The 135520-nt window shown below is 46.1% G+C and overlaps 17 protein-coding genes across 49 annotated transcripts in view; 5 read left to right on the forward strand and 12 right to left on the reverse strand.

Annotated features, from left to right (window-relative positions):
• The first annotated feature begins 1442 nt into the window (after nucleotides 1–1442).
• Nucleotides 1443–11986, forward strand: LOC121593362. Its single transcript, XM_041915633.1, has 5 exons — nucleotides 1443–2489; nucleotides 2598–2882; nucleotides 5617–5727; nucleotides 10579–10661; nucleotides 10921–11986. Exons 2-5 carry the CDS (start codon nucleotides 2835–2837, stop codon nucleotides 11009–11011), a joined length of 333 nt encoding a protein of 110 aa, XP_041771567.1. The 5' UTR covers nucleotides 1443–2489; nucleotides 2598–2834; the 3' UTR covers nucleotides 11012–11986.
• Nucleotides 11987–14677: 2691 nt separating this feature from the next.
• Nucleotides 14678–34513, forward strand: LOC121594156 (peptidyl-alpha-hydroxyglycine alpha-amidating lyase 2). 2 transcript variants are annotated; one of them, XM_041917172.1, is made up of 4 exons: nucleotides 14678–14790; nucleotides 18522–18887; nucleotides 30210–30379; nucleotides 30447–34513. In XM_041917172.1, the coding sequence occupies exons 2-4, from the start codon at nucleotides 18630–18632 to the stop codon at nucleotides 31243–31245; spliced, it is 1227 nt and encodes a 408-aa protein (XP_041773106.1). In that variant the 5' UTR covers nucleotides 14678–14790; nucleotides 18522–18629; the 3' UTR covers nucleotides 31246–34513. The 2 variants fall into 2 exon arrangements, with proteins under 2 accessions (XP_041773106.1, XP_041773103.1); XM_041917169.1 differs by lacking the exon at nucleotides 14678–14790 and adding an exon at nucleotides 17655–18200.
• Nucleotides 34514–34613: 100 nt separating this feature from the next.
• On the reverse strand, nucleotides 34614–56998 carry LOC121594153. 2 transcript variants are annotated; one of them, XM_041917166.1, is made up of 7 exons: nucleotides 56335–56998; nucleotides 55959–56167; nucleotides 55162–55354; nucleotides 38109–42772; nucleotides 36833–38035; nucleotides 36128–36760; nucleotides 34614–36034 (listed from the first exon to the last, which is right to left on the reverse strand). In XM_041917166.1, the coding sequence occupies exons 2-7, from the start codon at nucleotides 55992–55994 to the stop codon at nucleotides 35630–35632; spliced, it is 7134 nt and encodes a 2377-aa protein (XP_041773100.1). In that variant the 5' UTR covers nucleotides 55995–56167; nucleotides 56335–56998; the 3' UTR covers nucleotides 34614–35629. The 2 variants fall into 2 exon arrangements, with proteins under 2 accessions (XP_041773100.1, XP_041773101.1); XM_041917167.1 differs by having other exon boundaries at nucleotides 34616–36034; nucleotides 38109–38504; nucleotides 39906–42772; nucleotides 55959–56996.
• A 376-nt stretch (nucleotides 56999–57374) lies between these two features.
• LOC121594157 (ATPase ASNA1 homolog) lies at nucleotides 57375–58900 on the forward strand. 2 transcript variants are annotated; one of them, XM_041917174.1, is made up of 4 exons: nucleotides 57375–57505; nucleotides 57574–57996; nucleotides 58060–58318; nucleotides 58388–58900. In XM_041917174.1, exons 2-4 carry the CDS (start codon nucleotides 57584–57586, stop codon nucleotides 58727–58729), a joined length of 1014 nt encoding a protein of 337 aa, XP_041773108.1. In that variant the 5' UTR covers nucleotides 57375–57505; nucleotides 57574–57583; the 3' UTR covers nucleotides 58730–58900. The 2 variants fall into 2 exon arrangements, with proteins under 2 accessions (XP_041773108.1, XP_041773107.1); XM_041917173.1 differs by having other exon boundaries at nucleotides 57380–57505; nucleotides 57571–57996.
• Nucleotides 58901–58998: 98 nt separating this feature from the next.
• LOC121594155 (2-amino-3-ketobutyrate coenzyme A ligase, mitochondrial) lies at nucleotides 58999–61711 on the reverse strand. Its single transcript, XM_041917168.1, has 4 exons — nucleotides 61585–61711; nucleotides 61042–61146; nucleotides 60175–60377; nucleotides 58999–60102 (listed from the first exon to the last, which is right to left on the reverse strand). The coding sequence occupies exons 2-4, from the start codon at nucleotides 61097–61099 to the stop codon at nucleotides 59083–59085; spliced, it is 1281 nt and encodes a 426-aa protein (XP_041773102.1). The 5' UTR covers nucleotides 61100–61146; nucleotides 61585–61711; the 3' UTR covers nucleotides 58999–59082.
• Nucleotides 61712–62115: 404 nt separating this feature from the next.
• LOC121591833 lies at nucleotides 62116–77009 on the reverse strand. Of its 13 annotated transcripts, none has more exons than XM_041912856.1 (7): nucleotides 74823–75002; nucleotides 68602–69556; nucleotides 68329–68500; nucleotides 65944–66080; nucleotides 65672–65869; nucleotides 65062–65595; nucleotides 62116–64975 (listed from the first exon to the last, which is right to left on the reverse strand). In XM_041912856.1, the coding sequence occupies exons 2-7, from the start codon at nucleotides 68803–68805 to the stop codon at nucleotides 64622–64624; spliced, it is 1599 nt and encodes a 532-aa protein (XP_041768790.1). In that variant the 5' UTR covers nucleotides 68806–69556; nucleotides 74823–75002; the 3' UTR covers nucleotides 62116–64621. The 13 variants fall into 13 exon arrangements, with proteins under 13 accessions (XP_041768790.1, XP_041768787.1, XP_041768785.1 ...); XM_041912853.1 differs by having other exon boundaries at nucleotides 68602–69627; XM_041912851.1 differs by having other exon boundaries at nucleotides 68602–69627; nucleotides 74779–75002.
• A 281-nt stretch (nucleotides 77010–77290) lies between these two features.
• Nucleotides 77291–88158, reverse strand: LOC121593769 (nose resistant to fluoxetine protein 6-like). Its single transcript, XM_041916433.1, has 12 exons — nucleotides 87721–88158; nucleotides 80694–80851; nucleotides 80363–80509; nucleotides 79568–79862; nucleotides 79137–79500; nucleotides 78874–79042; nucleotides 78580–78659; nucleotides 78387–78500; nucleotides 78170–78320; nucleotides 77775–78104; nucleotides 77593–77707; nucleotides 77291–77523 (listed from the first exon to the last, which is right to left on the reverse strand). The coding sequence occupies exons 1-12, from the start codon at nucleotides 87860–87862 to the stop codon at nucleotides 77462–77464; spliced, it is 2127 nt and encodes a 708-aa protein (XP_041772367.1). The 5' UTR covers nucleotides 87863–88158; the 3' UTR covers nucleotides 77291–77461.
• Nucleotides 88159–89901: 1743 nt separating this feature from the next.
• LOC121593161 (nose resistant to fluoxetine protein 6-like) lies at nucleotides 89902–93662 on the reverse strand. The gene is made up of 12 exons (XM_041915295.1): nucleotides 93413–93662; nucleotides 92826–92980; nucleotides 92612–92758; nucleotides 92367–92529; nucleotides 91878–92009; nucleotides 91620–91813; nucleotides 91367–91539; nucleotides 91121–91289; nucleotides 90861–91054; nucleotides 90304–90784; nucleotides 90119–90233; nucleotides 89902–90056 (listed from the first exon to the last, which is right to left on the reverse strand). Exons 1-12 carry the CDS (start codon nucleotides 93486–93488, stop codon nucleotides 89959–89961), a joined length of 2097 nt encoding a protein of 698 aa, XP_041771229.1. The 5' UTR covers nucleotides 93489–93662; the 3' UTR covers nucleotides 89902–89958.
• Nucleotides 93663–94460: 798 nt separating this feature from the next.
• Nucleotides 94461–97952, reverse strand: LOC121593169 (nose resistant to fluoxetine protein 6-like). Its single transcript, XM_041915309.1, has 12 exons — nucleotides 97690–97952; nucleotides 97103–97257; nucleotides 96889–97035; nucleotides 96654–96816; nucleotides 96455–96586; nucleotides 96199–96392; nucleotides 95948–96120; nucleotides 95710–95878; nucleotides 95448–95641; nucleotides 94891–95371; nucleotides 94706–94820; nucleotides 94461–94640 (listed from the first exon to the last, which is right to left on the reverse strand). Exons 1-12 carry the CDS (start codon nucleotides 97763–97765, stop codon nucleotides 94534–94536), a joined length of 2106 nt encoding a protein of 701 aa, XP_041771243.1. The 5' UTR covers nucleotides 97766–97952; the 3' UTR covers nucleotides 94461–94533.
• Nucleotides 97953–98997: 1045 nt separating this feature from the next.
• On the reverse strand, nucleotides 98998–102198 carry LOC121592360 (nose resistant to fluoxetine protein 6-like). Its single transcript, XM_041913761.1, has 12 exons — nucleotides 102114–102198; nucleotides 101590–101744; nucleotides 101376–101522; nucleotides 101141–101303; nucleotides 100941–101072; nucleotides 100683–100876; nucleotides 100422–100594; nucleotides 100184–100352; nucleotides 99923–100116; nucleotides 99365–99845; nucleotides 99187–99301; nucleotides 98998–99122 (listed from the first exon to the last, which is right to left on the reverse strand). The coding sequence occupies exons 1-12, from the start codon at nucleotides 102187–102189 to the stop codon at nucleotides 98998–99000; spliced, it is 2124 nt and encodes a 707-aa protein (XP_041769695.1). The 5' UTR covers nucleotides 102190–102198.
• Nucleotides 102199–103888: 1690 nt separating this feature from the next.
• Nucleotides 103889–107239, reverse strand: LOC121592828 (nose resistant to fluoxetine protein 6-like). The gene is made up of 12 exons (XM_041914651.1): nucleotides 107062–107239; nucleotides 106493–106647; nucleotides 106279–106425; nucleotides 106043–106205; nucleotides 105844–105975; nucleotides 105588–105781; nucleotides 105330–105502; nucleotides 105093–105261; nucleotides 104833–105026; nucleotides 104283–104763; nucleotides 104097–104211; nucleotides 103889–104020 (listed from the first exon to the last, which is right to left on the reverse strand). Exons 1-12 carry the CDS (start codon nucleotides 107135–107137, stop codon nucleotides 103935–103937), a joined length of 2085 nt encoding a protein of 694 aa, XP_041770585.1. The 5' UTR covers nucleotides 107138–107239; the 3' UTR covers nucleotides 103889–103934.
• Nucleotides 107240–107555: 316 nt separating this feature from the next.
• On the reverse strand, nucleotides 107556–110938 carry LOC121592990 (regulator of hypoxia-inducible factor 1-like). Its single transcript, XM_041914994.1, has 8 exons — nucleotides 110667–110938; nucleotides 110429–110572; nucleotides 109483–109651; nucleotides 109299–109391; nucleotides 108493–109219; nucleotides 108272–108422; nucleotides 108024–108210; nucleotides 107556–107941 (listed from the first exon to the last, which is right to left on the reverse strand). The coding sequence occupies exons 1-8, from the start codon at nucleotides 110862–110864 to the stop codon at nucleotides 107655–107657; spliced, it is 1956 nt and encodes a 651-aa protein (XP_041770928.1). The 5' UTR covers nucleotides 110865–110938; the 3' UTR covers nucleotides 107556–107654.
• A 1968-nt stretch (nucleotides 110939–112906) lies between these two features.
• Nucleotides 112907–116244, forward strand: LOC121594371. Of its 2 annotated transcripts, XM_041917547.1 has the most exons (8): nucleotides 112907–113079; nucleotides 113335–113473; nucleotides 113554–114384; nucleotides 114454–114783; nucleotides 114880–114959; nucleotides 115025–115494; nucleotides 115559–115692; nucleotides 115759–116244. In XM_041917547.1, the coding sequence occupies exons 3-8, from the start codon at nucleotides 113632–113634 to the stop codon at nucleotides 115876–115878; spliced, it is 1887 nt and encodes a 628-aa protein (XP_041773481.1). In that variant the 5' UTR covers nucleotides 112907–113079; nucleotides 113335–113473; nucleotides 113554–113631; the 3' UTR covers nucleotides 115879–116244. The 2 variants fall into 2 exon arrangements, with proteins under 2 accessions (XP_041773481.1, XP_041773482.1); XM_041917548.1 differs by lacking the exons at nucleotides 112907–113079; nucleotides 115759–116244 and having other exon boundaries at nucleotides 113300–113473; nucleotides 115656–115692.
• A 422-nt stretch (nucleotides 116245–116666) lies between these two features.
• LOC121593714 lies at nucleotides 116667–119321 on the forward strand. Its single transcript, XM_041916312.1, has 8 exons — nucleotides 116667–116806; nucleotides 116861–117000; nucleotides 117073–117216; nucleotides 117307–118176; nucleotides 118253–118446; nucleotides 118522–119011; nucleotides 119076–119178; nucleotides 119238–119321. Exons 1-8 carry the CDS (start codon nucleotides 116716–116718, stop codon nucleotides 119300–119302), a joined length of 2097 nt encoding a protein of 698 aa, XP_041772246.1. The 5' UTR covers nucleotides 116667–116715; the 3' UTR covers nucleotides 119303–119321.
• On the reverse strand, nucleotides 119296–124964 carry LOC121593713 (nose resistant to fluoxetine protein 6-like). Its single transcript, XM_041916311.1, has 13 exons — nucleotides 124721–124964; nucleotides 124340–124412; nucleotides 122670–123687; nucleotides 122453–122595; nucleotides 122185–122325; nucleotides 121669–121834; nucleotides 121465–121602; nucleotides 121192–121388; nucleotides 120950–121119; nucleotides 120527–120889; nucleotides 120318–120468; nucleotides 119911–120243; nucleotides 119296–119836 (listed from the first exon to the last, which is right to left on the reverse strand). The coding sequence occupies exons 3-13, from the start codon at nucleotides 122791–122793 to the stop codon at nucleotides 119594–119596; spliced, it is 2169 nt and encodes a 722-aa protein (XP_041772245.1). The 5' UTR covers nucleotides 122794–123687; nucleotides 124340–124412; nucleotides 124721–124964; the 3' UTR covers nucleotides 119296–119593.
• Nucleotides 124965–125417: 453 nt separating this feature from the next.
• On the reverse strand, nucleotides 125418–129415 carry LOC121593715 (nose resistant to fluoxetine protein 6; the record flags this gene model as incomplete). The annotated part of the gene is made up of 13 exons (XM_041916313.1): nucleotides 125418–126154; nucleotides 126234–126359; nucleotides 126431–126545; nucleotides 126620–126762; nucleotides 126847–127033; nucleotides 127108–127258; nucleotides 127335–127528; nucleotides 127845–128013; nucleotides 128074–128243; nucleotides 128317–128519; nucleotides 128585–128761; nucleotides 128848–129052; nucleotides 129116–129415. Coding segments are annotated over 12 exons (2115 nt in total), but the record flags the coding sequence as incomplete, so codon positions are not given.
• A 1849-nt stretch (nucleotides 129416–131264) lies between these two features.
• The window catches only part of LOC121592042 (probable beta-hexosaminidase fdl), a 39972-nt gene continuing 35716 nt past the window's right edge, over nucleotides 131265–135520 (reverse strand). For all 17 annotated transcript variants that reach the window (XM_041913268.1, XM_041913275.1, XM_041913267.1 and 14 more), the window contains 3 exons: nucleotides 135151–135520; nucleotides 134924–135080; nucleotides 131265–134857 (listed from right to left, as the gene is read on the reverse strand). The exon at nucleotides 135151–135520 is cut by the window's right edge and continues 325 nt beyond it. In XM_041913268.1, the coding sequence (XP_041769202.1) occupies nucleotides 133699–134857; nucleotides 134924–135080; nucleotides 135151–135520 (1686 nt within the window). In that variant the 3' untranslated portion in view covers nucleotides 131265–133698. The remainder of the gene's footprint in view (nucleotides 134858–134923; nucleotides 135081–135150) is intronic.

Below are 135520 nucleotides of genomic sequence, written 5' to 3' on the forward strand. Positions count from 1 at the left end.
ACGCTCTCTCCATATGCATGAGCAGCAGTGCACGCATAATCAGCCGCGGTGTTGCGGCTAGACCAAACTGCATACCGAACACGGACCACGTCACGCACATTAGTATTCCAGCCGCGTCAACCCGAACCGGAGCAAGGTGAATTAACACCGAAAACACACATTGTCGTTTGGCGCGCTGTTTGACCAATGTGTACCGTCCCTTGACCGGTCTTCAAATTTGTTCCAAATTCATCGTTTTCGTCCCCAAAACAATAAATAAAACACAACACAAACGGCAGCAGCTAGTCCGGGCGTGACATAGATCATCAAATCATGTCGGTGGGTCGTCGCGTGTACCGCACATGGTGGGACACAGCGTGACTGATGTGTGTGTGTGTATGTGCATGTGTGTGTGCTGGACGATACGCAACAGCAGGACGTGATGGGTATTATTTGAACAGGAAAAAAGCAACAAACAATCTCCCCCCCCCCCCCCCCCACACTGGACCACTTTTGTTCACGTTTTTCGGGTTCGGCCTTGACCTTGGTTACTTTTGGCGATGATGTTGTCGTGTGTGCGTTTGTGTGTGTGTGTGATACAGTTAATGTGTTGCATGTTAACTTCTGTGAGGTTGTTTTGAAATGAGCGTAAGGGCAGTTTTTATTGGACGAATGTACATATATTATTTTTTGTTTTAGTTCATATAAAATTCGGCAAAGTTCTGTTAATTGTTCCAATTGCAAGAGATTTTTAAATTAATTCCTTTTAATGTATCAACAACTCTCTGATTGCCTTAAAGACAATAGGACAATAAATGCTTTCAATTAACAGAGAATAATCATTAGAGAAGAAGACAATATCAACCAAATGAATACTCTTTTGTATTTGTAAAAACATATAATAGTTGACATTCATTAAATTTCAATAAATTCAAATTTAATTTCTCCTTGCATACAAACTACAATCAAAACGTCATTTAAAAACGATAATGAGTGAAATAATGTGAAATTGAGTTAACATGAAAATACTTTTAGACAGAACTTTCAACTCGTTTGTAAAAGAAATTAATTAATAGAATAGAATAGATGTAAAAAGAATACATTATTCCCCATTTGATGCTATTATCAGTGCTTGCTATCGGTAAAGGGTGCCTCTACAAATAAATGCATTCATTCCAATCATCCAAAACAATTCCTACCCCAATAAAGTAAGCAGCTTTTCATTTCGAAAGCTTTTCTACACGCCACCAGGCGTCTCCTTTTACGCACAGCTTTCCGCAAAAAGCTTTCCACTCCAGCAAAAAAAGCATCCTTACTGCAAGCTTTTCCACCGTAACATCCAACTAGTCGTCTCGCTCTCACAACCGTCCACCACTGTGCCGTCCGCACGGCACCGATACATTGACACCACGCAGCACGCATAGAACATTCTGCACTCTCGCGAGGGTAACGCGCAAACCGGCGACAGTCGATGGCAGCAGTTGATGATGATCTTCCTTCCGACCCGTACGAGCGTGACAGCAGCAGCGGGTGTTTGACAACTCTCTATTTACCAGCACGTATTAACGCACCGCACACTTACACACACGCGCGCGCCACGCTTGCCGAAAGGTGTGCTGTCCAAGCAATCATCGCGTGTGCCGCGCCGGTTCGCTACTACGCAACTGGAGTTGTTGTGTTTTTCAATGTGTTTGATGCTTGTGTGTGAGCATTTTGTTTGGCGTGCTTCCACGCACGACGTCATCAGGGATGCGGAATGTGAATAGAGTGGTGTAGTGCGCTTCATTTGCTTCGGTACGCCACACGGCACAAGCATTTTGCGCCGTTGCTTTTGGCCCCGTGTGTTTTATGGTGTGTAAATTGCTGATTGCGTAAAAAAAAGCTAGAGTGTTACAAAATAAAAGCGCAAAGAAAGTGATAAAACAGAGGAAGGAAAAAACACACCGACCACAGACACCATTCCGCAAAGAACTAGTGAAAGTGAAGCTCTCATGAATAAATCGTAGCGTAAAGAGCCGTCGGGACATCGTCAGAGAAGCAGCCGGAAAGAAGAAACACAAAACGAAAACGTTCCTTCCAGCATAACCTTTAATCCTCGGGCACCCAGTCAGCACCAAAACCAAAGCAGGCGGTGACGGCGAAACTGAGCAACATCAATTTATCAAAGCCAGCCCGAAGGGAGGTGGTTCGTTCAGTCCGTTCTAGCTGTACACCATCGTTATCAACAAGTTGAAAAGTTGGCTTTTTTTTGTGCAGTTCATCAGTTCCTCGTATTTTGCGCCAATCTTTTCACACGCTCGTTTGCTTTAATCCTGTTGTGTCGTGCGGTTTTCTCCCCCGTCCAATCCCGATGCGGCGTGTGATGTATCTATTAGTTTGAACGATAACAGATCAAATCCCACTCTTGGGGGCATTCAGGCAGGAAAAGGAACGTTTTAAAAACCGTGTCTTTTTACGCGTGAGAACGGGCAGCACACGCTCGGTAGGAGGAATTGATTTTGTCACGCTTTGTAAGTGATTCCGGCAAGATTGGATAACATCGCCCGATTGACTGCGGCACACAAGCGTTTGCTGTTTTAACAGTGTGTTTTTTTGTTTGTTTGTTTTGTTCACCCTAGTCCACACAACAACGCAGCCGTTATTGGCCCCGCCATCGCCATACGCCGGGCGCGTCAACCGCAAAGTGGTGGCAATTGGACAACAATTGCAATTCACCGCGCCAGAGACCCGCGCCACAGCCGCCGGCTAAACGACTGTTGTTGTTTTGGCGGCACCACTTTGGGAGACAGTTTGCGGTAAAGCAGCAGCAGCAGCAGCATCATAGCAAGCGTTGCTTTTGCGTCGGTAAAGAGAGCATGGCCGCGAAGGGAGAGAAAGTGATTCGAAGAAGCAAAATGAATAAGGTGAGTTTTTGATTCGATAAATTTGATAAAACTGTTGTCTAGAAATTAATTTAAAAAACGTAATTCAACTGCTTCCTCTGCATTGAGTGTTTCAAATGGTGTTTAGAAAATAAAAATAAAACACCGCAAAAAAAGACAATTTTAATGGCCCTATAGCCCAACCCAACCTTCGTCCCGACAGGCCTCCAATCGATTGAAGGCGCCCGCTATTTCCCCCGAAAATCCTTCCCTTTATTTTAATGCTGTCCCACGGCCCACGGGTATTATGACGCACTAAGAGTCATCCCACCATCGTTTACAGCTGCACGACCCGGGCTCTACTTGAAGCCATAATGAGGACGCGCTCGGACCGAAAAAATAAAAGCGTTTTCCCTTGTGTCCATCCCGGCCTTCCTCGGTGTGCTTTTGGGTATCCCTATCGAGCCCGTCGAAAGATCGATAAGGATGGCCGAGGAAAGTCCAGGAAAAGAGTAAGACACCGAGATGCCCGATTATGTGCGGCCAACGGGCAGCAGCATCAGTGGCGGCGGCGGCAGCGGGTTTGAAGGGTACTCAACTATGCCGCTATCGATCAGGCACGAGATGACGGGCTGAAGGGCTACCGGTGTTCGTATTATTGATGCCGTGCGGTTGTGCGGATCGTACAGTGCGGTACGAATGTTTGGCAACAGGGAACTATAACTTTTTTTTTTATTTCAACATTATTAAGTTATCATCCTTATCCTTATTACTTAGTTATTGAAGGTAGTCTTTTTCGTCCTGAATCCTTTGAAGATTACTTTTTTAACCCCTAATAATGCTAATAAACTTTTTTTCGTTGTTTAATGATAGTAGACCGCATAAGCATTTGAGAGTTAGAGGTAATAATTAAGCAATACAGCCCCGTTTGCACAGTATTTATCAAAATTTATTTCTATGTTTTTGCTTCTTGAGTTTTTCTGAATTTTTCCTATGGTTAACTCAATATGTTTACCACTTACTTCCTCTAATTAATTTTACTAATTTATTGGCATCGTTCGATCATTTTGGTCAAATTATTATTAACAAAAAATTGGTTTACAGTACATATATCTTAGGACGAATACACAAACTGTAGGACAAATACAATCAATGAATTGTGAGATGAATTCTAAATCAGGGACCCTTCACGATTCTAGTCATCTTTTTATATGGAGTTTGACAGTTGGAGGCTGAAATCATGTAAACACATCATACAGATCCACGCACTAAACTAGCCTGTGTTTTTCGGCCTAGATTATTTTAGCCACAAAGTTAGAATTAGAGTCGAGTAGCTGCTCGAAAAAATGGCAAAACAAGCAAAACAAACCTAGGTGTTGTTTTCATTCATCCCGAGGTGCATTAAAGACATCAGGTGGTGGAATCTAGAATCAAAGTTTATATAGACCAGGTGGTCGCATAGTATGCTTTTATTTATTACCAATTTACTATTTTATTTATTTTATTTTGCTCAAACAGTAGCTTTCTGGTAGCTTTACGAATACACAAAACATTCTTTAAATCTTCACTCAGAAGCAGATGCGATAAAAATCGACCTTCTAAATATATACACCTTGGGAAAAGTCCACCAGTGTACCACTTATACCCACTTTGATACCCACTCAATACCCACTTTGACAGCTGCTCGAAAACGGATATATAATGCAACAGGCTGACAGGTTGAAATTTCAGCCTACGATCTAAAAAAGGGGCCCTCATTCAGAGAACAACCAAAACGCCTTGAGAAACCCTGATTTGAAAATGAAAAATGTATTATTTTTTTTAGATATGTTTTATACAGATGCAATTTATTAAATTCGAAAACATTTTCCCAAACGAAAAATAACTATCTAAGCCATGGTTTGAATAATCTCACTCCTGGTGCACTTTTTCCACCCATCACTGTATTCCTGCTGAAGTACATTGCGACCATTCGCCCGTTATTCTCGCCCACAAGAAGAAGTTTTTGCTTTTTTGTTCGGAAAGCCAACGCGAAACGACAACGCAAAAAAACGGGAACCTCTTCAACCCTTTTCATATACCCATCGCTCAGTAAACCCAACCAACTACCCTGCGCCCCCATGCATCCCTTGTTTCCCTTTCCTGTGGTTGCTTTTGTTGCTGGTTGTAAGGAACATGGCCACACCAAAAGCAACGGCGGCAACAAAATGGTGAATAGCGCCGCCACTAGCGCGGTGTGCCCATGGAGATTCCTGACATTGTTATTTTCCCTTTATTATTTCCTTTCACTACTTCCTTACACTGTCGTTTCCCTTCATTCCCGCTACACGCCTGCTGGGGAAAGCTTTATATCGTGCGCTCACGTTTTCGTCATTCGTTTCGGCACGTTCACAATGGGGAGAAATAAAACAAAAAAACGCGCACTTACACTACTGGTTTCATTTTCATTTTCGCAATCCCGCCTAACCGCTCCCACCCTTAATCAATCCAGCTCCATCATTTACCGCGCTACAGGAAAAGCGGTACGGCTCACGGAATCACCACCGGAATTATGGTGAGCCGAGCAATTTCTTGCTGCACTGTGTGTGTTTTCATTCAACTCGCGATTTTTCTTACCTGAGTCACTTTTTTTTTTACTCCGGGATTGATGTTTCCTCTTCTGGCCGCTCACTAAACACCAAAGCTCTTGCCTTTGCAACTGCACACGAAGCGTTTCTCATAAGCTTTTCTACATCTTTCTCTTTCTTTCCTTTCTTTTTTTCTCCCTCGGTTATAGGTGTGGGTTGCCTTCGCCGTGTTCGGTGCAATATCCATCCTGCCGCCCGCGTCCGGTCGCATCGTTAAGCGCAGCTACTCGGATCAAAGTGTGCGCGGCTATCTGACGGAGGTAAGTAAGCAACGTGTGCACCTGAGGCTGAGGCCGAAACACCATCGTTACCCGCAGTGCGGAAGGTTAATGTGCTTTCATTCCGCCCCGGTTGCTTCGTTATCGCACTCACGACGTGCGATGTGTGTTGCCGCTTCGCTCCCTCTGCGTGTGTTTGTGTGCGCATGCAACAGTGTGTGCAACAGAGGAAAAGGACTTTTCTTGGCTTGCCCTTTATAGGCGAGGTTAGGCTTTTCTTCCTTTCTGCCCTACATCTCCTTCGTGTGAACGACGAAGCCAACACAAACACACACACGGTTTCGCCGCTGAGCAGGTTTTACCGCTATGCAAGCCGATAAAATTGAACTCAATTCAATGAAAGCAATCTGTGTGAAGCGTCTTCAGGGCCCATTCATACACCACAGCTTTGGGGGGGGTGTCCTTTTTTTTTTGCTTGGGTTTGTTGGGATGGGAGAAAACGATACATGACTTACACTGAGCCGTGCTATGATTGCTTCCCTGTTGGCACGTTGTGATAATACGTTTTTTCCAGGGAAAAGCAATATACATTGTGTCTGCTGTTGCCTGTTATTACTGGGCGCGTGTGATGGAGTGCGAAGAAAATTGCTTTTTTTTTCTTCTTTTGCTTCGTTCGTACCATTGATGCATTTTTACAGGCTTTTCGTGTTAAAGCTGTGAGAGAGATGATTATTTGTATAATACTGTACTCAGCTTTGGTTTTAATTTGGTTTCCTTTATACTTTTACCAACCTCAATCCTCAAAGCAGTTACCTAATGTTAATTTAATTAAGTGACTACTGCTTCACATCACACTGCGCACTGTGTTTTTCTTGCTGTAGAGCAATGCAACGGGAGTTTTGAAACGATGCCTAATTTAATTGCACTTTAATGAACCTTCGCATTCCCTTTTTAGGCACCCCACAGCCTTTGAGACAATATTATCCAACCGTGATGGAAGCAAGCCGACGCTTTTCGGGGCAAAGGAGGAGCTTTTTAAACCCTATTAAATTAGCACAACCAGTCCACCAGACACCCCTTTCACATTGCCTTCACTTACTGTGGAAAATACCGGCACAATTTGAAATACCAGGAAAATATTTTCATATCCCTTATCCTGCTTACGCTCCCAAGCTTGTCACCTTTTTTTTTCTTATTTCTGCATTAGAAATTTTCACATTCCATTTTTTAGGCTGGTTGGAATTTTTCTTTGATTTTCAACTTCCACGAAAAACTTTACGGGGAAAGATTGTCATAACCCCGCCGGGGCCGTTCCCTCCCCCCTCCCAATCCCAGCCTATGGCACACGGCAAAGAAAATCAATTTCCTTTCCATTAATTGAGTCTCTAATGGGTTTCTTTTAGGTGCGCTGTCGGTGAACAAACCACTTCAGAGGGTGGCAAAAATAATAAAAGAAAGCCCGTAACACCACCACCGCACCACAATGAAGGAAAGGAATTTTAGGGCTTTCGGCGTTTGATTAAAAATGGAAATTTTTCTGTTGAAAATGCTACACTTCTACACAAAGCCACACACACACACATAAACTCCCAAAAGAGTCTTTCAGTTGGTGTTCGCTGTGTTGGTGGCACATGACAGGGGAATCATTTTTATTCGTCACTCTTTCAGCGTGAAAAGCTTTTCAGCGACAGCCTACCAACAATTCCACCACCTTAATGTAGATTGAAGACAATGTGCGTGCGATGGTATGTGTGTCTAGAGCCTTACTTTCAGTGTGAAATCATGCATGCTTCCCAGCAGGGCAGTAAACCAACTGTAGAATCGCGAACGGATTTAAAGCGGATTCCAACACACAGTTTTCACACACACACACACGCGCACAGGAGGCGCTTTCCTGTTGGGGATTGGGCCTTTTGGCCCTGAAGCTGTTTTGCTTTCCTCTCTCTTACACGGTACGGGGTGCGTTCGGGGGAGGACTTTCACCACCAACAAAAACACTTGTGGCTGTTGGCTCACTAGACAGGGCAGCTCTCTCTCTCTCTCTCTCTCTCTCCCTCCGTCTGGTCTGATGCGAGCGCGAAGACGATAAAGATCTTTTGCTCGGCTGCAAAACCTCAATAAAATATCCAATTATTCGCTTGCCTTCGCTTGCCTTTAGCGTGAAGTAGGAGCTCGTCCCCGTCCGCGCCTTGAGATAGGATCGATTCTAGTAAGGCAATTGTAACGATTCGCTGAAATCGCACCCGACGCCAATCCTTGACAGATTTCACCACCACCCACGAGTCGCAGGCAGTCCCACTAATGTCTATAAACATACACATACACACAAACACCGTCGTTTTGTTAGCACGAGGTTAAAGTAAATAAATTTCATACCATGATGTTGACGCTATTTTTCCACCTTCCATTACCCCGAAGCCTCCGTAGGGAATGGAGACGAGAGATTAATGGCTGTTAAGATGAAAATTTTGTCTCAATCCATCAAAATATTTACACACAGATTACACCGGCCAGCGATACGGGTGGTTAGGAGCAGTAATGTCGTCCAAAGACCAGGGACAAGCAGCAGCAGCAGCTACAGCAGCAGGTGGAACAGTAATTTTATGCCGACGCTACTTAAGCTTCTGTCTCTACTGCTCCCAGCACTTGAGCTGAGATATTTAAAAAAATGAACGCAGCACACAGATAAACCATTAATTACGATGATAAATTAGGCTGATTTTGCTGCAATCGGTCGCTGTAGAGTGCTGATGAGAGCAGTTGGGGATCTGATTACATGGAAAGATAGATAAGGAGAGAGAGAGTCAACAAAAGCCCGCGACGGTATTCTCCATTAAAAAAAGTTGGAAAGCATAATATTCTGCATACTTGGTGGAAGGAAAAGTTTTCCACTTAGCCCTCGTCAAACCACTCGTTTATTCTGGTGGTGTGAAAGTTGAATCTTTCTGCTGCAAAGACAGTGATGTGCATGAGGTGTGAATGCAGAATACGGAAAGATAATGCCTCCGGGAACGAGGTTCGTTAGACTTTATGATAGTTTGAACAACACGACGCACCAGTTTCTGGGTTGTGTTTGGCCTCGGTATAGAACTTCTTCGATTAAGGGAGTTGGTCATTATTGAAGATTACAGTAACTGACATAAAAAATTAGTCTAATTACCGCGTCAATTGAACTTGCTCGCTAGATTAGATGGCTTGGGAAAATGTTCCTCCTAACCGGCTTATATTACAATTATCTTATCACAACATATACTAAAGCTTCAAGTAATCATGTAATCAATTCCAAAGGTTCATAAGCATCTAAACTACAGATTAATTGATTGGTTGATTGATTGAGTCTAATGTCAAGATCATTTGCAAGCCTTCCTGGAGATGCTCCATTGGAGCATTCAATATTCGACATAACAACCTTAACCAAAATTTTACTTAAATAAATAAGAAACATATAAATTCACATAATGTTCAGTACATTTAAATATCTAAACGAAGCAATTGATTAAAGTGATAAATTAATTAATTAAAAGGGAAAATTAATGCCTAAGGGATACAAAGTAAAGACTTTGAAGGCTACAGGAGTATATTGTAGCGAATATTGAGACACTTTGCAGAAAGTAAGTACTCAAATAGACATAAAAAATTCATGTATGAGTAAAATCTAGTAGTTTTTAAACATCCACCTCATTTTCATACAAATCAAAGCGAAATGCTGGTATGTTCTGAACAATCTTTCCCTCTCGCAACTTTGTTTGTTTGAGAACTAATGTAGCACATATTCGAAACATTGATTATTTACGGTTTTGATAGACGATATGATGCTCCAGTGCTGCTTAACCTAAAGTGTTTATAATCCAGTTAACAGTTTTACCATGGGCCGCACAACACATCGAGTAACGTTCAGTAATGCAACGAATTACTTTGACATTTCCTCGAACTGCCGCTCCCTGCGTTTGATAAATTCAATTTGTTCAACATCCTGCACTGCCAATTTCAAAAACTGACACACAATTTTATCTCATTACAAAGCCCTTATTTCTCCCGCCTCTCTCTCTCTTCCCCCATGCCCTCTCTTCCCCACTAAACAATACGAAGGTGAACGTTGTTCATCACAAAGTTATGACAACGGTTCAGTGAAAGCCGTCGTCTGGCACAACTTCTCGCCGACAGCAGCATCCGTCGTAGCGGCCGAACTTTTGCCCACCACACCCCACCCCACCAAAAAGGTTCCCTATTCTGAAAAGCTCGACACTTCCGAAGAATTTCCCTCACTTTCCTTTTGCTTCAGAGCCCACGCTAGCCGGCTAAATGGGCAAAAGCCGCGAAAGTCGCCCGCTCCAAAGCGCCCCAAAGTGTGGCACAGAAACTGAGAATGAATCATTTATTGGACTTAATTAACCCGACGCAATTCGCAGGAAAAGGGAGACCTATAGGGGAGATGGAACAGACTACCGGGCGAGTTGGCGAAACATTACGAAGTGGAAAACTTTCCGTTACGACGTGTCAATAAACCTCTGCCGGGTTTGGGGGGTCCCTTCTGCTCACCGAGCGGAAGAAAAAAACTTTCTATCCGGTTAGGTTAACTATCCGGAAAATTTATTACCATCCTCTTCCGTCCCTCGTTTTTGCGCTGCAAGAGACACCAGAGCAAAGCAAATGATGCTCTTACCTTGAAGTGTGTGAGAGCAGGGTTTCTCCCTCCAAAAACAAAAAAAAAAGCGTAAAAACACACACCCACTTCAAACGTCCTTTAAAAGTGAACATTCAAAGAGGACGACGGCTGCTGCAGCATGTTTGCATACATACCTGCCCCGGACACTGCTTCTTAGGTGCTTTAACGTTCCGTGCATATTTTTTTTTCTTCTAAGCTCCCTCGTTTTCCCTCCCTACTCGTTTCAGCGTACCTGCTGGTGGAATGAGGTGTGCAAGGAAGAATTCCAGCAGCTGTTCCGATGCCGCTGTCCACAGTGGTCGTACTGCAGGTGAGTGTGCTTCTGGCCGGGTGGTGTACTCGCATGCCCGGGACACAATGCGAACCATGCCAACTTTTATCGCAATGCAGCACAAGCCACCGGCTCGTTTGTGTGTGTGTGTGTGTCCTCTGTGATCGTTGCTTTAGCAATGGGAGCGTTTTTGCTTGTTAAAAACTGTTCCTTCACTAACTATTTTCGCTTTACCTTTTGGTTGACTCTATTCGTTTTTTTTTTCTGGTCCGCTTGACATTCCCGGCTCCCCGACTAGATCACCCGGCCGGTACTATAACGCGTACTGCTCCATGACGAACACGGGCTACATCTGGACGCAACCGACGTGGGACTGGGAGACGGCTTAACCTCACCAGCAGCATCGGATGGCGATGGCGGCGGCGATGGTGTGATGTCGTATCCGCTGCCGAGACGCGTGTCGAGACACGCTCTCATAACGAGCAGCGTGAGGAGCCGCTTTGGAGAGCAGCGCCTATCGTTTGTTGAATCTGGATTCTGTAAGGATTACCAGTAATTAAAGTGTTAATTAAAATTGGATCAGTTTAGCGTAGGTTGGCGCCACGTTCGGCAGGTGGCCGTTATGCGGTTAGCTAAACTTTCTACATTTTTCGCAATCCGTTCAGTAGCAAGAGCAGTGTTTATGTAATTTTATGTTATGCTAGAAAAAAAAAACACTTCCTTGTAAAGCTTTACATTCTGTAATCCATCAAAGCGTGGTAAACATGCAGACACCACAAGTGTGCAAAAACGGAAGGAAACAAAAAACCAACATCGTCACAAACACGCACTAGAAGACCAAACGTTTTATAGACTTTAGATTTTTACACCAAAAAAACATAAACAACAGCCACAAAAGCGACATAATCGATCCGAAACAAACAAAAGACAGAAATCAAATTTACACTCATCGGCACATTCGCGAACTGAAATGTGTGTGTGTGTGTATGTGTGTATTTTAGCGTTTAGGGAACAATTAATTTGGTAGAAACGCATGTTTTGTAGCGGATAGCGATTAGAGAATAGTGACCAAAAAGGGGCAAAAAAAAGGGGCCCTTATAGTGAGCTTGGTGTGCTTTATTTTAAAGCCAGTGTGACACACGTACACGCAATGGCTGTAGAAGCAGCCGGGATGGGTTTTCGGGGAAGACAAACACGGGGTGTCCGGGAGCGTTTTGCAGCTAAACGGAGGAGAGCATGTGCTGTGGTATAAATAATACACGCACAATGGAAGCTCAATGTTTTATGGATTTAGTTGAAAAACAGAAACCAACAGCAAGTGTGTTTTAATGTTATGCCGTTGAATAAAACTGCAACGAAATAGATTATTTCTTGTATTTCCTATTTTGGATTACCTGTTTCGGTCGAGCGAATTAAATAATGAGAAACAATACACAATAAGCATTGAAAGACACAAGTTTTGAAGTAAAAAAATGAAAGATTATTTAGGGGAAAGCGGGGGGCAAAATGGGCATGTTAAGCAGTTTACTGAATATTCCTTTGCATATTTGCCACAAAACACGGCAGATCCTCCAGAAGTGCCGAGAGCGCCAGATCCCAACGCACCACCTGTTCATCGACTTCAAGGTGGCCTACGACACCATAGACCGGAAGGAGCTATGGAGCATCATGCAGCGGTACCACTTCCCTGGGAAGTTGATCCGGCTGGTAGAGGCCAACCAGGGCCACGGGGTGCATTGCAAGGTGAGAGTATCGAACTTGACGTCGGAATCGTTCGAATCCCACAGGGGTCTGAGGCAAGGTGACGGACTCTCCTGTCTGCTCTTCAACATCGCTCTGGAAGGTGTCCTTCGAGGCGCGGGGCTAGACAACGACATTCGTGGCACGATCCTCTACCGATCTCCCCAATTTCTTGGCTTCGCGGATGACATCATCAGCAGTACAACGGCGAAGGTGTGTGAGGCGTACACCCGACTCAAACGCGAAGTAGCCAGAATTGGATTGAGAATCAATGCGACAAAGACGAAGTACCTGTTTGCCGGTGACTCCAGACCATCTGGGAAGCAGTGTATTAGTTGACGGCGACAGTCACTCGAGGTAGTAAAGGAGTTTTGCTATCTCGGGACGGTCGTTACTGCGGACAACGACATCAGCAGCGACATCCGGAGACGCATTGTGCAGGGGAATCGGGCATACTACGAGTCCTGGACCATCCGAGCGGAGGATGCAAACGCTCTGGGCGTGTTTGAGCGACGCATCCTCCGGACCATCTTTGGCGGTGTGTTCGAGCATGGAGCGTGGAGGAGAAAGATGAACCACGAGCTTGCTGAGCTGTATGGCGAACCGAGCATCCTGACGGTGGCGAAGGCTGGCAGGATACGATGGCTGGGGCATGTCATGAGGATGCCGGACTCATGCATCCCACCAACAAGGTGTACGACAGCGATCCCCAGTTCGGCATAAGGCGCAGGGAAGCACAGCGAACTCGAGGGCAGGACCAGGTGAAGCGAGACCTGACGGAGATCGGTTCGTGTCTGCATGGATGGGAGGCTGCAGCAAGGGACCGAGCATCCTGGAGAATAATTGTTGACCGGGCCATATCACATCGACGTGCTCTATCGTGAGCAGGCCAATAAGAGAGAGAGAGAGAGAGAGAGAGAGAGAGAGAGAGAGAGAGAGAGAGACTCACCAAGTGAACATATGTCAAAAGCATCTGCCCATGTTGCCCCACGTGAAGCATTTTTGTATTTTTTGTTATATGAGTAAAAATACGCATTCAATCGCATTGCTTTCTTCAGACAAAATGGATAGAAATATCATATTTTTTAAAACACTGTGGCACTGCTTTAAGCTTATTTTCGATGTGGCAAAAATTACATCTATATGCTACTAAATCTTATTTTGCATTTTTCTTGGTTATTTGTAACGGAAGGGTAATGAAACTAACATGAGTGTTACACATAGAACACTTTAATGAATACATTTTGAGCATTGGAATGTATCTTTGTAGTGAAATAATACTTAAAGCAGAAGGTGTTGCCCATTTTGTCCCGCTTTCCCCTACTTATGGTAGAAAAAAAAAGAAAAGCTTCAACGTTTATGGTTTCACTGGTTAAGTGTTATATACCTATACTGATTTATACAAAGAAAATCTTGCTAAAATTGTAGGCTGCATAAATAGCACACATTTCGAATGAAATCAATTTAAATAAATAATAAAAAAAACCCCTCCAACGCGAAAATCAGCAGCAAAAAGTAATTATCTCCCACTTTGCTTCACGCCGGAGCGGAGGTTCACTTCATGATACACATATTTTTAATTTACATTTAATGCTGTTTTTTTAACGCCCTCCCCCCTGCGACACACACACCTTTTCCATTTCCTCCAGCCATTTAACGAAAAAAAAAAGCTTTTCGCTCCTGCTTCTCCTGCTACATTTACACTTACACAAATCCTAGAAAGAAAGCCCCAGTCCCACCCAGTCAGCTAGCAACAACGCTAAGCTTTAGTAAAACAGCATTTAATTAATGCGTAACAGTGCGGACCGGGGGAGGGAAAGGGGATGGGGATAGTAGTTAGCTCCCTGCCTGCTCCCCCTCCCCAGGAGTAGCGACAAAAATAGGTAAGCCCAAACCATGGCTTAATGGTAGTGAATGGTGAAAATCGAGAACATACCGACAGCATATGCTAACTTACAACACCAAACAACCCGAAGCAAGCAACAACAGTAACTGGAACAAAATCGTTACATGTCAAAGACATGCCTCCCCCTGAACAGAGGGGGAGGGGGAGGGGGGGAGGAAAGGGAAACGGAAAAATTGTCCCCCGATCCCCCTTTGTGCTTGTTTCCCTGTCAGCAACAGTGACGCACAGTGTGTACCACATACTGTAAAAACAGCCACTGTGCGTGAGTGTGTGTGTGTGTATGGTGGCGAAGGAAAATCGAAAGAAAAATAGCGTCCCCGACCCCCCCCCCCCCCCCCACACGGACTACCCGAGCCGTAGGGTAGTAGCAATACACGAGGGCAAGAAAATTCAAATCATTTGCCACACGGTAAACGAAATTGTCGGTTCAACGACGACAACGAGCGCACGTTTCCGGTTTTGGGACGGAAGTAGTCACAGCGAGTTCCCCGGCAGCAGTAGCAGCAGTGGCAGCAGCAACAGGTTAGTTTTGAGGGTGGAAGTGTAGATTTATTTGATCTCTTGCAATTGAAAAAGAGTGTGCTTTAGTGTGCTTTAAGATGGAATTGTCCACGTGTAATGATACATTGATGAACAAGTGAACAGGACAGTACAAACAAAAAAAAAAACAGCGCGAACATCAATTGAGTGGAACGAATGTGTTAAATCAATTGGAAATGGAAACGTTTAACACCGGTGTAAACGGCTCAACACGTTCGGTGCATTGATCCACGTTGATTCAATTGACCGATGCACAACATTACCACCGGAGCTCAACAAACGGTCAGTGTGAGGTGCAGCAGTAGTTGCAACCGGAATCTCCTTGTAGCCCGTGGATGGAACATCAACCTATCTACCGTGGGGATGGGAAACATCGCATTCAATCCAAAAACAGTTTCAGTCTCCATTTCTCCCCCCCCCCCTTTATCCCCTTTTCCATATTATGCATGTATGTATGCTGTCCCATTGATTCCACGCGACAACTTCCGAACAACAACAACTGTTCTGTTCATATGGCGGGAGGTTTTCGGATCGATTGCCGCTTGTGGCACGCTTGGGGAAACTCGTCTCGTTGGAGTGTGGTACCGTGCGATAAGCGTTCGGTTTCGGGCATGATGATTGGTGGCAAGCCCGTGGCTGATTGTGCTTGCTGCCACGTGCGTGTGTTTGCGCGCTTGCCCATGTGCCCACGAGTGACGGATATTATGTAAATTTCGTTATTTGATCTCTCATTTTTGCTACTTTTTCCTGTGCGGTGAATACGGGAATGATGCCACGTAACGTACGCACACATACACACACACACACGCACGTAGGGTAACGATAATCGTATCCTTTACGTGGCATGATGTTTATTTAGCGCGTGTCTGTGGGGAGAGTTGTTTTTCTGTTGTTGTTATTCCATTTATGCATCTCAATTCAATTTAATTTGGCTCTTTATGATGATTGATTGCGTTAAATTTGAGGGTTTTTTTCTTCTATTTTTACCCCTACAGTTCTACACTTTGTGTTAATTTTTATTACAGTTTGTGTAAGATTTTCTTCTGTTTTGTATTATTACTATTTCCCTGTTTTTGTTTTAGGAAGAAATTGTACATCTCAATTTAACAAATTAGTAGTTTGAAATTCCACATACTTTGAACTACAACCCCCTTTTTTATGAATTTAACCCTTTTTGCCATTCCACTTCACTTCCGGCTCTGACCCGGGAGCTTTTGCAAGAAAAGCTTTAACGAAGCAAGCTCGTTAAAGCTCCTTCTGTCTTGTGCAGCGTAAGCAGAGACAAACACCACGTAGCTAGCACGCACACGTTTGAGCAGTGTTACAAAATGGTCACAGTCAACGTGATCAAAACGTTTCTGACTGAAACAAATTCATCGTCACGAGCTCTACTGTGATGAGACTCAAACTCAGTTGGTGCGACCCTCACATGCGCGTCGTGACATTTTGTGCATCTCTTGGTCAGTCACTTGGTTGTGACATTTTCTGTCGCTGATTATCACGACAGTCATTGAGAGATGTGCGGTGCGTGTGACTGTAAATAAGCATGTTTTCTCGCTCAATTACATTATCATCCTACCCAACAGATCATCAAACGAGACAGAGCGAGAAAGCATGCACACTGTTGTTGCTTGGGACCACTCGCCCAGTAAGGCACAAGAATGTCGTGATTATCAAAGCGAGAAAATGTCATGACCAAATGAGTTACCAATAATTGGATGCTACACAAATTGTCATTAAACATGCACAATAGGTACACCAACTGGTTGAGTTTAACCCCTGATCAGCACAGTTGTGTACGTGAGCTAACTAGAACATCGTTTCAGTCATGACTCATGGGTGTTGGTGACTGAAACAGTGGAATTTGACCACACGATTATGCTTGCGAGGGCATTAAGTTCAGCTTGTCAGTCAGAGCATTGCGTTGGACTCAAGCACTAGCAAGTTGCGGCATGTCATGATGCACTTTGTTTCGTTATTTTTATAGAGACTTTGAGCCAATTGGCCTCATTCCGCTGATTCAATTTGAGTGAAATGGAGATTCATGTTTTGAAAACAGGCAACCCCTGAGATACGACTGTGCTTGGGATCGAAAAAATGTCCCAAAGCAAAGTGTCAGTCGAAAGAGTCGTATGGCGAATATCTGTGAACATAAAGTTTATAACTAATAATAATTTAAATAATAGTTTAAACTAATAATAATAATAATAATAATAATAATAATAATAATAATAATAATAATCATCATCATCATCATCTTCTAAATAATAATAGTAATCATGATTTTAAAACAAACCATCCATCAAACATCCATCCCAATATCCTTGGTAAGGTAACCAAAAAATCATGCAAAATTCTGTAATTTAATAACAATAATTACCACACATTTTAAGCAAAGTTTCATCGTTTGAAGCATTATTTTCCATTCATTATTTTCAAAACAGCAATAGAAAAATCCCTCTCTAAATCCAAACCAACTGTCAAACACAGACCGAAAGCTCCCCGAAAGCTCACCACACAAAAGCTTTGGCTTTTCTTTGCCTCACGCTTTCTCTCACTCTCTGGCAAAATGTGAGAGAGAATTTTCCGGAGAATTTTCCACTATCGCCAAACATCGTTACTACGAGCACGTTTACGGCTGTGCTCACCAATACAGCCATCCATCGGTTGGAGGAGTTGAACTTGAACACAACGCGCTCTCGCTCTCGCTCTCTCTCTTTCGCTCGCCAGGGCAAATGGGCTTGTTTTCCTTCTAGCGTTTATTCCCCCTTTCCTCCTTTATGCGTACGTGTGTGTGTGCGGGTACAATCTTCACGATAGAAAAACACTCAAACACACACACACACACACCCGCATAAGCCACCGTACAACCGTACGAGGGGAACAGTGTCACCGTTCTTGCTATCAGTCAAACTGTCCACCCGTTCGTGTTTGCTGCTGTGTTTCGCGCAAAACAAGTGCCAACAGGGGAGAGGCCGTGGGGTGAAAAGCCCAGCGTACAACCAATTTCGGTGGACCGCGAGCCACACACGGGAGTCAGACATCAAGCGTGTCTCGAGCGAACCAGTCGTCGTCGTCGTCGTCGTCGTCGGGTCGCCTGGGTCGTCTGGGTCGGTCGCAGGCAGGCAGGACACGGTGCGCGTTAGTGTGCCAAAGGGATCACAGCGGGAAAGGAAGGAAGTGATTGCGCCAACAAACGCCGTCTCCAGTGCCACCAACAGTGGTGTGTTTGGGGGGGGAGGGAGGGTGTTGGAAGGTAACAGTGTACTGGTGATGAAGCACACCAACATGGAGCAACCATGTGTGGTGCCGGAAATGGACTGATTTCGCTGTGATTTCGGTCCGTTCCGTCCATTTCCGTTTTTTTGGCTGGATCGATTGCGGTCTAAGGCGTAAGTATTTTCCGTCGTATCGTGCTTGCAAATGAATGAAACTTTCCGAGTGCTCTATGCAGTGTTTGTAGTATGGCAAGTGTTTGGGAAAGTTAAAGCTTCCAAACGAACAGTGAAGTGTTTCGTCTGACAGTTCCATGTTGTTAAACATATGGTATCCCTTTCCCTTGGTGGTGTTAACAGGCAACATCGCCGTCGATAGAGCTTTAAAGCCAGCTAAAAACGTTCCCCCTTCTCCGTAGTTCTAATTTTGTTCGATTGTTTTTCTTTCCCGCTTTTCTTCTTTACGCCTTCGATACGGGACACGGCACCCGTTCGCAGAATCGCATCGTTCAAGCGCACGCCGTCGTCACCGTTCGTTCCGCACCGATCGCCATCATCATCATCATCATTCTACGCGGCGTAAGTCGTCCGCCGTTCATCAGCAGGATGGCAACAGCAGCAACGACCGGACAGCGCCGAACGGCCACAACGATGGGGATGAACCAAATGCTGCTGACGCTGGCGCTGGTCGCCCTGCTGGTGGCTGTGGGTGGTGCCCACTCCTACACGGTACCGCGCGATACCGACATCCTGCTAGCGGATGGGTTCTTCAAGCGTATGCGGGACCTGTTTGCCGAGCGCGCGTACGAAGATGCGCTCGGTGGTGGTGCTGCTGCCGGTCCGGCGGAGATGGCGGACGAACCGGTAAGTAACAGGGGGGGGGGGGGGGGGGGGGAGGGTTAGCAGAAGATCCTGCCCGTCCTAACCACTACGTACTTGAGGCAAGCTTCTCCCCATGTTCGATGTCGTTATTATTAAACGGAAATCGAGCTTTTTCGTCGAGTGGATGGCTTTTCCTCATTTGTAAAGGGGGCGGTGGGGAAGGAAATGTAGCAATTCTCTGGCCCGCCTTTTGGCCTTTGCCGAACACTTTTCGTGCGAAACAAAGCAAAGACCTCCAAGCAGGACCCCGAAGAAACAAAAGGAAGCTACGGTGGGATTGGGAGCCTGAAGAGCGCATTAAACAACGGCTTTGCTACGGTTTGTTAACGAGAGCGAGAACGAGTGTACTGCTACTTCACAGTGTTGGGAGCTTCTTTTCGGTTGCGGGGGTGAGGGGGGGGGGAGGGGGAAAAAGGAAGAAACGGCTCGGTTTTATCATTTCATCATCGAGCGCTTCTCTCCGCCTCCTAAATGACTCATTTTCGGTGGGTCGCTTTTCGCTTCGATCGCTTCGAGCAGGTCAACCAAGCGACCAAAACGCGGGACGGAGCTTCTCTCCACACCATCCAACCATCCACACACACACACACCATTATCGATATTGACTTCCTGATGAAATGGGCGATGATGATGGCTGGAAGGTACCACCATCCCCGAACGACGACAAAGACCATGATGACGGTGATGATGATGATGATGATGTTGCTCGTTCGTTTCATATGCAACAACATCGACCACGGGACCACGGGCACTGCATGACCAATGGCTTTAAATGGTGGTTTTAATGTACGTTGAAGAGGCTTAGTGGTTTGGTAGTAACTGGAGCAAAGCACACATCCCTTTTGGTGGTGTGGAATTGATGGTGGAATTGGAAATGATTCGGAAAATCCATTTGCCCCAGAGTGAGTGTTTCCCATTTTTTTTTTGAGTGGGATGTTCGATAAACAGAGCGACCGGCCGTCGGCAATATCCTCAAACCGTTTGATTTAATCCTTTAAGCCGTTGAAAGCTCTTGCTACCTTTACAAAGCAGCAAGGGCCGGGTCTGCTTTCTTGCTACTCCCATTATTAGATAGAGCGATCCTTTAGAGCTGCTTTGTGCAAAATCGTAAATTGATTATATATTTAACCAGCCTCCTTTCCTTCCCGGTTCACCTTGCCCATCTCACAAGACATTAAAGTGAGCCAACAGTTCTTCCGGACAATTCCTCACTTCCTGCCGGTAGCGATTCCCCGCTGTGGAATGTTATCCTTCTTTCGCAAGTTTCGCAACTTTCGCAAATTGCAAATTCCAAACGCTGCTGCCTTGGGTGTTTGATTTTCATCTTAATCCTTCCGCGATGGCCTAAAAAAAAAAAGAAAATTTCACAAGCATCGCACAAAACTTATGCACCATTAGAATTCCAGTCAGTTTCACTGCCGGCCAGTGCGCTCTTTGCCGCAAGCGCCCGGCGAATGGTTCACGCGAAGGAGGAGGAGTGCCATTCCTGCCGGCATCCATCTTAGACCTGCATAATTCATGTCAATTTCATCCTACCTAGAAGCATAGGCAGCACCCGGATAGGATAAAGGTAAATCGAGATAAGGCGCACGAGAACACGTTGGTAGCGTTTGCCGCATCACCGTATCCCGTGCGTATATGCGGCATAATTAATGTTGCATCGTGTGCAGGTGTGTTGGTGGAGTAGCCGCTTCACACTGCACACATATCGTGTCCCGGGCGCATCTTCGTGGCCGGGCACAGCACAGGACTCAATATGCTCGCAGCAATATTCCATCTAGCGCGAGCCTACCACCTCTGGAGTACTACAAATTAGCTTGTCCGGGAGGAGATTCGTTATCGAGCATGGGGGCGGAGGCACGTGGAAAGTTGTTTATGTTTGGGCTAAACTTCGACCACAGTACAGCCCACGAGCAATCGCCACGGGATTGCGGATAGTGAGTGAATTTTTTAGGACGCTATTTTTGGAGTTTCCACTAATTGCGTTACGCGCCAAGTTATGTGAAAAGGTGTAGTTGAGGGTGCTTACGCCACCGCATACGGGCTGAGTGGACCACTGTGGCTGTGTGGTTGTCCCTCCCGGCGGGGACGGTTTTTGCGTAACACGACACGGAAATGGTGTCTCATTATACCGCTTTTTAATAAGCGGGTACGTAACGGGGAATGTAATGGTTGTTATCACACTGTCCGATGGTAGCTAATCCACTGGGTTAGTTGTCTATTATCCGTGTGCACCATGAGGCTTGTTAAAAGGCTCCAGATGTTATCCAGAAGTTGAAGTTAAGCCACATTATCGATAGAAAATAAAGAGCCGTTGTTAATTAATTGGTGGGGCTGTTGTTTTGTTTACTTCATGTTTTAATTCCTTATCAAAAAAGGAAGGACAAATTTCAACAGCAGATAACGTAGGTTTCCTATACAGATTGCATACTATTAGGCGTTTTATATTAGCAAACATGTCACAGCAGGTCACAGTAGGCGTAAAACGCCTAAAAGTATGCAATTTGTAAAACAGAAAAGGTAGTTTAGGATCCATTAAAAGGCTTTTAACCCTGTTCAACGAACTTTTATCACACATTAAAGTATACTTTTTGTTGTTTTTTTATCTCTGAATGGCATTATTTAGTCTATCTTAAAGTCAAATATTATCACGATCATCATCAAAAAAAAAATGAATAAGTATGTTCTGTTCCATACATTATTCATGACTGCACAATGTTCCTTCGACAGACCGGCGGCCGGAAAACTAATATTAATTAACATTTGCCAACCTATAGCTAAGCGCACCCCAAAGTATGCAAAGTGTCTGCATTTGCTTTTAATTGCAAAAGCCGAATGATTTGCAATTCAGCAGCAGCAGCAGCAAACAAAATTCATCATCACTTTCGGCAATTGAAGCATGTTTAATCGCATGCGTCATTGTGACAGCATTGACGGTGGCACCCGTGCGGTCCCTTCGTCCGCATGGGAAAAAGTCACTCATGCGACTAATCATCATTAGCAAATTAATCTTCAAACGGTTGGTTCCAAACAGATTCCCAAAAAAAAACATCCCAACACCCCGACCAGACGATAAACGAGAGAGAGAGAGAGAGAGAGAGAGAGAGAGAGAGAGAGAGAGAGAGAGAGAGAGAACGATAGAGTGAGGAAGAGATCAATCATGACATTTAATCACAAACTCTTAACTCTTTTCCCCAAAAAGCAGGATTTTGCTCTGTAAGCTTTCTTTCAGTCATCGTTGACGATCAAACGTCTTTTGCGCTTCCTTTGGCCGCATGAAGGCTAGAAGATTTAGCAAATATTCATTCACATTCCACATCGCATAGAGCAAGAGCATACAAGGAAATGGCACATTCTCTGCGCAAGGTGGAATGTTTGGCTGTGAAGCTCCAACGCAAAATCCAACCCAAAGTGTTCAGTCCGAACTTTCCTCCGTACGTCAGAGAGTTGATTCGTCTGATCGAAACGAACTACACGTTTTATGTGCTTTATTTCCCATACTTTACCAACAAAAAGAAGCGTTATTTGAATCGAAAAGCCTTCTCCACTTTTACCCTGCATCAACAAAAAAAAAGGGGAAAGGAAAAGGGTGGAACCAACCCACCAACGTTTGTTTTCAATTTCAGCCATTGGAGGAAAGCTTTGTTGTTGTTGTTGTAGTAGGTGCAAAAGTTTTTCTTTCTACTGCACAAAGCCTTTATCCAAAACGTCAATCGGTTGAATAGAAAGCGAGACCGCCGGAAGACTAACTAGAGTCTCCGCAGGAACTGCGGTGCCGGGTTGCTACTGCTACTGCTCCGTTCTGAAGATAGAAAAGCGCCCGCAAGAGTTACGGAGCAATGGGTTCCTCCTTCACCCTGCAGGTGTGGTGCCGTCGTAGCCGGCTAGCCGTGTGGTACAACACAAGATTTAGTAGTTGTTTTATGTTGCTGATGGAGGTGGCCCCGACCCAAGCTGTTTTTTTTTTTTTGCTCTCATACTTCAAATGATTCCCTTTTTACTACTTCCTTTCTCGGGGCTCTATTTTCTGTGCAACTTAATAGGGTTTTGTGTTGCGCCCGCCACAACACCACGGCACACGGCAAGCTCCATGTGCCCATGGCGCCGGTTGTACACATTGGCAAAAGGAAAGCAAGCGGCTTCTTGTGGTTAGTTTTCCGGATTCATTACGAAGATTTGTTTTTGTTCCTCTTTTGCTTGCTTTTTTCAGCTAGTTTTTCTATGCCCACAGAGCACAGAGCAGCAGAGTGTGTGGGGTTTTGATGGTGCGAAATGGAGCAGAGGGCCAAACGCGCCGACGGAGGTCGTGCCACCACCGTCGTCTGCGTGTACTGCGCCTTTAAAAGGCTAAAGTAAAGTTTGCTTTTTATTTCCCACTATACGCGTCACCTTCACCGGTACGAGCTTCCCGAGCGAGCGGGTTTTGAGATGGCGCAACTTTCCCCTCCCCAAAGAAACCATACACACACACACACACACTCATCCATCCGACCGTGAATGGGAAACTTCTAAACCATAAACCTAGCCTTCTGCTAGAGGGCAAGTAGGGGACTCCTTCCTCAACGGTACACAATCTCCCACGAGAGAGATTGCGGAGGTGATTCCGGAGGTGACACAAAGTCCTGATCTCACCACAACTCCCAGAGAGCTTTGGGGAGCTTGGGGAGTTTAAACTCAAAAGAAAAGTTAAAAAAAAAACAAGGTGATACAGATTTCGAGCCACGAGTTCCAGCGCGGGATATCTGCATCCCACAGAGGCGCCCGTCAGAGCAAGCGGGAACGTGAAAGCTGACACATTTGGAACAGTTTCTTCCACACACCCCAATGACCTTAGGTGTCCCGGTTCCGTGCATGCAGTGGCCGAAAAGTTTATCCCATCTCGGAACCGCCAGGAGTACAGAAAGGATGACACGGAATTAAAGGGGACGGAAAAGATTGGAAAAACGGGACCGAAAAGTGTTCCTTTTGGAGTTTCGTGACCGCGACCAAAACTTTCCTCATTACTAGTTGGGCACTGGTGGCAGCGGTGACTGATGACTAAGGCCTGTGTGTGTGTGTGCGTGATGATGCGTGATGACGATCGGCGATGCTCAAGATGACAGCAGGTCAGGTCGGCGCATGCTGTGATGATTTTGCGGCACCTTTCTGCTGTTAACTGTTGACACATCACACCCCACCGGGGGAGAAGAGATTGATGAAGCTTTTGGTTGGTTTGATTTTGGTTGGTTTGATACCATCAAAAACACCAGTAAATGGGAGAGCGGGGTGAATGGATGAAGAACCCTTTTTCGCATGATGATGAATGGATTCAATGTCAACTGGCAGGGACGGCGCGTCATATATTACCTTTTGATATTGATATATGGCACAGTCTCTGAACCTAACTCTTCCCTTCTTTCTCTCTCTCTCTCTCTCACTGTTCGGACACAGATAAAGAGAGTGGAAAATTGTTTATCAGATATGAGGTATTAATGTGCCCATCATGGCGTAAGATAAAAAACACATTCACCCAAAAGGGTGAATGTGAATTCCATGGCAATTATTCAATAACTGCACGATCAACAAAAAGTTTTTGAAGTTCAGATTCTTCCGGACATTCCCCTGAAAAGACACCAGCAACAGCACAGCAATAAATACAACAACTTATTATATGAAACCATCTCCCTGTTCTCTAGCTCTAACTCCAACCGTGTGTTGCCTGTTGCCAAAAGAATCCCTCACTCCTCTTAATCCCGTGCGTCCGTGTGTCGGTGCCGGATAGAAACATTGGCACGATTCAAAGATCAGCAGCTCCCAACGGACGGCAAACGCAAACCCGGAACGTGTCTAAGTGGTTATTGCGTTATCTTCAACCCCCGGAGGTGGGTGGGAGGGAGGGAGGCAGGGCCATCTGGCCCGGTTGCCCAGTTTTTCACACATTTTCACCCCGTGGTAGCACACACGTGCTATTTTATTTGTGTGTCTGTGCGATACGTTGCACATTTTGATGTGCGACACCTAGGCGCACTAGCTGCTTCCCCGAGCCGGTGGCCCCGTGTGTCGCAGTGTTTTGGTGTGGTTGTGATTAAAGACCATTATCTGCCGAAGGGCAGACCACCGTAGCAAGAGCCTTTCGGGAGGGGGGGTGTTAAACACTAGAAGCTACACAGGGGCCACACACAGCGGGCAATAAAAACTAATTGCAACAGCCGTGCCAAATAGCGCAACAACGCTTTTACGCATCGGCAAACAGCAGTCACATTTTAGTTTAGAGTTGCCGGAAAGTTTGCGGGGACCACAATAACGAACCCGAACTGTGAAGGGGGTTAGTTTTTTGGAGCGCTTTTGGAGCGAAAACGAACGGAAACTATTATTGCAGAATCAACTAAAGTGTGTACAACGGAGAAAAGGGTTTATTTCGGAATGTCATAACTTTGTTGGACAATGTCATTTGTGCGAATGGGGCAATGTGGTTTTGCTTACCATTGATAACGAATGTTATTCGGGATATTGTACGAACACAACAGGGCTGGAATTCATCATTGCATGGGGTTGACGGTTTACACAGCACGAGTCACAGCTTAATTACAGAAGTATGAACCGAGACAAAGTTAAATGGAAGGGCAAATCTATAAGCAGATTCTTAGAATGTACTGACAAGTCCATAGCAAGTCTGTAGTAGTATGTAAGCGTAAAATTCAACTTCACCACAGTCCTTAAATGAAGCCTCACTCTTCTAATAACACAGAGCAAGAAAGTTAGTTTCTTAGTTTGTGTTGAATAAGGTTCATTCGGAGGTTCGTCGAACATGTTGGCCATTAGCCTCTTTGTCTCACTTGTTGATCAATTCCACCTTCTTCCGTTGTTCCTAAAATTCTGAAGAACTCATATTCTTATACCAATTATAATCTTCCTGAAGTTTCCTACTTGCTAACTTTCAGATGCACCGAAACTACCACTCTGCAGTATTGGTCTGCAGTGGAAGATTCCAACAAGCCTTCTTTCTCGTCTTCTAAAATGACTTTACGAGGTCGACCAGTTCCAAGTATATGGCCACCTGAACTCGATGAGTTTGATACGCTGATGTACTGCGAGATCGCTGTACATCTTATTTGGCTCGTCATTGTATCGGCTCCTCCATTGTCCTGCCACACATGCGAGGTCCTGCTGAGCATCTTCCTCTCGAACAATGATCCTCTTGGACAATGAACAGGCTCCTACGAGAGTACTACAACTATAAAAGTACGATTTAGTCACAGTTTTAACCGTCTTTGAAGTAAACTCACTACTCAGCGTACGGTATGAGCGGTTGCTTTCAATCTGTTGTCGGGGTTGACCTTTGACCCGAGATACGCAGGTCAATGTAACCCCTACGTAGTTTGAATTTGATTGTAGTTGGGCCGCTGATGGTGCCACCATTAGGTTAGTGGCCTTTTTCTCATTTATCGTGAGCTACAGAGCATGACCGCCATGGGTGCAAGCCCCGAATAGACCGTGCCCTCATACGTACCTCGGCTGACTATCCTGCTACGGTAACAACTTCGATTTGCAACTTCGCTCATGGCACCAAAGGCTCGTTTACCGGACTAGGTGTTTGGTACTCGCGTTCATCACGGAACTTCTCGACGACTGTATTGACTCTCCTTCGCTACTAGCTGCCATCCTGTACCTGTACGTTCCTGCCAGGCCGCTCCAAACTCGGGCAATGTTAGCCCTCGACGACCGGAAAACGCAATTTAGCCCGAAAATGGTTCGAAGGTGGCATTACTGGCCATCGATAGACAAATGAACATAAACAGAGTTCAGCTTGGAGATCGGTAGACCAATGAAGTCTACACATTACCACATAAGCCAGATCGGAGAAGGGGTTACGTTGTAGCAAAATGCTCTTCCCAGAGTCTTCACCTTCAAGTCTCAAGGAATGGAATCTCTCCCTAGCTCCATAACAAGCCATTTCTAGCCCATTCTCAGGACACAAACCAATTCCTACTACTCATTCCAGCAAACAGATACAAAACCAACACAACAGATCATTGAACCTTAACTCTCAACATAACATGAAAGATGACATTTAAACTTGCGCTTAGTATTGGTTACCAAAAAGTTAGTTCCCAAAACCCAACAAACAGCGCCGGTACCTACTAAAGCAAATGGAAAAGCACACCTTTTGTTATCACCGCCCAACCGTTGGGGCAACAAACTTTACGGCTATCACCTTGCGTTATATGATTAATAGCATCATAATGCTCTGACCCGCCTCCCTCTGATGATAATAAACACAAACGATTCACCGGGCCTCGGCCAGTCGTCCGAGAGTGCACTGTCTGTGTGTGTCCCTCTTCCCCCCAGGAGAATAACGCAAATAAATTGTCCATCGCACTTTTTTCATTTGCTGTATTTGCTGTATCTGCCAGCGGCCAAAGCCGGCAAAGAAGAGATTAAGTTTCCATGATTCATTTTAGTGCGCTGCTTTTAGAGTGCTGGAAGGCTCACAAAAAACTGCTCCCCTTCCTCCACCACTCTGCTCGAATAATTCATATGTGTAATGGATTTTCCAAAACCGGCCAGGCCATGCCAGGCCAGTCCAGGACTCGCAGCCCCAGCACCAGGTGTATGAAAAACGAGCGATCCTACGAGCGATGCGTACTCTCCGATGCGATGGAACTGGCTAAAATACTGGGCCCACAGTTTTGACATTCGGGAAAGCGTTATAAAGAATGCTTTCAGGCACAGACACACACACACACACACACACACACACACACACACACACACACTCATAAAACAGCATCCTTCCTCTAGAAACGGCCGTTAACTTCCCCCCACGGGCATCGTTCGGATGATCTGTTTCCTTTTCGTTTGTGATCACACAACAACAAAAAACAAACTCACACACACACACACACACACAGGTCCATTACGAATTCCGAGATATGGGGGCCCTGGTGGAGGACGTTACGTTAGAGGCCAAACAAAACAAAAAAATGCGTACGTACATGCGGTGCGTGTCTTTCTGGGTATGGGATTATGATTTCCAAAACCCAGAACCACAAGAGTGAAGTACCATTGGAGCTTAATGGGTACCACCACCGTGTACCATCTTGCCTCAATGTAATGTAATGTAATGTGTGTGTGTGTTTGTTAGTGATGTGCTGTGTGGAGCGCACCCACGTCTCCGATCAGATTCCGACTATTGTTTGTCCGATTCCGACTCTGGCAAAATGGAACCACTAGATCCTCCCGGAGTCGGAGTCATCCGGAGTCGTCCGGAGCCGTCTGGAGTCGTTCGGAGTCGTCCAGAGTCGTTCGGAGTCATTCGGAGTCGTCCGGAGTCGGAGTCATCCGGAATCGTTCGGAGTCGTTCGGAGTCGTCGAAGTCGCCCGGAGTCGTCCGAAGTCGTTTGGAATCAAAGTTGGTCGGAGTCAACAGCAGCCGTGGAGCGGTTTAATGTGCTTGTGATCAGACATTTGCTTTCGTTGTGCTTTTTTGTCTTTCACTTTACGCGTGCACTTCCTATACAAGCCGATCTTGGCCGACTTCAAATTACTCCGGATGACTCCGTCTGCAACCGATTCTGGATGACTCCGAACGACTCCGAACGACTCCGCACGACTCCGAACGACTCCGGAAGATTCCAACTCCGGGTGATTCCGAACGACTCCGGACGACTCCGACCTCGAATGACTCTGGGCGACTCCAGACGACTCCGAACGACTCCGGATATTGCAGCGCGGACCTACCCTCCTGAGTCGATTCTGAATTTATCGGAGTCGGATCGGAGTCGACTCCGGATTTTTGCCAACTTTCAACCATCACTAGTGTGTGTTTGCCGACGTCTCGAGAACGGATTGGAAAACTGTGCTTCTCCAGCGCGCTCCAATGAGGAAACAAAGGCACGAAGGATGCGATGTACCAAGAAACAGCATATGTAAACCAGACGGGCGACACAGGCGAGGTTTGTTCAAGAAGAGCTCTCCTCAAAAGGATCACACACACACACAGTTGAAGGGACATTCATCATGTAAATTGTGCCGCCTGCTATCTTCGGCTACCTTTGCTGGGGATTGGGAACGAACCACACACATAAGTTTGCAGCGTGAGCTGAAAGGTTGAAAGTGTTTGAATTAATCATGACATTCGGGGCTTCAAAACTGTATTAGCGAAGCATCCTCTCTCCGGATGAGTGCTCAAAACGAGCCTCATACAAACAGGCCGGCTTTCCCACAGCTTTGTGTGTGTGTGTGTGTCGATGCCATGCCGTGCCGTGCCGTTCCGTTTATGAGCTTTTGTTAGTTGATACGCATCAGAGAAAACCTCCCAGAAGAGAAGTGCACTGACGCGTGCTTGAGACACACAACGCACAACGGAGGTAGTGCGCGACATATAGGTAAGGATATATCTTTATTATTATGGCCAACACACCGAGCCGTGCCGATGAGCCGTTTTTCCTGGAATGCTGCTGGAAGGTTGTGCCCGTCTCCTGCCATCATCACATGGTGTCACCTGGTTTGGTGCTTTTGTTTCAAAGAAAGCACCAAAGAACGGAAATAGCTGATTCTAAGCCGCATATTAACGCTGTGAGATGAGAGGGGGGACCTGTGGCTCGGCTCGATAGGATCGCATTATCAGCAACGTGTGACTCTCGGAGCAAGCTCGGAGCGTATTAAATCAATAATCCCCTCACCCACCAAATGGGAACCCATTAGGGGGCTGGCTTTATGTTGAAGGTGCTGACATATGAGCCACCGGGGAAAAGCAAGACCGGTTCCTCTCAATGTGCTCGGTTCGTTGTGATTAGTTAGTCCGCACTGGAAGATTGGAGAAAGTCTAATTTCAAACACCCAGGCAGGTGTTGTGTGACTTATTGAATCACCCATTTTTTTCTGGGAAAACAGAGTTTACGCTTTTCACCGTGACGCGCGATGTTTGGCATGATCGATCGATGCAGCACTCACGAGGCCCAACACCGGGCACCGGTGGTACGCATGGCAATTATTTCTGAGAAACCGTAAAGCATTCGCAGAGAATTGTTTTAATATTTCAAGGAAAATCAAGTGACAATTTCTTGGGAAGAAAAACTCCCTTTTGTGAATGTTGGGAATTATACACGAGTTCTTGGGAAATTGAATGTCTTGATATCAGGGCAGTGAATGCCAAATTCTGTGACATTTCTGAGAAAGTTATGATACAATATCATGCATTGTTTGAATTCCCAAAAAAACCCAAACATTTTGCTCGACTAATCAGTGCCTGAAATCAGTACCCGAATTCCTCAAAAGGATCCCCATTTAATACGCCATCTTACGCATCTCTCTCCTCCACAGCCACCGCAAGCGCCGGTCGACACCTCGCATCTGGACAGCCCGCCGAAGCCGAAGCTGGTGGAGGACTGGCCCAAGGTGAAGCACACCTTCGGCCAAGTAACAGCGGTCACGATCGATCTCCAGGGCAACCCGGTCATCTTCCACCGTGGCAGTCGCACGTGGACCATGGAGTAGGTTTTGCACCGGCGTTCTGGAACAGTTTGATCAATTTTCCGTTCCCCCTATCCCTCCCTACAGGAGCTTCAACGCCACCAACCACTACCAGCACATCGCGGAAGGGCCGATCCCGGAAAACACGATCGCAACGCTGGCCGCCTCGGACGGGGCCGTGCTGGAGGAGCGTGGTGCCGGCATTTTCTACATGCCGCACGGGCTCACGATCGACCACAATGGTAACATGTGGCTAACGGATGTGGCACTGCACCAGGTGTTCAAGTTTATGCCCGGTCGGGACTATCCCGCGATTACGCTCGGGCATCGCTTTGAGCCTGGCTCGTCCAAGAGCCATCTGTGCAAACCAACGGCCGTGGCGATTGCCAGCACGGGAGAGATCTTCGTCGCGGACGGGTACTGCAACAGCCGGCTGCTCAAGTACAATGCGGCGGGCCGTCTGATCCGCACCATCCCGCAGCCGCCCGAGTTCCTGTCGCTGCAGACACCGCACGGGCTGGCACTGCTCGAGCATCTGGACATGGTGTGTGTGGCGGATCGGGAAAACATGCGCGTCGTTTGCCCGCGCGCCGGGCTGCAGACATCGTACGGCGAAGGTACGCAGGCGGCAACGATTCAGGAGCCCGATCTCGGTCGCGTGTTCGACGTGGCCGCCTACGGGGATCTCGTGTACGCGGTGAACGGTCCGACCTCGCCGATGATCCCGGTGCGGGGCTTCACGATCGATCCCCGCTCGGAAACGATCATCGACCACTGGGGCAAGTTTGAGAATCCACACTCCATCACCTTCTGCCCGAACGGGTCGGCCATGTACGTGACCGAAATCGGCCCGAACCGGGTGTGGAAGTTCACGCTGACGATGTAAGGAGCAGCAGACGAGCTTCATGCGTTCTCGTGCCACACTGCTCGCGGGTTGCGTTCTGTTCTCGTTGTGTTCCCGACCCGCTCCACATGGTGCAGCAAACAACAGCAACAACAACAGCAAACAACATCCGTCTGCTCCACGGTGACCACGATTTAGCCCTCGAACACCATCCGAAAACATGAAACCAAAAAAACAACAACCCTCGGAACGGTGCGGTGACGGACGCACAGAGACACGGAACGCACGCGCGCGGCTCGGTACGGGAAGAGCATGTGGTGGTGGTGCAGCAATGGAAAGTGCAAGGAAAGGAGTGCTCCCCCAACAAGCTCCAATGCCGCACCGCAACGCTTGCCTATTCCAGCCGGGAAGCGTTGTGTTACGGTGGTGGAACGAGCACACACTTTCGCTTCGGGAAGCGAACCCAGCAGCAACACGTTTATAAAAAAAGTGCATTCAAGCAGCAGCAGCAGCAGCAGCAGCATCAGGAATATGAAACCGGAATGAGCCGTAAGGTAAAAACAAAACATCCAAACCAGACAAACGACATGGATGGAGATGGTGAGGATACATTAAACCGTGCAAACACGGGGTCGAGGTCGAGATTTATTGCAAGTTGATCCTTGCTCTTCTGCTACTGCTACTGTAGAGCAAGCGGAACGATGCAAATCTCTACACCATGCATATATACACACATAACTATACATATATACATATTCATATACATAGAAGCGCACCAGCGCACCAGCCTGTGTCCCTCTGTCTCTCTCGCTGGTGCTCTTATCCTCGGGGCACACATCATTTTGATCGAAAGGCCAGGATTGGGTAGCCGCCGCGCAGGCATTAGAGCAAAAGGTACTTAACCGAGAGTAGTGATTTATATACCATAGCCTCACAACACTAAAACACACACACACACACACTGCTGCAGGCACAAGTATAATGCAATTATATATACATAAATACATACATTTATATATATTTATATGGAAAGTAATTTCAAAACATGCAGAATAGCGGGAATTGCTCAAAGCATTCCACCAGCCCGTGCGTGATGATTTGTAAACAGACAGACGGGGTAAACATGGTTTAAAAAGAATTGAAGAACAATATTACAAATTAAACTAAATTGGTCTCTCGCGCTCTCTCTTAATATGCAGGATGAAACAAACAAACAAACAAAAATGCATTTTTAATTGTGTAGAAAAACAAATATACCAAAAATACAGATATATCCTTTTCTAGGGGAACGAAGCATCAGCAGCAAAGTATGCACAACAAAACCCAAAAGCAACACGCTTTAACGTTTGATGAGTAGACAAAACCCACTTTGGAACCAACAGCAACAAAAAACTACTACAATTTAAAGTACACCAATTACACATTACACATGTTGAGCTGCAGAAGATGAGGAAATGCAAGTAGTAGGGAATAATGCATGTTCTTCTTCCAAACTGGTAGAAAAAAAAGGTGCGCAATTAAAAATAGCGATGCCCTCGCTCGCTAGCAGAGGACGAGCAGTGCTTTGTAGTGAAAAAATAATGCAATCTAGAACAAAAAGAGAAAGAGAGAGAGAGAAACAAGGTTCATTAAAAGTGCAAACAAACAGCCCCAATAATCCCCAGACGCCGTAAAGCACCGTTTTACTAACCCCGCCCGCTAAGCGAATAAGGCGCAGCAAAATACACCACTCCACACAAGCAAGCATATTTTTATACGATGATAGTATATAGTGGATAAATAATGAATTATTAACATGAATTGATAAAGTAGTTCATTAATTCCATAAGCAAACATGCAATAAGACAAACAGCCGCAAGGAGGCAGGCAGGCAAAATGTATCAAATACACACACACTCAGACACAGACTTGCAGAAGTCCGCCGGCGCGTCCGACCATCAGCAAGGCGCTCGGGTTGTTGACGAGGAAGAAGAATATTAAAAAAAAACATCAACAATATAGCAAAACCAAGCAGCAACAACAAAAAAAGTATAACATAATTACCCACTTTTATCGCGCGAACGGGAACAGCAGGCGTGGCAGGTCGTCGCGCGTTTGATTACAATTGTTCTCAGGAGGATTGCGCGCGTTACAGCGGCAGCAGAAAGAAGATCCGTTTTTCACAGTATGCTTCCTTACGGCGTGGTCGTCGGTTGGTGGATCACACTTTTCTGTGAGATTTCCGGCGAGATTGCTCCATTTTGCTGAAAGCAACAAAACACACACCGTTAGTTTGTTTCTGTTTCCGTTCACACCACATAGTATACAACTTCTAGTTCAATGCCTGTTAGAATTGAAGATTCAAAAATTCATTAGAAATGTAGAGAAATCAGTTGTGAAATGTAGTAGCAGAAATACAGTTACAAAATCCATATAGGAACAATTACACAAACACACACACACAAATACAAAAACAGAAGGACAAACGTTATATGGTTTCTGTACTTCGGCGGGACCCCCCTCCACGCAGCACGATGCGTGCGTGTCTAGTGTTTCAAACAGGTTGAAGATGATTTGCGAAAGAATTTACCAACATTCACACAGACACACAAACAGCATATTTAAGCGTAATTAAATTTGAATTTATACACATATATCTATCGAGCGGGAAGGAGTGAAGGAAAATGGAAATGAAACTGTACGCCACTACCACAATAATTGCATGTTAAGAGACATTATAATATAATACCGTATTATACATACGCAAAAACAAAGGAAGAGATAAACTATAACTACACAATACTATTCGTACAATAATGACATACAAAATTATATTATAAAAAACCTATATATACATACACACGGATACACCAGATCTAAGTATATATATATATATATATATATAAAGCTGAGACACATCCACACAAACCACAACTATAAAGCTACTGTTAGGCAATTTTATAGCAAAAACTCACTGACTAACAAAGCCCCAAACACACACACACAGCTTAGAGCTGAAGTTACGAGATAGAGCAAGTGCAACTACTATTCCTACTATACACTACACCGCGACGGGTTTGGAGTAACGGTCGGTTTAAGTATGAAAAATATATACACACACATACACATACATATATATTACTTTCACACTTATCTACTGGCCACAGAGTTGTGGGGAGGACATTTGTGTGACAAAACAAACAAACAAGCAAAAGCAAACCAGTAGTGAAAAATCCCTTGCTCACAGACCCAAACACACTATTACACACTCCATTTACAGAGAGGCAGCAACATACGTTGAATAAAAATTTATCATTTATTTTCCAGCCTTTTCCCACGTGTTGATTTGCTTTACTACTCGTTTACTAAATCAAAGAAATGGCTCACTTTCGAATGTAAATTGTGAAGGAATTGAGGGTTGCTGATCCGTTTGTTTTGTAATGCATTGTTTCTCACAAAGCGGTTTATTTCACTCACTCCACCGTCCCGCTACGCGTCATAAAGAGACCGATTTGAATTTAATAATTGAACAATTTTGAACCTGACGCTAACTTCTACGTACATTAAATAACAAGAATTCCCTACTATTCGCTCACATAAGTCACCCGAAAAAGCAAGCGAGCTAGCTTCGGGCCAGTCTAATTCAAAAACATTCGGTGCTTTACAAGTATGTACATGAGATCGCTTAACAATAATTCAAGTGAGAAGAAAATGAGCTGATATCGTGTATGATCTGATCCGCAAACGATGTGCCCTACTGGGTATGATGATGATATTTGACATAACATAACATTGTAAAGTTCTCATTCTTAGCTTAGAAAAAAATCCTTAACGAAACCAGCTTACTGGTAGGAATGTGCGCTAGAGCAAACCAATGTAGAGATAAACACTGTCCAAAACTTAAAACGGAAAACAGAACAAACCAACTAGAATGCTTATCAAACTAAATCACCGTTACCGGGCTGAGACGGAGAACGGAAGAAGCACAACGATTGCTTTAGAACAGCTCTCATTGACGACTTCTTCCACGACCCGCGGAGTGCAGTCTTGTTGTTGGGATACGACACCCCATCGACCGTAGCTGCTAATGAAATCTTTCCTAGGCTGTTAAGCAAGTGTGATAAAAGGCACTTCTTTTCGTCTTTTTTTGTTTCTTTTTGTTTCCTACAACCACACTTAATTGCTTCACTCAGAGAGCTTATTTCTAATAACATTGTGCGCTAGCTGCTGCGTTGTCTTACGGACTATTTCACTACAAAATGCCCATTCGAAGGGGGTTAATAAGGATCCTAAACAGCATTGTGACTAACAAAATAAGCTAAAGGCAAGTTCTGTGTGTGGGCGGACGATTGATTGACATTTACGCGCTTTCACGGTGCGCGCTTCGCTCCATGGGGAAGGGACGGTTTATTGCACATTGGCCCCCCGGGGCGGCGCCGGTGCACACTCAGAATTTCCATTCCTTTAAAAACTTCACCACCCGATTTAGCTCACCCAGCCAGCTCTTCAGATCGCTTTGCGTGTCTGCCGCCAGCAGGTAGCAGATGACATTGTTATGGCTTTGCGTACCACTACCACCACCACCACCACGCTGCTGCTCCCCTGGTGACAGAGGTCGAAGCAGTCCGTCCCGGTCCTGATCACCGGCCGAGCAGCTTGGGCTCGTCGTACGGCCGGTGGTGCTTCGGAAGCTGCCGATGCCGCTGCTGTTGCAGCTAGCGCCGGCACCGGCCGCCACCCGGGACGCGAATATTTCCACCTTGAGCGTGCGCGGACGGGAGCAGATCGTGCGATCGGCCAGCTGTATCCGCTCGTTTATACATTTCACCAGATCGATGTACAGTATCGGTTGCTAACGGATGACGTGAAAGGATTGTAGAAACGATTAGTGATAAAACAAACGACACCGGGAGGAAAGAAGAATTCGCAAACAACTACTGCTTACCTTTTCCTGGCACTCCTGCGGATAGTTCCAAAACTCGAGCATAAACCCGTTCATCTTGCACCAGCGCCGGTTCCAGGTGATGCTCTCGTCGCTGCCCTCCACCTTTTCGCCGACGTCCAGAAAGCCGGCAATGTCGGAACCGTCGAACCGTACCTCGCTCCGCACGCTCATGCCGATCGTGCCGACCATGTTCGAGGTGTACGCCATCGAGTCGAGCGTCAGATACTTGAACTCCTCCGCGATGAACAGCACGCTCTGGTCGTCCCCCCGTCGGCAGACGACCGGCTGAAAATGGCCCGTCGTCGAGTAGTAGGAATGGCCTTCGGCCAGCAGCTCCTCATCGCCATCGCCACCCTCCAGCATCGCGGACAGGTGCGTGTTGTGACTGGTGCGGGCGGTCGCGTACGTCGCATCGAAATGCCTCTCCTCTTCCGGTGCATCGTCGCCCTCGGCGGCACCGTTGGCCGTCAGCAGCGTGAAGGACGTGAGCGTAAGGAAGCCTTGCGATTTGAAGCGCGAAAACTCATTGTCGAAATCGAACGTTTTCGGTGAGCTGGAGCGGAATGATAGCAACCGGCCGGCTTCGCGCAGCTTTTTCGACGGCGAAGGACAGCTGAGGGGACGTTTCGAGTCCTGCAAAGTGGAACAATACAACCAATTAGCGACATAATTCATACTACATTTAAAAAGGACGTTTACACACACCTTCTCCAGATGGTAGCGACTTTCGAAGCTGTAGTTCTTCACGTTCTTGCGCAGCTGCAGCACAAACACCTCCACCTTGATCTCGTAGTTCGCGTCCAGATTGCTGAACTGTATCGCACAGTCGCGCAAGTACACCCGCCCATCCGCGTGCCGTTCCTTCGCGACCGTCGCCTTCACCTCGTGCTTGTACGTGCACACCACGACGTAAAAATAGTTGAACAGCGCATCCCGTACGGCCGCCTCCTTCAGCGGGAACTCAAAATTGCTCAGCGTGACCGTACCAACGCGCTTGCCCTCGGCCAGCGTCATCCCGTGCGTCTGGTAATCGATCTTGTTCAGCTCGTTGCGCACCGCCGTCTCCTTTTGCGTGGCCACCAGCAGCAACCGTTCCGCCTCGATCAGTTCCGGCGAGCATTCGAACTCGCGCGTGCTGCGGCAGATGCCGAGCGCCTGCTTCAGCTGCTTCCGGGCGTCCCCCTGCCGGATGATCTGCTGCATCAGCTCGCTCATGTGCTGGCTGCTGAGCTCGGTCATCGAGCTGCCCGCCGTCACGATGCTGCCGCTACCCTCCGTGAACGAGCGGTACATATCGTCCGACTCCTCCTGCTCGCTGCACTCGAGCCGGCGCCGGGCAGCCGATTGCTGCACGCTCTGTGTGTGGCCGATGGTGTTGAAGTGGTTTTTTTGCTCCACGGGACGCCTCCGGGGGGAGTTGGCCGCCGACGAGGAGGCTGAGGACGATTTACTCCCAGTCCGCTCCTCCAGATAGTTGGCCAACCGTTGGCGCTCATTCTTGATGAACGTTTTGCTCTTGCGGAAGGACGATCGCAGCTTGTCCTTCAGGTTGCGCATCACGGCCGTCCCGGAGGTGGTGGACATTTTAGTGCTCGTTAGGGAGCCGGTGATCGGCGACAGGTTGGAGGTGCTGCACAGACTGTCGTCCGGCGCGTGACTGATCAGCTCGGAAACGTCGACCGTGTCGATGGTTTGATTTTTGCTCGCCGGTTTCTGCAGCGTTCGCAGCGGGCGAGGAGCTAGATCAACCGTATCGTACCCGATGTGCTCGATCTCGTTCCCACCCATCGAGGAAGAGGCGGTCGTCTCCGTGTCGAGCGTCCCCACGTCCGACAGTGTCACGTTGTCGTGCAGCGAGTGAACAAGCTCTTCGATCTCCCTGTCATTGTACTTGCGTAACGATTCGATCTGTAAGTAGTAGTTACATTAGTATGGGTGTCATCTACAACCTCACATTCATTTCGCCTTCCACCACACTCACCTCACCGTCCGTATCGAAACACCCGAGGGGAGCGGCAGCGCCATTGCCGCCATCGACCTTAACCTGCACCGATTTGTGCGCCTTGAGCAGTATTAAATTTCCCCCCTTGCCATCTTTCCCATTCTTCCCACCCATTTCCTCCTCAACGATGATGTCCTTTTCGAACGCCAAGAGCACGTCCTCCTCCTCCTCCTCCCGTCTACTACCCCTGTGACGGTGTTCTGCCGCCGCTGTCCCACCGGTTGGCTTCTGCTGGAAGCGTTCGTTTTCCCTACGAACGACGGACGACAACCGATCTTCGACCCGCTCGCGCACAATCAACGGTTCCCGCACGATCGGCACCGAGTCCGGCCGCGATTCCAGTGAGGCCTCGTCGTCGTGCCCACTTTCTTCTTCCTGTAAAATCGAAATATCACTCTCATCAGTTGCTGACTGTTGCTGTTGTTGCTGGTGCCGCTGTACGACAGCGCTACGATCACGATCCGCCGGTACTACGTGCCGGGCAAAGAGCGACCGACGGGTGGAGCTCGCGCTAGTGCTTCCGGTTGCATTCAACGATCGGCCCGGCTCCCTCCGGCCGATGCTGTCCCGCGCGCTAGTCGTGCTGTTTGCTAGCGCTGACCGATACAGGCCACTGTCGCCCTCTCGTACATTGGTCGAGTTGGTCGTTAGTGCCGTTTGGTACAGGCAATTACTCTCCTCCATATCCACCGCATCGAACCGTTCCATGTGCGGCGACATCGTCACACGCCGATTGCTCGGTTTCATCTGACTTTTGATCGTATTATTCAGCGGCTTGCTGACAGGAGTCGTAGAAACCGTTGGATCTGCAGCACTTGCCGTGCCCTGCACATTGGTGAGCGAGCGCGCACGCACCAACCTACCGCCGGTTTTGCTTTTCTCCACCATCGCGTACAGAATGTTTGGATTGTTGTTCACCATCAGGTAGCGTTTGTTTGTGTCGCTGCTAATAAACTCGTTCAGAATCATTTTGTTACCCTTGGGTGAGATCTCCTGATAGATGGGATCGTCATCCTCCTGATCCGCCCCACCATCATGCACGTCGACCGCAGCTACCTGTCCCCGGCGTGCGCTCGCTTGCTGTAACGACTCGCCATCGATTTTCTTCCGAATGTTGCTAAGAAAATCTCCCATATTCGCAACGCTGTCTAGATTTAAATCATCAAACGATTGAAACTCTCCCTGCCCATGGCTTTCGCCGTCCAGCGAAGGATTGTTCAGTGCCGCTTCGGAGGAGTGCGAAGCAAAGCGAAATATCCTTTTGGGAGATATTTTTAAATTGCGCAGCGTTTTCAGGAACTTTGGCTCCGTTAGCTGCTTGCCGGTCTTGCGCGGAGATGCTTCACGATCGTCCCGATCCACTGGCGACGAAGTTAATCGCTTCTCCTGCGGTACGGAGGCAAAGTTCAGGCTGCGGGCTGACTTTCGATTCACTTCCTCGCCGCTTCTACGACGCCGTTCGTTTTTAACGAACCGATTTTCCTTATTTTCATCCTCGGAAGAGTTCGAACTTAAGACACGCGGTGCCGGTGCTGCTTGTTGTGCCGAAGCGCGGGACTTTACCGGTACAACAACGTCCTCCTCCCCCCTTTCCTCACGATTGTTTGCTTCGGTTTGCCCTGAACCGCACGTTTTACACCGCAGGTGTACCGGCGTGTAGCCCAAATGCTTGTGATGCAAGCTGTTCTTCTTCTTCACCGAGCTGTTGCGATTGATGTTTGGGTCGCGGTCGGACGGAGAAGCCGCTGTGCTACCACCACCACCACCACTACTTACGATATTAAGCTTCTTCGGTGTTTCAAACTTCTTGATAGCCCAGATCTTCTTCTTCGACGCTTCGAACAGGGTGCGCGTCCGCTTCAACAGTGCCGCCTTGCGGAAGGTGCGCCGCTTTTCGATCTTTCCACCACCGCTGCAGGCACTGCCGTTGCCACGTGTCAAGGTCGCAGTAGCCGCGGCGTTTGCAGCAGCAGAACAGCAAGCGTGTTTAGAGCCACCCGCGACCAAACTCGGCACCTTCGAGACCTTCTTCCGTCGTCGCGGTTCGTGGTTGGTACGCCTGGCATCGTCTAAAAAATTTTCCTGCTGCTGCCGGCGTCGCTCAAATATTCCGCCCGTCGTACGCCGGCGACGGTCTGCCCCGGGAAGCTTCCGCTCCGGCCCCTGCTGCTGCTGCTGCTGACGCTCTTCGCTTAGGAACAGCTCAATGCGCCGCCTAGTGTCGCCGGCTCGACTGCCAGCGTCGCTCTTCCGGTGTGGTGTACTTTTCACGTTCGATTCCCGCACAAACTTTTCGAAATCGGTCGACGTTGAGTGCCGCCGGGAAGGCGTCTTGACCCCATCGACCGTGTCTATATCGAGCTTCGGACCAACCGGTTCCCCATCGTGCCAGTACTTAGCCTTCCCGGTCCCTCCTCTCGAAGTGGTCGATTGCTGCTGCGGTGCTGGCTTCGAATTGCCCGTCTTAATGAGTCTTCTGCGGCTCTCGTCCTCCGAGTAGTTGAGCATGCTGTAAATCTGTGCCGGAATGGCTTCGCTTTTCCCGCTCGCCGCCGGCACCTTCCAGCCGACCTGGTGCGTTTTGGGCTTTGAGTCAAGCTTCCAGCCGATCCCGTAGTCGGACGGATCTTTCCCTTCCACATCCTTCGCCGTCGGGCAGGAAGGAGTCGGCAGTGCGGCGCTCACCCGTTTCGGCGAGTTGGCAGCAAACGTTCGGGGTGGCTTCTTCGGTCCGCTCGTTTGCAGCGAGGAGTTCGTGGAAGCGTCGGACGTGTTGATCGTCTTCGGTGGAACGTCCCTCCCCCCTCCCTGCAGCTTTTTCAACCGCTTCATCATCAACCGGCCAACCGTTTTGCCCGAGTAGCGTGGCTTGCCTTCCAGCTTGCCGACGGACATGACCGAATCGAACGATTCGTCGGCCGGTGACGACACCAGCTCGCACACGACCGAATCACTGAAGCACTCCTCCGCTGCTGGTCGTGCTGCGGGAGGCGAGGGCGAAATGGCCGCCGCTTTCTCCCTTTCGAACGCCTGGTGCCGCTGGGAACGAGCGTTCCCAAGCAGCCGGTCGAAATGAATGGTCGAGTCGAGAATTTCGTTACAGAAATTGTCATCCATTATGCGCTGCTGTCGCTGGAGATTCGAGCGATCGTGACGCTTCTTGGTGGTGGTGGCTGTGGCGGTACCATTGCTACTGCTGGTGGAAGATTTCCTTCGCTTTTCATGCACGCTACTCTTCTCTTCACGCGGCGAGTGTCTTTTCAGCTCTTCTACCGACTCGCCACTGCGTCGTGCGCTGTTTGCCTTTTGCATTTCCCTCACTTGCTCCTTGCTAAGCGTTATGGTGGACGTAACTTCTGCCTGATCTTCCGACAGTTCCTGCACGATTCGGATCATCGGTTGCTCGCCGTCCAATGCGTCGACACATTCAACGGGCGATGCGCTAGCAATAGAAGATCGTTGCTTCTGCCCTTGCGGAGTGACTGGCTGGGAGGACGCTTGCTCGTAGAAGGAAAGCGTTGACTCGTGCAGATCATCACAGTCATGATATTCTTCATCTTCCGGTGTGTAGCACGGCCGATGATGGTTGCTCGTCAACGAACTGCGGCGGCGTTCTTTTGCAAGATGATCCATCTTACTTCCCGTACCAGCATCACGCTTTGGCAGCAGCTCAACGCCCTTCCCGTCAGAATCGTTCGTAACCGACCCGTCGGTCACCTCCGTTTCCTCCTTTTCTAAATCCATCAGTTCCTGCTCTTCAATATCTCCTCCCACAGCTGCTTGAACGTATCGTTCTACCGTTCGTCCCTCGATCGCATTATCACTTTTCAACGACTTGCGGCTTCCTTCCTCCCTAGCTGCCTGGCCGGGTGGTGCCGAAACAACAATATCTACATTTTTTACCCCCACGCCCCCTTCCTCCCCACACGTAGCTTTGCTTGTCCTCGGAGGATTGTTCGTATCACATCGGTAGTTAATGTTAATGGTAATCATCGTGTTGTGACCCGCTGCCAGCTCTTCCGGCTGCCTTTGCGGCTGATTTACCGTCCCCAGCTCGAACCGTTCAATGCTGGCCACATCGCGGCTTCCCTCACTAAACGCCGAGCTGGTGCGCACACTTCGTCGACCCGCGTCGCCTCCGCTCGCGCTGCTGCCGCCGCTCGTCACACTGGCACTTTCGAAATCGCTCGTCTCCGCCTCACCAATCGAGGACACATCGGGATGCCGAAGCTCCACGGCCGTCTGGTGTTCCGCCGATGTCCTTACTGGGCCGCCCTTGCCCTGCTCGTACTGTTGCACCATCATTTTCACTTTACTGGCGACCGCTTTTCCGCTAAGATTATTGTTCCAGTCCCTGCCGAACAGTGCCTCTAGTTCATCGTCCAGCGAGAGACTTTCATAGCCGTTGGCAACCGCTATGCAATCGCCGCCGCGCTCGTACTGTAGCTCCTCCTCGTGCAGTACCACTTCCGTGCCTGACGATCTGTCATCTGGCGACGCTTCCGCAATATTTACCTTGTTGTCGTGTTCGTCGACGTGGGTGGTTGGTGCAGAAAACGGCACTCGACTGTAGGTAGCCGATGGTTTGCGTACACCTTCCCTGCTTATCGTGTAAGTGCTGTCTAGACCGTCGGTGTGTTCATCTGCAATGGGAAATGATCGAAAAATAAAGAATTAGGTGATTTCAAATGTAATGTACTTGAAGCATTCAACGGACATAACCAAAAGGTAATAAACACTAACAAATATACCCCTATTTGGGGGATTTCATATTCACCCGTTAAGTGACATCCCGCAAACTAAACGACATCATTTACGAAGAGGGCTCCCTTGTGTAAACGGGGTGCAATGAAAAATCAAGTGTTCAACAAAGTACCAACAGCCAACCCCTTCTCGTTGATCAGATCTCCTCTATTACTGCTCTATTAGCTAACATGAAAAAACCGGGGACTAGAGCTAGCGAAGGTCTAGCCGCTGCTGCTACACACGCAAACACCTAATCCCCTTTTTCGTAGTTCCATTGCTGCGTTGCTCAAAGCGTAGGGGCCCTCCGGACCCGGCATTGCCTTAATTGAAACCCATTCAGTTTGGGCATATCGTTGCACAAGTTGTTCATTTCCCCTCACCACCAGCCACGATCGCACTTGCGCGCAGAGAGAGACGCGACAAAAAGGCGATTGATGACGATGATGCTGGCTGGTAACGGCGATGCTTGGTGCTACTGCTGCTACCAACCGCTAGATTGATGTACCCATGTACACCCGGATAAGACGAATTCGTAGATGGCAGCAACAGAATCAATCGCTCAACCAACAAAAACACTTGAAGAAGGCAAGTGCATCTTTTGTTAACGCAACAGAGCACCACGCGGGTGCGACGATAGTACAACCGTCCTCTCTACGTCTTGTTTGTAACCCCCGACAACAATACCAGATGTACAAATAAGAGTGAGCACACTTTTTATGACTTTCTAGTCCCTTCTTTTTATGGAAACACTAAGCGTACACAACAAACCAACCATGCTAACCACGCACTCTCCAAAGGCCATTCGAAAAGGGAGCATGGCATGGGTGGGATGATGGCTTTACCCGTGTCTCGCGTGTCACATGGATCTGATTTTTTTTTCTTCTACCCCTCACCCTCCATCTCCAATGATCAATTGCATTCGAACTGTTTGTATTTGGAGCGAGCGTTACTTGGTGCGCCGCGAGGCCAAGTGTGCATTAACACATTTCATGATAAAATGAGTAGGATGATATATCTGGAGGGCGGAACTGGTTTTTGGTTTCTTTTTCTTCTTCTCGCCCTGAAGTTGGGCGTATGTGTAGGGAAAACGCCAAGCCATTAGGTTCCATTTTCTGTGATGAAATGTAGCCGTTAAATTCAAATAACGAGCAAAAGCATTCCTTTTAATGTTTAAGACGCACCGGAACGTTTTTCCAAAATTGCTGATATTCTCGTTCTCTAAAAAGAAAAGAAGCAAAAGTAATTTATTTACACTAAAAAAATGCGATTAAAACACAACGCTAAAGGGCGAGTAATGGCATCGATTTTAATTTCAAAAAAATCATAACCGCCAACATTACGTGCCCAAGCATCCAACGGTCCTACAATTTGCAGCCAAGTAAGTGCCATAAGAAAGGCACACTTAATGATAATGTCGCCTCCAACTCCACCTAATATGCCCCTGGCTCATCAATCGTCTCGCCCGTAGACCGTCGTAGAGACGCTCAACTTATTGCTTTGCTTGCGTGCACTTTTTATCAAGAGCCGGTGGTTATGGTGTTGTGTCTCTTCTCTCTCGGCGCAACCAGTTGCCGCGTTCGCATCGGTTTTTGCATTCCTTCCTCCTTTGCTGTTTACTGTTTTTGTCGCGCCTGGACCTTCGTCGCGCTTCATCGGTCCGCACCACCCGATTTATCTCCTCGCTTTGACACATTACCATCTTTATTACCATCTCTGGGCAACTCCGGTGTGTGTCTCTCTGGCGTAGGCCACCACGGTGGTGTCGTCACGTTGGCAAACAATATTCCTCTCTCACTACAACCACCACTCACTCTGGCGCACAACTTGCATGTTGGTTGTCTTTTTTTTTTTGCAAAACCGTCTCCACCGCGTGTCTCTCCACTAAGTAACGTCTTCCAATTTGAGGTCAAGACAGTTTTGTTCACTCCTTTGAAAGCCCAATCAAGCCACAGGCCCAGGACGATGTGTGCGCGCTCTCTCTCTCTCTTCTCCCTCCACGGCACGCCTGTACAATAGCTTTTTATTTTCCTTTTTTAACGCATACACTTCTTCCTCTCCATCATTCCTTTACTCCTCTTTTTGCCTTTTATAGGTGCTTCTTGGCATGCAGAAACTGATTTACGACGAGTAGGAGCGCGCGATCGATTTGCCGGCAACGAGAGCAAAAAGAGGAAGATCACAGCCAAGCCAGTCGTCGAAATTGGCAATCTGGCGACTGACTTGGTTGTCCCGATCGGCCGCGGTCGACCGACAGCACACCGAGGCAGCAAATGGCAATGACCGGGCGCACGTTTAAATCAAGCACCGGGAGGAACTGCCCATACCTTTGCAATTCTGGCAGCTAACAGAATTAATATAATATGCAAAGCCGACCTCTGAATCCGAATTTCAATCGGTGGCGTTATGTATTCAACAAGCGTAAAACGCCGTGAAGCATTTTAACGGCACGATTTGACATATTTCAAATCTATTTCAGGCGACTGACCGGGGTGTTAACGAATTGATTGTTTAGAAATGCTCTCGATACGAAGTGACGTGACGTGCATAAACACACTTTCTAGAGTCGGAGTTTCTGGCAGCACATCAAAAAACTCTGCGAAAGTATTTCTCTTCCACAAAAGCTAAAAGGATTCAAAAGCTCGCGAGAAGCTCTTGATATCGGTGCGCAGATACGCACCGGAGGAGTTCACTAATGGAGAAACAGGTTTCCCCCCAATTCATGTAAGGAAAATCCTGTTTCGGAACGCTCGTCGGACGCTATCACCAACCAAACCAAACCAACCAACAGGTGAATGTTCCTTTCCTTTCCACGAGTGACACTCGTCTTTTTTTCTCCTCCCATAACGCCGAAGGATTTCGTTGCTGCTTGCGTTCCGCTGCTCGTTTTCGCCACCAATCACGCGGAAGAGAATGCGCACAAAATAACAGGCGCAAGATGCACGCGCGATTTTTATGTCGCTCTGAGGGCCTGGAATGTGTGTGTATGGAAGAACGGCGTGGACACTGGCAGAGATTGTTGACCCGGTTGTTCTTGATTGAAGGACCAATCGGGCATGGAACGGTGTGGGAAGGCAGAGGACGGAGAGAAGCTGAAAGTATGTTTTTGAATGTAACGAAATTAATAACCAGTTTTCTCTTTTCAAATCTGAAACAGTCGCAGGGGAACGGAATTTAAATAATGAATAATTTTGCACCATGAAATTAAGTGCTTAGTGCTCTTTTGTTTCTTTTTGAATTTGTAATTTTAATATTATATATGGAATTTCATCTTTTAAAAAATCAACAAAATGCTTATAAAAAGCGCATACATTAGTTCTAAGCATAGTTTAAATTCATTTAACGTCTTACTTCTCAATAAAATGACTGTATAGGTTAACACTCAAATGGAATAATTGCACAACTCACTAAATTTAAAGCCAAATGCTGATCATCTTATAATGTACGAGATTAAAGCCTTCATCATTATGTGCACAGTACGGTGGCCAATTCCAGCCAAGCTTGCTTCTGTAGCCATTATCACACTTTCCAAACCCCACATCGAGGAAGGGAAGAACCGGCCCAACCCGACCGGACCAACACAGGCGAGGATAACGACGTGGCAAACCCCCCCCCCCCCGCGCGCCATCACATCCAAAGGACCGGGCGGTGTATGCGGTATGTGGGGATGTTAAATTCTGTCGCTCCTTCTTCTCCGTAGCTGCTTGTCCCCTTTTTGCAGCATCACATTCCCACCCGCTTGGACAGCCCAAAACTGGACAAACCAGAAATGGACTATCTTGGAGCCTGCGCCTTGCCAATAATCGCCGCCACGCAATGCAAAGATAAACAACAATGAAAGTTGTTGCGCCAAACGCGAGGAAGAAAAGATAAATAATGTTCGCCGGGGCGGGAGAAATTGTTGTACACCCTGTTCCGCGTCCTTCATATGTTCACTGGCTTTTCTGGCTTTGCGCACCGCACCGGTCAAAGCTTGCGAAATAGAAGAGGCTTCAAGCTTTAGCAACATAAAACCGGCTTTTCTCGGTTAAGAACGTCACCAACTGCACCGCACGGGGGGTGGCTGCTGACTGGCCGAAAACACCAACACGAGGAAGCACAGCACAGTGGTAAAAGCCGGTTGAGCCGGTGCGCGGCGTTGTTACTTGCGAGGAGATCGGCAACGTTTCTGTTGCCATTATTCTACCTCCTCTCTTCGTGTGTCGTTACGCCTGATAAGGTAAGATATTTTTATGGAACCCACCACAGCAATTAATTGCAGCATTAAATTTTATATCCAAAACAGCCGATGAGGAAAGCCGCTGGCGATTTTTTACATTTTTGCGAAAAAGAGCAAAACAGAGAGAAACGTTGCAAAATCTGGTCCCCATAAATGCGATTTTATCGTTTCTTTGCTTTTGGTATGCGTGTATGCGATAAAAACTGTACCAATTAGCGCAAGGAGGGCAGCAGAAAGGGAGAGAAAAAATAATTTCCCCAAATCGCTGATTGGGAGACTTCAATGCTGGCGATGGTGCGTGCGCGGTTCGTCGCTTATTAAAAGGTCACTTCCCCAGTTTGCGTAAATCAACATTCGCGCGACCACCAGACCAGTCCACCACGAACACGAAAGCTGTGCTGTTGTCCGGTCGATCAGCACGATCGATAAATCAATTTAATCCCCATTGTGCGCGCCATGGTGTTGTTGCAAATCATCTATCAGGGAATGATCGCGCACGCGGATCAGCGATCTTGCATCTCTCACCTTTGCCGTTTAAACGTTTCTTATCGACGAAGGAGATTTGTTTTATTATTTTCAGCTATCTTTCCACCATTCCATCATACGAATACAGCGAAATGCGGTATTGAAGTAGATTCATCGCGCCAGTTGGTTACGGCGAAACGGAATTTGATCAGGTGTAGTTCCTTCACGGCCGAAATGCGAAAGAGTACACCCCCCGTCGACAAAAAAAAATCCTAAGCATAGTGTGTTTGTTGCATATCGAAACGCAAAAAACGCGAACTACGATAAAAGTGTACAATAACAAACGCGCTAGGCACAATTGAAGCTATTATTATCAAATTAGCACCAGTAGGTTTGTAGCGCCTCTTGCCAGGCATCCGGGGTTTGGTAGTGGTGGTATTGGTTATGAGAGTGCCGACAATTTTGTAATTAAATGAATAGGAACGAAAGAAGCGATGCCAAGCCATGGCATGCCGTAAAGGAAATAACCTGCTGTTGTTGTGAGAGGCCTAAGATGATCGCTCACGGGCCATATAGCACAACACAACTGTAGATAATGGCAATATTTATCAATTTTACGGATAACGTATCATAAAAGAAAAAACACGCTATCGAGACAAAAACCTATATGTTGCTGACGTTCCCTGAAGATGATTTTGAAGTTTGGAGAGTTCAAATTTCGTTATAAATGTATTGCATGATTAAAAGTCTTTGAATATTGAATTCAATTAAGAACATCTAAGCTACGCTAATTTTGTTCTGAAAAAGATCACACTGTAAAGGTCTTTTCAAGTAGATTCAAACTCACAACCTGTGGTGTATCAGACCGAACACTAAACCACTGTTCTATGAGCTCATGCTCTAACACCAATGCTTAAAAGGCGTATAGGTTTGTTTTTACAACTCAACAAGAAATTGGAACAATAGCCAAACATAGCAGCGGTACATCAAACGAAAGCTCCAAAACAATATTAAACCCCCAGAGCACAATTGGAGCAAAAAATTTGCCACAACCAATTTCTTCACACGATCTCGATCCTCACCCGCAGCAGCAGCCACAGAGCCACAAGGGAAAACGCTGTATGTTTTCTTCGACGATTTCTTTTACGCATCATTACATGTTCACAGGCGCAAAACATTTAGCGGGTTACTTCCGCTCAGCAAAGAGGCAAAGCCAAAAAAGTACAGCAAACCACACAACACACACAAGTACTGACCCAATACAAAGTGTAATTAAAGCCGCGCATTATATGATCCGTGTGCTCATCGTCTGCTTGCCCATTCAATTGACCTGAAGAAGCCCAAAACAGTCTCTCGTACGGGCCACTAAACACACACACTCTTCTCCACCCTTAAAGCCCCTTTTTAATCTTTCGAAAAACGGGGCAAAGTTTACGCCCTAAACCGCAATCCTTCAAGGGAAGCATTCACAAGGGCTCTTTAACGTCAGTGGGATATCATCATCGGCTAGTTCAGTCAGCACCCCAGAAAAAAAAACCCATATACCATCGGCTTCTGGTTTTCAGTTCAATCCGTTGCGTTTCCTACGCCACCCGAAGCGGAAGAAATAATAAGTTTTTGGCCTGACCTGATGAAACAGGTACGCGCTGCTAGTGGGAGGAGATGTACCGAAAAAAGAGGTGAAATTATTTCCCAAACATACGATGGTTTCGTCGTACATCAGACCGGAGATGCTTAAGAAATGAGCATCAAAACTTACATAAACCACACACACACACCACTTGAACGTGCGGCCGATAGAAGAGTCGATAGACAAGAGCACAGGGGGCAAGCGAGGGTTAGCGAGATCACGCAGAAGGGGTTTTACAATACCCATTAAATACAATGATACCTACACTTCTTCACCCGCCAGCTTTCTTGCTCTTCCGGCTTCGCTGCTGTGCTGTTGTGGCATTAGAGATCCGATCGGGCGATAAAGAGAGGCAAAGGAGTAAAAAACCGATCGCCTCAGACGCCAGAGGTTCACCCATTTGTGCAAGGCGGCATGTCTGCTTTTCGTCGATGGCGCAAACACACCAAAAACAGCAGAAGCAGCAGTAGAAACTCGTGTACAGCAATACCGTAGCGCACGCATCGGGAAACGCCAAGACGGAAGTGAAGAATAGAACGCTCGCAGCTCAAGTGGGCAGCCACAACAGCAACAACAGCAGCAGAGAACGTGTATCGGATGAACTTTGGAGGTTCTTTCAACATCGCGCGCCGACCAGACGGTACACAAACCGGAAGTGTGGAACGAACGGGAAAGTGAAGACGAGACTGAAATGATAAGGTTTCGGTTAGGGCTGGGCGTCCCGCGGACAGGGGCGTCAACAACGCGATCCATTGTAAAAAGAGCAGCAGCATCAGCACGACGGCCCAGCGCAATCCAGAAGATCATGAAAGGGAAGAGAAGTTTACTTCACCACAAACAGAAGGGTTAGTTTTGTGTGTGTGTACGATAGTGGTACGAGTTTCTCGATTGCATACCGATTTTCAAGTGCAAGGATAAAATTAACCTGAAAAAGCAGCAGGTAGAGGCAACGAGTCTTGAGCAAACAGGTCCCTAAGCAAAGCAGAAATTGTAGTGAGTTTTCAAGCGGAATCAAAAGAATATTTATCACTATTATTTGGCTAGACTCGTCGCTTTATAGGCGAGACAGTAGCGCTTGAACAGTCGGCCCATTAGATATCGCTTCTAGTAGCTTTGTAATATCTCAATTTTTCAAAAATGTCCGACAAACACACCGAGTAAACACTACCGTTTTTCACGCGGCTCACCATATCAAATTGAGAATTAATAGACGCGTCCGTCCACAAAGCGGCTTAGGGACGGTAAAAAATGGAACCCAAAACCTATCCTCACGCTTGACATCCGATTAATTAATGGCCATTTGTTTCCTATACTTGGGAGACGACCGTAGGGCAACCGTAGCGACCCTAAGATAGCCCCTTCGACTTCGGTTTCGTTGGTTTTTATGCCTTTACACCTCGAAAAAGCGATAAGAAACGTAAAGATCCCGACCGTGCCATGCCATAAACAAGGACTCGCACTGTGGGACACTAACCCCTTGTGCGGGACATTCACGAAGGAGACAAAAAAAACACCCTCGACCAGAAGGAACGGTGTAATTCATCTTTCTCGCAACGGTACGGAGTGAAGTAAAGAAGCAAAATAAACAAAACCCGCATCTTGCAAGCATTTCTCCCGTTTATTTCCCATTTTTTTATAAGAGTGACGGCAAAGGAGACAGGACAGCACGGCAGCTTCTAAGGCATCGTCTTCTCCCTTGATACAACTTGCCATCTAAAGACGTAACCGAATAAGGCATTACCGCGTGCTTGAATTCCTTTTAAGGACACGCCACAACAAGACCCCAGCAAACAGGTCCATCAAGTCAAGGCGGCGGCGTTTCGTCTGCGAATCTTATATTAAATCGATTTGCCAAAGCAGAAACATCATCTAAAGAAACGAGATTCCACCCTCTTCTTTCGCAGAAGCAAAAAAATCCACAATATTTTGATGTTCACGGTCACTATCCGGGTGTGTGGGAAGATCCGCGAATCTAATACAACCACCAAACGATGATTGGCTAGATAATCGTCCCAGTTGGAAGTCAACAAACTCCGGAGGCTCGTCCGCCGCGTGATTATTGAGCGAGCATCGTTGTACGCCACTCCAAAGGAGAATCCGCACACAAAACGTCACACCGCACCATGGGCCATAGAAGAAAATGCATCGTGAAATCCCACGCTTCTTTGCGCCAAAGGAAGCCTCCCAAAGGCGACGCTAGGTGTCTGCCCGGTCATGAGATACACACAAACACGGAGCGCGCGGCGAGTTATGAACACCGTACAGCAGACGGCGAGACGACGGCCGCCGTACGACGCGCTCGATTTCTTCGCTCTGCCTTCGTACGCCACGGTATGCCGACCCCAGGGAGAGCCGAAGAGCCGGAGAGGTGTTTCTTATCTTCACACGGAACCATTTATGGAGGTGGAAAGACGAGGGCAAGGTTGGAGTGGCTAGTGGAGTGGAATGAAAAATATAAACGGTTAGAATATTTTGAATCCCACGGGTCGTGTCTCGGCTGTGGGTTTGTATTGATTTTGTCGTTTGCTCGCTATTGGCAAACGTTTCTTGGGGTAGGTCATGGCGATTCCTTTGGCTTCTCGTGAAGAGGGATAAAAAAATGTGTAATTATAGGAACGAAGAAACGGAGTACAAGAAACACGTGTTATTTTGATGCAATTTGATGTAGCTTTTTGGTATAAAATATGCTTCTATATATAACTATATTGATAAGTAATCCACACCAAAATCCACGACCTGACTTACCAACTTCACGTCATGTTTTTATCGTTCCACAAGAATGTATAAGAAAAGCAACATCTTTATCCATTATTTTGTTTAAATTTGTTCTACGTTCGTAAACAAACTGCTTGTACCCACGTTGATCCACGCGCTTCAAACCGACTTAACGCATTGCACCATAAATAACATGCACTGCCCTGCTACACACCGTACCTGCACTGCAGCGCATTCATCACGCATGTGTTACCCACCCTTCTGTTGCCCCGCACGGGAGAAGAGAGCAAGCAATGTTTGCTGGTCAGTTATCAAATATCGACCAAAACGGGAGACGGCAGACTAATGTTAAGTAAATAAAACATGCACCGTGACCGCGGCGTGTTTCCCATTTTTCCTTCTTTTTTTCTTTTCACTCCCATATGCTCCAATATCCGCTGCAACTGTGGCAGCGACACCGCAGAGGGAGCAAAACGTGTATTTGCTTCACGTGGTATTATCTTACGCCGTAAACACATCCGTAACCAAATGCACCCTTAACGTCCGATCGGTGTGTAATGGTACCGGATCGGTACAAACGACGGTGCGCTTTGACACTAATAATCTAAGCAAACAGCAAGACGGAGATCCGAGGCTAAGGTGAGGGCCGGCCACGTTACGATCCCGCATCCGTGTCGATTCGTATGATACGAAATCGAGGGAAAGATTGGGCGGCTAAGAAGCAGACGGAAAAAATTGGAGCACCAACACCATGTGGACTTATCTTCTGGAGCAACGTTCAATGTTGAAAAACGTTAACCGCTCGATGGTTCGGTAATCTACTGTTTGTTTAGCACGGCTCACCATCTCGAGCGACCACATCGCGCACACCATTAGCGCTTTTTTGTCATTATCAACACCATGTGAATGGAGTTCTCTTCATTAACCTACCGAGTGGAAGGTTTTTCCCCCATTCTTCTGTGTGCTATTCAAGCGCGAGATTTGCCCAACCAAAGGTCACGTGGAGCCCGGCACGGTAAGCCGTTAGAATTGATTAGGCACACAGAAGCGTCGAGCTAAATCATTACCTAGTCCGGCGCCAAGCAAGCGGTTACGAACGGTCGGCACCGCACAACGCACAGTGTCTACGAGACCCAATCCGGGCGGGTTATGCACTTGTTATCATCCACAAACGGAATGGTAAAACCTATGCTCGAACCGTACTCACACACATATATATGTAGCGAACGCGGCCGCAAGGGGGTTTCGAGCACGCGCTGGTCAACGGCAACTTGCACACTTGGAGCGGGGAGGGTGGGCAGCCCAAACGACCCGACTTTCGACCGGTTTGGCGTGTGCCAACAAGCACCCAAGTGCTATTAAAATGTATCAAGGCTCGTACACGTTGCGCACACCCGGGAGGAAAGTTACAGTTGTTGCCTACAATATAGAACAATGTAAGTAAATGTGTGTTTTAAACATAAATAACGAACCATCTGTAACTTACGGCATTTTTACAACAGAAAAAGAGAGCGGATGAGATTCCTTTAACACAACTTGAGTCAACACTTTAAACACGTGTGTGCCTACTGGAAGGATCATATTTCATCCACACACCATCTAACACACAACATTCCGCGCTTCATCGACCTCAATTTTGCCGACCAGAGTAGTTTCCAGCCGCTACCCTCCGGTCGTATTCATCACGGAAGCTGTTTTGCGGAGACAATGAGCAGCCTATTTGCGCACTATTTGATGGTAGAGATTGGGGTGGTGGCCCCTCTACCGCCATTAACCGCCCGCACGGCAGGCATGCCACCTGACCTGGCTCGGGTTGGCATGCTCACCATCGCTCTCCACACACACCACACCACCACGTCGCTCTTTATGTGTTATTATGATCGAACGATGGAGCGACTGGGTATAATTATAATGGTTGGCCAGAGTCCTTCATGCTGCTAGCAGCGTTGCTGAACCAGACAGTCGGGGAAAAAACGACACAAAATAGCAAAGCAGCGAGAAAGAGAAGCTATAAAATGGTGTAGAAGCATATGCAAACAGCCGGATGGTTTTGCTGCTTACGCTTTGCCCCCCCCCCCCCCCCCCCCCCGGGTTTGGTTGGTCTCCTTCGCAACCGATCGTTCACGCAAAGCCAGCCTTGAAGTTCCGTGCTGCTTTCTCGAAAATTATGTGCGCGAATTACATATGCATGTGCGACGACGGTGATGATGATGACGTTGTTGACCGGGATTTAAAAATTCAACCATCAAACGAACAACACGTCTGGCAGACTGGTCGGAAGAGGAGAGAGAGAAAAAAAACGTAAAGAAAACAAGACCACGTTAACCACGATTTCGTCTCCACTGCCGTCGGGAGAGGCCCTGCGATACGCGAAACACGTCTCAAAAGGCAATCCACAATATCAACACGTGCGCCTTCTGTCTTCTCCCGTTTGGCCACAATGTTAGGCGTGTGGCGTGGTTGGGCGTAAATCAATAGTGAGTTTGTGGTTACGATTTTTTGCTCACTCTCTCTGTATCAACCTCCTCCTTGCAATGCAAACAATATCAACCGAGTAATTGCTCCATTTCTCAGATTACTCGCCTGCGGAACGCAAAACTGTAACCACAAGACCGTGCTATCAAATTGTGCAATTAATCCACACTTTAAAAATAATGCAAACAAATCTGCTTTGGTGTGTGTTGTGACTCTTTCAATTAACAACCAATTGATCAAAATTGGGGCGAAAAAATCGGTGCTGAACTTGAAGCAAACGACAAGAAGCACAAAACGACACACCGACATTTAAATTGCTGATGTGTCAACAAAGCTGTATACGAACAACAACGAGACCGAAAAACCTCGCTGCATTGGCACTCAACCTTGAAATTGGAATCAATTGCTTCAGTTTTTGGTTACGCATGCAGAAAACAAGCGCACAGCAGAAGCCAACACATCGGGCGGGAATGGGATGCACAAACGGCAACCTTTTCTTCCTTCTTTTTTGTTCCTGTGCGAAGGGTGCCCATCCATACTGTCCGCCCTGCAGGGAGCGGAGAATTAAGCAGGCAAACAAAAACAAAAAACCTTCCAACTGATTGTGAGACTCTGGAATGAAATTCCGAACTGATGCGTCCCCAGGCAGAACACCCAGAAGAAACACAAAAATCCAGCTCCAGGCGGGCTTTAAAACACGCCACGGACACACCAGCAAAAAAAAAACAGTCTAAAATGATAAGAACATTTAAAACGCACCAGCATCTAGCAGGACCAGCACTTACCGGTATCAAACTTGAGATTGTTGAACAGCAGCGACCGATGGACGGAGTCGAGCGTATCTAGTATGGCCGGATTCTGCAGGAAGCGTGCACGGTCCGCGGCGGAGCAGTCGTCGTCTGCGGCAGTGTCGGCAATGGGTTTGCGCCCCTGTTCTTGCAATTCGCTTGCGTAGCTAGTGCTGCTGCTGCTGCTTGTCTGTCTCCGGCCAGGGCACCACATGTAGAAGAGACACAACAAGGAAGGAAGGATGATAAAATGAGGAAAATAAAGTTCATGCTGCACACGCCACAGCGAGGGCGGGGGTGCGTGCGGTACGTGTCTGTGTGTATGGGTAAGACATAAAAACCGGATTTTAAATTCGCAATACGTGGACACAACTGTTGCGCTTTCAGCAAAGCCGGCAATCGAATCGAGGGGGAAGGCTAAAAAAGGGCTTTAACCTTCGTATAATTAATCGCAAGAAGAAGAAAAAAACGTTTCGAAACAAAACGAGGTACGAAATAAAACAGGATGATCAACACTGGGGAAACTAGCTTCCACACTGTGCTGGTACTGGTTGTCCAGGGCTGCTGTGATGTGCACGGGAGAATTCTTCTTTGCCACGGATTCGTAACCTCGAAACGGAACGCAATGTTTACTTTGCTCTTCAAACCGAAGACATTTTTGTTTCTCGCCCCCTCTTCTCTTGTCCTTCGTCCCTTTCTACTGCCCCTGCTTTCAATGCCGAAACAGCGCAGTCATGTGACTATCACAGACTAAAAAGGATTAAAGTTTAGCTGCACTTTGCAAGATTACTTACGGATTTCTTCACTTTCTGTCGTAGATATGTAGCCATGAAGAACTAGCACTCCTAGACGAGTAGTTGGTTGGGGAAACAGTTCACACGGAACGGAGCGTTAGGACACACAAGCACAAGTACAAGTACAAGGGACACTTTTCTACAGTATTCCAGCAGGTTCGAGCGGAGGATATAAAACCCTTGAATGAGTTGCCACAATTTTCAAGATTCTATGATGGACGGTAAACACACAAACATAAAGCTGCTAACAGGACAATCACACACACACATTTGCTAACTACGGAATTACACCAACCACGCAGCAGAAGGAAGTTGCTGAGCTGGATAACACCACACACAGCTAGCTTCGATCCTGCTTGCTAGCGGAAATACCCACACACGAAAACACGGCGTTTTTGGACGGTGTGTGTTGCATCCAGTTTCCCTGAATGCCGGACCTTTAAAGTGTATTGATCGCGCACTAACGGTGTATTAAATGGAACCAAGAGTTTTATCAGTCGCAAAAAAAACTGTAAAACAATGCACGGTGCACCGCTCCCGCACAGACACAAAACACAACACAATCGCAAAACGAAAAATCCGAGAATGGAATGGCCTCCAGCGCACAACACAACACAAGCGGCGCGCGCGCGTTTTCTTTCTGACAAACAGCCGGCTCTACACCAACACGCAGCACGAGCGGCGCACAACCTCTCTCGGTTGCGGTTCGGTTACGTTTGAATGGCGGAGCAGCGCTTCCCGGAATGTTCGTGGCCTGCACGCGGCTAGTGTGAGAGCGTACGGGTGTGAGAGTGTGTTGGTGGGCTTGCGAGAGCTGTCTGTTGTCGGAGCCAAAAACAGGTGGTTTTGGGACGATTGGATGGATTGAAGCAAGCGTTGATGAAGAAATTCTATAATTTAAGGGCAATCGTTGTAAATCTAATTGCACAAAAGGGCTCCATTTAGCATAAAAGTTAACCAATAAAACACAATGTAAGCGGAATGATCATAACAACGCGTCGGCTTTCTTCTCCGTCGTGCACCGTTGTTTTCTGCGACACTGCTATCACTTTAGGTAGAAATCACATAATTAACATACTTAAGGGTATCTATAACGTTTGTCTATCACTTTCCGCAGCGAGTTTTGGCTATTAAATGCGTTTTTCTAGCTAATTTTATCTATGTTCTCACAGCACCATCGCATCGTGCACGTCCGTTGACGATACGAATGTTTGTATTGGAACTTCCAGTCATCTGTCATGTCGATGAACCTCCTCGGGGTGGATGACAAATGGCCCATTTCAGTTTCATAGATATCTTTTTGGTTGTAGTTTTTATTGTGTTACAAATTTTTGTACAATATTATCTGCACTTTGTGATGAGTAGGTGATAATTAAATTTGATAATTAAATAAAAAATGAAAAACAAATTAGAAAACGTAACCTCCCTACGAACAGACCGTTTGGCAACACTGCCACAGCTGTCAGTGCTGCTTTGTTGACATCTGACGTGCACCGACAAAGAGGTGAAATTCAGCTCACGAAACAGCAGCGAAAAAATACCCAAACGTGAGTGTGTTATTCACCTTTCTCTCTACCGAAATCTAACTCCAGCTCGTTTGTCCTTCATGCAGCAGCATCAACACAATGGAGGACGAATTTGAGCCGTGCGAACCGACGCTCCAAAACATCATCGACCAGGCGTCGCTGAAGTGGGTGTTTGTCGGTGGGAAGGGAGGTGTCGGCAAAACGACCTGCAGCTGCAGCCTGGCCATCCAGCTGGCCCAGAAGCGCGAATCCGTACTGATCATCTCGACCGATCCGGCCCACAACATATCCGATGCGTTCGATCAGAAGTTTACCAAGGTGCCGACGAAGGTGAACGGGTTCGACAATCTGTTCGCGATGGAGATTGACCCGAACGTCGGCATCAGCGAGCTGCCGGATGAGTACTTCGAGGACGAAGCGTCGCCGCTGAACGTGGGCAAAGGGATGCTGCAGGAGGTGATCGGAACGCTGCCCGGTATCGATGAGGCAATGAGCTACGCGGAAGTGATGAAGTATGAAGGGCTCTATCGGGTGGATCCGTTGGGAAAACATAACTATTTACTTTCCCGTTTTAGGCTGGTGAAAGCGATGAACTTTTCGGTGGTTGTGTTTGACACAGCACCAACCGGACACACACTACGATTGCTGTCGTTCCCGCAGGTCGTCGAGAAAGGACTGGGCAAGCTGTTACGACTGAAGATGAAGCTAGCACCGATCATTACACAGATGGGTTCCCTGTTCGGCGTGCAGGATTTCAACGGGGACACGATCGCAAACAAACTGGAAGAGATGCTCAGTATCATCCAACAGGTCAATGAGCAGTTTCACAATCCGGTAAGTTCAGAGCAACGCCATACCACATTGTATGTACTTAACATCCTGATCGCTTATTCCTTTCAACAGCAACAAACGACGTTCGTGTGCGTGTGTATAGCCGAATTCCTGTCCCTCTACGAAACGGAACGCCTCGTGCAGGAGCTGACCAAGTGTGGCATCGATACGCACAACATCATCGTCAATCAGCTGATGTTCCAGAAAAAGGGCCAACAACCGTGCAGCATGTGCTCGGCACGGTGCAAGGTGCAGGAAAAGTATCTCGATCAGATAGCGGATCTGTACGAAGATTTCCACGTGGTTCGATTACCGCTGCTGGACGAGGAGGTGCGTGGGGTGGAGAAGGTGAAAAAATTTTCGCGCAACTTGCTTGTGCCGTACTCGCCTGATGCTCCCCCAGCGACAGAGTAATTGCTGCTGGCAAGAGCGACAGACGAAGTAGAAAGAGCGAAAGTGTGTGTGCGGGAGGGTCATCATTTGCGTGCGGGTTTATTTTACGGGGGTTTCTGGAGACACTCGATTGGTTTCATTTTAGTCGGGTATAGTTTTGTAAAAAAAAAACAGGTAATCGATTAGATTTTACTTACCGGTTTCGATCTTTGCGAGGTATTCTTAATGATTTTCTTTCTATTTTATTTTTCTTTCCCGAGCTTACGCCCACTATAATAAAAAAGAAACAATTTTTCAACATTAATCCATTCCATGTTCCGCTCGAAACATCTGAACAATGTACCGAACGTCTTATGTGCAAGTGTGCCCCGGTCTTACGACACCACACCCAGCTGCTTGCCGACCTCAATGAATGCCGCCACCGCACGATCGATTTCCTCCTCCGAGTGAGCCGCCGACAGCTGCACACGAATGCGAGCCTTGCCCTTGGGAACGACCGGATAGCTGAAGCCGATCACATAGATGCCACGCTTCAGCATCTCATCCGCAAACGTCGACGCCAGGCGTGCATCGCCCAACATTACCGGGCTAATTGGATGATCCATGCCGGAGATGGTAAAACCAGCCCGCGTCATCGCCTCCCGGAAGCGGCGCGTATTGCTCTGCACCTTCGCCGTCAGTTCGCTCGATTCCATCAGCATATCGATCACCTTCAACGCACTCGCAACCACTGGCGGAGGCAGCGAGTTGGAGAACAGATACGGCCGAGACTTTTGGCGCAACAGATCGATCAGCTCGCGCGGTCCCGTCGTATAACCACCGGCCGCACCGCCAAGCGCTTTCCCCAGCGTGGAATTGATAATATCACACCGTCCCAGCATGCCGTAGAACTCCTCCGTACCGCGCCCAGTTTTGCCGAAGAACCCGGTCGCATGGCAATCGTCCACGAACGTAACCGCACCGTACCGGTCGGCTAGCTCGAAAATTTCCGCCAACGGTGCCACATTACCATCCATCGAGAACACACCGTCCGTTACGATCATCTTGATGCGGGCGTCCGTCGTACGCAGCTTCTCCTCCAGATCGGCCATGTTGCGGTGCAGATAGCGCGCTTTCTTCGCCTTGCACAGCCGAATGCCGTCGATAATGGAGGCGTGATTCAGCTCGTCGGAAAACACGGCATCCTCGGGCGTCAGAACCGCCTCAAAGATGCCAGCATTGGCATCGAAACATGACGCGTACAGGATCGTATCCTCACGCTGGTGAAACTGCGACAGCTTGTTCTCGAGCTGCTTGTGAATGTCCTGCGTGCCGCAGATGAAGCGAACAGAGCTCAACCCAGCACCGTACTCATCGAGTGCCTTCTTGCCATAGTTGATGACGTCATGATTGGCCTTTTAGGGGTGATAGAAAATATTGAGAAAGGATAGGAAATAATTCACAACGTAAGGTTGAACACCTCTTACCGATAGTCCGAGGTAGTTGTTAGCACAAAAGTTAAGAATCTTGCCAGTGCTACCCTCCACACCAATAGCCGTCGCTTGCGGCGTGGTTATAATACGCTCGCTCTTGTACGTTCCGGCCTCCCGAATGTCGTCCAGCTGGTGTTGAATGATCTGCCGAAGCTTATGATTACCGGCAGTGGCAGTACTATAGAAGACGAGGCGTGCTGAAATTTAACAAAACATTTAAATAACCAACATTCGTGAATCACCACGTGCTCAGTGAAGCTTTAAAATATCTATTACAGTGTATGGAAAGACCACCCGCATCAGCTGATATTTTGCAACTGCTCTACATCTCTGTCTCTAAACCACTCCCAATTTTCTTTAGATATTCTGCTTCTTAACTACAGCTGTGCTGACGCACGCATTCATTTGCCTCTCTTGTCTTCTTACACCCGCTCGAAGGGGTCATTTGTCATGCGTTTGTGTCCTTGAACGTACTAAAGGATGTGCAAACGGCGGCGCACATGTCAATCATGGGTGGAAGACCCTCCCATTGGAAATCTGATTGAAAGATGGCTAGTAAAAATAGATTCGTATTGTCGGCAACAGAGGCAGAGGGTAAGAGCAATAGAAGAAAATACATATTTTTTTCACGTAAAAAGAAAACAATGGTTTACAGTTGAAAATAACGCAGTTTGTCCAGATACATGCGAAAACCCTTACGTAAACCTGGTTAAAATGCTCTTCTAACCAATCCACGCACACACACGCTAGCAGGTTGACCATGTGCCGAAATCGAGCACGCAAAAAACCGGTTCCACGCAAGCAACTGCATAAAATGCATCTTTACTTCTTCCCTCTTGCTGCCCCCTCCCTTCTACTTACCGCTTGCTGCGCTGCTGCACTGCTGCAACAAGTTGCGTGTAAACTGCATCGTTGCCATGCTTGACGATTTGTTCAAATGCCGTCGAGCGCTAGCTGCTTTGCAAACTACAATGAAGCACTTTTTTATCAAAGATGTTTGTACAGTATGGTGGGCAGGTCTATACTACAATGCAAGCTGGAATGATGACGATTCTATTCGTAGTTCGAGCACGTTTTAATGTAACCCGAGGTATAGAACACGCTGCGAGAAGGGAGATGGATTGTCTTCCCCGTCTGGTGTATGATCTAAGCCGCTTTGCAACAATGTGCAACAATGTAACACAGTTCTAATACGCTACACTCGACACTCGCGTAGTCGTCGCTCGGCTCGGCCAGAGCCCAGGCGAACGAAAGGGAACGCAATTTCGTTTTGATTAGACCGGCGAAATTGGATCAATTGTGGAGCGTGAGGGATGAAGACTGAGACAGTGGGTACGATGAACGATGGGACCGTGCCAAACCAATTGCGTGTAGCCGATGGAGGGATGGATGGAAGAAGCTTACCGAAAACCGTCCGCCCCGTCCGTACTGGTTGAAGCGCAAACAACCACTAGTGCCCGGTTGTTAATATTGCTCCGTGCGCAAGTGTGCGCAAGCGAACCGAGTGCCCCCGTTTGGTTGGTAGGCGGCGGTAGGCAAGCTATATACCAATTCAATTTCTAACAACTTGCTGTATATCTAACGGGCAGAAAGAGAGAACGCTACCGGGAGAGAGAGAGAGAGAGAGAGAGAGAGAGAGAGAGTAAATTCGCCAAAAAGGATCCATAATTACAAACGTGGGAGAGCGAAAACGAACGCGAGCGAATGGACCGGATCCCATAGCAACCAAACGCGCGTTGTTATGGATGTGGTTAGGGAACGATGCGCGACGCACCGGTTTTGTACGCGAACGAAAGGCAAGCATAATGCGCGACAAATGATCGGGCGTGGAGCATAAATCATATATTATTATGCTCTTACGATGCGGTTTGTTGGATATATAAAAAAAGATTTGTCACACAATGGCAAATACAAAACAAATGAATGCATTTGGTATGCGTTTTAAATTCGAAAGGATTTATTAGGGAGCAATTCAATCTCTGCTGGAATCTGTCCTAGCTGTACCATGACGTTTTTTTGTTTGTGTGATGATTTTTCATAAAGACTTTGCTTTTGTGAGTTGTGTCTCTGTCTCCTTCTTATGTCTTATCATAACATTTTGGTTTTCTTTTCGACCGAACCATTCTGTGCCTGTACGTCTATTACGCGTATCATGTTTGCCTGTTGAAACTGTTGTTGATTGAACCTCGTTCTAACCTCTCCTACCTCACTACTTCATGGTTGTTTGCTTTTTAAAGAGTGTAAAAAATATATAAAGAAAATAAAAAGCTGCATCTGAAGCATGCACTATTTCTACACAAGAGTCCCCTCTTTCTTCGTAGGTATGGTACAAATAATAGACAGTCTTAAACAAATTAATATCAGTTTAAATCAAAATTAAGTACATTCGTACAACTATCGGGAGTTCTTCTTAGCATAAAGGTACACACACACACGAAAACGCATCTTTATCAAACAAAATAGTTCTTCTCTATCCCGTTTGTCCCTGTCTTACTTGTCTCACTGTTCCCGAGTGTAACGTAATAGAAGGAAGAAAGTATAGATAAAAAGGCAAACATCTAATTCAACATTTCCCCCGCTTTCTACCTTCTCAACCCCCCCTCCGGTTTGCATTGCTTTGCACCCTCCTTCCCCTGTTCCAACAATCCAACATACAAGCATCCTCTTATCAATCCTCGCTAAACGGGTGTGTGTATCGTAATGCGTCTAAATGCGTGCTCGGAGGATGACGGTGTAACGAATATTATAAACAAGAAATATCTGTACACTGCAGGAGAAAAGCAAAGTTTTGGTTTGATTAAGGCAAGCATATAACGGTTCTACATAGAGCAAACGAAAAAAATGCATCTTAATACTAAAAAACTAAACCGCGTCGAAAGCGTTACAAAACCAAAACGTTCGAAAGCATTAGTAGTAAACATTAAAATTAAAAAAAAAAACACACAACCGCGCGGAAGTCGCGTTTTTTGCGCCTCCAAATGAGTGATAGTGTGAGCCTATCATTCTTATCACGTTCATGCACAAAAACCGTCCACCTTCAAAAACAAACAAACTGACCGATCAGTATCAGTGTCCCCTTTTGCTGACCTTTTTTGACTGCTTTTCTCTCACCATGTTTCCCAATCGAACGGTTTATCGATTGTTTGCGTTCTTCGTTACTCTTCCCCAGGAAACAGGAATATAGAAGCCTCACATATACATCTGTCTGGGTTGCCAACGGTTCACTTCTTCCCCGACGATTAATCCTTTCTTGCTTTTTGTCATTTGGTTTAAAAATGTATAATTTTTTGTTTGTTTGTAAGGTACTGAAAGTATGATGTTTCACCGCGTGTGTTAATTTGGCTTGGGATTTCGTTAAACATACCATCTTTGCTGTCCTACACGACGGGACGCATCAAGAGGGGGCAACGCGCTTCTAGGGAACAATCGCTTCTATCGCGTGCAGTATGTGCGCACACAACAAACTAAAAACTAAGCGCTGTGGTATGGTATTTCAATTTTTTTTTTCTCTCTCCTTGCTAGTGTAATTTCTAAGTAAGTGTGAAATCTACTGCTGAGTAAGAGATGCGTGTTTGGTTGATTTTGTTGCATTAGAAACTGAGCCCGAGTTTTGATACGAAGAAGGTAAGGTGCATCTGCTACGCTGCTGCTAAATGTCTGTGACGACTTCGTGGTTCGATGTGTTTTTGTTTGCTGCTTTGATCAATGGAGTGTGTTTAGTCTTCTTTGATCCACTCCAATGGATCTTTCTCTCTTTCATCTTTTGATTTGATATTTGCTACTTGCTTATCAAAACTTAACCATGTTTTTTTGTAAAGAATCTGCATTCTGGCGTGTGAATGTGAATGTGTCTGTGTGGTTCTTTTCTCTACACATGTGTTTCTAATTAGTGCAAAATGTTTAAATGGAAACCCAAAATCGTGTTCAGCTGCCAGCCTGCACTATCTTCAGTAATTGCTCGATCCTGCTCTGCCATTTGCTTAACCGTTCTGTTCATCCTTTTCGTTTCCTTCCGAGCTGCCTGTCTGGGTTTCTCTCTTCCAATCACTCACACACACACACAGACACATCGAATTCCCCTGTCTCTTTACGTTCGTTTGCTTTACGTACTCTATCATTATTTCGCGCGCATTCCATCTTTCCATCCTGCCATTTCGTCACATTCGTCTACATTTGCCCTGTCGTTCGGTCGGTTCTCTTTCTCTCCTTACATTCACGCTCCAAAAACACGCCTTTAATTAAAACTTTGGTTTACCTTGTCCGGCTGTCCGCAACTGACGCATGTTTGCTTCTTGTTGCGGAGGCTGACACCTGGCTGTTGTTGTTGTTGCTGCTCAGATTTAACTGTAACATCGAAAAGCGTCCGAAAAAGATCGTAAGCCACACCGAAGCCATTTAAATTCCTGTTCGTGTTCATCCGGAAAATAAAACCTTTCCGCGCTTACATTGCGGAATCGAACAACCCGCCCGTCTGCTGTTTGCTGCTGCTTGCTCCACTTGCTGGAGCGTCAGCAGCGGGTGCTTTGGCTACGCTGGCTGGCTGACCGGCAGCGGCGGCGGAGGAAGGTTGCGGAGTCGTGGACTGTGGCAACTGTTGCACCAGCGTACCCGGATACAGCAGCTTGGCCAGCGAGGAAGCGGTGGTAATGGTGGTTGTGCTAGCGGACAGTGATGATGGTGCGGCCGTCGGTTTCGGTGCGATGCGTGCGCTTACCGTGCTGCTGCTGCTGGCGGCCGTTTGCTGTTCGTTGAAAAATTGCGACAGCACCGGGGGCATACCATCCTCCTTACTGGCCTGGAAGAAAAACACACAAAAAACATTATGGGTTTCCATTGAAATGACCCCCTTCTTTTGTTACCGGTTACCCTCTGTTTTCTTACCTGTTGCGTTCCGTTCGCTTCACCGGGCCGGTGCAGCGACACCTCCTTCCGTGCCGCGTTCTGCTGTATCTGGTCCTGCAGCTCGCCGAGCTTCCCTCGCACCTCGTCCAGCTTGCTGTGGTACTGCTGGCACTCTTCCTGCACCTTCTCGATCGTACCGTGCAGCCCGGTCGTAACGTTCGCCAGCGCGCCGAGCTGCTCGTTGATGATCTTCCGGTCCGCCTCGAGCCCGCTAATGTTGTTGCGCACCTCGAGCCACACCGCCTCGACCGAGAGGACGTGCGAGGAAATGTTGACCGTGTTGTCGAACAGCTGCTCGATGCGCTTCGTCTGATTGCTCAGGTCCGACTCGAGCCAGAGATTTTTCTGCTTCAGCACCTGCAGCTCGCCGGTCACGTTCTGGGCGAGATTGTTCAGCTGCCCGGTCAGCTGATCCCGCAGTTCGGCTATCGTCTTTTGCATCCCCTTCGCCACACCGTCCCCTCCGATAATGTCCGACACGGCGGTGCTGTTCTGGATGCGTCCGAATAGTTTCTGGGGCAGAGGGAATTCATTTGATTTTAGGTTAGTAAAATTCCAGCCCAAGGGCAAAACACCTTCCACACCATACCTGCAGATCGTCGAGCGTTTTGTTGAGCTGCTTCTGTTCCGCCTGTATCGTGTCGAAGCGCGTCTCGAGCAGCCCGATGCGGGAGTTCGAATCGCCAATGTTCGACCCCAGATCGGCCACACTTGACTGCAGCCGGTTGAGCTGTGCCTCTTGGGAGTTTTCGTTCTTCTTGTCGATCGTTTCGCGCAGTTGTTTGAGCTGCGCAAAAGAGTGGAGGAATGGAATGGAATTAAATAACGTTCACTACACCACAACTAGCAATAGCGCCGTACCTCGGAAAAGAAGTTGGTGAGTACTTGCTGCATATCTCGCAGCTTCCCGTTGAGGGCGGTCTGGTTTTGCTCCAAGTTTTTCGACGTTTCGTGCCATTTCTGTAGCGCTTCGGGAACATTTTGACTAGTTGCGGAAACTGTAACGATGGTGCGAAAGAAAAAAAAGGAATGCAAAAATCAATATCAACGTAAAAAGTAAAGGCAAGTGGAAGCTTCTCCCGAAGGGCAGTAGTACAGAAGTAATTAAATGATACTTTACTAGTGTTTCGTTCGCTACACTCACAAAGGACCGACGTTTTGTGGTCGTAAATTTACTCTTTTGCACCTATTATCCTCCTAACAAAACCTCGCAGTGGAGGCATTCCTTTGGCCCCATTCGCAAGCACACGAGAAGAAGCTTTTTTCCATTTTATTTTCCGCGCGCTAATTGCCCATTATTCTCCGTGCATCGCTAAACGCTTCGAGGGTTTGTGTACGTGTGTGTAAGTACCCCGCCGCCCGGTAATTGAAAGGATAATCATATCCCTAACTGCATTACGTTCGGACGCAGGAGATAGTGCCCCAACAGGAGTAGCACAGACACGATTCGTGGATTCTTGGTTCCTAAAAAAAAACCAAATAAACGTACGTGCAACGGATTCGTTAAGACACATAAGCAGCAGCTTAGGAGCGCGAAGCGATTGCCTATTAGTTTGCGCATTATCTTCACTCACGAGACGATGGTTTGACCTTCTGGAACGGGCCCGCGCTGTATCAAATTATGCTCCTAATTGGCACTCTAATGCCATTTCACCGCATTCCAGCCGACTGCTACGTACATTCTAATGAGCTCGGAACTAGTAAATGGTAATAAAACCGACAGGCGCATTCGTTTCACGGGGATGAGGCTTGGCTTAATCCCATAATAAAATAGCTCCGGGACCGTTTCTAGACTACGCTTTCGAAGCGCAACCTCCAAAACAAAACGGATATAAATTACCAAATAGAAGCGTACAGGACAGCCTAAATGAACCTTCTTAGAGATGGGAAAGGAAAGTAGGCAAAGGCTAACGGATGGAATGACGTGCACAACGCCAGAATGATGGATGTTGGTTAATTTTTCCACCACCGCAGCTGTGTCCTGGACATTAATAAATTAACTTTCTCCAGACGGAGAACAATAGAAGAAGCCTTCAAAAAATGGCAAAGAAAAACACCGAAACACTGACGCCAATGTTTTAAGAAATGTTTTTCGTTTTTTTTTTTAAACACCGCCGCCACAGACACGTCGCCTTAGGAGGTGGGAGACGAATGTCGGGTCATCGGGCGACATCGATCTATTTTCGATGCAATCGAGCGTGTGTGCGAGAAAGAGAGAAGGAGGCCGATATGGCGACGGTAAGCTAGCATCATCGTTATTAGATTTAGGCTTTTTTTTTTGCTCGAAACAAGACAAAATGGTGTTGACGTAGGGCGAGGATAAGCAAAGCGGCGAACAAACAACACACCCGTCCCACAGACTCACAGTCCCTCAAGCTTCGGCAGGCTTCCAGCTGGGAGGCAATCACATTTCGAGTTCAAGTTCAAGCTTTCCTTAGATGAGAAATTAAAGCAGATATTATCCGAGTTTGGTGGTTCACGGTGCCAACTTTCGGTGCCTCCGTCAGGCACAGGTAGGACCGATTTCCGGACTGTGTTGCTTGCCCTTGCTTCAAATTGCCCAACGGAACGGGATGAGCAGCAGCAAATTGGATACGCTCCAAATCGTTCCAAAAGGGTTTCGTTCCGTTTTCGTCCCGTTTCGTTTTTTTACAATCTTGAATGCTGACTGCAAACAAGATAAATAGTATTCTTATCTACTATTGACCGCTTCTGAAGGTTGGGCACAAAGAAGTCAATGGTTATACATGTATAACTGTCGAAACACATTCGGCACATAACTGGAAAACTAATAAAATCAGAACGATCGTTCGGCACAGCACTTTGAACCCCTTTTTGGAGAACATTTTTCGTTGTGGTTTCAGTCAGCTGGAACACGTTTGCGGTTGTGAGCACCATTTTCCAAAGTGGTTGTTTTTTTCTCCTCGCTTTCTCTCTCTCTCTCTCTCTCTCTCTCTCTCTCTTTCTCTTGCCAAATTGCCACAGAACCTTTTACGCTTCACTGCATGCTATTGACCGCGCTTTATACATATACTTCAAAAGAGGAAACTCAACGAAACACACTCTGGCGACATCAATGAGGGTTTTGCGGTTCAATGGAGTGGCGCAATAATGATGCACCGAGCTTTGGTTGGCGTGCGTGTGTGTGTGTGTAAATCATAAGCCCTTGAGTGTGGCGTGTGTGTGTGTGTGTACGCGCTATCGTAGCAGGCGACAGCGCAGTATCCACATGGAGACGCCTGGTACCTTGCTCGATGCGGATGCGATACTGCGAAATCTGCTGCCGGATGTCAAAGTACAGCCAGTACATGAAGCCGAGCGAGATGAAGATGCAGGACACGAACAGCAGCGGCCCGCAGGTACGCAGGCAGGAGAACCGTTTCGTCCGGCACCGGGACTGTGTGCGCACTTTCGGTTGCTATGGGGAAATAGAACATAAAGACATTGGAGGATGAATTACAAAAAAAAAAAAAAAAAAAAAAAAAAAACAGTTCCATCAACGGCTACATGACTACCAACCCATGAGTAATCCTCCTGTTCATCCGTCGAGTTCGATAGAAGCTGATCGTGCGAGGCTACACCATTGCTGGCCGCATGACGGCCACCACCCTTCGCACCCTTCGCCAGCGAGTGTGCGACGAGGGCGTCCAGTTCGCGCCGCTTGCGCATCTTCTTGCCGCCGACGCGCAACGGTACCGCCACGTGGTGCCCGACCGATTCCATCTCGAGCGGGTGCGGCGCCTGGGTAGGCCGTTCGTCGAATGTCACCCTGTAGTGATGAGGGGCTGCTTGTTGGTGGTGGTGGTGGTGTTGCGTTTGTTGCTGCAGCTGCTGCTGCTGCCGACCGTACGACGGTGGCGGATGGTGCAGATGATGGTAGGCCGGTGGTGGTGGCGGCAGTGGTAGATGCTGGCCACGCCGCGAAGGCCCCCGGATGATGCCGGTAGGGCGTAGCTCGGTAAGCTCACCGTAGTTGCGACCGTCGGTGGCGGTGGTACTGTCGCCACCGTCGAGCTCACCGCCAGCCCGGTGCAACCGTTCGCAGCTACCGGTGTCGGCGTCTTCCTCTTCCTCCTCTTCCTCTTCCTCTTCCTCTGCTTCTTCTTCCTCGTCGTCGTCGTCGTCGTCGGCGTGATGGTGGTGGCGCCGGTCGATGTAGTCGTCACCCTTGGCCAGACCGTAGCCGTAGTGGGACGACAACGCCTTCGGCCAGCCGGCGTGCACCCGTAGATCCGTGGCGGCGTCCGCTTGCACGCGACTGAACGACTCGTACAGCCAACCGGTGCGGACGGGGACCAACCGCTTCGGGGGCGCTATCGTCGACGCGGTGACACCAGGCCGGTCATCGTCCTAGTAGACGCTGGAGTACACTTTTACGTTCACACACGGGCACTAGCACAAACAACAGCTCATTCGATAAGCGTGATACCGAGCAAAGGGGGGAATGTTTGTCACACCGTCACACGGGGGCGAGCTGTTTAAATTTAAAACACAATCACGCAAGAAAATGCACGTTGCCCTAGCGAAGCGTGCAAACCCGTCAACCTTGTGGCAATATTTTTAGGGTGAAATGGATGTAAAAAACAAACTATTCTTTAATTGCAATCGTTAATCGACTCCAGAAGAGAGCGTTGGAAAATAGTTCTAAATTTAAATACTCGTTCGCAGTGGCACGATTGTAGCTTTGAAGGCTTCACATCCACGACACACAAGCAGTCGAAAACGATGCCTTTTGATCGTGTACCAATGCCACCACCATATCGGAAATCGATCATTTGGAAGGCAAATTGGAAACAAGATCAAAGCCAAACAGTGAAGCGTGTTAAACGGCACGTCGTATACCGCGCAATCGATCTCAGAACACAGTCAAATCAACACAGTTTTTTGGCAAAATGTCGTAAATCCGTACAGGAAGCAGCAAAAGCCAAACGGTAAATACTAATCCAATTGTGCGCAATTGCTTTCTCCCAGCAAGAAAAAAAAACCACCCAAAGGTTGAGGAATTTTCCGGAAGCTTTCACCGGTGTACCGGCACGGTGGAAGTAAATGCCAAAAGTGCTGGAAGCTTCCGCTGACATCTTATGCCCACGTTTGGGGAATTGGGGAACTGGAATGACAAAACCACTCAACCGTTACATTCCGTTTGTTGTGCGTATGTGTGTGTGTTAAGAATCTTGCCATGTTTTGGGTGGATTGATATTCCAGTAGAGAGTTCTTCTAGAAGCTCCCACCGCGAGCAAGCGAGCAGCAACATCACCTCCAGTAACAAGGAACGTAGTACTTTATGGGCTTGCTTTTTCCACCAGGGGCGCGCTGGGACACCAGGAGGGATTCGACCTTGAAGTCGTTCACACTTATCTAAATAATCACATTTCCTTATGCTAATGTGCCGAGTGGAGCTTTCAAACGAAAAGTCTGCTTCTTGGCAACCCTTGAACGTAGATAAGAGCTTCCCAGCCCCGGGTGGTGGTGATAATAGTTGAGGAACACGAAACCTTCCACTAAATCTCAGGACGATTCCATTACCGGATGACACACAGCAAAAAAAAAACTCTCCCGGATTGAGAAATGGCCACCCACCTTTTTGACTGCTCCAAAGTCATGTCCACAAAAGCACTCACAGAGCTGGCGGCGGGGGTACGAATGGGTACGGATCTAATCTTCCTACGTGCTTCCTTTTGCTTCCCGCCTCAACAGAGCTCAAGTTTCCCAGAAGGTCACCCACCTGGGAAGTGTCGGTTCCCTTATTTTTTTTTCTTCTTCAAAAACAAAAATAGGATTAGTTTCTGCTTTTTAAAAGCGCAACCAAACCTTTGTGGACCTTGTGTGTTCGACCACCGGACCCAGTAGGGGGTTACAATCAACTACGCTCGAAGGCGTTCCCCCAGCGTAGGCGATTTTTATGCCAGCGCCGTTCGTTACCCTGTTTTGTACGATGGGGGCAACAACGCTAAACACTGTTGCACGTCGTCCACGGACACAGGTCCTGCCACTGGCCGTAAAAGTGTACCTGTGTGTGTGTGTTTGATACAGGAAGGAAATGAAATTAGAATTATGCAAATCTCCGCCAACACGGGCACAGCCCAGGCGTGTGGTTTAGATGGAATGGATGGAACACGTGGTGCTGGTGACTTGGAAATTGGCATCTAAATTTCAGCATGAGAAATATTGCGCCAAAAGGCAGTAACAACAACATGATTTATGGTAAAGCATCAGGAGGCACGAAACTAGAACCTTCGTTTGGCCCACGCGGTTTCACCTTATGCTTGGAACATTTTCACTTTTAAGTGTGCTTACCTTTACCATCCCACACATACACACTTGTGCTACGGTGTGTCCACAGGTCGTTAAAAAGGTACGCAGCAAGCTGGACAAAACGTCAAGGACAAGAAGCTCTTTTTCCCCAAAAAGTCGAACCCAACAACACACACCACAAACACATACTACGCAGCTAGTTCTTGTGCTGGTTGAGGAGGGATCGTTACAGCTGCCCCGTCACTGATTAGACACGAGCATGGCAGGGCGTACACCACACCACCTGTGCCGTGTGAATCACGGTACTTTGCCGTATCATCTGCTTCAGTTCCTTTCCCCCTTCGAGTCTCCTCGGTGTGTTGCAATAAAAACCTTTAACGAGTAAGTGGTCGGTGAGCTGAGGAAGGTGCGCTCTGTCTTACAGTGTTTTCGGTTCTACCACGAGGCGATTTTCCAGGAAAGTAAAACCTCCCCTAACACCGCTACAGTAAGATGTTTATTGGCGCTAAAAGTTTTGCTACATTAACATTGGAAAACTTTGTCCACGCAAAACGAAATGCGTAGTAGTAGTAGTAGCAGTAGTACCGGTCCCGCCAACTCACATAACACCTGAAACAGGGCCGTACAGGCCGTAGATGGCCTTCACAGTCAGGATGATAATAGTGGCTTGCGATGGGGGAGGCGAAGGCTCGAGTGGTGTAAGCCGACATAATCTTACCGGCAGCGCCAAACAAATTGGATGCGCCAGCCAGGACATACCAAAAGCAAGGAGACAATTTGTCCAGCTCCAACCGTACCTTACGATTGTAAATGTCAGTAGGGTGACGTAGCATGTGAATTATTAGTAAAGGTTATTGAGCTTGTGTCGCACACATACAATCTCCTAAAAAGGCACCTCAGGCGCCGTTCGCTACCTTAATGTATTATGTTGGTAAGTGAAAACAAAAACGAATGTGAACCGAGCACAATTAATGGCTATACTGTTACCTATGTAGCCAGATTCGGTGTGATATGAAATTATTGTAATTTATTCCATCGCTTCGTCACAGCACCGCAAAAGATGGTAACAGAAAGCGGCAAAAGAACTGAAATGTTTCCTGCGTTACACCGAAGCGAACCAAATTACCCGGCCAACCTGACCGGGTAGAGCCCAAAAGGACCGGAAAAGCAATGACTATCACGCCATCTTGTACTTGTCGCTCTTTCTGGCGGGTATTATAGCTTCAGTCACTTGCAATACACCACCTGTCGGTAAGACCTGTTTTGGGGCCTGCTTTGGTGTGCGAAGCATGGGTACGTACGCTGCTGCATAATTCAACATAATCTCCTAATCAATTTGCAAACAATATTTGTTTCCTGCGTATTTTCTCTGCCCTCAAGGTGTAGAGGAGACGATGCCCCCCGGAAGCATGCAGGAAGCATGTTCTGCGCGAGGTGAAAATGGCATTTTGTTGCTCAATATTTCATTTTCTTTACGCCCGGGGTACGTCTTCAGGGGACTGGCGCGTCAGGCACCGGAATGTGTACACAATTCCACCATTTAGAGTGTCGTTAGTAAAACAACAAAACAACGGAACAAAAGCATTTCGTCCTATCGCTGGGTGCTTCTGTGTGTCCCACAGATCCTCTCTTTGGGTGTGAGTGTTTTTGGTGCGTATCGGTGTCTCCAAGCGAAGCACGAGGATGACACATTTCTGGCGCATTCCAAAGCATCTTTTCAATGTGCTGCTGTGGAACAAAAAGAAGCACACACACACACACTCACACAGCAGTATTGGAGTGGGCACATTTTCATCGTCATTCCGGTTTGCCAATTCTGGACCAGCAACGGGAGAGGGGATGAGTTGTGTGCAGTACTTGGGTGATTGCAAAGATGTCGTCGAATCGCTTATATTTGCACAGATCTTGCAGCATCAGCAGTGAGTGTTCTTAGCACAACACATTGAGCCCAATTCGACGGTCACATTTTCCGCAAGATCCTTCTGCTCTTTCCATTCGCATTTTGTGGCTGTGACATAATTCTTCTCCCACCGGGAAGGTACATCCACCGTGCAAGGGTTTTATGTTACACTGTTTAGCTTTGCTTCACACTGAAATAAACAAACAAAAAATGCTTAGAACATTGCTTTACCAGTACAGAAAGAAAAAAAAAACGCAAAATCCTTTTTTCCAAACGGGAGTGTTTCCTGCATGCCTGCATGTATTGCGATTGCCGCACAATGCGTTATCCGGGCATGATGGCGGGGGAGGGACGTCAGCAGCAGTATTGCAAGCAATATCCTTGAAGCGATGAGTACTAAGCGGCCCCTGCTCTACCACAGCCAACTCGGATGCTTCGACACAAAAACGTTTCCACCAATGTTGGAGGGTAGAGGCGGCTTCATAACAAAAGTACAAACTCATCACTGAAATTACTACTGCCACCGCTGCTGGTTTATGGTTTATCCCCTCACGCTTTCGCTCTTCGCTCTCCCGTAGCGCAATACACTCTCGCGCGCAACATATCGTTCCGCCTAAAACAGCAGCTGCGTTGCTGCGGGAAAGGATGTAAGAGAATTTATGTGTACACGGGCGAGCTGCGTCGTGTACGCAGGACAATAGCAAAGGATAGCAGCAGCAGCAGCAACATGCTGTGCGAGTAGGTAGCGTTGTGTGCGTGTGTGTGTGTGTGTATGTATAGCTTTCGAGCTGTGGATGATGGGGGAAAAAAGCTTTCCCCCCACGTTAGGTAAAATGTTATCAAATGGCGCTGGGGAAAAATATGGAAGAAAACGTTCTCTCCTCCGTTCTCGACGCGCTCAATGCTAATGACCGTATCCTTCCTGTCCGGGGTAAAAAGGCACAATGAATTTCCTCTTTATTCTACAACCCACACACACACACACACACACACACACACACACACACACACACACACACACACACACACACACACACACACACTGTCTATGTCTGGGGGACATTTTGCACGCAGGAAGTTAAATAATACTAAGGACAGGATGTCGATGGAAGTATAATGATACGTTCCGGTGAGGGTTGCCGTCGTCTTCTACTGGGGGCTTTTGTGCGCCGCTCTCGGGTTCAAGGCTAATATCTGCTGGCCAGCGTTGACCTAAAGACCCTTTTCGGGTTTGCAATCGGGTATGATACGCTTGGGCACACATCTTCTTGCGTGATTATGATTACGACAGACGGACGGACGAAGTTTTTTTTTTCCTTTTCGTTTAATTGAAAGCTTTATATCACCGGAAGGGCACATTAAACGGTCTAGCAAAAGCACACATTAAACGCTTATCATGTACACTCTTTAACCGGGAAGAAAAGCTTTACAACACATTCATTTTCACCTGCACTAATGTAATAACGAGCACTTGTTAACGAACCGAGTATGTGATAAAGGCTGCAGACGGAAATTAAGGATAATTTTACAAGCCAGCCCACCCTGGCCCACTGGAACTATAATGCCAGCACAGCACAGCACTCACACACACGCACGCACTTAGCACTAACGCGCCCAAGGACGGTGGTGAAAAGGGAGCAAAAGCGCGTACGCGAAAGGCCGCACAAGCGTACAAACGAACAGAACGCGTCCGAATCTGAGCACACACTGAAAAACCCGGAGCATTCACGGTTCTGCACGGTGCCAAGGAGTATCGAGCCTGTGCTCGACCGCTTTTCCCGAAACACTTCTAACTGCGAACGCATGCTGCGCAAAGAAGGCGGCGAATCTCGCTCTCCCGGTGAGCGGGAAAACTCACCCAGGTGAGAGAGGATTTTCCACACCATCGACACACTCTCATTCTCTTCTTCTCTCTCGCTCGTGCGCAACCTTCTCGTTTACTTCGCGACAATTTGTTCTCAAATTCTGCTCCTCCATTCCGCATTAACCAGCGGCGGCAATTGGCAGGAAATGGAAAATATCCGCGGGAAAAAGCGAACCAATTCTTCGGGCATCATGGGGCGGCGATGTGCGACGGTAGGAAATTGGCCGTGTGTGCATGTTTGCCGGATGAAGCAGATTCTGCTTTCCATGGCGACACAACACGCTTAGCAACGTGCTCAGAGAGGCGAATGGAATGGAATGCTGCCTGCCGCCGCTCGCTTCGTCGTCTCGGGCGCATCTGTGACGGCGTCTATTTGGCGTACCAATGTTTACTTTGTTTTCGATTGCGTTTGCCACAACACGCAACTTTGAACTGTTTCGCGGGGGCTGAGAACATTTCTGTTGATATTGCCAGTTAAGTGTTGGTCGTTTAACGTTTTTACAATCAGAATTCCTCTTATGAATCTAATTATAATATTTAAATCGTTTACATGCTTATTTTTTATTTTGTCAACCTTTTTCTCCTTTTATATATGCTTGCGAATGGGGATAGAAACGCATTTGCCTAAACAACCTAAACCCTAAATATCTTGCTGCTTTCCTTCCCTAATCGTATGCATAATCGCTTTCCACCTACCTTTCTGGAGGGCCAGCTCAAGGCGATGATTTTCCCCGTGTATAACGGAGGTGACGTAGGAAATGATAAACAGCCACAGCACGGTCATTGCCACCGCTAGCCAGATGCTGAAATTTTTACAATCTATCTGCCCGCTGCGGCCGCTCAGACTTCGCTCTTCATCGCCCCGGTACGACGACGTCCGTTGGCGTGTTTTTCTGCAAAAAAAAAACAAATAACAAGAAAGAATATCAGAATCGACACCACACGTTATCGCGAATGAGCCGCTTGAGACAGGCGGTGTGATAAATGCCCCTCCACACCTACCTGCGGACCTTCCGCTTTCGCTGTGACACCACCTCCGCCAGCTCGAGATCGGACAGGCTCTTCGAGTCGTCGGACAGCTGCAGCAGCTTGAACGATTCGTTCTTCTGGTCTCCCTTCATCTTGATCGTATTGCTATTCATGGCCGGAATACATTGGATTTATTGACTGCTGCTTTCACCTGCTCCTCGCAGGATCCGAGCCGAGACAGCGTTGGCGCAGTTTTGCCTGTCGTGTCCCTGGCCGGGTCGTGCTTATTTCTAACGCTACACACTATTGCTTATCGGAGCAAATCACAACACTGGGCGCCACACACTGCTGCAGCGGGTGGGCATGTTGGAAGGCAAGAATGAATTGAACCCGATTGAATGAAGATAACACTGATAACTGACCCACGGGAAACGCACCAGTCACAAACGACCTGCCGATGGACGGACGAGGCTGATGATGCCGCGAGAGCAAGCAAGTGGCACCTGCCGTCATAAGAACACTTTCATCGCCACCGGAAGGCACACCCGCTCCGTTCCACGCTTGGGTCGCACTTTGCCCGGCCAAGCGCCGACGGAATGTTCGCCACCGGTTTGTTTTGGAAGGTTGCAAAGGAAGCGGTTCCCGTCGTTATTTATGTAACCTTCATGACCCGACCTCGGCGGCGATGGCGCAGGTAACGCCAAACGTGCGTGTGTGCGGGCGCAGAGCGATAGATATGTTTTAATTCTAGAAGTTCCACGACACAAGCGGTACGGTCACACGCGTTTTGCTGGCAACTTGATGCCTCGAAGGGACAGCGAATTAATTAAAACGCGCGAATGGGGGAACAAAAACCGACGACAAAGCGGAGAACGAAACCAATCAAAACAAAAGCTGTCCCCCTCCGTTGACAGCGGCAGCGTGCTGAACTCGAGCGGGGACTGTAAACGCACTGACAGCGCACAGAAAACCGGTTTTTACGAGCTCGCCAACGCTCCAAATCGGTGCGAATATCCCTCGCTGGCGATGCCCTTTGTAAGTAGTTGTGACGTTTCGAGCGAGGAGCTGCGCATAGAAAATTTAAATGAGCGGTTAGTGAGGAGTTTTATTTTATTCTTTTTACTTTAATATTTTGATTCTTTTTTAATAGAAAAATTACTTTGAAAATTAAAATGAATAAGAGAAAAGAATAATACCACCGATTAAAGTATTTAAACAGCTTTTCAGATTTCATATTTGTACCAAAATCCTTTATTTTAATCATTATTTCTTAGGCTACGTTCACAAGGAGCATGTGTTTTGAGTATTGCTATAAATTCAGCGTTAAAATATCGCCTCTAAAGTTAAATTAGAGTCTAGATTAGTTGCGAAGTGAAGCGTATTTGGTCTCGTTAGGCGGACGGTGGACTAACATTATTGTTCTCTCGCGGTGGTTCAGGTTTCGAATGTTTTTCTGTAAAAGATATGTAAAATGTGACACATTTTTTTCTTCAATTCAGCTTCACTTTGGCCCATTACTTACCCAACTGTTTCGATAGCAAGTGCTTTTGTAGGGCGGAGATCGGAAATTCTAGCGTGAGAGCAACAATTGCTCCCAGAATGTACGATGCCACTATTACCGAAATTACTTTTGTGTACTGAAAAGAGAAGAGCAAAACTGTTTACTAGAGCGTTCGATCGACTGTTGCCTGTCACCTAGCTCACCATCGACACGTGGCTGAAGTACGCAATGTCCCGCGTGCCGTAGAAGAAGTTCTTCAGGAAGAACACGTGACTGATGTACGCACAGTACGTCAGGCGCCCCAGCGGTACGAAGAGCGGGAAATTGACCACACTCTTTATGAACCGATTGTAGTTGTAGATGATACCGTACAGAACGATCGCACCAAACAGTGCCCAGGCGTTTTTGTGCAGCGGGAAGAACAGCGCAATCCACAGTGAGGGCTTTTCAAAGTTGTACGAGTAGAAGATCATGCTGAGCATGAGCGTAAGAATACCGCACGGCACCGTCATGTACCAGAGGAATTTTAGGAACTTTTAGGAAAAAAATATATTTAATTAATGAAAAAATTAGCACGATCGGTAATTCCCACACTTACGCCAGATCGATTGCCCTTGTTGTCCGAGGTACGCACGCGGTAGTACAGATATCCGTAAACTACGCCACCGATGTAGCAGCCAATGTTCGTATGGAACGGTATGTAGATCTTGTGGTACATCTCATCGAACCAGTAGATAAATCGTTCCGCTCTATGAAATGTATCATATTAAATTTAACACAAATAAATATCTCACCACAATCACTGCTCTACTTACTGCAAAGTGACGACAAACACTCCATCAAAGTGGTTGAAGTAAACGACCAGCGCCGGTATCAGGATGGCCACCACACCGGAAACGCTAAAGATGTGTACGACATACTTTTTGTATCTGCAATAAATTTGATTGAAAAGGGCACCTTTAATAAAGTATGTTTTCCTTTAATTGAACGGTCTATGCGTAGACATACTTCGTCACAGCCACGAGAATAATAAGCCCCACAGTGAACAGCTGATAGTCACAGGCCAGGTACCACGCTTGCTGAAGACACTGCAGAAGGAATAAAAAAAAGGGTTGAAATAATTATTCACGAAGCAATTCTCATCACTTTGCTTGGATTGGATCCCACGACGAAGAATTATACGATCATTTACAAGACACTTCTGGTGTGTTTTTATACTACAAAAGACTAATAAACTACAGGTACGAATTGCCCAGGAAAATCCCACACTATGACTCATCGTTAGCATTCATCCCCACCTACCGGTTCGTCTGCGTTAACGTAGTTGTTCACGTACAGCAGATTGGTCCACCAATTGCGCCGACAAAAGTTGCGCTCCACTTCGGCCCCACGTGGCCACAGCGGACCATCCTGTAGCTTCGGCAACCAGGTTGCATGGAGCAGGAGAATAAACGCGTACGCAGGAGTAAGCCTGTTCAACAAAAGACAACACAGAGCATGCTTGAACTGCCTGCCGCGACTCGATCTGATTAATGGCCGTGCCATCTACTCCCACCACTACCTACCGGATGTAACGATAGCCAACCGTCACTAATATGGCAATCCAGCTGATGCGCTTCATCTTCGCCTGCGTGGTGCAGAAGTGTATGCTGAGCAGGAAACCGCTCATCTCGAAGAACGACTGCACGATGATCGACCCATTAATTAGCACGTGGCCAACTGGGGAGTAGTACTCGGCTTCCCGGTCCTGTGTGTTGGCGAACGAGCTTGCCGTGAACAGATCACCACAATGGCCGACCACCACCAGGCAGAAGGTGAAGAATCGGATCGCTTGGAAAAACTTCAAATCCTCGTTCAGTTGATCCTTCGAGCGGGACACAAGCCGGTACCAGTTGCGGACGAGCGAGAATGAGGTAAGAACCATCGTTTCTACGACCAAGAAGAGGGCCTCGTTAATATGACTAAGATAAATGCTTCTAGCAAGAGAGCAACTTACTTCGACACGGTAGATCCTTTTTGTAGTGCTCGTTACCAAGCTGCTTGCTTGTGTAGTGATCGTACCACGTTGAGCTGATCACAAGCAGCGCGATCAGGGCCGTGATGATCAGGAAGCTAATGTCCAGCCCATCCATCGGCACGGTACGCTTGGGACCGGTGCAGTACTCGATTTCGGTGTAGCCGGACAGATTGTACTGCTGCCGAAGCGCATAATTCTGACAGATGTTAATCAACCGTCCGTACCGCTCACGATCGCCGCTCACATTGTTGAATGCGTCCGCGTTAATGATGTACTGTGGGTGAAGTAGTGTGAAGGATGGAGTAGAAAATGAACAAGCTGTAGCAGACTGACTGGAGCCGGCGCAATGAATGGCGAGGCTAAGATTAACGAGTCTTGGAGATGATCGTTTTATGAATGAAGTATCAGTATTACGATGAAGTGGTGAGACTAATTCGACTTTATAAAAAATGGAATGTACGCGAATCAGATAATAATATTATTATTCGAAAAATAGACTATGTGGTGGCGATCATGTGCGATCTTCACACAAACAAATGAACCGTAAATTGATTTATTATATACCATGTCATGCTGACGTGCAAACAGCCCGTCAGCATGGTACTTTCCCGACCGTCAACAGAATCCGGCCAGCTTGTTTGGCCAGCAAACAAACCAGACGCCTATCCGAGCTGCAGTAATTTGTTCATGATGAATGAATTGTTTGACGAAACGTTTGGGCGTCAAACCACCACCTGTTGCTGACTAATAACACCGCACCGCGGCGATACTCACCGGAAAGGGAATGTCAAACTTGCCCACGTACAGCGCATCCGCCGTCTGCCCGTCCAGCGACTGTACCAGCTGGTGACAGCGTTCGATGCAAAAGCCACGATCCAGATGATCGTGACGAAAGTGTCGCTTGGTATCGTTTGAGAAAGTCTACAGAAATTCCAGAAATAGACAAAAAATTATAATGGTATGTAAATGATTTCGCTATCAACCAGCTGCTGCGCGCGGTCAAGTTCAAGCGTAACCGGATGGTTGATCTTGTTTTTTTTTTTTTGTGGGTGGCGGATGAGATCCATAAGGTTGCTAGCCTTGCCCTCTCGCACCGGCGACATACCTCGATGAGTCGCCACAGGCTCGACTCTTGATCCGGTTTGATGACCGTTCGTGCGACACAGTAAACGGCATCGTCTGCTAGGGCGAGTGGGGCCTGTGCCACGCACCGGTCGTAGTCATCGTACTCGTAAATCTTTGGCATACGATAGTATTCATCCACTGCGAGGAGAAACGAGAGAGAGAGAGAGAGAGAGAGGAGAAGGATAGGGGGAGTTAATAGATGAATTCAAGATATGCAAACAAGCGTGCAGTGTGATCATTAGGAGAGACGTTCGTTAATCTCACGATATTGTACTAATTGATTCCCGCACCGGTGATCGATGGTGTATAACAGAGTGTGACAGAGTGCGCGGAAGCTACAATCACACGAGTTCAAGGTTGAAGTTCAAAAGTGTTACAATCCCCATACGGTGCACAAATTCAATTGGAGCGACAACTTCCTTCTACTACATCTCATTAAACTCCTCCACAAACCGAACTAGGTTTGTAGGTCTTACTATGATGATGCAACCAAGTCCCGCTAGGCTATCGCAAACTGTCCCCAGTAAACGCAGGTCTACCAGACAGCGCATATCAGACGCCTCCCATGGCTCTCCAGGGCATAAACACGTCTCTGCCACGCTCAGCTACCGGTCCGGGTGCGCGTGCCGGCTGTTAAACCAGTTTTGTAACCCATCACGACTGCAGGGTCACGATCATCTTTTCTTCTCGTCGGAAGAGAAGGGCCTGTCTATTGCAGTGTTTGCAAAGGAAAAGAACAATTATTTACTTTTGGAAAGGGTTTGACATGATCGTGCTCAGATGTCTATTGCTTCGAAGGAATGCGAATGTTGAGGATATGGGATTTTGATGCAAATATCCTTGAATAGACCGTAAGATCAATTGCTATTTCCTGAAAGAATGGTTGGTTTTGGCCGTACATCTAAACAAAAAGTCTTTGTATGAGACAATTTTATTGTGAGTAAATAAACGATCACGTGACTAGCTCATCACCTAAAGATGATCTCATTGAAGCATTAAGCGAATAATTACACCGACACCGGTGTCGAACAATTTACCCTCTATATCACTTAATTGATTAATGAATCCCATCCACGATCGTTTGTTTTTTCCCCTGCAACCGTACCATTTAGAATAACTTACTCCACTGATTATCCCCACTTGAACCTGGTAGGTGTTTGTTTGTCTATTCGCCTCACCCCCATTTTTTCATCAAGCCATTCTAGACTATTTGGGGAGTTCCCCGGGATGCAGCAAAAAGGTATCGTCGCTCGAATTAGTTTCACTCTGATTTGGTCGGAAAACCTGTTCCTCGTTGACTGTTTGTGCACAAGGAAGATCTCTCGGCGCATCTATGGAAGGTGATTTATCTTTTTTACACTGTGCATAACAAAGACGAGCCGTGGCTGTGATGTGATTCGTTGAAATGGGATCCATTTAACCGTGAGTGACCGGCGGTAATCGTGGTTAGATGGGGTTGGTTATGGGTTAATCGATCGATCGGAGGGTAAGTGGAATTTATAGAACAATGGCACATATTTGAAATGACGATGTTTTTTTTATTCCAGCAGGAATCGTTTTACTTTCAAGAGAGTTTCAATGAATAATACAATATATTTTTTCATAATTTTGCCATATTCCACTCCAACGATCTCCTAATACTTTGAACAGTCAGCTAATTTTTTCCCTTAACTACGTTCTAAAACCTAAAACAATAGTTTCATTGTGACTATACCACATAACATTTGCATACATCTGTGTGGTTTAACTGTCAGGATGGTTTTTATTACCGCCATACAGTAGCCGGAGTAATTGCAGCATCCGCTGGTGCTTATTAGCGTTTTACGACCACCCTCAGTTGAGTAATGATCGTCAATCTGAAATTTAAAACACTGAAATTTAAACATCGACATACAACCCGCTTCATACATTGTTTTTTCCCCTTGCTTCTAGAACCTTCTAGACAAACTTGGGTGTGGTAATCGTTGCTTTTTGTAACTAAACCCATCCCTTAGCCTGGGCAGGCAATCTACATACCTAAAAACGCCCAAAAACAGATCCCCCTCAGATATAGGTTTATCTGTTACCAGGTGGAAGCGTCTGGTCCACGTGAATTTTATGACCCACGAGCCAGTGAATGGGATTCGCTCGCAAAACAGGTTTAATTCGCTTCACCATCTTTCGCGTAAAGCGTTTGACTCTCTTTTTCCACAAAATTCAAAAAGACACAATTCTGCCCAGAAATGTTCCTGTTCCGCTGGTGAGCTCCTAAGGGCTATCCATGGTTTTGCATATCTTTACCAGTATGATCACCTTCAGTCTGGTCCGAACTGGTTCTGGTGATGGTTCTTCTTTCTACACTCTTTCTACAGCATCTACACGTGGTCAGCCTTTGGACCACATGTCGCCATCAACCTGTCGGTGGCGGTGTTGATGGTTAGAGAAAGAGGATCTTCATTTTTGCCCCTGCTTTGCCAATTACAAAAGTATGTTCCACGAGCTGGGAAAACCGTTTTATTTGCGTGTAGGAGCACACAAACTAGGACGCAAAGTACATCTTCCAGTGTAATTGCACGACGGAGTATCCCATCATTAATTTCACTCGGAAAGCATCTTCATGGTCGAAACCGGTTCTATTGAAGTTAGTTAGATTCATTACAGCGTTTGCTTTCCGGGTTTCCCTCTTCACGCCGGAGACTTCAACTTCGTTCCACTCAGTCACTCAGTTTTTCTTATCTTTAAAAAGTCTACAATTTCCCGTTTAAAAAGTTGTAATGAAGTGACAAGTCTTACAGCACTTTTTAATAGCAACCCTTAACCATCAATCACTGCAGAAGCCGTTCCGCTAGCCAACGACGCCCATAGTTTGGATGGCTTTCATTATTTGACTTAACGACTATGTGTGACTCTGGTGAAGTGATCATTCCATGTCATACTGGATCGATTCTGGAACGAGCTGAGATGTCAATGAACTTACAACGCTCTCTGCAAAATGCTAATTGTTCTAGAGACAAAACAAACCGTGACAGTAGCTGTTGCCAGAATGTCTCTATTTTTTAGGAGAGATCCTCCTTTTACCAGTGAATTTCCAATATCCGGATGGAGTCGGTATGGGAAACGATTTTAACACCTGCTGGGTGCGAACCGGTGTGACATAATTCTTCCATCCCAAGAATGGAAAGAATGCCCGCTAGTGGAAGCTTCTACTACGTTAGCTTAGCAGGCGAAAAGCGCTGTGGAAGCTTCCATCCCACTGCTAATTAGAACATCGTGGTTAAGGTGATCGATGTGCGTTTCCTCTTTGGGAGATCGTTTTACACTGAACGGACTGGTCGTATGGTTTGACCGTTTGATGTGCAAATGAAAACACATAAAATCTTCGCACCAATCTCCGCACGTCCCATTGATGGATGATTCTTGAACGTTGATATCGTGTCTTCTAAACAATTCCCTCAATCCGCCTTTGTTGTATCATTTTTGGAAGACAAAAAACGTTGCGCTTAAAACAACGCACGCTGGAAACACTTTGAAAAGCACAAATGCGGCGCAAAATGTAAACCAGAAGGGGGGATGGGGAGTCAGAACAGCAGAACAGGAATTAAATAACTCCACACCTTAATGGGTAAAACGCGCGCTGAATTCAACCGTGCCGTTAGGTACCGTGTGTGGTCCGGTGTGATCCGATGCGGGTTAGTTTGAACCGAAATCCTAAAACTGTGGCGACACTTTTCTGTAACCCAAAGCCGTGTAGGTGATGGGTTTGGTGATACGACCGCGGGCATCATGTTGCGAAAGGGGAAGTGTGTGAATCACTCACAATGATGGTGACCGATCACGGCGGTTGCCGGTTTGTTTGCTTCCGGCTGCTGATAGGCATTGTAATTTGCTATCATAATATAATGCGTTGCTTAAGAGGTGGTGAATAGAGTTTAAGAAAATGTGTTTGTTTTGAAAAGGGCTCCGAGTAACTAATGGTTAAAGGTGATAAGGGTTTGAATAGTAATTTGACACAGTTACTTTAACATTAACTCTTTCAAGTAGTTGGATACGAAGGTTGCTTGCTCCCATGCTTATTTTGACCTATTTTTTTTTAATAAAACGATATTAAATTTATCATAAAGTAATCACAATAAATAAATGCCTAGAACAGTAAAACACAACAGCAAAAAAACACAATAAAGATCAAGTGTTAGATAATATGTAGCGAAGAATAACACAACAATACTAACAACACAGTCACAATGAATAAAAACCTAAAGCAGTTAAACAGAACAGAAAAAAATCATAACCAATATCAAATAACGGATAAAATAAACTAACACACAATAAAAAAATACTAAAAAATATAACATTACTCGTTGTAATGAATGTAGAAACTTCCTGAATCATAGCCCTCTTTCCAAACAAATTACTCTCCCAGGTGCTTGTTAGCGATAGCGAACATTAGCCACAAATCGTTTTCGTGTCTAAACGCATCCGTGTAAAATCCGTTAATTAAATGATTTCTCATCTGCACGTCAGTAGAAACCACCCATGCAGCAAAGTCAAACAGCATCCCTGAGGGAGAACCCCATTCTAGCCAAACAAACCGGCAGCGATCGGATAAGGTTCCGGGGATCCTTGTCTATAATTTTAGCACCCGCCCATTAAAAAATGGGTGGAATTTTTTCCCCTCTCATCAATTCCAGCAATGAAACCAATCATGCCATGGGGCCGTAGGTGAGTTACTGCCCCCAGTCATTGTCTAGCGATGAGCCGTGCTGTAATCGATGAGCAATGCAGACAGCACAGCTCTACGCAGCATTGGCATCCTACGTGCACCTACGTGCCAAAGATAGGCAAGATAGGCATTTATATTGGGTAATTGTTTCGGGCTTGGAGGACTGTCCCAGCGCCACGCGGCACTGTGTGACCGGAATTAACAAAGCTCGATAAATCCGAGCACGCAGCAACACCGGCTTATGAAAGGGTGGAGGATCAGTAAGCAGGTCAACGGTTGCATTATATTGCTCTTGTTTTGTATTAGTTGGTGCGTAAGAGAAAGAGTGCAGGGTCAACTATTTTAATGCGACAAAGTGACGCTCTTAACCTAATTGTAACTTTTATTCGACTCGATCGTGACGCCCTTGACCTTGGCTGCGTAGCGCCGCGTTGGTCACATTACACATAAGGGTGATAATTTACATTGTCAAAACCCATACCCGGCTTATCAATTTTCTCACCAATTCAAGTAAATGTATTCTCATTTTTGGACGCTTCACATTGAAAACGGAAGAAAAATATAAAAACGATACGTTTATTCGTTTGTTGATTTATGGTTTATGCAAGCTGATTGATGCTGATTGCAGTGCCGGAGTGTTGCTTTGCTAATGAGCCACTGTGCCCACCGTATCTATCACAACAGTACTGTTCCGTTCGGGCGTCCGCAAGCCCTTAAGGGGCCTATAATCGCAGGTCGAAGTCATTAACACGTTCCCCATACACGCCACATCGCCTGCGCGGTATGGTTGAGATGATGTGCAATCAGTCGTAAAATGAAGACATCTCGCTCGTGAGTTCAGAATCAACAACGAGTTGTGCATCGAAAGAACTCTCGCTGACAGTCAAGGGTGGGAAATTATTAAAATATAAAAATGAAACCGTATATCGCACAAAAGACTCCAACGAAGTGCTGCAATTTGTATGTTAATGAAGCATTCCGAGATTCCGGAAGCGCGTAGCCTAAAAAACCCGTTCTGTATCACCTGTAAGGAAGTGGCACATTCCTCTATTGATCCGTTTTATTAGGACCGTAAAGCGAAGGTCTCTCCTCTGCCGGCAAGAGCGAAGACCGACACGATTGTGCGGTTCATGCAGAACTATCCATAAAAAAACCTCCGCCACAAATATGCTATCTAAACAGAAGCATACGCAGCATGGGAAAATTGGACGAGCGAGTAAACAACGGTATGAGTAATGCTTGTGGTAGAGCAAATTGCGTATCACAGCTACATGAAGAAAACCCAACGACTGATCCATTAGTGTGCAAAAGTGTGCTATCTTAATCCGGAATTGAAACTTAATATCGAGCCCCAACCGTAAGCGGTGTAAACAACCACACCCGGGAGCACGATTTGGGGTGGAAAATGTAAAGCGAAAGAAGCGCCACTTTTGGAATATTCTACGCGTATAAAAGCGTAACAGAATGAGCCCCCGTTTTCGCCGCTTTACAGTAAACAGCATCACAAAATCTTCGTAAACACATCGGTTCTTCGTGATGGGTTGGCTTCGCTTTGAGCTTGAAATAAATTAAAACCTTCTCTTGTGGGACACACCGGTTCCATTAGCACCGAGGGAAACGAATTAGCGCTCGCCGCGAATCTGCACGAGAATCGGCTTAACTGGCAAAATTTGGTTAATTTGCCGTTCGGTTGAAATGTAAAGCTTTTGGATTTATGGGTGCTGTTTGATCATAAAATGAATGCAAAATTTTATTGCTATAAATTTATACAAAAGCTAATCATTTTCCAATAACATGAAAATAATTTTAAACATATTTCCTTCATAAATGCAGGACCTTTGTGTTTAAAATTAATCATAGCGTTTCAAGAATTTGATTTCAAGAAATGATCAACTGAAGGTAATTTTAGTCTACTCCATAATCCACTAAACACACTTCAAATGTTCTTAAAAATTCACAATCTGTTTATCTTGGTTGAACATTAGTTTGAGAAAATTAATAAAACATTTTAAATGTATTCAGTACAGATTTAACGTTTTCAAACACGTTTCCCGCGTCTGCTCTGTTTCAGCGAATGCGTCCAAAATTTAAATATGTTTATTTGCTTTTAACGACTATCAGACACTGATAGCACGTAGAAGAGCCAGCTTTCACTCCCAATGTCATGCTTTACTTTCCAATCCTTCAAGACACTTCTAGATGCTATTAGCATTTGTTTTGCGTTCCTTTTGCCATTGGCTTTCACCTTCACTTATAGAAACATACTACAAGTATATTTGCACAAACAACGTAATATTAGAACACTTACATTGCACGAACTCAGCCCCACTGTGTTGTACAAACGCGGCAATTAACAGCCCGGCGAATAGCCAAACGATAGATCGGGAAGCCATTTTCGATTGGATCACAATTTTGTACATTTTTCCCTTCATCACCACATCACTTTCCATGCCAACTGAGCCTCACTATTCGCTCAAACGCTTCACTGTTTATTATTCCACTGTCACCCACAGCCACAGTAATGTAACAATTTATAATCACACGGTTACAGGCAAAATCAAACTATTCGCCCCTCGAGCTCTAATACCATTCAGTTCCTCCCGACGTGCGAGCGTGCGAATGCTCTGGACTCGACTGACGCTTGCCGATCCGTTCCAGTGGCGTTTTGGTTAGAATCACCCTTCGCGTATCCCTATCGGTGTGCTGTATACATCGGTTGCGAAAGCGATCCCGCCGCCGCAATGAAGGCTGGGCTGCGATCAAGTGACAACGCGCTGCGGTACGCGTACGCGCTGAGCGATCGTGAGGCGTGGAAATTCAAACGTACGGACTGTACGGTGAGACGGCTCTCACGCTCGCCCCTGCGTGAGTGGTGAGCAGTGAGATGGTTTTGTGAGTGCTCCACGTGTTTGCACGTTTCGTTGCAACCGAAAAGGTATCAACGAATGTTATCAATTCAAAACATTTTTGTGGGACTTTTTTTGAATAATTTCAAGAGTAGAATGTTGATTTTGAAAATATTTTTACAAACTGATAAATATACTATGAACACCCCAAATACGGCATAAAACAATCGCATAATCAATTAATCGATTTCAATCGAATTCAATCAAAATATGACGCTACAAAGAACTAGTTAAAAAATAATTAATAATTAAAAATGCACTCCCTACTTTTCCACGTCATACCAAACCTGCTAACACCGAATCGCCCGGTTCGCCAGCTGTATCGTCACTACGATGACTTGCACATTTGGTGCTAATTTATGGGTGGAATATCCGGCGAAATGAAAAACATTTGAATAAATAAAAAAAAAAGGGCAGAATGAATGAATTTCTTTGTGTTGAGGATGTGTATTTTTTGTTTCGATTTTTAGTCTTCGCATGAAACTGAGCATACGGTCGGCAGCATCCGAAATGGTTCGTGCGATCATTCGTAGGCTGGAAATTGCACTATAATATCAACGTCCAGTACGGTACGGCGATATAAATTCAGGCGATAATTGATACCGTAAGCATCAAATTTTCTGCAACTGAAGAAGAAGCAATGAAAAGGAAGGTCAAGAGGGTTCAAATCGGATGCACAGTTTGACAGTAGCAGCGTCAACAGCACCGCTCGAAAAGTGTAACGAACGCTAATTGATGAAATGGTGATGCACGATTGACCCTGATGCTGATCGCGTCCTTGGGACGGCGTTTGGTCGTTGGATTGTGTTTGATAACGAACAGAGATCGTCGCTGCTAGTCGCATAATCGGATACGAACAGAACGTTAGTAGAGTTAAGTGTAAGAGCAAATTTCAATAAATTGTAATTATTATTCATCCCGCACGCGTTCATACCCAATAAAGCTCATTCACGTCACTGAAGTTCGCTCCACAAATGCGGACATAGAAGAATAGGATTGATTATTTACAGCTAAGAATTGACCTTTGTGGCGTGTTCTATCACTGAGTCAGCATGGTGCGTAGGAGCTCACTCAAGCCCGGCATAACGGCAACCCATAGGATCCGGATGATATTGTTTACGGAAAAAACACCAGAACCAGTTTTCCCACCGTACGAATATTTTTGCAACATAAGAAAGAACTACACAAAAACAAAATTCCCCGTTCGATTCGGTTTCAGCGGAAAGGTTCGTCGTGTGTCGCTACGCTCAAGTCTTTCGGTTCGGTTTCGGCGCGCCGCTCTGCTATGGATTTTATTGCTGCACTCGCACACATTTTGCGTGAAACGAACCAATCGGGGATACTTGATGCCCGTGACGTCAAACGAAAAGACGGAGCGGGGTGAAAGTTACGATGTTTATCGGGACAGTTTTCTTTCGTGGTTATGTTGATGTTTTGGTTTTAAAAATCTCCTACCATGGGTATGATCTTGTTTTTTTTTTTTTGGTTTAAAAAATGCAAAGAGAACGGGTTATTGATGATTCACACTAAGAATGATTTATTTTTATCTAAATGATGCACTTTAAATAAGTGTTGCTACTTGGACGATCGTTTGAATTGTTTCTGATGAATATGAGATTTACAAAATGTACTCATGTCGCTTATAGTTCACTTTGCTTCCCAGCAAGGCTTGTGTTGATTAGCGTTTGGTTGGTACCATTGATGACAGTCTCTAGATCTGCGTGGTTCGACTTTTGCTCTGTGGGAGACGCATTCAACAAAAAACAAAGTAAAAATAAACAAATAACATCTTCCTCTTACCTTTGAAGCTTCCAAAGAGATGATTCTGCAGCGCAGTAGTGGGGAGCTCAATGAGCAGACAAAGCACCAATGCCATCAGGAGGGACATAACCGTTGCTCCAAACACCAGAGAAAGCTGTAAGTGCAAAGTGATCGACAGTAACTATCAACATGATCTCATTCGCCCGCCTGTCCGTCTACTTTACCGTCAGTAAGTCACTGTAATGAGCCGGTGCACGTACACTGGCAAATATGAACCGCATCACAAACGGATGCACCAGGAACACACCGTACGTCAATCTTCCCAGTGGTTCAAAGAAAGGATAGTTAAGCATACGCTTCACCACACCGTTCACACCGTAAATGCAGCCAAGAATCACGATCCATGCACCGATGCCGTACAGATTCTTCGACACGACAAAGTACGCAGCCATCCAGACCGATGGCGTGGGGAAGTCATTCACGTAGAACATGTAGGACGGCAGCCAAGAGAGGGGAACGATCACGATAGTAAGATGCCACACGATGCTAAATGCTTTACTTTGGGCTAGATTGATCGACCGTTTCTGCAGCTCGCAGTAGACAAGACCTGTCAGCACGCCTTGGATGTAATTGCCGAAGTTGATGTGCGTCGGGATGTATGCGTGCAGGTAGTACTTGTCGTACCAAAGAAGGTATCGTTGAGCTCTGCGATTGTGGAAGGAGTTAACAGATAGTTTGAGTGGTTAGTTTCACCCACTAGCGCATTTAAAGATCATCTTACTCTAAGGTAATGAGGTACGTTCCCTCAAGCTTTTGGTAGTAGATGAAGAGCGCGGGAATGACGTAGCCTGCAAGTAGCACCAATCCCAGTATGGGGACCTTTGCACGGGGGATCTTTACGATCGTAACAAGCATAATCAGTGCAATGATGAATATTTGAAACTCGGTACCAAGGTACCATGCCTGCTGGACACACTGAAAAAGAGGAAGAATTTTTAGAGAAGGGACAAAACGAGCTTTTTTCCACACAAACAAGCTTACTGGCTCGTCCGCATGTACGTAGTTGTTGATGTACAGTAGGTTCGTCCACCAGTTCCGGCGGCAGAATGTTTGTTCGGTTTCGGCGCCCCAGCGCCACAGTGGCCCAGTTTGCAGCTTCAGCAGCCACGTGGCATGAAGCAATATCACGAACGCATACACCGATGTTAATCTATAAGTAAAATGAAGGTATGAATATATATATTGAACTATAATATATATATTGAAAATAATAAAATTTCTTTTCACCTGACGTAGCGATAGAGGATCGCGAATGGAACGTAAAGAAAGCTGACTTTTCCGTTCCGCTTCTCGGCAAAGCTGCAAAACTGTATCGCCAACAGTGTGCCACTCATCGCAAGAAACGTTTGAGTGATCTGCGCACCGTTAGTGAGAATCATGCTGCCCACGTTGTGCATTATCTTGCATAAACAAAAGCGCAAATCATCACAAGGGACTCTGAGTTTTTTTTTAATAAATTTTATTTTATTTTCATACTTACTCTCTCATGCTTTTCCGAATCAGTAGTCGGTGTAACGACTAGCAGTAGGGAGGCATGACCAAAAATTACCAGTACTATTGTGAGAAATCGGAACGCATGGAAGAAGCGCAGCTTTTGGTTTAGTTCGTCGCGCGATCGCGACGTTAGCCGGTACCAGTTGCGTTGAATAGAGAAGGAAACCCAAACCATTTTGCCTTTGAAAGAAAAGAGTGAAATATAAGTTTAAAAAGAAAAAAGATCTTTAGGGAAATAACATACGTTTGCTGTCCAACGGTTGTCTGTAGTGGTCGGAGGTTCGTTTGTAGTTGATCGAGCTATCGTACCAGGAGGAAACGGTCACAAAGCATACAAGTGCGCATAGAACGAGGAGGAAGCACATATCGAGTGCATCTGTAATTTGATTAATTAAGGTATTTAAATAAAATGATATTGAACACTGTAACGGCCGAGCACACCACTGTGGTGTGATGCAGTGTTTTAATTCACGCAGGTTATTGTATTATACATTTTTAATTATTTCACGGCATTTTTACTGCTATATGTTACAGTTTCGACCTACCCAAATTTCTCAGAACAGAATATAACAGGCGAACACACAGAATAAAAAAGAAACTATCAAAGCGAAGCACCATTAAGACGAATTTTTAGAACAATAGTTAGGCTGTCTACGGCATTAGCTACGGTGAAGAAACGGAAGCGAATAGTGCGGCCGTCAAAGTGTGAAGAGTTATTTGAACACTGCATTACCTACGACAACCTCATCGGTGGATTTATCGCACGATAGTATCTCGGTATAGGCGACCAAACCGTACGTATCGTTAAGCTCTTTGTTGACGCAAATTTCCACGACATCTTGATAGACTTTCTGGTATGTAGAAATGTCTTCCAGTATGCCATCATCGAGTTTGTACTGCAGAAAACATAGCGTAAAGAGGAAATTAAATCCAATTCTATCATTTATTTTTCAATCCTCCGGAACATCTTCATCATACCCGAACATCTATCGGGAATGGCTCCTCCGTTAATGCATTTCTTTCCGCTGGAGAGAGCTTCTCAATCGCCTTTTGACACCTTTTGATGCAAACACCCCATTTGAGCACTTGATGGTTGTAGTGGCGCTTATAGTCGCTGGAAAACTCCTAAAAGGGAGGTAGTAGAAGGGCCTTAGCTTGGATTGAAAACAGGTCTTCAAGAGTACGACAATACCTCAATCAGCTTCCAAAGCTCAGACCGATTATTGGGCTTCAGAACGACGGACAAACCACAGTACACGCCCGGAGGATCGTCCGGTCCGGGAGATTCGAGACATTCGTCGTAATCATCCATCCGCCAGAGTTTCGGCATACGGTGATACTGTGATTCTGTGTAGAATGTGAAATTTAAGTTGATTTTTTGTTTATCAACAGGATAGACATACTAACAGATAGTCACAATGGAGAGCAATCGATGTTATAAGTGAAAGTAATCGAAATGGAGTAATATCGAAAGTGAAAGGAGCAAAAAACATGTTTCTTTACTGTCTTGGTACTTTCATTCAGTTCAAGGTTAATCTTCGAGACGAGGTTGACTTTGCGCAGACTTTTGTTTGGACAAAATATTAAAACATTACCAGGCTATGAGAACATACATGGAAATTACATATAAATGCTAGAATATTCTCTCAAGTGTTTGAAAAATGTTTTCTCTAAACTATTACTTCTCGAAACACAATTTATGCAAAGTCAGAGAGCTTTGCTTCATCACGAAACCACCAAACATCACTTAATAAGATTACATCTCACTCTAAAACTCACTCTCTATAAATTCTCCATTGATCAGCACTACGAGCGAGCCACAGAGCAAACCCAAAAGCCAAAGAAGATTCCCCATTTTCGCGATCTTAACTCAACCCCACAGCACAACACAATTTGGTTTAAACTAAGCTCGTGATCCAACTCAGTGCGACACTTTCAACGGTGTTACGTCTTCGGGTGGTTCGTAATATAATGAATAAACACACGAATTTTATCACTACACCTATCCGGATACTGGACTGTTACATTCGTGTCCTACTCGCTTGACCGCCTATTCGAAAGTGTCCTGATGATCACTCTTTAAAGCCGAACGGACTCGCGATCCCAGGCGCTCAACTCCTGAGTTACCACTAAAGGTGTCTTCGACTCGTCATAACATTGTATAACTGTACAATCGTTGGCAAAAGTAAGGATCAGCGTTATTTGTAACGCCTGTTCATCTCAAAATCCAAGTAGCATTTTTGATGAAAGCATTTTTTTAATCTTCCTCGATGGGGTAATTGATAATCTATTATTTCTCAATATTTATTATGATCTCATCATTGATAGAGAATAACAAAAATATTGAATTATTGTAAAACTATTTTCAATAATAGCAAATAACAACTATAATAACCCATAACACATAATTATCGTTTAAAGTTTTTAAAATTATCATCCCACAATTATTTAAAAAAGCATAAAATGTAATAATAATAAAATCTAAAAAAATAGATCTCTTTCAAGTAATTTATTGAATTCATTAAAAAATATTATATATTTTTTTTCCAAATTTTAATTAAATTTAAATGTATTGTAACATTTTAATTTTAAATTGTAACATTTTTCCGAATACGGAGCATATTTTGTTTGTTAAGCTACTGTTGCGTGATAAGGTAACATACCTAATTACCGTTTATTAGTTTATTCAAAATGTTTAAAAATATTCTATCATGCATATTTATTTCGGTTTTATAAATGCAAAGAAAGCGGGTTATTGATGATTCACACTCAAAATGATTTATTGGCACTCGAAATAGTGAAGCAAAAACACAATGCGTCATTTTAATTAATTTTTCCAATTAATTAATTGGACGATTTAATCAATTATTTTCTATGGATATGAGACATACAAAAAATACTCATGCCGCGTACAGTTTACCCTTTTTCTCCTCATGGCCTGTGTTTATTAGCGATTGATTGGTACCATTGGTGACAGTCTCTGGATCCACGTGGTTCGACTTTTGCTCTATGGGAAACACAATAAACAATGTACAATCAGTGACAATAAATAAACATATGTATTCCAGCTACCTTTAAAGCTTCCAAAGAAATGATTCTGCAGCGCTGTAGTGGGGAGCTCAATGAGCAGACAAAGCACCAATGCCATCAGGTAGGACATAACAGTTGCTCCAAACACCAGAGAAAGCTGTAAGTGCAAAGTGATCGATAGTAAGCATCAAACAGATCTCCTTCGCCCTCCTGCCCGTCCACTTTACCGTCAGTAAGTCACTGTAATGAGCCGGTGCCCGTACACTGGCAAACATGAAGCGCATTACGAACGGATGTACTAGGAACGCACCGTACGTCAATCTTCCCAGTGGTTCAAAGAACGGATAGTTAAGCATACGCTTCACCACACCGTTCACACCGTAAATGCAGCCCAGAATGATGATTCCTATACCGAAGCCGTACAGATTTTTTGTCATGATAAAATACGCAGCCATCCAGATCGATGGCGTGGGGAAGTCATTCACGTAGAACATGTAGGACGGCAGCCATGAAAGGGGTAGGATCACGATGGTGAGATGCCACACGGTGCTAAATGCTTTACTTTGCGCCAGATTGATCGACCGTTTCTGCAGCTCGCAGTAGACAAGACCCGTCAGCACGCCTTGGATGTAATTGCCGAAGTTGATGTGCGTCGGAATGTATGCGTGCAGGTAGTACTTGTCGTACCAAAGAAGGTATCGTTGAGCTCTGCGATTGTGGAAGGAGTTAACAGATAGTTTGAGTGGTTAGTTTCACCCACTAGCGCATTTAAAGATCATCTTACTCTAAGGTAATGAGGTACGTTCCCTCAAGCTTGTGGTAGTAGATGAAGAGCGCGGGAATGACGTAGCCTGCAAGTAGCACCAATCCCAGTATAAGGACCTTTGCACGGGGGATCTTTACGATCGTAACCAGCACGATCAGTGCTATGATGAATATTTGAAACTCGGCACCAAGGTACCATGCCTGCTGGACACACTGAAAAAGAGGAAGAACTTTTAGAGAGGAAACGAAACGAGTTTTTTGCTAGTCTACGATAGTCTTACTGGCTCGTCCGCATGTACGTAGTTGTTGATGTACAGTAGGTTCGTCCACCAGTTCCGACGGCAGAAAATTTGCTCCGTTTTGGCAATCCAGCTCCACAGTGGGCCAGTTTGCAGCTTCAACAGCCACGTGGCATGAAGCAACATCACGAACGCATACACCGGAGTTAATCTGTGTGTTAAATTATATTATGAACTACATATTTAAAAAATAGCTAATTTAATAATATTGTGTTCTCACCTGACGTAACGATAAAGGATCGCGAATGGAACGTAAAGAAAGCTGACTTTTCCCTTCCGTTTCTCGGCAAAGCTGCAAAATTTTATACCCAACAGTACACCACTCATGCCGAGAAACGTTTGTGTGATCTGTCCACCGTTTGTGAGTATCATGCTGCCTACGTTGTGCATTATCTGGCATAAATGAAAGCGCAATAGTGTCATAAGAGGATGCAAGTTTTTTTTTTAATTTTATTTTATTTTCATACTTACTCTCTCCAGTTTCTCCGAATTGGTGGTCGGTGTAACGGAAAGCAGCATAGAGAAATGGCCAAAAATTATCAGTACTATTGTGAGAAATCGGAACGCCTGGAAGAAGCGTAGCTTTTGGTTTAGTTCGTCGCGCGATCGCGACGTTAGCCGGTACCAGTTGCGTTGAATAGAGAAGGACACCCAAACCATTTTGCCTTTGGAGAAAGAGTGAAATATAAGTTTAAAAAGAAGAATGAGCTTTGCGGGAATAGCGTACGTTTGCTGTCCAACGGTTGTCTGTAGTGGTCGGAGGTTCGTTTGTAGTTGATCAAGCTATCGTACCAGGAGGAAACGGTCACAAAGGATACGAGCGCGCATAGAACGATGAGGAAGGACATATCGAGTGCATCTGTAATGTGATTGATAAACTTGTTGTAAATAAAATGATTTTAAGGATTTTTTAAACGCTATCTTACCTATAACCACCTCATCGGTGGATTTGTCACACGAAAGTATCTCGGTATGAGCGACCAAACCGTACGTATCGTTAAGCTCCTTGTTGACGCAAATTTCCACGACATCTTGATAGGCCTCTCGGTACGTAGGAATGTCTTTCAGTATGCCATCATTGAATTTATACTGCAGAAAATATAGTGTAAAGAGGAAATTAAATTCAATCCAATCATTTCCATCGCAACATCTTCATCATACTCGAACATCAATCGGGAATGGCTCCACCGTTAGTGCATTTCTTTCCGCTGGAGAGAGCTTCTCAATCGCCTTTTGACACCTTCTAATACAGACACCTCGCTTCAGCACTTGATGATTATAGTGGCGCTTATAGTCGCTGGAAAACTCCTGAAAGGAAAGCAAAAGGATATCATTAGCTACGATTGAAAACAGGTCTTCACGAATACGACAATACCTCAATCAGCTTCCAAAGCTCAGACCGATTATTGGGCTTCAGAACGACGGACAAGCCACAGTACACGCCCGGAGGATCGTCCGGTTCGGGAGATTCGAGACATTCGTCGTAATCATCCATCTGCCACAGTTTCGGCATACGGTGATACTGTGATTCTGTGTAGAATGTGAAATTTAAGTTGATTTTTTGTTTATCAGCAGGATAGACATACTAACAGATGGTCACAATGGAGAGCAATCGATGTTGTAAGTGAAAGTAATGGAAATGGAGTAATATCGAAAGTGAAAGGAGCAAAAAACATGTTTCTTTACTGTCTTGGTACTTTCATTCAGTTCAAGGTTAATCTTCGAGACGAGGTTGACTTTGCGCAGACTTTTGTTTGGACAAAATATTAAAACAGTACCAGGCTATGAGGACATACATGGAAATTAAATATAAATGCTTAAATATTCTCTCAAATGTTTGAATAACGTTTTCTCTAATTTATAACTTCTCGAAACACAATTCATACAAAGTCAGAGAGCTTTGCTTCATCACGAAACCACCAAACACGACTTAATAAGATTGCATCTCACTTTAAAACTCACTCTCTATAAATTCTCCATTGATCAGCACTACGAGTGAGCCACAAAGCAAACCCAAAAACCAAAGAAGATTTCCCATTTTCGCGATCTTAACTCAACGCCACAGCACAACACAATTTGGTTTAAACTAAGCTCGTTATCCAATTCAGTGTGACACTTTCAACGGTGTTACGTCTTCGTGTGGTTCGTAATATAATGAATAAACACACGCGTTTTATCACAACAACTATCCGGATACTGTATTGCTACATTCGTGTCCTACTCGCTTGACCGCTTTTTGGAAAGTGTCCTGAGTCTCCTGACGATCACTCTTTAAAGCCGAACACATTCGCGATCCCAGGCGCTCAACTCCTGAGTTACCACTAAGGGTGCCTTCAACTTTCCCGTTGCATCAAGCCGTATAACCGAAACTGAACTAACATAATCCGGACAGATTTAAGAGATCGCAGGTCTCTCAAAAATGAGGATCAACTCTCTAGGTTATGGTAGCGTTACGCGTAACGCGTAGCGCCTGTTGATCTCAACTCACAAGCAGCATGTGTTTATCGGCGTCGATTGACGGATTGATAGAAAATGATGTCTAATATTCATTATTTTCATATGAGTAGTCTCTAAAATTCTCTGATGATGGATATGTTTTTATTTTGAAATTAACAATGCAAAGAAGGGATTATTGATGATTCACAATAAGAATGCTTTAGTTTGAATCCAAAACAGGGAAATAAAAACAAAGTTTATCGTTCAATTGAATGTTGCTAATTGGACGATTTATTTAATTATTTTGGATTTTTAACCTACAAAATGCACTCATGCCCTGTGCTGCAAAATGTCACTGTCAATGACATAAACAATTCTGACTGAAACAAAATCCATATCAGCGTCACGTACTCAATTGTGATAATCATTAAGCTACGCTTGTCAGTCAGAGTATCGCGTTGGACTAAAGAATTCACATGTCGTGTTCAGCATGTCATGACGCACTTTTATTGACTATCAGCAATGAGCATTAAACTACCACGAATATGGTCATTGCTTTCGTGGGTGAAAACCTCGTGATACTCATGACATTTTGCAGCACTGCTCATACCACTTATAGTACACTTTTCTTCTATAGCACAGTTTTCTTTCGTGGTTATGTTGATGTTTTGGTTTTAAAAATCATACATGGTTATGTTCTTGTTTTGATCTTAACAATGCAATAAATTCGGATTATTGATGATTCACACTAGAAATGTATTATTTTTATCCAACACATACAAGATAAAAACTACATATTGATGCATCTTAAACAAATGTTACTGATTGGACAATTTATTTAATTGTTTCTGGCGAATAAGAGATCTTTTCACTTTTCTTCCCCACAAAACCAGGGTTTAATAGCGTTTGGTTGGTACCATTGGTGCCACTTTCTGCATCCACGGGGCTCGATTTTTGCTCTATGGGAAACACAATAAACAAAACAAATTCATTGACAATAAACAAATAACATCTTCCTCTTACCTTTGAAGCTTCCAAAGAGATGATTCTGTAGCGCAGTAGTGAGGAGCTCAATGAGCAGACAAAGCACCAATGCCATCAGGTAGGACATAACCGTCGCCCCAAACACCAGAGAAAGCTGTAAGTGATCGATAGTAACTATCAACATGACCTCCTTCGCCAGCCTACCCGTCTGCTTTACCGCCAGTAAGTCACTGTAGTGAACCGGTGTCCGTACACTGAAAAACATGAGGCGCATCACGGAGAAATGCACCAGGTAAGCACCGTACGTCAATCTTCCCAGTGGTTCAAAGAACGGATAGTTAAGCATACGCTTCACCACACCGTTCACACCGTAAATGCAGCCCAGAATCACGATCCATGCACCGATGCCGTACAGATTCTTCGACACGACAAAGCACGCAGCCATCCAGACCGATGGCGTGGGGAAGTCATTCACGTAGAACATGTAGGACGGCAGCATGGAGAGGAAAACGATCGCGAAGGTAAGATGCCACACGATGCTAAATGCTTTACTTTGGGCTAGATTGATCGACCGCTTCTGCAGCTCGCAGTAGACAAGACCCGTCAGGACGCCCTGGATGTAGTTGCCGAAGTTGATGTGCGTCGGGATGTATGCGTGCAGGTATAACTTGTCGTACCAAAGAAGGTATCGTTGAGCTCTGCGTTGTGGAAGGAGTTGATAAATGGCTTTAGTTGAAAGCTTGGTATGGTTACCGACATTAAAAGATCATCTTACTCTAAGGTGACAACGAACGTTCCCTCAAGCTTTTGGTAGTAAATGAAGAGCGCGGGAATAATGTAGGCCGCAATTAGCACCAATCCCAGTATGGGGACCTTTGCACGGGGGATCTTTACGATCGTAGTCAGCACGATCATCGCGATGATGAATATTTGAAACTCGACACCAAGGTACCAACCTTGCTGGACACACTAGAGAAGGAGGAAGGAATTTTCAAGAAGGCACAAAACGAGCTTTTTTCCACACAAACAAGCTTACTGGCTCATCCGCATGTACGTAGTTGTTGATGTACAGTAGGTTCGTCCACCAGTTCTGGCGGCAGAATGTTTGCTCCGTTTCGGCGCCCCAGCGCCACAGTGGGCCAGTTTGCAGCTTCAACAGCCACGTGGCATGAAGCAATATCACGAACGCATACACCGGTGTTAATCTGTAAGTTAAATGAAGGTATGAACGAAACTATAATATATATATTGAAAATAATAAAATTTCTTCTCACCTGACGTAGCGATAGAGGATCGCGAATGGAACGTAAAGAAAGCTGACTTTTCCCTTCCGCTTCTCGACAAAGCTGCAAAACTGTATCGTCAACAGTGTGCCACTCATCGCAAGAAACGTTTGTGTGTACTGCACACCGTTTGTGAGAATCATGCTGCCCACGTTGTGCATCATCTTGCATAAACAAAAGCGTAAAAGCGTCGCAAGAGTGCTATTAGTTTTTATTTATTTATTTATTTATTCTTTTTTTTTCAATACTTACTCTTTCGAGCTTTTCCGAATCAGTGGTCGGTGTGAAAGAAAGCAGCATGGAGACATGGCCAACAATTACCAACCATAATGTGAGAAATCGGAACGCCTGGAAGAAGCGTAACTTTTGGTTTAGTTCGTCGCGCGATCGCGACGTTAGCCGGTACCAGTTGCGTTGAATAGAGAAGGACACCCAAACCATGTTGCCTTTGAAAGAAAAGAGTGAAATATAAGTTTAAAAAGAAAAAAGATCTTTAGGGAAATAACATACGTTTGCTGTCCAACGGTTGTCTGTAGTGGTCGGAGGTTCGTTTGTAGTTGATCGAGCTATCGTACCAGGAGGAAACGGTCACAAAGGATACAAGCGCGCATAGAACGATGAGGAAGGACATATCGAGTGCATCTGTAGTTTGATTGTTAAAGTTGTTGTACATAAAATGATTTTAAGGATTGTTTTAAACGCTATCTTACCTATAACCACCTCATCGGTGGATTTGTCACACGAAAGTATCTCGGTATGACCAACCAAACCGTACGTATCGTTAAGCTCCTTGTTGACGCAAATTTCCACGACATCTTGATAGGCCGCTCGGTACGTAGGAATGTCTTTCAGTATGCCATCATTGAATTTATACTGCAAAAAACATAGTGTAAAGAGGAAATTACATCCAAACGTATCATTTTAACCGCAACATCTTCATCATACCCGAACATCAATCGGGAATGGCTCCACCGTCAGTGCATTTCTTTCCGCTGGTGAGAGCTTCTCAATCGCCTTTGTACACCTTCTAATACAGACACCTCGCTTCAGCACTTGATGATTATAGTGGCGCTTATAATCGCTGGAAAACTCCTAAAAGAGAGGTAGTAGAAGGGCATTAGCTTGGATTGTAAAATGATCTTCAAGAGCACGACAATACCTCAATCAACTTCCAAAGCTCAGACCGATTATTGGGCTTCAGAACGACGGACAAACCACAGTACACGCCCGGAGCTTCGTCCGATCCTGGTGACTCGAGACATTCGTCGTAATCATCCATCTGCCAGAGTTTCGGCATACGGTGATACTGTGATTCTGTGTAGCATATGAAATTTAAGTTGATTATTTGTTTATCAGCAGGATGGTTACACGAATATACGGTTGCAATCGAGATTAATCGATGTTGTAAGTGAAAGTTATGGAAATGGAGCATAATCGAAAGTGAAAGGAGCAAAAAACATGTTGCTTTACTGTCGTGGTACTTTCATTCAGTTCAAGGTTAATCTTCGTGATGAGGTTGACTTTGCGCAAATTTTTGTTTGGACAAAATGATAAATGTTTGAATAACGTTTTCTCTAATTTATAACTTCTCGAAACACAATTCATACAAAGTCAGAGAGCTTTGCTTCATCACGAAACCACCAAACACGACTTAATAAGATTGCATCTCACTTTAAAACTCACTCTCTATAAATTCTCCATTGATCAGCACTACGAGTGAGCCACAAAGCAAACCCAAAAACCAAAGAAGATTTCCCATTTTCGCGATCTTAACTCTACTCCACAGCACAACACAATTTGGTTTAAACTAAGCTCGTTATCCAATTCAGTGTGACACTTTCAACGGTGTTACGTCTTCGGGTGGTTCGTAATATAATGGATCACTACACACGCGTTTTATCACAACAACTATCCGGATACTGTATTGCTACATTCGTGTCCTACTCGCTTGACCGCTTTTTGGAAAGTGTCCTGAGTCTCCTGACGTTCACTCTTTAAAGCCGAACACATTCGCGATCCCAGGCGCTCAACTCCTGAGCTACCACTAAGGGTGCCTTCAACTTTCCCGTCGCAACAAACCGTATAACCGAAACTGAACTAACATAATAGAGTTAGAGAGTCTAACTCTAACGTGTACAGTTAAAGTTCCTGCTTGTCAGATTATTTCACGGGCCTCTGTGGAGTCCCTCTAGGTAGCGTTCTCAACCCCCTTCTTTTCCTTTTCTTTGTGAATTAATGGAACTGCGTACTCCCTCCCGATGGCTGTCTGCTGTACGCCGACGACGTCAAGATTTTCCTCCCTGTGTCCTCGTCTTCTGGCTGTGGCAATCTCCAAACCGTACTGAATTCCTTCTCTGTTTGGTGTAACAACAATGGCCTTCATCTTTGTCCTAATAAGCGTTGCGTTATTTCGTTTACCAGATCTGCGTTGATTCCGTTCAGTTACTCCCTATGTGATACTGTCATACGTCGAGTATAGTCGGTAAAAGATCTGGGTGTGTGGCTGGACGAGAAGCTGTCCTTTAATACACATGTTGACCATGTCATCAACAAGGCCAACAAGTCATTGGGACTCATTATAAGACTCGCTTCCGAAATCCGCGATCCCCTATGCTTGAAGTCACTGTACTGCTGCTGGGTCCGACCTATCCTGGAATACGTCCGGGCTCGACAGCGATGGCCAGGCTGGAGAGTGTCCAGCATAAGTTCACTCATGTAGCTGTTCGACGCTTCCTTCCCGTTTCTCATCAATCCCTTCCTTCATATCCTATCCGCTGTCGCCTTCTTGGGTTACTCCCCATCGAAGAAAGACATTCCCACATACGTGCAAGTTTCATCTCAGCTCTCCTGTTAAATGAACTTGACGTCCCATCCCTCTCATCCGCCATTCCTCTCTATGCGCCCTCCCGTCGCCTTCGTGACAGACCTCCCCTATCCATCCCATCCCGCCAGATCTGCTACGGTTCGTACGATCTTTTTCTCCGAGCTCTATCGGCTTTCAAAAACTTCTATCACTTATTTGACTTCAATGTCTCAGTGTACCGTTTCCGTTCATGTTTTCGTGATTTTTCTAGCATTAGGAACATACTTTGTGAAGCCACTATGGCAGACAATTTACAATAATAACATAATAAAATAGATAATCTGGACAGATTTAAAAGGTCGCAGGTTTCTCAGCGCGTAGCGCTTGTTGATCTCAAATCTCAAGCAGCATTTGTTAATCGTCATCGATTAGCAAATTGATAGACAATGATGTCTTAATATTCATTCTTTTCATATGAGTAATCTCTAAAAATCTCTGATGATGGTTATGTTTTTATTTCGAAAAAAAACAATGCAAAGAAAGGATTATTGATGATTCACAATAAGAATGCTTTATTTTGAATCCAAAACAGGGAAATAAAAACAAAGTTCATCATTTAATTGAATGTTCCTAATTGGACATATTTAATGGATTTATTTAATTATTTAGGATTTTGAACCTACAAAATGCACTCATGTCGCTTATAGTTCACTTTTCTTCCCCTCAAAGCCTGGGTTGATGTTACCATTGGTGACAGTTTCTGGATCCACATGGTTCGACTTTTGCTCTATGGGAGACGCAATAAACAATGTACAATCAGTAAATATAAATACACAATAAATAAACATATGTATTCCAGCTACCTTTAAAGCTTCCAAAGAGATGATTCTGTAGCGCAGTAGTGGGTAACTCAACGAGCAGACAAAGCACCAATGCCATCAGGCAGGACATAACCGTTGCTCCAAACACCAGAGAAAGCTGTAAGTGCAAAGTGATGTGACAGTAAATATCAACCTGATCTCATTCGCCCGCTTGTCCGTCTACTTTACCGTCAGTAAGTCACTGTAGTGAACCGGTCCCCGTACACTAACAAACATGTAGCGCATAACGAACGGATGCACCAGGTACGCACCGTACGACAACCGGCCAAGCGGTTCAAAGAACGGATAGTTAAGCATACGCTTCACCACTCCGTTCATACCGTAAATGCAGCCAAGAATCACGATCCCTACACCGATGCCGTACAGATTCTTCGACACGACAAAGTACGCAGCCATCCAGACCGATGGCGTGGGGAAGTTATTCACGTAGAACATGTAGGACGGCAGCATGGAGAGTGGAATGATCGCGAAGGTAAGATACCACACGGCGCGAAATGCTTTACTTTGCGCCAGATTGATCGACCGTTTCTGAAGCTCGTTGTAGATAACGCCCGTCAGGACGCCCTGGATGTAGTTGCCGAAGTTGATGTGCGTCGGGATGTATGCGTGCAGGTAGAACTTGTCATACCAAAGGATATAGCGTTGTGCTCTGCGTTGTGGAAGGAGTTGACATATAGTTTGAATTGTAAGTTGCCCCGACATTTAATAAATATCTTACTCTAAGGTGACAACGAACGTTCCCTCAAGCTTTTGATAGTAAATGAAGAGCGCGGGAATAATGTAGGCCGCAATTAGCACCAATCCCAGTATGGGGACCTTTGCACGGGGGATCTTTACGATCGTAACCAGCACGATCAGTGCTATGATGAATATTTGAAACTCGGCACCAAGGTACCAACCTTGCTGGACACACTGAAAAATTAGGTGAACTATTAGTAAGGGAACGAAACGAGCTTTTTTCCACACAAACAAGCTTACTGGCTCGTCCGCATGTACGTAGTTGTTGATGTACAGTAGGTTAGTCCACCAGTTCCGGCGGCAGAATGTTTGTTCGGTTTCGGCGCCCCAGCGCCACAGTGGCCCAGTTTGCAGCTTCAACAGCCACGTGGCATGAAGCAATATCACGAACGCATACACCGGTGTTAATCTGAAAGGTTTTGGATAATATGTACAAAAATATAATAATTTATCTTTAATAATAAAACGTCTCCTTACCTGACGTAACGATAGAGGATCGCGAATGGAACGTAAAGAAAGCTGACTTTTCCCTTCCGCTTCTCGGCAAAGCTGCAAAACTGTATCGCCAACAGTGCACCACTCATGCCGAGAAACGTTTGCGTGATCTGCACACCGTTCGTGAGAATCATGCTGCCCACGTTGTGCATCATCTTGCATAAACAAAGGCGCAAAAGCGTTACAAGGGGGTATTCTACTACAAGTTTATTTTTAGGACATTTTATTTAATTTACTTACTCTTTCGAGCTTCTCCGAATGGGTGGTCGGTGTGACGGCAAGTAGCAGAGCGGCATGACCAAAAATTACTAGCGACATGGTGAGAAAGCGGAACGCCTGGAAGAAGCGTAGCTTTTGGTTTAATTCGTCGCGCGATCGCGACGTTAGCCGGTACCAGTTGCGTTGAATAGAGAAGGACACCCAAACCATTTTGCCTTTGGAGAAAGAGTGAAATATCAGTTTAAAAAGAAAACAGAGCTTTAGGGAAATAACATACGTTTGCTGTCCAACGGTTGTCTGTAGTGGTCAGAGGTTCGTTTGTAGTTGATCGAGCTATCGTACCAGGAGGAAACGGTCACAAAGCATAGGAGCGCGCATAGAACGATGAGGAAGGACATATCGAGTGCATCTGTAATGTGATTGATAAACTTGTTGTACATAAAATGATTTTAAGGATTTTTTAAACGCTATCTTACCAATGACAAGCTCATCGGTGGATTTGTCACACGATAGTATCTCGGTATGAGCGACCAAGCCGTACGTATCGTTAAGCTCCTTATTGACGCAAATTTCCACGACATCTTGATAGGCCGCTCGGTAAGTAGGAATGTCTTTCAGTATGCCATCATTGAATTTATACTGCAAAAAAACATAGTGTAAAGAGGAAATTACATCCAAACGTATCATTTTAACCGCAACATCTTCATCGTACTCGAACATCAATCGGGAATGGCTCCACCGTTAGTGCATTTCTTTCCGCTGGTGAGAGCTTCTCAATCGCCTTTTGACACCTTCTAATACAGACACCTCGCTTCAGCACTTGATGATTATAGTGGCGCTTATAGTCGCTGGAAAACTCCTAAAAGGGAGGTAGTAGAAGGGCATTAGCTTGGATTGAAAACAGGTCTTCAAGAGTACGACAATACCTCAATCAGCTTCCAAAGCTCAGACCGATTGTTGGGCTTCAGTACGACGGACACACTACAATACACGCCCGTAGGTTCGTCCGGTCCGGGTGATTCGAGACATTCGTCGTAATCATCCATCTGCCAGAGTTTCGGCATGCGGTGATACTGTGACACTGGGTAGAAGGTGAAATGTGAGTTGGTTTTTTGTTTATCAGCAGGAAGGTCGCGCCAAGCAAAAGCCGCAATGGAGAGCAATTAATGTCGTAATGGAATCAGTTAAAGGAGCAAAAAACAAGTGGTTTTACTGTGGCAGTATGATGCGAGAAACACTTTTCTGCGGTTCAAGGTTAATCTTTGTGGGGAGGTCAGCCACACTTACAATTTTTTGAACTTAATTTAACGTAACACAATATGAAGATGTGTTCTTGTATAAAATGAAATTGCTTTAATATTCCTTAAACTGTTTAATTCATCATTTCACTCAACTTTGATTCCTCTCAACACTATTTAACAAAGCCAGTTAGCTTTGCTCCATCACAGCATAAAAAATGACGCTAAATAAATTCACATCTCAGTACAAAACTCACTCTCGATAAATTCTCCATTGCTTAATACTACGAGCGAGCCACAGAGCAAACCCAAAAGCCATAGAAGATCCCCCATTTCATCGATCTTTTATCTTCACTCTACCACCTCTAAGCACCAACACAACCTGGCTTTAAACCTAAGCCCCTTATCCAACTCAGTGCGACACTTTCAACTGTACAGCCGAAACTAAACTAACACAAATTCGGGCAGCTTCAAACGCTTAAGAGTGAAGTGTTCTGGTAAGTTTTTTTTTTTGGCATCAACCAAATAAGACCTCACAAATTGTCCTTCCACGTGCTGCGTTTGCCGCAAGGCCCGTAAGCAGTAAAGTTGTTGTCACCTGCAATGTCGTCATGAAGGCATCTGAAACCATTCGCTTATGTACGACAGCGTCCGGTATGAGGATAAGAGAAAAAATCTACTCACATGTTGCTAGTATTACATTTGTCATCAGTTGAAACAATTTTACAAAACAATCTAAATAAAGCACAACCAAGCGGTCTATTGTCATGATTCCTGCTACTTAAAAATCACATTTTCCATTTTAAAAACAACCCCACCCAATACTACAAAGCTTATCCCAGTTTAGTTATTACTTCTGCTTTGCTTTTACCCTTACAGGGCACACTCGGCTTATGTACGGTTTAATCAGCTGTATCATGGGCTGCTCAATCGCCAGAAACACGACCAGCCCACCGGCAAAGGCTACCCCCGTCACAATGTACACCCAAGCTATAAACTTTTGCACGTTGATCACACTGTTAAAGTTTTCGCGCAACAGCAAAAACCGCATCACCACATCGTGCAGTACGTACGCACTGTAGGTAAGCTTGCCGAGTGTGGTCAGCAGTTTGGAGCTGAGAATGCTACGCAAAGTGCCTACAGTGAGAGAAAGAGTGAGAGAGAGAGGGAAGAGAGAGATGAGGAGCTTCTCATTAAACCGTGTAACAAAAGAGCTTACCAGGAGGTTTGTCGATGGAGCGCAGAAAGCACACAGCCACAAAGATACCGATTATGTTTCGGTAAAGTGCACTGTACAGCGATACCCAGAGGTTAGGTTTCGGGACGTCGATCACGTACCAGAGGAAGGAAGACACCGTCACGGCGACCAGTACCGGTGTTACGTATGCATTGATCATTCGATAGAGCTACAAAGGAGAGATTAGTGCTGCTATCTGTGATCGTTTGCTGAGCACATCTAATGCTTACCCAAAACCGTTGAAGCTGCAGCTTGTAGTTCTTCGTGCGATGGTACAGATACCCGGCAATGACTCCGTACAGATAGCAGCCAGTGTTCGCATAGCTTGGTAGATAAATGCGCCGTATCCATGGCTCGTACATGGTCAGGAACTTGGCTTCACTGTAAGAAAACAAAAAGAGAGTGAAATTCATCTCTTTCTAAACACATCGATCGCGATCTCCCATCTTACCTCAGCTTACCCGGCAGCACAGGGTGCAACTTATGCTGGTGCGTTATATACCCGGGCACAGCAAACGACACTACCACTCCGACCAAAAACACGGCCCCAACACTCTTGGGCCTCCGGTGCACCAGCACCAGCACACCCATCGCCATTAGAAACAGCTGCAAATCAGCCGCCAAGTACCAGGTGTGCATCAAACAAAGCTCCTTTGGCCACAGAAAATTATTCACAAACAACACATTGGTCCACCAATTCTGACGGCAAATGGCATTCTCTGCCGTAAACAGCCGAAACCCGTTCACATTCACATCGAACCGTACGTTCACGCTAACGGAGAACAGTAGAAAGAACGCATAGACGGGCACCAGGCGCACCAGCCGGTTGAGAATCTTGTTGCCGGCGTAGCGCGCATCGATCGGGCCGCGGTCGGCATCGCGCAGAAAGTTAACGCTCAGCAGATAGCCACCGATCGTGAAGAAGATCTGCACCAGGTACGCGTTCGAGGAGAGGTAGATGCGCATCGGCACATTGTTCGCCAGGTCCTCCAGCTCGCTGTAGTTTTGGGCCGGGGCAACGCTCGCGATCAGAAAGCTGTGCAGCACAATCACCAGATGGTTGACGAGCACGCGCAGCCCATCGATGTACAGCAGATCGCGGTGCAGAGGCGAGTCGGCATCGGCCCGCAAGCGCATCCAATTGCGGCGCACGGAGAAAGCGGAGACGATTGCATTTTCTGTCCGATGAGATGAGGGTCGGTTTTATTGTGATCAGGAATTGTAAACGTGATCTTGGAAGGTGTGATGTCGCCTTACCTTGGTTAACGCGACAAACGTCCAGCAGCGTGGTGAGGATGAGCGTACCGACAAGCGTCCCCGAGACGGCAAGAAACATCACCTCCAGTGCATCTGTGTTCGAAGCGGGAGAAACAACAAAAGGGAATGATCAACAACAGCCAACAAGCCGGTAGAGAGTGTTCGGGCGTCTGTGTGTACACACCGTACGGGCGGGCCGTTCGTTTGGGCTTGGGTCGACAGTACTCGAGGGCCGTGTAACCGGTAATGTTGTAACGCGTGCGCAGCCGCTGATTTACGCACACATTCACCAGCGTTTCGTAGCGCCGCTTATCGGCCGGCATCGTGGGAAACAGCTCATTCGGAATTAGGAACTGAACAAGTGGCAGTGGGAGAAGGAATTAAACAATTTAACAAGATTTGTAGTTCACGGGCAATTAGGGGCTCCAGGGCTGAGTGCATTTGTGAAAGATTGAGGGGAAATTAATGCTAAAATGCTTGAATGGACGGTCGTAAATGTACATGGCTCTCACGTTGTGTGGTCGGGAACAGCCGTGAAAGTTCTAAACGCTGAGACTACTGAGCAGCTTTCGTTTCGTAGATTGCTGTCGCGTGATAACTTTAGATAACATACCTAACAGGCGTCTATTAGATTATACAAGCTACTTTAAGAATGTAGATGTGTGTGGAGTATTGCAAATTACTCGAAATGTTCCATTTTAACATTGTAAACTCACTAGTTGCCCGATTACAGGGCTGGGTAATATTATGTCCGGGAGTTTCTAATAACTCCAGAGTGTGTACAAAGGTTTTTTTAAGACTATAACTTTTTCTGAACCATAGCCGATCATGGAACTGATCTCGAACCCATACAGCTTTTGGAATTGCTCCTAAATCTACATTTGTAGTTCAATTCTTGTTCCACAACTATTACTGATCCGCTATCAATGCGGCAAGCATACCTAAAATCCTATCTTACCGGTCTTGGAACTGACATTGACCTCGTACAGGTTACGCTATTGTTCCCTACCGGTTCCATACCGGTCCTGGAGCTCATTCCTGATGTAAACCTAAACGTAAACCTTCATATTCTTCACTATTTCGGTTACCTAGCAACTAGCAGCACACTTTCGCACGCATGGCATACTTACAGTAAAATTCACAGGAATTTCTGGCTGGAAGAGTGTCTTCCTGGTGGCTGCACTTAAGCGTTTCACTTCCTGCTCACAGTCCCGCAAACAGATACCCAGCTCGAGATACTGCGCCCGATGCTTGTGGACAATTCGATCCGTGCTCTAAACATTGATAAGATACCGGGTAAGTCACGAGTCCAGAATCTTCCTCAAACCACAGAATCCTCGGAAACACTTTCACCAACGCTAAACTTACCTCCGTCTGTGGCACTACGAATCCGGCCGGAAACTGATCGACACGGAGTATGGTGCGGGCATAGCAGTACACCGATGCGGTCGCTTCACACCGTTCAAAATCATCGTAAAGAAAGATGGACGGAACGGAATGCGGCTGCTGGGGATGGGCGAAAGTGATGCTGGTGAATAGTAGCAGCGCTACGAGCACTGAATCCATCACACCAAGCAGGATCGATCGATCTCTTCAAAGGATTCCCGGTTGCGGTAAGGGAAGAGCGAGCCTGCTCTACGAAAGTGCTACCGATGAACTGATCGGTCAGATCCCGAGCGAGCTAGGTACAAGCTGACGTGCCCCTAGGTGTGCCTCGCTCCAGGTACGAGGAGGAGGTACATCGATCAATTTACAATGTTAATCGTAATGCCGTGCAGCATTCTTACTAGTGTGAGTACACATCATCTGTTTGCCTTCCCTGCCCGTGGCGCAGGCGATCGGAGCTAATGGCTGTAAAGCTCATTGATCGCTTGCCTCTCTCAATTACTACGCCACGATCGGCGTGCTACGCTCTCTCACAGATTCGAACGTGGTTGCGCGTTGTCGCACTGGTGGTAACCATGACACCGAGAATATGGTTATGGCTACGCGTGGTAATTATAAGCGTACCGCCATGCGATTCGAAAAGTGTCAAAAGCGAGCAAGGATATCTGGTCCATGTCGCGGAGGAACTTATCATTACATCTAATGCATGGGTGTTGGGGGCGATAAAAGAGCTGTGTTCTTATTGAATTACTCTTCGATTGAATGAAGGTGGCAATGAAGAAAATCATAGAAAAGTAAGAGGTAAGTAAAAAGTTGGTTAACAACTGCACGACCAAACACAGTGATGCGCCACTTGCGAACAATTGTCGCATTAAACAAGCAATCTCATTTTTAAGGGAGAGCAATCCAAAGACGACGACGACGGCATCGCCGTACGTGACACGTGCTGGCGTGAGCCAAGGGTCAGCAAGGTAATGCCTTCACCTTACACGCTCGCACTTAACCTTCGTCTCCGTCTCCGCCGGTGTGCGCTTGCGCGGTGGGCTTAGAATCTCGATTCTGTCTCGAGTGACTATAGTCTGTGTGTGAGCGTGGCAGAAGGCGCTAGTGAAAGAAACAAACATTAAATCAAACAATTTTATAGCTTGCGTGTGACGCAGGAAAGCTTGTGAAATCGTGAACATATGCTCGCATGGGGCGGGATTGTTGCTGATTTTAATGCGATAATAAGCTCGCTAGAAATGTATGGAGAAATCGTTCTGCCAGCTTGCCGGCAAATGTAAGTGAATTAATTCAAACAAACAAACTGGTGGCAGAATGCTTAGCGCACTAGCAAGACGGTGGAATGCAATCAAACTAGTTGTTGGTATTAGAACGCTGTTCTGTATGCATAACTAATATGTTAGGCAGATGTGTCAACACGCAGTGGAAGAGGAAAATGCAATTGCCAATGGTACTGATACAGGTTACAGATACAGATAATGATTTATTTCAAATATAATTTATCATAGTTTGCTACCGTTTTCCTTTCTTTCAAAGCATGCAAAAGAGTCATTGAATAATTTCAAATTTCATATCATTTAGGCTTAACTTAACTTAACTGTTTTTTTTTTCATAAACATTTTTTTTATTGGTTTATCCAAGGGGAGCATACAGAGAAACTTATACTAAACCTTTACCGATCGTGAAATATTTTGGAACTGAATATTAACCCATAGCGGTACTGGGACTGGCCCTGAGTCCCTGCCGATCCCGGAACTGAGACAGAAACTGTAATGATGCACTTAAGCATTTAAGGAGTAGATACTGAACCTACATTGGACCAGGTATTTAACGTTGAACGGCGCAACAGCTGATATGAATGCGGTTCTGAAACTGATCCCGAATCCAAAAACACAAAAAAGGCCCAAATCTTTTAAACATAAATCCCAAATTCTATAACACATAATGTGAGGTTCATGGTGCTGCTGGTCGTGGAACTGGTTCTGAACTATGATCATGGCACCGATACTGAGCTCATACCGGCCGAGGAACTGAATTCTAACCAACAACATTCCCGGAACTGTTCGTAAACCCATACCTGCTCTGGAACGGATATCCTGAAACCCATATCGATCCTATAACTGATTCTGAAACGTCCATATCGTTCCTGGAACTGATAGAGTACCTAAACTTGGAACAGCTTTCAAAACTCTTATCGGTTCTGAAACAGTTCCTTTTTTGTATTTTAGTTCAACAACTGTACCTGTCAAAGCCATGGAACGGATCACAATCCTGCCCCAATACAGCAACTGTTACAGTGCCTACTCTGATGACTAACGCTAACAGAATGAAATTTCAATCAGTCGACAGGCGAAGTGCACTTTATTTCAACAAATTAGCACACTATTTCGAGGTACAGCATTTTGTGATATGCCTTAAATTTATTAGCGGCAACATTTTGCGAAATTATTAATATGATGCACGAAAAAAAAAACAACAACCATTTCAAGTACCATTACTTGAACTCATTTAATTTTTAATTGGACACACTCTGTCCCTATTCCACGCCGTTGCCTTTAATGTCCCTTACTTGCTTTCCGTATTTTAATCAAAGCAGGAACTTTATTTCCAACGCATTATACAAACAAAAACAAAACTGTCGCCATAGGAAACGGTGCATTCAAATGTGACCCACGCTCGCCGCGGACCATCCGCAAGTCACCCATCAAAAGACGACACTAACCTCCCGAACCGAAAGCAACCACAGCGAGTGCGGCACACAAAAAAATCAATAAGCATCATAACTTGTAAGTCTTCCAGCCACAAACCGGCGTGACATACTATGAACCAGCTGAATCCGACCTAACTGATAATTATTTGCTTCCAGCGCGGTCTGATACGGTACGGTGTGCCGGAGAGCCGGGTCGTCGGTCAGCATCAGTGTGCTCCGAACGCTTCCAGCTGTATGATGAGTTGTCAGCGAGCAACAGTCTTGGTGGTGGTGTTACAAGTAGTTCTTACCCGGTTAGTGCATTCTACGCCATCGGTAGAACAGAATGAGCTGCCGGCACTGTACGAGCTGGAGGATTGGCGCGAGTGTGAGATAGCCCCAGAGCAAGACTGGTACTGTGTGGTGCGTGTGCTACTCACAGGGGAGGATGCAGTGCAGTGCGCGCAAGTGAATGATGTGAAACGCTTCCGTAGGACACTACTCGATCGAGGCGTCTGTTTGTCACACGCCCAAAGGACTGTGGAAGTTGAAACAATGCCAGTGAGTGTGAAATTTCCCTCCAAATGCTGGAATGTGTCCGATCGTTACCGGCTCAACCGATCGTACTTCCCGCCGGCGATGCACCCGGATGTACGGACGGAGCTGGCAGTTAGTGAGCTGATTAATAGCTGGCTAATAGCTCGCTATCCCCACCTACGGGCGTACAGTGCGATAGAATACTGCCTGAAAAGTGATCCAAAACCAGTGTACGAGCAAGCGTTAGGCGTTACGCTTGCTGTAACGCTTGTGCTTGCTGCTGTGCTGGTGCTAAACGCACGCCGTTGGAGCTTACCGGAGTGTTCGCCTGCAAAGTCAACCCCACCGATCAGGCAGATCGTGCTGTTCGATCTGTACAAATGCTTCGGTGCGGTTGGTGTGGTTCTGGCACACTGCTGCCTGTTCGGGCCCTTTCTAATGCCGATGAAAAACATTGACCTGCTGGAGAAGGTGAGACGAAGTGCTGACACACAACGCTAGCTTCATTTCATTCATTCAAACTGCTCCCTCTGATCACAGGTAATTGCACATCCGTATGCAAAATTCTGGCGCCTCGTCTGTCCCTTTCTCATGCTGGCGTTCTTCGTGATGAGCTCGATGCTGCTGACGGTCAAGCTATTGCACGGTGACCCATCGAAACGACCCACGCTCGGTGCGATCATTTGCCACCGCCTGATAAGACTGATGCCCGTGAATCTGCTCATGATCGCGTTCGGTGCGCTCGTGTACGATCGCTTCGCCGGCGGTGGGCCCCTCCTTTCGCGCCAGCTGATCGTGGAGCAGGGCTTTTGCCGATCGTACTGGTGGATGAACGTGCTGTTCATTTCGAACTTCAACATGCAACGGCCGGTAAAATGACCTTAACGCTCGTGTGCGCGCTGGCGAGCGCGCGTATGTAGTTGTGAGATGTTTGCGATCTCTTGTTGTGTTGTTGTTCATTTACAGTGCCTGCCCGACTCGTGGTACGTTAGTGCGGATATGCAGCTGTACGTTGTGATCGCACTAGCACTTCGCATTATGTTTAGGTAGTTTTTTAGTAGATCGAAATCAGAATGATCATAAATTAACATAAAACAAAATCCATTTTCAGATTTCCAAAGCACAACGGTGCAATTCTTGCACTCCTAACGGTGTGTTCCTTTCTCGGACCATTTCTTACCATCTTTTACACTGACTTCGACCCGGTAGGACCTTCCAGCCTGCATGAAATGCGTTTCTTCCTGCTCGGCAGCCGCTTTATGTCGCAGCTTTACACACCCTTCTACAACAACCTTTCCTGGAGCGTAGCCGGCTTAATGGCTGGGATCGTGTACGATCGCTATCAGCGCATTGGTGACAGCGCTGTGAAGAAGCAGACGCAGCTGTTACGCTACATCACTCTTACCATAAAGATATCGTTCGTAATGCTCGTCGCAATGATATACGCGACGATCGTTGCCTCGAACGAAGAATCGCACGGAAGCTCGCGATGGTGGTTAGCGTTCTGCTATTCAGCGTACAAACTCGCCGGAGCGTGCTTTATTAGTGCTTCATTTTTGCGCATTTCACTCACAGAAAGAGGTATGATTGAAAACGTAATTTAAGGGTACTTTTATATTTGAATTAAATTTTAACTTTATTTTAGCGACCAATTTCAACATTCCCCGGGTGGTGCGCATTGGTACAACGCTCTACTATTGCGTTTACTTTACTCATTTCCCAATCATGCGCATCGTTTATAGTAGCGCAGTAGAGACAATCATCACGCCATGGTTTTTGGTAAAAAGAATAATATGGTATGCTATGAAAGCAGCAGCCAAAAACTAATTCAATTTTGTATTTTAGATTCGGAAAGCGGTCAAGGTGTTTGGAATTACGTACATACTGTCCGTTGTACTACATTACACCTATGAAAATACGGCAATCAAGTGGCTGCAGTGGATATTCTTTGGTAGGAAACGATGACTGACTGCATTCTCCAGGCACAAGCGGAAACTAGCTTGCGAGTCGTTAAAGAACACATTTTTTTTTTTTAGAATTCTAAAGACATATCAAATGAATGTGATTGTAGAGAGAAAAGGGCTTAAAAAAAGGACTTATAGTAGTAAAACACTTTAAAAGAAATATATTGTTCTGCTGTTATGAGCAAAACAGCAAACGTGACCAAAAGCTATAATACAATATGTCGACTAAATAGCTTTCTGTGGGATTTAGTGCAGTGCTTAACCAATTTAACAGTTGGGAAATTAAACAGATGGGTAATAGTATATGCGACGATAACATATTGGGCGATATTTTAAATGTATGGTTGTTATTCTATACAAGATCGTTTATTTCAAGATAAAATAAACTATTATTTACATGTTTTATTTATATATTTTACGGTGTTTTAAATGTGATATTGAACCAGAACATTAAACAAATTAGAGTGTTCACAATGTGTTTTGAATGCTTCCAAAACAGAGATAAGGAGAGAGAGAGAGAGAAAGAGAGAGAGAGAAAGAGAGAGAGAGAGAGAGAGAGAGAGAAACAGTCATAAACACATAAACAGAGCGATCATATCGCACCCATTCCTTCTTATTCACCCAGAACTACTCACAGCCAAAGGTGAAGTGGATCAACTCATACCAGAAGTGATCTTCACTGGTCACAGCAAATAAATAAAACATGCATGTGTGTGTGTGTGTGTTATCCCCCTGAAAGAACATCTTCGCTTTAGTTCCGGGGTTTTGTCCAAACCCGGTACAGCTCAAACAGCTTCCAACGTCCGAACGGTGCACATCGGTGCTTCTTCGTCTAACAATGGCCTTGCCACCCATAGCGCTAACACGTGTGAATTTGGTGCTAAGCTTCCTGCTTGCAAACATTTCTGGACGAATGGCGAACGCTAAAGGTAAGCATCTGACCACAATCACAGGTATCGGACGATAAAGATCTCCATTTGCAGATGATTATGAGCTGATGCCGGCGCTATTTCATTATGAAAATGTGACTGAATGTTTCGAACAGTATCCCGCGAGTGCTTACTGTGTAGTGAAAACGGTCCTTAAGCCGGAGGAAAGCTCCGACGTGTGGCGTGCAATAGCAGTGAGTGTGTGATCACTGACAGAAGATGTATATCTGCATTTAAAATAATTAAACTTAATGTATTTGCAACAGAAATATTCCAAGCATCCTTCCTACCACGAACACTCCCTGCTCGATCGGGGACTGTGCGTCGATCGGTGTGTGCGCCTGCTCGATGGTTTAAGTTCTTCCGTCAAGGCCGCTCTTGAAACGGAACCAATCACAGTGCAACCTTACGTAGGTGTTTGCCTTAAGCTCTGAAGTGGCCACCACCGTTAAGTGTTTGTTTTAACATGTGTGTGTGTGATTGTATTTTCAACATTGCAGCATCTTCTTTCGATCCCATCAGAACCGGGGCTTCCCGAATATCGGACCCAGTACGGGAGAATGCTCAACATCTGCGTCAACCATCGACTGAAACAGCGCTACAATCTGTCCGGCCACTCCGAGCTGGAACGATGTGTTACTGCGGCTACACAGCACCCCTCGATCGATGCGTATCATGTGCTGTTCCTGTCGCTAATTGCAACACTTTGCGGTTTGGTTGGGTACGCAAGTTACCTCGAATGGCGGCACACGCCACCACCGTCATTGGACAATAATAACGAAACGAGCGCCACTACAAAAGCAAACTACGCAAGACACTCCACCACCGCCACCAACGCGCTGTGGATGGAGTTTGCACTTCAACGAAGCTGGTCACAGCTCGTAACGCCACCCAGGACGAAGCTGCAGCGTGATTTTGCGTTCGTTGAGATCTTCCGCATGCTGTCGGTGTTTATCATACTGGCCATCCACGTGTCGATGGCGTATGTGGCAGCGCCGACAGCGCACATGCGACCGCTGGAAGAGTTTTACGGTCTTCCGCTATCGTTGATCGCTGTCAGCGTATTTCCATTTCAGGTGCATACATTTTTCACGATCAGTGGCGTGATGCTGGCGGTACACTTTATCGAGTTTGCCGGCTCAAGGGCAACTCGTGTCGGTTGGTCGACCCTGTGGAAGGGTGTGGTGATGCGCTATGTACGCCTCTTTCCCGTCTTGTTTGTCGTGTGGCTTTATCAGGTGTCGTGGCTCGATTGGTTTGCTCGGGGTCCGGGTGACTATCGGTACTTTGCACTGGAGCGGGACAACTGTCGGGCGAATGGGTGGTTGAACTTTCTATTCTTAAACAACTACTTCAAAGCCAGCTCTATGGTAAGAATAAGACAAATTCCTAATCAGGTTTATCACTTAAAAGACCTGTTTTCTCTCCTTTTTCCGGTGACGTTAGTGTATGCAACAATCCTGGCATTTGGCGGCCGATTTTCAATTCTTTCTGGCCGGTCTTCCTTTGCTCATACTGATCAACCGTCATCCACGACTGCTGTGGCCGTTGGTAACCACTGCCAGTATATTCTCGATAGCAGCTCCCATCGTGAATCTGTACCACCACAAACTGCCTGGAGTGATCCTTGCCAACTTTAAGTACGTACTTCTCTCTTCTATTTCTCTCAGCAGATCTCAAAGAACTCTCTCCCAATCGATGTTCCTCTCTTACAGACAGCTCCGGTTCATCTTCTACGTTCATCCTGTTCTTACGAACGATTACATGCTCTCGCATCCCCACACCTGCAGCTACTTCAGTGGACTGTTTGCCGGCCTTGCGTACCATCGCTATCGTACAACGTCCATTCCCTGGCTTTCGGGTGATACAACCTCTTCGCGACTACTGAAATGGCTACCGCCAGCAATGGTTCTGCTACAAGCTGCCGCTTCTCCCCTGTTCTACGCCCTCGACTACAGTGAACCAATGCTATGGAATGCTGTGTACGGGGCGGTTCATCGCTGCTGCTGGGGTGCCATGTGTGCGGTGGGCATCCTGTACGGTGCGACGGTGTGGCAGGGTCGTCACTCGTGGATCCACTTCCATCCAGCGCTGCAGCTGCTTAGCCGGCTTTCGTTCGGTGTGTTTATGGTGCAGTTTAATGTGCTGAAGAGCGTGACGCAAAATGCATCCGGCAATGGAACGGGCTTCAGTTGGAAGATTTTCGTAAGTGGAGTGGTGTATTGAGCGCAAACATTCTCTTATATAGATCCTTTACCATTCCTTTCAGTTTGAAGCGGTTCTTTACACGTGGATCGTCTGTTACGGGGTGGCGCTTGTACTCGCCTTGCTGGTTGAGCTACCAGCGGCAGCCATTTTTAAGCGATTATTAGGTAAGGGAAAGCTCTCAAATACTGAATTGATTCCTAACGCACTCTGCTTTCTTTCTTAGGTGCACGCAAATCTTCACAAATAGACAAAACAGAACAGCAATGTGCTGTTATAAAAAAAGAGTGAAAAGGAGGGCTCTGTTTAATCGTTTTAGGTGTTATAATCAACTTAATATGACCTCTATGAGCTACTTAAGAATAAGGATCGCTAAAACGTAACTATACTCTCATTTTTACGCTCAATTTTGGACGTTATCATGGTGATTTTGATCAATTTTCTAGCCCGATCGATTGCGTACCTCAAAAAATGCTTTCAAACTACTATAGGTGACATGGTGGCACTCGAATTATTGATACCTTTTAATGGTAAACTAACTTTAAATGCTAAATAAAAAATCTTCCCAAGAGAACGTAGCTTCTACTTCACTTCCTCCTGTAAGCCATTCCTTTTAGCGTTTCCATTCTCTTTCGCCGAAGATATCACCGAAATGCTACTAATTGCTGATTGCTTGCTAACCGACGCTGATTCAAGCTCGGGCCGCCGTGGTTTACCAGAGCTTAGCAGCAGTTTGAATAGAACATCGAACGGCTTTTCTATTAAAATGAAAGCAACCAGTGCGATACTGTACGACAGGATGAATGTGGAGCAAAACGTTGAAACCTAAAATTAACAAGATAGAAGTACCAATAAATTGCTTTGATTTTTATATATGTTTTTGTTCCTATTTCACTCACAATAAGTTGCACATTGATGCGCGTATCCTCTGGATAGTTCCCGAACACCACCTTCAGGACGGACATCTGCACAAGGTAGAACCCAAAGCCGAGCCGTGCCATCGCACGGCTCAGCGCATTTCCACTGAACCACCGTCGCACGGCTGACGTACGATCGTGAAAGGTAAGCAACAGGAAGGCCATCGAGTAGAACGAACCGATCGAGAGCTTATGCACGCCCGACAGGATTGCCATCCAGAGCGAAGGCTTGCTGAACTGGATCATGTTGTACAGTGGCGCTTGCAGGGCGAATCCAATGATGGAAATATACGCCAATGTGAATACATTCTTTAGCTAGAACGATAGAAGGAAGAGATCGTCGGAGCACTTGATAGCTTTGTAGCAGTCGGTAAAGAACGACACATTACCGTACCGAGTGGAAGTGTAAGCTCCTTGCGTGTGATCTTGTTATACAGCAGCCCTGCGATCATGCCGCAAAAGTAGCTACAGCAGTGCGTCTCCGTTGCCTGATAAGTCTTCACAAAGTATTCATCGTACCAGAGCTGATACTCGTTGCCTCTGTGAATGTTCCGACAGTGAGTTTAGGTGTAAATCTCCTTCAAAAGCTTTAACTTACTTCATTGTTAGTGGCATCATTGCATCCATGGCGTGCAGGTACGTGTTGATCATGGGCAGTACGACGCCTACCACACCCAGCGCTACCGCCGTCCAGAAGGTGGCTTTGGGAAAGCGCCACAGTAACGTCAGCACCGCCAAACCGATCACAAACAGCTGAAAGTCCGCGGCCAGATACCAGGTGTGTATGAGACACTGTTCTTCCGGCTGATAGTAGTTGTTGATGTACAGGAAGTTGATCCACCACTTGCGGCGACAGATCAGCCGTACTTTGGGCATAATTTTGTATGCCGACGGTGTCGTCTGGTAGGTGTCGTAGCGAGATACGGTAAAAAGCATCAGTACGGCGTACACGGGAAGCGATCTGGAAGTGGAGATGGAGTTTGAAATGTTACCGCAGACTAATACTAGCCGTTTTCTTTACCTCAGATAACGATTGATCAGCCCTTGCCATAGGATGCTTATCCGAAAGCGCTTGTTTTCGGTGTGTTCTAGAAACTGCACCGTTAGCAGCAGGCCACTAATGCAGAAAAACATGTCCACCTGAAACGGGGCTATGGAGAACAGCATCTGCGACAACGGATGGGCTGAAAACTGGAAGGAAAACAACACAGAGTGACTGTACCACAACAAAACCTCAACTGAAAGATCAATCTTCACCCTTACCTGCTCCATCGCTAGCGGATTCTGGGCGGTAAACATGGCCATCCCGATGAACACGTGCAGCAGCAGTATGAAGCTCATCGTCAGCACGCGCACCAGATCGAGAAAGTCCAAATCCTGCTGGTACTGGCAGCGGGACGCTTTGTACGTTAGCCGGGCCCAGTTGCGGCGCAGCGAAAAGGCAGTCGCCAGGGTTGCCACTGTGAAGGTAAGCAATCGGCTAAAGTTGGATGAGTGGTGTGGAGCGGTGTGACGCTAAGCAAGTGCAAATCGTACCACGACTTTTGTGCGATTTTCGGTAGTAGTTTGCGTCGCCGCTGGATCTGCGCGCAAGCCAACTGTCGTAGCACTGGGAGCTGATCGCAAGCAGGAGCAGCAAGGCAAGCAGTACGGTGTAGCAAACATCCAGAGTGTCTGGAAAATGACAAAAAAGGATGTTTGTTAATGAACGGTCATAGTGTTCACACGCGCAACTATTACCCATTGGTCGGTCCAAAGTCTCATTGGTAGTACATTCTTCGATTTCCGCATACCCGGACAGGTTGTAGCGTGTGCGAAGGTCATAGTTTTGGCACACATTGATAAGATATCCGTAGGCACGGCGGTATTGGGTAACATTTGGCAGTAACCAATCCGAAATGGCATACTGGAGGGTGTAGAAAAATGTTTTAAAATGATCTTAGAAAACGGAAATCAAATTCAAATTGTTGTGCTCTGGTGCCTCTAACAGCCTAATCAGATACCATATCTTTCTTAATCCTTGTTCTTGTTGCAAGGTTTCAAATATTCTCGGAATTGCTTTGTATCCAACAGCTTAAGCCTTAATGACACCCTTTTTCTGTTCTCGATTAGTCTTTTCCTATGATATTAGTTCCAAGGATAGGTCATTATTTCAACTTAATTCCTTAAATAGCATTAATGAAACTAATAGGCTTCTCCATGCTTCTGATAAGCATTAAGCAATAGAGACTAAGAGCACCAGTATCTCAAACTTACCCGCTTGGAAACGTTAAACTTTGGCACATAGAACCTCTCTGCCTCGGGACCCAATTGCTCCACCACGCTCTTACACCGGTCAAGACACACGCCACGCGTAAGCACATCGTGATTGTACTGGAACGTATACTTGGAGTATTTCTGGAACAAACCCAAACCAAACACATTATCACACACACAGAAACGACACACATCGACACATCATCACCACATCAGTAAGGACGTTAAAATGCTTCAAATGATTCCACAAAGCGCGTTCGTTAATTACTTTAATAAGCCGCCATATTTCCGACCGGCTGTCCGGTTTGATCACCACCTTCGCGACACAGAACACACCCTCGGGCTTGTTGTGCAGACACTGCTCAATACTGTCGTACAGCTGTAGTTGCGGAATTTTCCAATATTCACTTTCTGCAAACAAACAAACGAAAGCGGGATATGAACGATCACATCGAACGAACGCCTACCACGAACGCCAAACTCACTGTTATATCCTAGCAACACATCGAACGCATCTACGGTTGCTAGATGCCAACCGACACAGAGCACCGAAAGCCGAACCAAGCTGATCATTGGGAAGGGTGAATTTCGAAGGAACGGAAACTTCATAATTTGTTTCAAAAACACTTAAATTTATAATCATTTAGTACTGAATAGCACTTTAAAATCAATAATTTCACTCTCAGACTTCAACCACCACGGGGCGATGCGATGCACACTTCAACGTTCAGCAGCGCCTGCTGGACTGATCTTGGACTGCGAAATTAATCGACATGGACGCTCGGTTCGCGCAGGTGTTGTAACCGGTGGCCACCTCAGGCCACCTCCCACAGCCAAGCAAACGGGGGAAGCTAGCCGACATTTATGCAGGTGTTTATAACGTACCGCCGCATGCGTTCTATCATCAGCCATTCGGTTTCCCACCACTCTCGTTTTTGTTCTCCTAGCCGCGTACGCGTTCGTCCAGGCGGAAGTGATCCTTTGTCGGTGATCATGCGTCATAATTCACGCATAAAGCTGCATTTCATTTCATTTCAATCCTCATTTGCAAATCAACACACGCACACACCTCTTCGCAAGGGGGAAGCCTCTCTCTCTCTCTCTAATGCTTGCAAGCAACAGAGCCAAAGCCGTCTAAAGGCCGCATCGTGTTACGGTTCATTCGGTAGCTTTTCTTCGTTTAGTCAGTGATCAGTGGACAGATTTTGATCACTCCCTCTCCCTCTCTTCTTTTCATTAATTCATCACGCATTTTCCGGCAATGCTTCGATGACTTTCGATTTCATCTCGTCGTTTGCAAACAGACCTCCAAATCGGCTTCTAACCTTAATGATGGGAAGCATGGAACTCCCCGATTTTGCGTAACATTGACCTAGTGTTTTAGTTTTTTTGTTTATTCGGTTTGGATTTTCAATTTTCACGGCTTCCGTGGTGATGATGGAAGCATATCAGATCGTTCAAGGCAGAATGGATCGTTTTTGAGGGAGTTGGGGATGCTGTGAGCTGAAAATAATATGTTTTAATAAGAAATTGGGGAAAAATTATCTCACAAAAGTGGAGGAAAACCCAATCAGATTGAGTTCCAGTTGGAATGAAACTATAAAACAAGACTGAAATGAGTTCAATGTGGGTTATTTTTCATAAAGTGTTTTCCATAACTATGACTATCATTCAACAAAATTGAGGAAAATTTTCATATTTCCCGATCAACAAGGAAAGCTTCCACAGTTGAAAATCCAAATTAATGACTAATAGGAATTTTCACGATCACGAGAACAAACGGCTACACACGAACACTCTCGCTCTCCCTCTGTACAGCCCACTACAAAGAAATGCCCTGTTGTATTGTGATTTGCAAATAGCCTCTCTTTCTTTCCCTTTTTCTCCATCTCTCTCTCTCTCTCTCTCCAGCAACATGAAGATGATTAAGTATCTCAGCTGAGCATTTATTGCACATTGCGTCAGGGATTGCGTGAAGCTCGCGTTCGCATCATTTGACACACTGCCCTACAATAGCTTCAGCGGCCATGCCCACATACACGGTAATTGTAAGTGTTAGAAAGCGAAAGTGTCCGACAAAGAGGTGAGTTTTTTTTTGGCAATTTTAGTGTAAATTATGGCGCTTTAAGTGTAATGAAAGGGTTTTGTTTAATACCTCACTAATGAACGTCAACGATCAAAGGTCCATTTTTCACTGGCGAAATCAATCAACGAACACCAAACGGTCCCTTAAAGAGGAAAGGAAAAGGAGAGTACACATTAGAAAAGCTCTCATATTTCACACACACACACCCCGAACACAGTCACCCTTCGCGCGCCTACAAGGTCATCAGCTGTTCATCAACGTCGGGCGCGCAGTTCACGCGCGGGGCTGTCGCGCATCGCGTAGCGTCACGCACTAACGTCGCGTTAGGTAAACCGGTTTGCGTGCGCGCGCGGAACGCATTCATCAAAGTAGGCGGCAAGGTGGACAAAAAGAATGTGAGGAATGAATTTGCGACTTGGGCCAGAACTAATCCAGAAGTTTGCATCTTACCTGATAACCCTACACTAGATCAATTAACCCTTGAAAGGTGAGTTCGTTGATTGGAGATGATCGATATTGAAAGCACCATTTAAAGTCAAACACGCCCGCTGTCTTCCTACGACGCCATATCGCACACAGCAAGCGAAAGAATCTCACGTTTATAGTTAAATTACATTCCCGATGTCCGGCACATTCCTCCACCAGCAGTAATAACATAGGTTCCCAGGCCCTCCGGTGAGGTGAGACAGGCTGCAATGACAGGCTGCAGTGCGGGCAAAAAGATAAATGATATGGCACAGCTTGATGGGGTGTTATGTGGAATTTTCCACCCGGTACCTTGTTCCCGTATCCTTACTGCCTTTGCAAAGCTCTGCAAAGATCTAGAAAAGTCTTCTAACGCCTGCAGTGAGCTTACTGCAGTTGATGCCAGTAGACACAACACTACAGGTAGTAGACAATTGTGCGTATGAGCTTGTGGGACATTTGAATAATGTCTATCCCACAGTAGAAGCAAAGCAGTTATTAAAAGAGGTCGCGTTGCATAATTTGAATTGCTGATTTGTTTTTATCTTCACGTTGGGTCTATGTGATCAATTAAGAAGCACGTTTATTGGCAAAAATAGCACTAAAATAGCTACTAGGTACTAAAAACGCTCTCGGGAGACGTGTGTTCGCCAAGAAGTAAAAAAAGACAATCAAATACATATTTTGGAAGATATTGGTTTGTTGTTTACTTTAATATTACATCTTTGGAGCATTCCTACAATTTTCACAATTACTTTTCATGCATCGTCAAATTGCTACAATGTCTGAAATCTAGCTACACTACATATTATGCATAAATAATTCCCTCAAAATGCTGCCCCTGACACTAGTGCATTACTTTAAATAAAGCCGCTCCGTGCTCACCTCCCGTTGAAGTCACTTAGCCTGCACTCAAAGCTCACTAACGACCCTCATGAATAGGACGCACATTCGTATGCGTAGCCAACAAACGCAACCTACTCCGCAGACTAATCGGTCCACTTCTATCCTGATTCTGGAACTGGTTTACTTAAAACTCCACTCTAAAGTCAGCTCAGACATAAACGTAAGTTTACAAAAGGCTTGTTGCTTGTAGTCGTATGCATTTCCTGTGGTGCGTAGCTCTAAACTGCTTTCCTCCCCGGTGCTGGTGCGCCGTTTCCTAGAAACTGCTTATCCATAAATGATTCTCCATGTTGCTAATTTGCTCCAGCCAGACAGAGAAATCGGATCAACTTATCCTATCCAAACGCTCAGTGAAGGGCACAAGGGGTCTAGAAAACGACAGTAATCATTTAGCTAAAACGATGGCCCGTGTGTGCGTCACTAGCGGGTCCGTGTTTGCATGGAGGCGTGTATTACTTTGTAATGTTGGGTACTATTTGCTCGGATGCATAGCAAGGGAATAGAATGTAAAAGCTGCTAGAATCGGTTGATGATTTTACTGTCATTAGTAAGTGTTTAAGGCAAATTTGTTTAATTTTGCAAAAATACAAACCTTTTTCTAATGATATTCTTATAATTTACGATTCTTGTTCCATTTCTTTGGTGTTCTTTACAGTTGGATTTGATTCGTTAGCGCAACCATTGCAGACCAGCTGTATCTCTTCCTTGTAGATGTTTTCTAATTAAATAATTATAAAAGAATAATTGAAATAAGTTTAAAAAGGCTCTTATTTTAACAACTAGACTTACCCGGCTTATAGAAGAACAGCGTTTTCTGTACGTTGGAAAATGGCATTTCGATAAGCAGACACATTAACGTCCCCATAATGTACGCCAGCACCAGCGTCGAGGAGGTAGACACAAGCTTTAAAAAAACAATTTCAAACATTTAACATCCTTTCCTTCCTTATGTTTTCCTTCCCCCCTATCATCACTCACAATTCGCATATCGCTCACATAGATCGGCTGCCGGATGTTTCCCAGCGTGACGCGTATCACGAACAGATGACAGAGGAACACACAGTACGTCACCTTGCCGAGTGGCCGAAAGATCGAATTATTCAGCACCGCTCGTAGAAAACCTTTAAAACGGGCAAAGAAAAAAACAAAACAAGCGCTTTCACTAGTCACTGGCGCTAAACAGAACCGTTTTCCTTTACACTCACCCCCAACACCGAACGCCAGCCCGACGAACAGTACGCCGAAAAGGGCACCCCAGAGATTCTTCGCCAGTGCCGCGTAGGCCGCTATCCAGAGCGCGGGCTTTTCAAAATCGTACGCATAAAATATGTACGCCGACAGCAGCAGGACGATTGCGGTCGGTAGCGATACGTACCAGAGCGTGCGAAAGCCCTGAAAAAAACAAGAGCAAATTTGAATTTATACATTTAAACCGATTTGAACTCCGTTCACTGTCCCTCCTTTACCCGATGGCGAACGGCATCAAAGTTGGCGCGCTTCAGCCTGTGATACAGCAAGCCGGCGATGAGACCGGCCAAATAGCTGCCAAAGTTGGTGTGCGTCGGGATGTACATCTTGCGGTACATCGGATCATACCACAGCACATACTTGAGCGCTCTTGGGGGAGTTGTAAAAACATCATTACGGAGGGGCTTTTTTTTTTGGGGGGGGACAGAAAAGTACACACACTTACTCTGGTCGTAAGATGACGACGCCTTCGAAACGATTGACGTACGTTACGATGGCCGGTATTAGAAGTGCTCCCAGGACGGCGACGGCCAGCGACGGTTTAAGCAGCTTCGGATAGCGCCATGTAAGCGCGAGAATGGCAAGCCCAATGGCGAACAGTTGAAAGTCGGTCGCAAGGTACCAGCTCTGTTGTAAACACTGCAAAGAGCACGGAAATAATATATCCTAATCTATTAAATGCTACCTTCACTGTTGCAATAATAATAATGATCAATTACACCGTGCCACCATTAAAATGATAGCTAAATTAATATGTTCCGCCACAGTTAAACAACCGATATCACCTCATTAAACTAACCATTAAATGACAACCACAAAACAAGGGTGTGTAAATTGTACTAACTGCATGGCCAACTTAGCCCTCCTCCTCAACGATTCACTACAATTAACGCTAACGGTACGTGATAGGAAGCCCGCATGCCTACTTCGATGGCCAATCGCGAACGAAACGTACCGGTTCCGATACGGTGACGTAGTTGTTGACGTACAGCACGTTGGCCCACCAGTTCGTGCGGCAGTGGGTGCGTTCCGTTTCGGCCACCCGCTTCCAGATCGGGCCGTCTTGCAGCCGGATCAGCCAGGTGGCGTCGAGCAGCAGCATAAACGCATAAACTGGTGTTAATCTACAAGCAAACAAAGGTTTGATTTGACGTATTTTTAATTTTAAAATAGAATATATTTACCTTAAAAATCGATACACAATACTTTGCAGATAGTCCCAGCAGCGGAAACGGCGCTGCTTTTCGGCAAAATCCACAAAGTGTACGGCCAGCAGGAATCCACTCACGGTGAAGTACGTCTGCACCACCGTAATGCCGTTGAATATCAGCATCGTAATGACACGGCGATAGTTCTGTTTGTAAAAAAAAAACAAATAATTAAAAAAAATCTTTTTTTTTATTACAAACAATCATTTGTCATCTTACCAGCTCGACGTACTGTGGGTTCTGTAGCGGAAAGATGCAATTAAACAGCATTGAGTGGCCGGCGATGACGAGGTACATGACGAGAAACCGGACCGACTGTATGAAGCGCAAATCTTTCGTGGCGGTGCTGGACGCCTTTCTACGCGCCGTCGTTAGTAGATGCCAGTTCCGGGGAAGGGAAAACGCAACGAGCAGTACGGTGGCTGAAAGGACAACGGACGTAAACAACAGGCTCCCAATGGCAGCGGGATGGCTTTTGAACACCTACCACGGCTTACACCCGGGCGCTCCAATCCGGATCGATAGTAATCTCTTAATCCATCCGCAATCGTGCCGCCGTGGTGTGGTCGCGCTTGCCGATATCGATAGCAATCGTACCCGGTGGACAGCAGTGTTAGGGTGAGTAGTGTACCAAGGACAAACAGAAACGTAACATCAATCTCATCTGAGAAAAAAAAAGTGGAACAGGAACAACGTTGTGAAGGAGGGGGAAAGATACATATTTCATCGTTTGGATGTGGCCCGCGTCACCTAATGCTTCCGGTGCTGCTTGCACCGCGGACACCCGTACGTCCCGGTCCGTTTGCGCCCGGTTCGTCGTGCAGTATTCTACCGTTGTGTAGGCCATCAGGGAGTACTGACGTTTCAGCTCGTAATTGACACATTGATTGGCTAAACGGCGGTATCGGTTGCGCCAGTCGAGCGCCCCGCGGAACGTGTTCGGGTCGAACGTGATCTGTGTGCGCGGCGAAAGAATTGGGGTTCTAGAGAATGGACCAATCTATACGTACAACTTTACCTGCTGAGAATCGTTAGGTTCGAAGCGAGCGCGGAAGTACTTCGTCTGCGTGCGTGGATCGAACCGGGCCAGTAGCTGGTGGCATCGGTTCATGCACAGACCGCGCTGGAGTCGATCGTGGCGGAAGCTGCGCTTGCTGTCGGCGGAAAATTGCACTATCACGGACCACAGCGGTGCGGAGTCGTTTGGGACGATCCAGCTGTCCACCAGGCAGTAGGTGGCCCGCTCGGGGAACTCGTCCAGGCAGCGATCGTAGTCATCGTAGAGGTAGAGCGGTGGCATCTGATAGTAAGCGGTGACTGGGGAGTTTTTTCATGCATTGTTGCGAAACGGGAGGGAGAAACGGTTACTACGGGGAACATAGATTACTACGATGATTCTCGTAAAGTAGAGAGAGAGAGCACCAAAAGCACGTGGTTGGATATAAAGATTTTGAAGTGGATTCGTTAAAGATATCTCATGCTTATCAGGTTGCGTGAAGAGCGTTTCAATGATTGAAAATTATCTAATCTAGACACTGAACTGTAAAAATAACAAATTTACCATTCCATAACACTTCTCCCAATAAATTCTTCCATATTTTAAAAGGTCTTGGTCGGTCTTGTGATAAAGTCGTCAGCTTGTACAACTTAACAACATGCCCATCATGGGTTCAAGCCCCTAATGGACCTTTGACCCTAATACGTAGGACTGACTATCCTGCTATGGGTGGAATCAATAATAAACTGAAAACTAAAGCACAGAGGACAACGGTAATTGTGCCAAAGAGTAAGAAGAAGTTAAAAAAGCTCTGAGTTCAAACATTCCAAGCATTTTATGAGGACTTTTCATTTCAAAGCTTTCAAAAATAGATCAGTAAGAACATGTTATGTAGACAAAGAAATAGAGTATAAGAGAACCTTGAAAAAAGAAATGCGGTTTGTTGGATAAGGCAAATCTAAAACTTCTTCACAGTTTCTCAGTTCTCGTGGAGATCCTTTCAATGATCCCGTTGAAGGTATCCAGTTTTCAATAGCCATGGGCATTATAATAACTTCTTATTTTTTCAACTCTTGGCATAGAATGTCATAAATTTCTCAATTCTTGTCATATAATGTTTCTTGTTAAAAATCAAAAGTTATTCAGAAATAAGGAACGTTCCCTTGAGTGTGGACTTAGTCTACCTTTCTCACACATTCACGAAATGCTAACAATTCACTCTGGAATTCCAATACTCACTATTAAATCCCACACTCATTCCACATTCTGTACTGTTAACTTGCTGCTGCTCGTCCACACTCGCTGCTGCTGCCCGCACCACAACGAACCCAAATAGGAAAAGGACGAAACATCGTGCAGTTGATAAGAACATCTTAAGCCGTTTTTAAAACCCGAAGAACACACAATAACAAGATTTAACTCTCTCGAAAGTCACCGATACACTACTGATATGCCGTGCCCTGTCCAACTGTCCCGATTGGATTGCACAAAATCACTCAAAAATGCAACATAATTTCCTCGTTACTTCCATACCCTCTTCCATGCATTTAAAGCATTTAATAACGCTACCTGTGGCGGGTGGGGCCATTTAATTGCAACGTATTTGCTACGACACTAAACGGCGGCCAAATCATCCCTCATTCTCGCCCCCCACTTTCACGATGCGAAAGCATATCTATAATTAATGTCCATCTCACCTTGAACCAAACCGAACCGGTGTGTGTGTGCCCTGTGGGAAAACGGCAAAAACACGCGAGCAAGGGCAAGCCAATAGTGCACCACGGTGGCAGTGAAAATAGAAAAATCAAATAATAGCTATTGTGATGCCAGCCGGCCATTGTGTGTTTCCACACACACAACAAAGCGGTCAGTTTAATGTTTAATGTGAATCGATACAAATAAACACGTTCGTTGCGCTGTTAAATAGCTCATTATTGATTTAAAGCGGCAGGATTTGCTTGTGCAGCTTCTGCTGCAGTAACGGTGGCACTCTGGTTGATTCAAACAAACGATTCGAACTCCTTGGAGACAAACCACTGTCACTGTCGTCAATCAATCAGACGTTTTTTTTGGGTTCTTGTCGTCGAGATTTCGGCTCAATTTGTACTCCTGCAAACATTGTGTGATATTATCTACAACCTCTCCACTAACCCAACCTGTAACAGTGAGCTTTAGTTATGATTCGTTTTCATTTTATTACACTACCACTTAAAAAAGAATCGGAACTGATAGACAGAGAGAGCGAGAGAGAGAGAGCCCGCTACGATCGAATCTCAAGAAAACATGTAAATAACTTATCCTCACACTATCGACGCAAAGCTCAGTTTTCCGCCCGCTTCTTCCCCCCTCCTCTCGCTTGTACTTTTCATTTCACTGCACTAACAACCAACCAAAATGCAACAAACAAGCATGAAATCAGAAACAGGGTCCAACGGAACACGTGACACATGCACGAATTTTGTTTTCCAGTTCTTAACAATATGCAATTACAGCAAAAGGCAAACGGCTTAGCTTAGTGTTTTTTCCTCCCCACTTTGTCTCTCTTGCTTGCTTGCTGTTACAAGTTTGTTCATTTCCAAAAACGTTCGCGAACGTGTGATACATATTGGTATACATTTCCATTTAAAGTTCAGCTACACAATTAAATCCAACCGAAACTTTCCCCCTTCTTCATGCTGTGAGTGTATTGCTCGTTCAGCGTTTAATATCCGCAATCATTTATGGCTCTTCTGTCACTTTCACGCTCTGTTTTGTAGTAAATCAATTAATCTAATCAACATGATGACGCTTTAAGGCTCGTCTGTGTGCTACTAGTTGATTTAAGAAAAATGTATCTAACTGTTTTAAATCAAACTTTTGCACAGTAATCTCTTAAAGAAAAGTGTTCCTGTTCCTATACATACTATATTGTTTGCTTTTCCTAATTTCTCGTTTCCACGTTTTTTTTTCTCACAATCAGGCATTTTGGTCGTTTGACAATGACAACAACAAGTGTTCCGTCCTGCAAGTGCTGCTTTCCTTTTTAGATAGTTGTTTACCTAACTTACGCCGCTACGTTACGCTTAAACCTACAGTGCACTTAGTTTAGTGGGAAAGAAGTGTTACGACTGTGTGTCTGTTGGATTTTGTTAAATATTGTTATTACAATTTGACAAAACCGAAATGCCACGCAAAGGAAAACCACTTCACTGTATGCTTTCTGTTCTGCTAAATTAAAGCAATAGTTAACAACAAACATAATAACACGAAACAGATACAGCTAACCGCTTGCGCAAATCTCAAACCACGCGCACAAGTGTACGAACGGGACGCGACACAAAAAAATAAAGGAAATACTTAAACACTTACGTACGCTAGCGAAATCGTCTACAGGTATATCGGGAGGGTTTTCATGAAATAACTTCACCTTTTCTATTTGCACATGCTCCACACACTTTCACGCGCACAGTAAAGCTCATTTCGAAGCAGCGTTACCGTATCCTTTTTGACTAATTATCCAGGAAACATGCGCGTGACCTGCAAGCTGTGCCACAATTTCAACCATCATCATCATATCGCCAACAATTCTAACAATTTGGAAAATAATGCACGAATTTGTAGAAAATTTGTACACACAGTAAAGCATAGAAAACACAAACGCCGCAATGCACACGGGTCTCGTTTAAGTACGCGTGAACCAATACAATTCACCTATCATCTACCATGCGTCACGTGACGTTCTGTTTGCCGTGCAAATCCCTTTCAGAATTTTCCCATTTTGAGGTATGGTGAATGGAGAAAAAAAAAAGAATTGTATCTAAGGGTACGTGGGAAATTAAATATAAATACTCCTCTACAGAAAGGGTCCGTGTTTTGCCTATCTGCTAGACTCGTCTGCTGCTAGAGAAGTTACAACCTTCCGTGTTACTGGTTCCGTTGCCGTGTGAGTGTGCACGTTTTTTTTGTAAGTTTCTAAGCGCAAAATGTTTGTTTTTTGTTTGTTACTAATTCTTCATAGACTATACTAAACTTGGTAAGAAACCATATTAAACCATAAATGTCTCCTTCCGTTCAGCTAGGTGTCGTGTGTACTATTATCATGATCATTAAACGCTACGGTAGGTGTGCAGGTTACAATGTTTCTCGTTTTACTAGCGCTACGCTGAAACCTCCGAATAAGTAGCTACCGTAACACTACGTCAATCATTTACAAACTATGTACAACCGTGTGTCCTTTTTTGTTTTGTTTTAAACCTTTTGCGCCTTTTTTTTTTCTTTGCGCAGCTCCCCGGTTCTACAGGTTCAACTGTGCATCACACTGCTGCGCCGTGCCATAAATATCTAACAACAAACAAAAATTCTATTCTCATCTCATGCTTCCTCCCTCCTCCCGCCATTCCTGCTGCTACATGATTGTTGGTCATAGTAATATCATGAGTTTCAAGCGTTTTCTAAATATATGTGCCCTACTCTCGCTTGCCCAGGCTTCGCTCTCTCGTGTACAATTGCATGTAGCACATCGGTCAAAGCGCCCTCTTTTTTTTTGTCAAACTATCACAACCACACAGTGCCCCCCCTCCTCTAGCGAAACATCACAAAATCTAGTAGAACGGGTTGGCGTAATATCATACACACTCGTCCTGGTTCTGCGCACAGTACTTCGGGAAGATCGGTTCCGCCCGCAGGCCCAGCTCGAGCAGATGGTTCCGGAACACCGACATCCGATTGTACACCTCGAGCGGCACCGACTCGCTGTACCGCTCCTCGGTCGGGTCGGTCCACAGCCGCTCGGCCAGGGCGGATGCGCGCGGCCACAGCCGCGCGTCCAGTATCGACTCGTCCACCTGCTCCGTCCACATGCACGCCTCGCCGCCCAAAATCTGGCGCATCTGCAGCGTGGTCAGCTTCATCTCCTCCCACGGCCGGTGCTTGTACACCGTCTGCCAGTTGCGGTACGGCGAGCAGGCCCCATCGCCCGTCGACCGCCAGCTGCCGAACCCACAGTCCAGATACCACGCGTCCACGTGCGATATCACCAGACTGTAGCCGCTGTTGATGAGCTGGAAGTTTTCCGGCCACTTGCTGCCGCCCCACACCTGCACCGCGAACGTGTTCTTCGACAGGCACGGCGCACTGGTAAGCCCGCTCGACCACACGCCGACCAGGCGCGGTGCCGTCGCGTTCTGTCCACTGGCGAGCTGCAGCCGATGGTACGCCTGCAGCATAAAGTCGCACCACAGTGTGCGCATGTCCGAGTCGTTAAAGTGCTGCTGCCAGCACTCCAGGTTCACCTCGTCCCCGCCGATGTGGAAGTAGTCCAGTGGGCCGACAATCTCCAGCAGCTCCTCGTACAGCTTCTGCAGGATCAGATAGGTGTTGTTGTTTTTCGGGTTGAGCTGTCCGCACGGTGGCTCGCCGCAGTAGTTGCTCCACGGCTGCTGGTTAATGCACAGGCTCAGCTCCCCGAGCCCGTGCTTGGGACCCCAGTCCCACCCATTGCCAGCGTGGGCCGGTGCATCGATCTCCGGTATGATCTGGATGCCGCGAACCTTCGCAAACGCGGTCAGCTCCCGGACGTCGTCCGTGGTGTACACCTCACGCTCGGAGTAGGCACCGTACCGGGCGAGCTGCGGATAGTGGCGCGAAACGAACGGGAAGCTCTGCGAGTCCGTGATGTGCCAGTGGAACCGGTTCAGCTTCGAGTGGGACATGCCGATGATGGTGCGCTTGATCGCGTCCACCGTAAAGTAGTGCCGGGAGGTATCGAGCATAAGGCCACGGTAGCTGCGGGAGAGAAATGGAGCTTACCATATGACACCAAAAGAGATTTCAAGGTTTTTGAGGACTCACTTAAATTTTGGCACATCTTCAATGGACGCCTTGTTGAGGACCTTCAGCGTACGCTCCTCGTCATCGAACCAGATCAGCTGCTGCAGCGTGGTAAGTCCATGCTTTGCGCCAAAGAACGTGTTGGCAGTTATTTTTACGATCAACACACGTGCAGAGTCTGTGAAAAAAGGACGGAATAGGTTGAAACTACGAACTTTTAGGACATCATCCACTCGTCTATCACTTACGCGTCACCGTCATGTTGTAGCTCTCGTCCGTGTGCAGCGTCAGGTGCGTATCGCCCGACTTCTCCACGTGCACGTTCACCTCGAACGCGTCCACATCGTACCGCTTGTCGCTGACCAGCTTGAAGAAGTGAATCTTCCCCACGCCGGACGTTTCCGACCCTCCGGCACTTCTCCCAACCGTGGCCGCATCGTTCACCTCCGTAGCGAGCGACCGTTCCTCCGCCCGGGGCAGCTGCTGCACCCCAGCCGGGACGGACGCCGCCGGTACCGCACCCTCGATCTCTTCCAGCGTCGCGCCGTGCGTAACCATCGCGGCACGAACCTCGGCCCGCAGCACATCGTACGCGTCGTGCAGCAGCTTATCGACCGG

This window comes from Anopheles merus, chromosome 2L (genome assembly GCF_017562075.2).
Source record: "Anopheles merus strain MAF chromosome 2L, AmerM5.1, whole genome shotgun sequence".
Lineage (NCBI taxonomy): Eukaryota > Metazoa > Arthropoda > Insecta > Diptera > Culicidae > Anopheles > Anopheles merus.

What these genes read in the sequence shown, in the direction of transcription:
- LOC121593362 (XM_041915633.1), top strand. Translation starts at nt 2,835, where the DNA reads ATGGCCGCGAAGGGAGAGAAAGTGATTCGAAGAAGCAAAATGAATAAG. An exon ending in GAAGAAGCAAAATGAATAAG is followed by an intron (nt 2,883 to 5,616) that starts GTGAGTTTTTGA and finishes CCTCGGTTATAG; the next exon opens with GTGTGGGTTGCCTTCGCCGT. An exon ending in TGCGCGGCTATCTGACGGAG is followed by an intron (nt 5,728 to 10,578) that starts GTAAGTAAGCAA and finishes TACTCGTTTCAG; the next exon opens with CGTACCTGCTGGTGGAATGA.
- LOC121594156 (XM_041917172.1), top strand. Translation starts at nt 18,630, where the DNA reads ATGGCAACAGCAGCAACGACCGGACAGCGCCGAACGGCCACAACGATG. An exon ending in CGGAGATGGCGGACGAACCG is followed by an intron (nt 18,888 to 30,209) that starts GTAAGTAACAGG and finishes TCTCCTCCACAG; the next exon opens with CCACCGCAAGCGCCGGTCGA. An exon ending in AGTCGCACGTGGACCATGGA is followed by an intron (nt 30,380 to 30,446) that starts GTAGGTTTTGCA and finishes CCCTCCCTACAG; the next exon opens with GAGCTTCAACGCCACCAACC.
- LOC121594153 (XM_041917166.1), bottom strand. Translation starts at nt 55,994, where the DNA reads ATGGCTACATATCTACGACAGAAAGTGAAGAAATCC. An exon ending in CAATCTCAAGTTTGATACCG is followed by an intron (nt 42,773 to 55,161) that starts GTAAGTGCTGGT and finishes TTCCCATTGCAG; the next exon opens with ATGAACACACCGACGGTCTA. An exon ending in GTTTCGATACGGACGGTGAG is followed by an intron (nt 38,036 to 38,108) that starts GTGAGTGTGGTG and finishes TACTACTTACAG; the next exon opens with ATCGAATCGTTACGCAAGTA.
- LOC121594157 (XM_041917174.1), top strand. Translation starts at nt 57,584, where the DNA reads ATGGAGGACGAATTTGAGCCGTGCGAACCGACGCTCCAAAACATCATC. An exon ending in AGCTACGCGGAAGTGATGAA is followed by an intron (nt 57,997 to 58,059) that starts GTATGAAGGGCT and finishes TTCCCGTTTTAG; the next exon opens with GCTGGTGAAAGCGATGAACT. An exon ending in ATGAGCAGTTTCACAATCCG is followed by an intron (nt 58,319 to 58,387) that starts GTAAGTTCAGAG and finishes TCCTTTCAACAG; the next exon opens with CAACAAACGACGTTCGTGTG.
- LOC121594155 (XM_041917168.1), bottom strand. Translation starts at nt 61,099, where the DNA reads ATGGCAACGATGCAGTTTACACGCAACTTGTTGCAGCAGTGCAGCAGC. An exon ending in GTGCAGCAGCGCAGCAAGCG is followed by an intron (nt 60,378 to 61,041) that starts GTAAGTAGAAGG and finishes GTTAAATTTCAG; the next exon opens with CACGCCTCGTCTTCTATAGT. An exon ending in ACAACTACCTCGGACTATCG is followed by an intron (nt 60,103 to 60,174) that starts GTAAGAGGTGTT and finishes CACCCCTAAAAG; the next exon opens with GCCAATCATGACGTCATCAA.
- LOC121591833 (XM_041912856.1), bottom strand. Translation starts at nt 68,805, where the DNA reads ATGGAATCGGTCGGGCACCACGTGGCGGTACCGTTGCGCGTCGGCGGC. An exon ending in TCGCATCCGCATCGAGCAAG is followed by an intron (nt 66,081 to 68,328) that starts GTACCAGGCGTC and finishes CCATCGTTACAG; the next exon opens with TTTCCGCAACTAGTCAAAAT. An exon ending in AAACGCTCGACGATCTGCAG is followed by an intron (nt 65,596 to 65,671) that starts GTATGGTGTGGA and finishes CCTCTGCCCCAG; the next exon opens with AAACTATTCGGACGCATCCA.
- LOC121593769 (XM_041916433.1), bottom strand. Translation starts at nt 87,862, where the DNA reads ATGGAAAGTGATGTGGTGATGAAGGGAAAAATGTACAAAATTGTGATC. An exon ending in ATTCTCGTGGCTGTGACGAA is followed by an intron (nt 78,501 to 78,579) that starts GTATGTCTACGC and finishes AATTTATTGCAG; the next exon opens with ATACAAAAAGTATGTCGTAC. An exon ending in CTTGCTATCGAAACAGTTGG is followed by an intron (nt 77,524 to 77,592) that starts GTAAGTAATGGG and finishes TATCTTTTACAG; the next exon opens with AAAAACATTCGAAACCTGAA.
- LOC121593161 (XM_041915295.1), bottom strand. Translation starts at nt 93,488, where the DNA reads ATGGGGAATCTTCTTTGGCTTTTGGGTTTGCTCTGTGGCTCGCTCGTA. An exon ending in CATTCCCGATAGATGTTCGG is followed by an intron (nt 92,530 to 92,611) that starts GTATGATGAAGA and finishes TGTTTTCTGCAG; the next exon opens with TACAAACTCGATGATGGCAT. An exon ending in CACCGATGAGGTTGTCGTAG is followed by an intron (nt 92,010 to 92,366) that starts GTAATGCAGTGT and finishes ATCAAATTACAG; the next exon opens with ATGCACTCGATATGTGCTTC.
- LOC121593169 (XM_041915309.1), bottom strand. Translation starts at nt 97,765, where the DNA reads ATGGGAAATCTTCTTTGGTTTTTGGGTTTGCTTTGTGGCTCACTCGTA. An exon ending in ACAACCGTTGGACAGCAAAC is followed by an intron (nt 96,393 to 96,454) that starts GTACGCTATTCC and finishes CTTTCTCCAAAG; the next exon opens with GCAAAATGGTTTGGGTGTCC. An exon ending in TTTCTTTGGAAGCTTTAAAG is followed by an intron (nt 94,641 to 94,705) that starts GTAGCTGGAATA and finishes TGTTTCCCATAG; the next exon opens with AGCAAAAGTCGAACCACGTG.
- LOC121592360 (XM_041913761.1), bottom strand. Translation starts at nt 102,189, where the DNA reads ATGGGAAATCTTCTTTGGTTTTTGGGTTTGCTTTGTGGCTCACTCGTA. An exon ending in AGCTTTGGAAGTTGATTGAG is followed by an intron (nt 101,523 to 101,589) that starts GTATTGTCGTGC and finishes CCTCTCTTTTAG; the next exon opens with GAGTTTTCCAGCGATTATAA. An exon ending in ACTACAGTGACTTACTGGCG is followed by an intron (nt 99,302 to 99,364) that starts GTAAAGCAGACG and finishes GATCACTTACAG; the next exon opens with CTTTCTCTGGTGTTTGGGGC.
- LOC121592828 (XM_041914651.1), bottom strand. Translation starts at nt 107,137, where the DNA reads ATGGGGGATCTTCTATGGCTTTTGGGTTTGCTCTGTGGCTCGCTCGTA. An exon ending in ATTCGGAGAAGCTCGAAAGA is followed by an intron (nt 105,503 to 105,587) that starts GTAAGTAAATTA and finishes TGTTTATGCAAG; the next exon opens with ATGATGCACAACGTGGGCAG. An exon ending in ACGTTCGTTGTCACCTTAGA is followed by an intron (nt 104,764 to 104,832) that starts GTAAGATATTTA and finishes TCCACAACGCAG; the next exon opens with AGCACAACGCTATATCCTTT.
- LOC121592990 (XM_041914994.1), bottom strand. Translation starts at nt 110,864, where the DNA reads ATGGATTCAGTGCTCGTAGCGCTGCTACTATTCACCAGCATCACTTTC. An exon ending in CGTTTGTCGCGTTAACCAAG is followed by an intron (nt 109,220 to 109,298) that starts GTAAGGCGACAT and finishes CTCATCGGACAG; the next exon opens with AAAATGCAATCGTCTCCGCT. An exon ending in CTCCATCGACAAACCTCCTG is followed by an intron (nt 107,942 to 108,023) that starts GTAAGCTCTTTT and finishes CTCTCACTGTAG; the next exon opens with GCACTTTGCGTAGCATTCTC.
- LOC121594371 (XM_041917547.1), top strand. Translation starts at nt 113,632, where the DNA reads ATGATGAGTTGTCAGCGAGCAACAGTCTTGGTGGTGGTGTTACAAGTA. An exon ending in GCACTTCGCATTATGTTTAG is followed by an intron (nt 114,960 to 115,024) that starts GTAGTTTTTTAG and finishes ATCCATTTTCAG; the next exon opens with ATTTCCAAAGCACAACGGTG. An exon ending in TCATCACGCCATGGTTTTTG is followed by an intron (nt 115,693 to 115,758) that starts GTAAAAAGAATA and finishes TTTGTATTTTAG; the next exon opens with ATTCGGAAAGCGGTCAAGGT.
- LOC121593714 (XM_041916312.1), top strand. Translation starts at nt 116,716, where the DNA reads ATGGCCTTGCCACCCATAGCGCTAACACGTGTGAATTTGGTGCTAAGC. An exon ending in ACGTGTGGCGTGCAATAGCA is followed by an intron (nt 117,001 to 117,072) that starts GTGAGTGTGTGA and finishes TATTTGCAACAG; the next exon opens with AAATATTCCAAGCATCCTTC. An exon ending in GCTTCAGTTGGAAGATTTTC is followed by an intron (nt 119,012 to 119,075) that starts GTAAGTGGAGTG and finishes CATTCCTTTCAG; the next exon opens with TTTGAAGCGGTTCTTTACAC.
- LOC121593713 (XM_041916311.1), bottom strand. Translation starts at nt 122,793, where the DNA reads ATGAAGTTTCCGTTCCTTCGAAATTCACCCTTCCCAATGATCAGCTTG. An exon ending in CTGATCAATCGTTATCTGAG is followed by an intron (nt 120,890 to 120,949) that starts GTAAAGAAAACG and finishes CTCCACTTCCAG; the next exon opens with ATCGCTTCCCGTGTACGCCG. An exon ending in TTACACTTCCACTCGGTACG is followed by an intron (nt 120,244 to 120,317) that starts GTAATGTGTCGT and finishes CTATCGTTCTAG; the next exon opens with CTAAAGAATGTATTCACATT.